Source organism: Vigna unguiculata, chromosome 3 (genome assembly GCF_037176805.1).
Source record: "Vigna unguiculata cultivar grain cowpea cultivar isolate G323 ecotype 2 chromosome 3, ASM3717680v1, whole genome shotgun sequence".
Taxonomy (NCBI): Eukaryota; Viridiplantae; Streptophyta; class Magnoliopsida; order Fabales; family Fabaceae; genus Vigna; species Vigna unguiculata.
This window is the reverse complement of record NC_140794.1, coordinates 62,139,363-62,262,778: the sequence shown is the minus strand read 5'-3', so window position 1 is coordinate 62,262,778 and position 123,416 is coordinate 62,139,363. Positions and strand designations below refer to the sequence as shown.

The 123,416-nt window shown below is 30.7% G+C and overlaps 10 protein-coding genes and 1 long non-coding RNA gene across 25 annotated transcripts; 3 read left to right on the top strand and 8 right to left on the bottom strand.

Annotated features, from left to right (window-relative positions):
• Positions 1 to 1,758: 1,758 nt before the first annotated feature.
• LOC114179808 (polycomb group protein FIE1-like) lies at positions 1,759 to 6,863 on the top strand. 2 transcript variants are annotated; one of them, XM_028066271.2, is made up of 14 exons: positions 1,759 to 1,978; positions 2,078 to 2,285; positions 2,381 to 2,446; positions 2,542 to 2,664; positions 3,355 to 3,435; positions 3,516 to 3,608; positions 3,730 to 3,805; positions 5,393 to 5,472; positions 5,557 to 5,628; positions 5,923 to 5,982; positions 6,079 to 6,175; positions 6,359 to 6,422; positions 6,501 to 6,560; positions 6,653 to 6,863. In XM_028066271.2, exons 2-14 carry the CDS (start codon positions 2,094 to 2,096, stop codon positions 6,720 to 6,722), a joined length of 1,134 nt encoding a protein of 377 aa, XP_027922072.1. In that variant the 5' UTR covers positions 1,759 to 1,978; positions 2,078 to 2,093; the 3' UTR covers positions 6,723 to 6,863. The 2 variants fall into 2 exon arrangements, with proteins under 2 accessions (XP_027922072.1, XP_027922071.1); XM_028066270.2 differs by having other exon boundaries at positions 1,834 to 1,978; positions 3,352 to 3,435.
• Positions 6,864 to 9,004: 2,141 nt separating this feature from the next.
• LOC114177569 (protein ENHANCED DISEASE RESISTANCE 2-like) lies at positions 9,005 to 32,396 on the bottom strand. Of its 4 annotated transcripts, none has more exons than XM_028062964.2 (22): positions 32,081 to 32,394; positions 30,898 to 30,972; positions 30,682 to 30,735; positions 29,319 to 29,384; positions 28,958 to 29,019; positions 28,506 to 28,582; positions 27,350 to 27,463; positions 26,705 to 26,739; positions 23,643 to 23,743; positions 23,480 to 23,563; positions 22,802 to 22,866; positions 22,457 to 22,528; positions 22,052 to 22,222; positions 20,824 to 21,023; positions 20,648 to 20,714; positions 17,588 to 17,760; positions 16,899 to 17,000; positions 16,581 to 16,628; positions 11,054 to 11,197; positions 10,874 to 10,969; positions 9,835 to 9,936; positions 9,005 to 9,220 (listed from the first exon to the last, which is right to left on the bottom strand). In XM_028062964.2, the coding sequence occupies exons 1-22, from the start codon at positions 32,306 to 32,308 to the stop codon at positions 9,128 to 9,130; spliced, it is 2,229 nt and encodes a 742-aa protein (XP_027918765.2). In that variant the 5' UTR covers positions 32,309 to 32,394; the 3' UTR covers positions 9,005 to 9,127. The 4 variants fall into 4 exon arrangements, with proteins under 4 accessions (XP_027918765.2, XP_027918763.2, XP_027918766.2 ...); XM_028062962.2 differs by having other exon boundaries at positions 23,468 to 23,563; positions 32,081 to 32,393; XM_028062965.2 differs by lacking the exons at positions 30,682 to 30,735; positions 30,898 to 30,972 and having other exon boundaries at positions 23,468 to 23,563.
• A 10,142-nt stretch (positions 32,397 to 42,538) lies between these two features.
• Positions 42,539 to 43,660, bottom strand: LOC114178664 (uncharacterized). Its single transcript, XM_028064701.2, has one exon. The coding sequence runs from the start codon at positions 43,553 to 43,555 to the stop codon at positions 43,010 to 43,012; it is 546 nt and encodes a 181-aa protein (XP_027920502.2). The 5' UTR covers positions 43,556 to 43,660; the 3' UTR covers positions 42,539 to 43,009.
• A 3,803-nt stretch (positions 43,661 to 47,463) lies between these two features.
• LOC114179179 (transmembrane 9 superfamily member 11) lies at positions 47,464 to 50,110 on the bottom strand. The gene is made up of 2 exons (XM_028065418.2): positions 49,941 to 50,110; positions 47,464 to 49,738 (listed from the first exon to the last, which is right to left on the bottom strand). Exons 1-2 carry the CDS (start codon positions 49,960 to 49,962, stop codon positions 47,739 to 47,741), a joined length of 2,022 nt encoding a protein of 673 aa, XP_027921219.1. The 5' UTR covers positions 49,963 to 50,110; the 3' UTR covers positions 47,464 to 47,738.
• A 3,759-nt stretch (positions 50,111 to 53,869) lies between these two features.
• LOC114179592 (uncharacterized) lies at positions 53,870 to 56,454 on the bottom strand. Of its 8 annotated transcripts, none has more exons than XR_014993786.1 (4): positions 56,158 to 56,454; positions 55,684 to 55,757; positions 55,004 to 55,045; positions 53,870 to 54,925 (listed from the first exon to the last, which is right to left on the bottom strand). It is a non-coding gene; the product is annotated as an uncharacterized LOC114179592 (long non-coding RNA). The 8 variants fall into 8 exon arrangements; XR_014993788.1 differs by having other exon boundaries at positions 55,688 to 55,757; XR_014993782.1 differs by having other exon boundaries at positions 55,692 to 55,757; positions 56,158 to 56,448.
• A 4,569-nt stretch (positions 56,455 to 61,023) lies between these two features.
• Positions 61,024 to 66,328, bottom strand: LOC114179591 (D111/G-patch domain-containing protein). 2 transcript variants are annotated; one of them, XM_028065988.2, is made up of 8 exons: positions 66,060 to 66,328; positions 65,613 to 65,743; positions 64,344 to 65,271; positions 63,655 to 63,746; positions 62,832 to 62,906; positions 62,355 to 62,416; positions 62,208 to 62,277; positions 61,024 to 61,896 (listed from the first exon to the last, which is right to left on the bottom strand). In XM_028065988.2, the coding sequence occupies exons 1-8, from the start codon at positions 66,238 to 66,240 to the stop codon at positions 61,138 to 61,140; spliced, it is 2,298 nt and encodes a 765-aa protein (XP_027921789.2). In that variant the 5' UTR covers positions 66,241 to 66,328; the 3' UTR covers positions 61,024 to 61,137. The 2 variants fall into 2 exon arrangements, with proteins under 2 accessions (XP_027921789.2, XP_027921791.2); XM_028065990.2 differs by having other exon boundaries at positions 65,613 to 65,740; positions 66,060 to 66,315.
• A 16,282-nt stretch (positions 66,329 to 82,610) lies between these two features.
• Positions 82,611 to 83,336, top strand: LOC146887995 (uncharacterized). Its single transcript, XM_085670981.1, has one exon. It carries the CDS (start codon positions 82,775 to 82,777, stop codon positions 83,039 to 83,041), a length of 267 nt encoding a protein of 88 aa, XP_085527107.1. The 5' UTR covers positions 82,611 to 82,774; the 3' UTR covers positions 83,042 to 83,336.
• An 8,442-nt stretch (positions 83,337 to 91,778) lies between these two features.
• Positions 91,779 to 97,729, top strand: LOC114178096 (homeobox protein knotted-1-like 3). 2 transcript variants are annotated; one of them, XM_085671170.1, is made up of 6 exons: positions 91,779 to 92,493; positions 93,569 to 93,689; positions 95,981 to 96,174; positions 96,239 to 96,370; positions 96,462 to 96,601; positions 97,469 to 97,729. In XM_085671170.1, exons 1-6 carry the CDS (start codon positions 92,071 to 92,073, stop codon positions 97,503 to 97,505), a joined length of 1,047 nt encoding a protein of 348 aa, XP_085527296.1. In that variant the 5' UTR covers positions 91,779 to 92,070; the 3' UTR covers positions 97,506 to 97,729. The 2 variants fall into 2 exon arrangements, with proteins under 2 accessions (XP_085527296.1, XP_027919608.2); XM_028063807.2 differs by having other exon boundaries at positions 91,785 to 92,493; positions 97,472 to 97,729.
• Positions 97,730 to 100,354: 2,625 nt separating this feature from the next.
• On the bottom strand, positions 100,355 to 101,159 carry LOC114178645 (uncharacterized). The gene has a single exon (XM_028064662.2). The coding sequence runs from the start codon at positions 100,926 to 100,928 to the stop codon at positions 100,503 to 100,505; it is 426 nt and encodes a 141-aa protein (XP_027920463.2). The 5' UTR covers positions 100,929 to 101,159; the 3' UTR covers positions 100,355 to 100,502.
• A 435-nt stretch (positions 101,160 to 101,594) lies between these two features.
• LOC114178643 (RAF-like serine/threonine-protein kinase 24) lies at positions 101,595 to 109,322 on the bottom strand. 2 transcript variants are annotated; one of them, XM_028064661.2, is made up of 9 exons: positions 105,830 to 109,322; positions 105,549 to 105,718; positions 105,336 to 105,404; positions 105,097 to 105,249; positions 104,833 to 104,996; positions 104,567 to 104,714; positions 102,355 to 102,477; positions 102,161 to 102,248; positions 101,595 to 102,078 (listed from the first exon to the last, which is right to left on the bottom strand). In XM_028064661.2, the coding sequence occupies exons 1-9, from the start codon at positions 108,840 to 108,842 to the stop codon at positions 101,843 to 101,845; spliced, it is 4,164 nt and encodes a 1,387-aa protein (XP_027920462.2). In that variant the 5' UTR covers positions 108,843 to 109,322; the 3' UTR covers positions 101,595 to 101,842. The 2 variants fall into 2 exon arrangements, with proteins under 2 accessions (XP_027920462.2, XP_027920461.2); XM_028064660.2 differs by having other exon boundaries at positions 105,549 to 105,727; positions 105,830 to 109,320.
• A 10,023-nt stretch (positions 109,323 to 119,345) lies between these two features.
• On the bottom strand, positions 119,346 to 120,278 carry LOC114175536 (uncharacterized). Its single transcript, XM_028060291.2, has one exon. It carries the CDS (start codon positions 120,150 to 120,152, stop codon positions 119,784 to 119,786), a length of 369 nt encoding a protein of 122 aa, XP_027916092.2. The 5' UTR covers positions 120,153 to 120,278; the 3' UTR covers positions 119,346 to 119,783.
• Between the last annotated feature and the right edge of the window lie 3,138 nt (positions 120,279 to 123,416).

The window sequence follows — 123,416 nt, the reverse complement described above, 5'->3', positions numbered from 1 at the left end:
AATAATAACAATAACTTGTATAATATGAAAGTTTTTAAAGATATGAAGATTTTGGACATCAATATTTATTATGTTTAACATAATTACGACCGAGACAAAATAAGAACTTAATGGTACATTTATTTAGTATATGATGAATTAAAATTCAATGCTAACCATGCAAGTATACAATCAATCAAGTCTAAACATCAAAGATAGCATTATCTCATACACTTTTGTTACTCAAACCACATTTTGAAATGCCTTCAACTGCCTTTAGCCGTTTAGATACCAAAATTCAATTAATCAAAGGTAAATTCAACTCCAAAAACTATCGGTTGTGTAATAAAGCATTTGCAACAACCATTGAACACAAACATAAACACTAAAGGAGCATTACAAACCATAAATCATATAATGCTATTATTAGGACAAAAGTAACACCATAGCAAAAAAAAATTTAAAAATTGAAATACATGGATTGAGATTTAGTGTGGGAAACCATGGTAATTGTTGTAGTGATCAAAATCATGTTGGCCACAATTAACAACACCAGCCTCACCTAGAATTATTTCATCAAGATTTAACCTTAGTATACTATAATCTTGTTATACATCAAAGCACTTCAATCTGCAAACAACATCATCAAATGATATTAGTCTAAAAAGCTGCAAAACATGAAAAAAATCCTGAAAAATACACAATAAATTATGGGTGCCATTGTCTTAGATATATAGTAGATGTTTATGCTTCCCATTTTGAAGTACATTCACGTTTCTGCCTTCTGTTATGAAATTGAAATCCTTTCAAAATCTGTAATTGAAGGGCGAAAATACTGTAGATGAATGACCGTGATTGAACTTTGTCATTGTTTTGCAATTTTTTTTTTATTCATTATTGGAGCCAATTTCCAAAATAGTTTTAATATTGTGCTTCATATTTCTTTTATGCCAAATCATGGAAGGAAGAAAATTTATTTGTTTGCTCTTCATCTGTTGAGGTAAGATATTTTTCTTGGTCTCTGCTAGGTTTTTTTTCGTCTACTTTTCTGTTGATGAAATCATAACTCAACTTTGTTTTTCGAGATCTTCTTCTCGATTTTCATTAAATAGTCTTCTACTTCTTCTATAAACTTTCCTTCATTATCTTGATCTAAGGATTTTTTTTTCTTCTTGATCAGTTCACATTGGATTAATCGGTAGGTATCGTTCAAGCTCAGTAGCTTGATTTTTCCTTCTTCATAAAAGGTTGTTCTTCTATTTTGTTTAACCGAACTCCATTTCCGTTTCGATTCTACTGGTGTCCTTTGTCAAAGGATATTTTTCTGCAGCATCACTGATGACAACGTGATTAATGGATCAGACAAAAACTTCTTTTACAATTATTCATGGAAATTTTGTGCCTTTAAGCATATTAGTTCCTTAAGTAATGACCTTGACATCAAGAAAATAAGCTCTTTAAAAAGAAAAAACAAATATATGTAAATATCGGTTTGATAATTATTTTACTATTTTAACATTACATAAAATTTGGCTTGACATTACTGTTTTATAATAATTTTAATTAATTATATATCATATTTAATACAACACAAAAATGTCTATAAACAGTTATGTCCTTAAGACTTTAAGAGCTCATAAAGAATGAGGTTGAGCAGCAAAAACCCTATACTTATACTTTATCTTCTAAGACTCCCTACACTTAACAGCCCAGCTGTAACGCAACACAGAAAGGTCTAGAACAAACCACCAACACCCAACACGAAAGGAAATGTTAGTGGCCACAACTGTGGCGACAATCACAGAGGTGAAGAGCAGATAAAAGACAACCAAGGAGAACCCGACCCGCAACATGGACCTAGATCACTAACATGAGGCAAGTAGAAAAGGGGTCGTTTTAAGTTTAAGGAAGAAACTCTCTTGACTTGCCAACTTGGTTACAGACTTGCGGTCTCAACTGAGTTCAAAAGTGGGTTTGCTTCCGAGTCAAGTCGTAAAGGGTGAGTGGAAACTCCATAACCATACTAGTTCGAAAATTGAACAGCTCAAAATATGCCCAAGTAGACCTGATTCTTACTCTTTTGTTTGTGTCCGTTCAGAGAAGTAGAAAAGTAGATGGTGGGTGAAACGGGAAAGTTGTTTGGTTTGGGATGTGACCCAGTGGTGGGATCACTGACTTCTTCAAAGAAGAAGGATTACAGGGTTACAAATCGTCTCCAAGAGGGAAAACGCCCTCTATATGCTGTTGTTTTCAACTTCATAGACTCTCGCTATTTCAATGTTTTTGCCACTGTTGGTGGCAATAGGGTACCCCTCCTCTCTCTCTCTTTTCCTTCACTTCCCTTTTATTTTTCATTCTCCAAATTTTAACCTTTTAACACTTTTTCTTGTTAATTCTTCAGGTCACAGTTTATCAATGCCTTGAAGGAGGAGTTATTGCTGTTTTGCAATCTTATGTAGACGAAGATGTAAAGTCACCTTTCTCTCTTTGGTTAGGTCTTCATTTCTCTATGCATGCATATAGATATGTGCTTAAACTTTTATATGTTTTTATGTAGATCAGAAGGATGAGTCTTTTTACACAGTGAGTTGGGCATGCAATGTTGATGGGGCTCCATTTGTTGTGGCCGGAGGAATTAATGGGGTAATCCGAGTCATTGATGCTGGCGATGAGAAGATACACAAGGTATTATAATTACAGTAATGAACTGATCATTAATTTTTGTTTTCCACAATTAAAAAGTAATATACAAAAAGTTATGTACATATCTGTGAAGCCCATAGAAAACAGCCTGTAGAAGAGACAAAATAGTGAAAAACAACCGATGTATGTGCAATGCTCGTAGTGCCTCGTGATTCTTTTGGAAATGCTTAGACCTGGTCCTAAGCTGACTGACCAAGCATTAAATCCTTTGTCATGCTCCTGATAACCCTTCTGCTGAGGGATCTGGACCACACTCATGGCTTCATCGAGATGTGTACAACAAAAAGCCGTTGTGGAAGTGCATTGGTATTATTAATTGTTATTTATTATATAAAACCATAAATACTATACTGAACAAAATTGAGCACCTATAACCAACATAATTATCTTAATTTTTAATATTCTTTATTACCTTATTCTTTTGATTATTATTATTATTTTATTTTTAGGTTTTTGTGGCTAAACTAACTAATATTAACGGTAATAAATAAAAAGTAACACTAAGAATAGGGATCTAAAAATAACAAAAAATATTGCTAGAATTTAAAACAAATAGAATCCTATTTTCAGGAACATAAAACACATTTAATTCAATTTTTTATTCAATATGGTTGACAATGTATTGTGTACTAATCCCTACTTCTACCTTACATGATGTCATCCTCATAGCAGAGTTTTGTTGGCCATGGAGACTCCGTGAATGAAATCAGGACTCAAACATTAAGGCCATCGCTTGTGATATCTGCAAGCAAAGTAAATGTCTTCTCCATATTTTCACTATTCAAAGAATCCCTTGTTTTTCTGTCAATGACATGACATCTATGATTGACCAGGATGAATCTGTCCGCCTGTGGAATGTTCATACTGGAATATGCATTTTGATATTTGCTGGAGCTGGAGGACATCGTAATGAAGTTTTAAGTGTTGTAAGTGTATTCTTCATCTAATATTTCTCTTCATTTTCTTCCTTAGTTACCTATTCTGGTTGAGAATATAAGAATTGGATTTTGGAGATTAGTACAACTAATTTTTTCTTTATTACTTTAGGATTTTCACCCATCAGATATATATCGCATTGCTAGCTGTGGCATGGATAATACTGTAAAAATATGGTCTATGAAAGGTAAGATATTTAGTTTTATGTTTGCTGCACTGCTGCTATTATATCATTGGTTACTTTTTGTTTTCTCTTGAATAATCTAGATAAGTTTGACAATAATACCTACAATGCAATAGATAGTCTAAAAAAAGACAAAAGCTAAATCAGTCAAGTTTATAAAATACTTTTTCATAAATTTTTTTTTTACTGTTGTTATATTTGATAAAAGGGGATTGGACTGGCTAGTTTGATAAAAAACTGGTTTTCTATCTTGACTATACAGCCCATAAAACTGTACAAGGAAAAAACTTGCAGTGGACCAATTGAACTGGTTCAAAATCACAGATATAAAATCAGCTTGAAATGTTTTTTGTTTTAGTTCCTATAATTTTTAATGAAAAACATTTTTTTTTTGCGAAGTATAGGTCCATGTGTGGATTGTTATTATTGAATCTTTATCATGATTATTTTAATCTTGTTGGTCCTTTGATGCTAGTTTAAATTTTTACCTAGCATTATTTTATTGCTAAGATTTTGTTGGTGTTTTTTTACAGAAAAATATTTTTCGTCAGTATTTTATATAATATTTAATATATACTTAATTATTGTTGGCTTGATCAATTGAACCAATGAACATGAGCTAGTGTCTTGACTGATTCAATATATATTTAATATACATGGTGTCTTTCTACCAAGTAACTACTAATTGATTATATAAAAAATTGTTAATAATTTACTGCTAAGTATTCTCAAGATCAGTTTTAACTTGAGAGAAATATTTTAAATTTAAATGGCTGAGAAATTGATATGTTATAATTCAGTTCCACTTCTCAGTCAACCGGACAGATTCTAAAAGTTGTTTATTGGAATGATATTCCAGATATGGGATATTGCATAACCTCTGGGCGTTTGCATTTTTGTGCAACTGTTTCACTTTTTACTGCTACTGTAATTTATTGATACTTGTTCATGATACAAATTATTTCTGATTATGTGTTTTTTTTCTAACTTTATCCAGCTAGAATGATATCCCATCCAGTAGCAAAAATAATGGCATTCTAACTAATGGAGATCATAACAAAAACATAAATGTAACTATGTTGGTACTAGCTTGTTTCATCAGTTATAATCAAAATAAAGGATTAATTAAAAAGGTATTTTCCAAAAAATGGGGTCGGCTACATGGATCAAATGACACCATTGTATCATTTGTTTCAGAAGACTATTAATCCCCCTTAACCTCTGTTTATCCATCTATCATGTCCTTCTTGTAATAATCAACTCTTATTAATGGATTTGACAAGTTGTTTTTGGTATCTTTGATATTTGTTTCATGATAACATGGAAGCTGCACGTAACAATTATTTTTGTTATATGTTGGAAAATCTTGTGTGAAAAATGATGCTTCTGTCTGTTTATGCACTGAGTCAACTAAAATACGTAGTTTTGTTGACCATTTTATAGTTTGGTCCCGCTATGATGCAGCAGTGTCCTGTGCGCAAACCAAAATATATACCATTTATGGTTGTGAAATTTTTGTAGTAAACCTACCTATTGTATTTGTCTATGTCTATTTCATGTTAATCTATCATGTTCGATATTTTACTGCAGAGTTCTGGACATACGTAGAACAATCATTCACGTGGACAGATCTTCCTTCTAAGTTTCCCACAAAATATGTCCAGTTTCCGGTAAACAACAGTTTGCTTCTGGTACATATCCATAGTTTCTATTTTTTTTTTCTTATTTCTAATACTAGCTGTTCTTAATTTCAGGTTTACAATGCTTCAGTTCATCTAAATTATGTTGACTGTAACAGGTGGCTTGGTGATTTTATCCTCTCAAAGGTGATTGATTGCTAAGTATCAGACTATTAACTGGATCTGGTGGAAATTTAATGTTAGATCTGTTGTGTGGGAAAAAAGGGTTCCTAAGTCACTATGATGGTCGTTTTTTAAATTATAAGGGGAAACAAAAGTAAATGGTCCCTTAATATAAAAAGTTCTGAAGGTGTTTAGGCTAGCTCTCCTTTTTTGTTACTACAATTGGACATAATTATAGTATTTTTTTAATCTAAAACTTCTCTGATTCATGAGATTACTTACTAATTCCTCAAGTTATGGATTATGTTTCGTTTCCAGAGTGTTGACAATGAAATTGTCTTGTGGGAACCTAAAGTGAAGGAACAAACTCCTGGGGAGGTTAGTTATAAATATCATCTTTTCTTAATTATATTTTAATATGTAACTTTTAATCAGCTTCACGTTTTCTTTTTTCATTTTTTTGTGGATGTCTAGGGTGTAGTTGACATCCTTCAGAAATACCCTGTTCCCGAGTGTGATATCTGGTTCATCAAATTTTCTTGTGATTTCCATTTCAACATAGCTGCTGTAGGTAAGCATATCTAATTGCATTTTTCTTTTAAATTGATTATTTTCTGTAGTGTGTGCAGCGTAACTACTACAGTGACACGACAACTTGTTCATAACAGATTTGTGACAATTTGGACTAGTTCTTTTGCCTGCTACAGTTTTGTTCTATCTTATATTCACTTTTTCTATTCTCTGATTCTGCCAGGTAACAGGGAAGGGAAGATTTTTATTTGGGAATTGCAGTCAAGTCCTCCTGTACTTCTTGCAAGGTTTAGTTATCTATCAGATACTATTTCAATGCATTTTCATTGTATGAGATTCTTAATCTGCTGAGTCACCTTGTTCAGGTTGTCACATCCTCAATCAAAATCTCCAATCAGACAGACTGCTACATCCTTTGATGGAAGGTATTTCTTCGAACATTGATGTTGCTGCTCATAATTTTGATGCAATGTTGTCTTTTGGTTTTAACTCTGGTCCTTTCTTGTGTTTGTTATAGCACTATACTGAGTTGCTGTGAGGATGGGACAATATGGCGTTGGGATGAAGTTACAAACTCCTCAACCTAACCTATCTCAGCTTTTACTAGTATGATGGACCAATATCACTGATCAAATAATTTAGTTTAGCTTGTGAACCACGACAATGTTTGTTCTTAAGTTGTGTGATTTCTCGTTTTAAATTTGGCAATGCATTATCTCTACTACCAACCCTATCATCTCTTCTACTAACCTTCTCAGAAGAGAAAATTTTGAGTGCCTGAGTTGATGCAAATCATCATACCATCAGTAGAAGATTATGAAAGGAATATTAAGGCTCTGTTTGTCTAACTCAGGAAGTATTCCCATAAATCACACTTTTCAACTCCATTTTTTCCCAAAGTAAAAAGATTTTTTCCCATAAATCACCGGTTATTTAATAAATTTTAGGTTTTCAACTTTCCTATTAGCCATTTCATCACTGAATATATATATATATATATATATATATATATATATATATATATATATATATATATATATATATATATATATATATATATATATATATATATATATATAAGGTAATAATTTGTTGATTAAAGCATGATCATACTTAGTTTGTAGAAAGTCTACTATACTTTCTAGCTGACGTGTATATATGTTTAGACAAGAGGAAAGAATGGAAGTAAAAGAATGAATAATGTTATTTTGTTAGAATGGAAGTCAAGAAGGGAGGGAATGGAAGAAAAAAAATGTTTGTTCTGTTCTTTTTTTCATATCCACATAATATCTTCTTCCCTTGCTTTTTCTTCATCATTCTAAAATTCTAAATTATAAGCTGTGTTGCAATGACAAATCCATACAAATATTAAGAGAAAATAGGTTTTGAATCTAAAATTTAAAACAAATTTATATTATCATGTAACCGTAAATTATTATATATGGTGTTCATTAACTTTTATATAAAGCTCATAAAATAGGTTTATCTTAAAAACTTCAAAGAACAATTTGAGTTAAAAAAATATCTCACTGAACCGCTTTTTGTCTAAGCACACAGACCAATATATTTTGAAAATGATAATTAGATTTTAAAAAATAATATTGTTTAATTAAATTCAGCCTAAATCATTTTTAAATTGGATGTCTTAATAGATCCTTAACCATAAACTCTTATTTTAACATCCTTTAATAAACGAGAGCGGTTCGTTGAGAGAGAAACAACTATTTATGTTTTTTTTTAACAAGTACATTTGAGAGTCTTCAATTAACATACTTTGTTCTTTTATATATATTTTCTTAAAGATGTTCTTCTCAGTAAAAATTTCAATACATTTATCATTCTAGTCCTTACTTAAACCGTTCACTATTAACCAGACCATCCTATTTTGTAATTTCAAAATAAATATACCATATTAACATTATTAATATCATATTATTATTATAACTATTTCAATTGCTGTTGGTATTTTCCTGCGAAGAGAAAGGCGTTAGCAACAAAAGTATTGCTTTTCATTCCATCTATAAGAATAATGGCCTATTTTATCATCTACTAATAAACTAGATGAGAAGGGTGGGAGAAAGGAAGAAAACAAAAATAAGGCCTTCTTGTTCAAATTAGCTTGAGACTTTGCTTATAGTGGTCTCTCTTGGACCGAGATGATGAAAAAGAGGTTTCTTAAGTGTAAATATAAAAAGTATGTGGCTTATCATTCCTCCAGCCCAAATCTCGTGTTATGAAACCTTTTGCATTGCAGGGGGGCCTTTCAAATCATTATTGATCTTTAGGAGAAGTAAGAAGTAAGGAAGAATACATTGGGAGTTTCTTTGCGTTTCTTGGAGTTCAGAATGGCATTTTTGCTGAATTCATGAGAGCCATCCATGTCATCCAGTATGCTAGAAGAGCCAATTTTAGAAGACTCTGGTCGGAATGTGATTCAACCTTAGTGTGTGAAACTTTCTTTCATCAAGTGTTTGTACCGTAGTCTATTAGAGGTCATTGGAGAAAATGGTATAAATTTTGTAGAGATATTAATTTTTAGATGTCACATATTTTTTTAGAAAAAAAATCATTATATTAATAAGTTAGACAAGTTTAAACATGTCTTCCATAGAAGTATTTAAATAGTATACGGTTATGTCAACTTATATAAGTTTGGACTTTTATTATAATATGTTTCTTTTTCCTATGTATATGGCTTCTTAGCTTGTGTATAGCTTTATAGCTGGCCTGTTTTTGGTTCATGGGTGTTGGTTAGGTTTCCTCATGAGTTCTTTGTATCTTTCTTTTTGTTTTTAATGATATTTTAATGTGATGGCAAATGATAGATGTCCTTGAAGTGTCAGTCTAGCGGAGATATCTAGGATCATAATAATGTTTAACATGAGCCTTTTATTGAAAAAAACTCACTCATTTTTTATTTGAATAGCGTGTAAATTAGAGTGACAACAATGGATTATATAATCAACTGATACAACATTCCTGGAAGAACATCTTAATCTTCCAATGGTACAGCAGATTCAAGTTTCAAACGGTTTAATCGGACAGTTCCAAGAATATACTCTGGCAGCTCCGGTTCTTCTTTTGCCTGCAAGTATAGCATCAGTTAATACCTGAACTACTCGAAAATTGGGATGCACGTGTGATGAACATTTTAACTTTCAGAAGTGAATGCACAAACAGTTGATGTAAAAGAATCTAGAGGAGTTATTCCTTAGTCATTCCTAATATAAAGGAACTTGTAGAAATTAAAGAAGATTTTTCCTCAATAGCTTATTTTGGTTGAAAGTGATATGATATTAATGGTATATGTTATTTATACACGCCAGCTATATAGCACAAAATAAAAAAAGCAGTATGTCTGAGAGTAGTGACAAAAGAGGAATATACTACAGAAAGAGGAAAAATCCTCTGCAAAACAACCAACCAAATTTTCCTTTAAACAGACAGGAGTATGACACAAAATAGAACTATACACCAAATCTTATCCCATAATAGAAATAAAGACAGACACCCTTTAAATTAAGAGTATCTATCTATCTGCAAACAATTACACCCGAAAAATTGCAGAAACAGCAGTCATATAAATTGAAACTTCAGCACTTTCGCAAAAAATCAAGTCTACTCTAAAAAGGAACAGAAGAAGATGACACCATTAGAAGATTGTCTGCCCGTAAATTTTATTAACAGAAAGGCACAAACCTCTATCAAAATTGCAAGGTCGACAACAAGACTTGTAACATATCCCAGGACAAGGCCTATGACACTTCTGGCCACAGAAGAGGATCCAATGTCCACATCAATCTGTATATTACAGAAAATTAGCACAAGAGTGTGATTTACCAGAAAACATGAAAATGACAGCAGAGTTACCGGAAGACTGAAGCTCAATTCTACAACCAACTAGCATATTATTGCATTCACTTTCAACAGTAACAAATGGGAATCTTCAACAACTAGAAATAAAATTTTAGAATAAACGTTATGCTCCATAAGCCAGGGCCAAAAGTTGTGGTCATGGGACTTGGAATTTACACAGCAAACCTAAAATTAAGCCTTAGATATTCTTTATTTATATTAAGATGCTATTTCGTTTCACATTTGAATGATTGCATCCAGGGAGCAGTTAGGATACAAAAATCATCTGATCTACAACAAAAACCAAAACTCATCCTCCCCGAGATGTCCTACCGGAAGTTTGGTCATATAAAGCAAGAGCTACGACTTGTTTTGAGTGATAATTTCACCCAGTAATATGTTCCAATTTATCATCACTACACTATTTTTGTTAGCAAGAATTAAAGATCAGAAAATGTCACGAAGTGAGTGGCTAGAAAGTACCCACTAATGTGAATCTGTTCACGTGTGTCTTCTTAATTTAATTGGAGTGGTTTTCTAAGATGGAAACTGGGATAGGGTAAGTAAATGACAGGTGTATGCTGCTTGCATAAACCTCATACAATGTAAGGTATAAAAGTGTACAAGAATTTCATCAGCAAACATGAACAAATAATTACCATAGCAAAATGCAATATTCTGAAACAATATTTAATACAAGAGTCAATAGAACAGGTAAAAATACCAGTGATATAGTATACATAGTAATAACGCAGAGATTTTATGTAAATAGTTTTTCAATTACATAAACAAGCTTGACTTCTTAAATTGAGATTCTAGGGCCCAGAACTACTTCAAGATATAAGCTTAAGTCAAACCGGAAAAAATTCTAAGGTAGCATTACCTCCAAAAAATTATCTTGTCTAAAGTATTTACAGGTTACCGCTTTTCCCAAGAGGCAAGCTTTGGTTCCTACAGCTCTCTTGACCATCCAATATCCCTGGGTCAATTCAAAATTATTAGCTGAAAAATGCTATCAATGATCAAACATAGCATATTTAAAAATTCATCGAGGATCACAAACCTCAACTATACTAGGAATAAGCTTGAATCTTGAGTCCCGAAACGCATCACTTCCACCAACAAACTTAGCTAACAAAGAATTTTTATTTATCGGTCTGTCAGCTGCATAATATAGAACCAGACTGTAGTTTGGTTTCGCAGGAACCTGAGTTTGATTACAATTACAAGCAAAAAGTAAGTCTTTCAATGAGAAGCAGATCAGTGGCACAAAAAAAGTTTCTCCAGTGTACTTTATCTATATAAACCACAGACAAAGTTTCTTTTGAGCCGTTGATAGATCTATGATTGTGGATTTCAGAGACAGAAGCACATGTCACAGACTATTCATGATTTCAATCAATTAACTTTCCAGCTTTTAGCATCACATTTATGCTTACTAAGTTAAAAAAAGAAAGGCAGTAAAACCTTCCATTTTACTTGTCGGTCAAAGTTGGCAGCCTTGACGCTCTACTAGTGGTAAAGCTACTCAATTCTTCATTCAATGTCAAAAGCAATGATATGCCAGCAGTAGACTTTTCAAACTAGGTATGACCAGAAAGAGAATGACAGTTGAGACAAACTGAAGAATCACTAGGTCAATAATGTTAAAGAGTAGGAAAGGATCAAACACAATTTATCTTAATTTCCTTTGAAACTCTTTTATTAAAATCCAAAAATGAAAATCAATAATAAAGTTGCAACATGACCACTTCCATTAAAGCTCAGAGAGCTTGAAACTTAAACAATTACCCAGACTCGGCACTTAAATAGTTGTTACTGTAAAATGAAGAGTATTATACCAGGCTTCTAATTTGTGGATTTTGTATTAGAAGAGCAGTTATCCAACTGTCTCTTGGGCAGTTAGTTGTTAGAGAAAAGGAGTTAAGTCAGTTAGACAAACTGAGATTAGGTTAAGTCAGTTAGACAAACTGAGATTAGGTTAAGTCAGTTACACAACTAACTACATGCTATTGACATCTCTCACTATGATGACAGTGCTGATCCTATCAATACCTTATTTTAAGCTATGATTATTAAGAAATACAAATCAGATTACTTTTCTCCCTCAAATCACTCTCTTACTTGTTAGATTAAATTATTCTTTTGGTTCTTCTATTTGTCAAGTAATATCAGTTTGGTCCTCAAGTTTTTTTTTGTCTCAATTTGGTCCTCATTTTCTTAAAAATGATTCAATTTAGTCCTTATGTTAGTTTGACCAGACGATGTTAAAGTCAAAGCCACGTGTCAATTTCTGATTTTTTAAAATTTTTAAAATTTTTAAAATTTGTTTTTTTATTTTTTACACGTGTCGTCACTTCACAGTTGTGCCACGTGTCAAAATGATTCAATTTGATTCCTATATTTAATTTTAGTTTCAATTTAGTCCTAATTTTTGTAAAAATAAAGCAATATTGTCCCTTCTTAAATTGACACTCAATTTACTTTTTTATAAATCTTATGGTGATATTCTTACTAAAATTAATGTTTTTATTAGATATTTCTAAAAATATTTTAAATTAACTTTAAATTTTATACAAAACATTAAACTTTGATTTTGTTTTAAACTTGAAATTTAGTTTCTAAACTTATGTGTGACAAGTTATTTGATTTTTAATCTTCACTATGTTTGTATAATATGATACACTTGATGTTTTTATATATGATGACAAAATTGTTAATTGTTGAAATTAAGTTTGGGGTTTAACTTTGTTTAATAATAAAACTAAAAAAAATCTTGTTTAAAAATATTTCTACAAATATTTAATAAAAGTGTAAATTTTAGTAAGAATATCATCATAAGATTTATACAAAAACTAAATTGAGTGTCAATATTGTTTCAGTTTTACAAAAAATAGGACTAAATTGAAACTAAAAACAACTATAGGGACCAACTTGAATCATTTTGACACGTGACACAATTGTGGAGTGACACATGTAAAAAATAAAAAAAATTTAAAATAAATAATAAATAAATAAAAAATTCAAAAAAAACATAAATTGACACGTGGCGTTGACTTTAACACCGTTTGATCAAAATTAACAACAATAACCAAATTGAATCACTCTTAAGAAAATGATGACCAAATTAAGGCAAAAAAAAATTTGAGAACCAAACTGATATTACTTGACAAAAAAAGGTAAAAAAAGTAATTTAACCTACTTTTTAAGAGGGTATCTAGAGGTTGAAAGTCCTCAATGGTTGAACCTACTCCTTCCACTTCACTTCCCTCCTCTTCTGCCCCCATTACATAGTCACTCAATTTCTGAAAATTAAATGACAATTTTTTATATATGGTTCCACACTTAGAACCTGCTATCAAAACACATCATTTATGTTGAGGAGAAAGAACCCCGGAAGGCATATGATGAATTTCATGTGTTTATACTACACCGAAACTATTCAATTTCTAAGTGATAATTCAGTTACCATATTTAAGGCTAATAACATATATGTAGAATCAATCTAATTGATCCTATCATCATCAATTACTATATTTATAACACTACCATCAAGTTGGAGCATATATAGGTCACATGCTCCAAACTTGGAACATATGTAGTTAATCTGAGTCCCTTAGTGACAATGAATATTTTGCTAGTTGATCACGCGAATTGTCAAAGTTATTAGCTATTTCCCTTACACATGAATTTCTCTTTCACAAAGTTACAATATACCTCAATAAGCTTTGTCCTTTTATGGAATACTAAATTTGAGGCAATATGTATGGAAGCTTGATTACTACATATAAGAGATAAATGTGTAACTTTTGCAAACTTTAGTTCCTAAAGCAACTATTTGAGCCATATAAGCTCCAAACTAATTGTAGCCATAACTTGAAACTTTGACTCCACACAGGATCTGACTACAACATTTTACCTTCTCCTTTTCCAAGAGACAAGGCTATCTTTGACAATTATACAAAAACCAAAGATGGACCTTCTATCAATGGAATATCTAACATAAGCAAGTCACTGTGTCCCAATGTTTATTTCTGCGAGAGTTGAAGAATTGACTTGCTACACAAATCACTACCAAGATATTTGAACCATATGTGTGAAAGGAGAAGTCTCAAATATAAAGAAGTGTATTGATTTGGTGTTGACATACTCTATTGAGGTTTTGTACATCATTATTGTAAATCGACTTGACCTGTGTCCAAACTGATTCAAATGTTTCACAAGAGCGAAAACTATTTTTTCCTAACTCAACAACTAGTGAATGAATATCTAACATTACAACTTACATGTGAGATCATGACATTTTGTGTGAAGACTTTTTATAAATAGATATGCTAACTGAAGCCCAGATGAGACATAAGAAACACAATTAAGACTACTACCTAGTTTTTCTTTAATAAAGTGTTTGTTTATCTCAATGTTCGATCCTATCATTCTTAATTAGATTGTGAACAATGCTTATAAATGATTTATCATCACAATAAAGGGTTGTAGGCCCTTCACATGTCACTTTAAGATCAGTCAAAATAATTCTCGTTTCAAACACTCCATGTTTATAGCTTAGAATTCAGCCCCCACACTAAACGTTGAAACAACATTTCAACCAATTTCAACCCATGCACTATACTAAGGTGGGTCTCGTATCAGTAACAAATCTTGAGTAATCTACATTACTATACACCTCCCTTTTTAATTTTTCATTCCTCGTGAACAACAATCTCCTTCTTGGACTTGTTTTTAATATTGAAGGATTTTGTTCACTACCTATATATTTCGCTTCCTTGAATCATGCATTAACTAACTAACTACACCAACATCAACATGAAAGGTCCCGTGTGGGCTAAGCTAATCAACTTCCCCATAATTTCGCAATATTGAGGCTTATTTGTAGTAGATCTATTTTCATCACACCCAATTCTATGGTTTGTTTTATGGGAACTCCGGTGATCTTGCAATCAATCTTACATGTTTCTTTGAGAAGATAAATAATATAATTTATTTGAGAGATAAAAATGTATTTCTTCAAGTAAGCAACTTATATCGCAAGGAAATACTATAATTTTCTTAGATCCTTCATCTCGAACTCAATAGCAAGCTTTTTTTCAAGAATTGTTTCTCATGTTGATTATCTCCTACAATAATCATGTCACCCACATAGACCAAGTTTCCCTTCTAAAGAATGCTTAATGAATTGGGTATGGTCACCTTGAATCTGTCGATATCCCATGGACATCATAACATGAGTGAATCTAGTAAACCAAACATGAGGCAACTGCTTGAGTTCATACAAGACTTTCTACTTGCACTCTTTATTCCCTTCTTCAATGTTCTAAAACTAGGAGGATTCTCCATGTAAACTTCTTCCTCTAGATGTCCATGAAAGAAAGCATTTTTTACATCAAATTGTTGCAATTTCCAACCAAAATAAGCTACCAATGAGAAAATTAGTAGTATTTACTAGAGCAAATGTCTCCTCATAATCAACATCATAAGTCTAAGTGTGCCCTTTAGCAACCAACTTTACTTTGTAGGATCTTCTGTGCCATCAATTCTATACTTCACATAATAAATCCACCTCCTACATCCTTCTGCCTTGTTATCTTGTGGTTTGGCATGACTTTCCAAATTGTGTGTTTACCATACAAAAGAATTTGACACCGTAAAAACTTCATATTTTTCTTCATGAGGGAAACCCATGTGACATGGATACAATCATCAATACAAACCATTTAGGATCTGACACAACTTAAAAAGCATTAAGCCAAATGAGAGAAAAAGATCTTATTGATATTAAATAATTAAAAGAATACATAAGCATCTATATATAAAGAACTTTAGTAATGATTACCAAAGATCCCTAATAGCTTACAACACTGCACTTGTAATGATTACAAAACCTTCTGTAAATTAACAAAATATTTTCTCCTAACTCAATGACTTGCACTTGTAATGATTACAAAACCTTCTTATAAATTAACAAAATATTTTCTCCTAACTCAATGACTGTGAATCCTTTTCTAGTGACTCTTGCCTTGCTGATTATGGTGGTCGTGGTGATCCTAATGGAGGTTGTAGTGGTTACTATTCCAACATTCAATGTCAGGTGTGCCTTAAGTTTGGACATGTTGCATATTACCATTTCAATGAATCATTGAATAATCAAGGACTTAACAATGGTTTATAACTATTCACTCTTAGAATTGGGGTTTGGGCATAACTCAACTACAAAAGCTAGCTCATGAGATGAGAGTTGTCTAGCATTATAGACACTAGTTGGTCATATCACAAGTAAGTTCGATATCTCCAATACATCTCTCCTTACACTAAGCATTGAACATCAATTGTTTGTAGGAATAAACATTTATGGTGGTCCAATCAATTCTTCGCAATAGGCAACTCAATATCATCTTGTAATTTGAATTCAAATCTATTTCAACTTCAAAAGTAAAGTAATAAGGTGAAGGTTTCCTTCTATTATACATAATATTTTAGTTATATATCACTGTGGGATCTGTCAACATTCACACATTTAATAACCTTAATTTTTCACAATTTGTCTTAGTTGAAAGCAAAAGCAATAACATCCATACCTGGAGATTAATGACAAGGATAAATGGAAGCTTTTTCCCGGCTTCTGACTGAAATTCAGAAGGAAAAGATATTAGACAATACAATGGCATATGAAATTGACAATTTCCATATTAAATATATTTTTAGGGAACAAACATGTAATCTTATATATAGACATTGCAAAACCTTGTACATTAAAAAAAATATACTTAAGAAATTTTCAACTTTTTTTTTTCTTAAATGACATGTTTGATGAAAACTGGCCATCTTTCCCCAACCCTACTTTACAATAATCAATACGGATACTAAAAGATAGAATGCTAAAAATTTGACATTACCTGAACCAAACATTTAGGGTGAAGGGCAATTCTATCCACAGATTTATCAACTGTTAACCAATCGACTCCTACAAGCTTGAGAAGAGGATCTCCTCCAACTACCTGCAAGAAAAATTCTGTGTTCATGACATTTTAACCGACCCATAAAATCTGATGTGAGATCAATACCACTATATGGAAAGTATATTTTAGAAGGAATCAGTTAACTGAAGATAATTTTGTTAGGAGTCACTAGATTTTAGGGTAAAGATTGAGAAAAAAAAAAAGAAAAGGCTTGTGAATTGTGACTTGAGTGGGGGAGTAAGACCTTTCTCTGGTTGAAGAACACTGTTACGGGACTAAGGCTCTGATGACATGCAACAATAAGTGGATTGGTTGTCGTTTCTTTTCATTACGGAAAAAATAAAGTAACAATACAAGTAATTCATAATTATGTAAAAGTAGATTGAGATCTTTGCTGAAAACTGCAGTCCTAGAATTTACCAAATTTACAAAAAAAAAAATAAGCATAAAGTCACAGTTCAAACCTCCAACATGCCCCAGTTTCAGGGACAGAACTAATTGTTAATTTGAAGGACACTAAAGCGCATGCACACTACTACTGCACAATATCTCATCATCCAAGTTAAAGAAAAGATTTGGTGTTGTACTTTTACTTTAAAATTGAATGACTTAAATAGTTTACTAACCTTTGAACTATCTTTAAGATAGTTCTTTCCTCTGATCATAAATCCTTTTCCAGAAGGAGAAGCCCAACAGTTTGTGTCATTGTCATCCTTTCCTTTCCATAAAGAACAATGCAAGTCACTTGGAATTGTGATAGGAGTTACATGAGGATCCAATTCTTCGCTAAGATCAGGAGCTGCATCCAATAATCAAATATATAATATTATAATTCCAGATGAAATTAAGAAGTCATATGTAACTATAACCAATTGCTCACAAGAGAGAATGCTTTATTCATTTTAACATTACCCATTTTCTTCTACTCTTGTAGACTAGATATATAGACTGAGTACATGTATTATCATGAACTAAAACTCCTAAAGCATAAGCCAACATGTGAAAGCAAGAGAATAATTTTATATCTAACAAATTGACATGAATGTTGAAGAAGCAACTAAATTGGCCTATGCTAGATATATCGTGTTAATTAGGGAAACATAGCGTTTATTGTTTATTAGGGAAAATAGTCATTGTTTGAAATTGGTAGATATTTATGATATTATTTATTACAATATCTTCTATTTACCTTATTGAAACAACTCCCACCTTTTTAATTCATGGTGAGGTTCCTTAACATTTTTTATTCTAACTTCATGTTATCTTATTAATCGTATGCCATCTTCGGTTTTAAATAACAAAATTCCTCATTCTACTTTATTTCCTCATGAACCTCTCCATTATGTGAGCCTCCTGTTGTGCACAGTCCACCGTCAGATTCCCTTCCTCCACCACCTCTTCAGGTTTATAGTCGAAGACATCGTCCTCAACAACCACCAAGTGACTCACTTCAAGTGCTAACTATTTTGTCTCCTCTGGATCCGACAAATGAGTCTGGCCTTCCAATTGCCCTTCTAAAGGTTCTACTCATAATCCTTCTCCACATTAAATTGCTTTGATTTACCATAGATTATCTTCACCTTTTTATACCTGCCTCTCGTCTATCTCTTATGTGTCCATTCCTAAATTTGTCAAAGTTAAGCCTTAGCCCATCCAGGTTGGCGTCAGGCCATGCTAGATGAACTAAGTGCTCTTTAGAATAGTTGAACTTGGGAGCTCGTCCCATTACCGTACGGAAAATCTAATGTTGGTTGCAGGTAGGTTTTTGCTATCAAAGTTGGTTCTGATGATACTATTGATCATCTCAAAGCTCGACTACACAAATTTTTGGATTGGATTATGATGATACTATTTCTAGCCATGGCTGCTCTTCAACAATGCTCTCTTTTTCAACTGGATGTCAAAAATGCTTTCCTCAATGGAGATTTGCACAAATAAATTTATATGGAGCAACCTCTCGGATTTGTTGCTCAGGAGGAGTTTTCTGGATTGGTATGTCGTCTTTGCAAATCTTTATATGGCCTAAAACAGTCACCTAGGGCCTAGATTGGAAAGTTTAGTAGCATTGTTCAATAATTTAGTATGACTCGAAGTGAGGCAGATCAGTATGTCTTTTACTGTCACTCAAGTGTTAGATGTGTCTATTTGATAGTATATGTTGATGACATTTTTCTTACATGTAGTGACCACCATGGCATCTCCCAAATAAAACAACACCTCTGCCACCATTTTCAAACCAAAGATCTTGACAAACTTCGATATTTCTTACGTATTGAGGTAGCACAATCCAACAATAGTATTACTATATCTCAAAGGAAGTATGCATTGGATATTTTGGAGGAAACTGAGTTGATGAATTCAAAACCTGTTGACACACCCATGGATCCTAATACCAAACTCCTACCAAATTAGGGGGAGCCTATGTCAGATTCCGAGCAATATAGAACGTTAGTTAGGAAATTGAATTATCTTACAGTTACTCGTCCTGACATTTCTTTTCCAGTTAGTGTGGTAAGCCAATTTCTTAAGTCCTCATGTGAAGATCATTGGAACGCAGTCATTCGTATATTAAAGTACATTAAAAGATCTATTGAAAAAGGGTTGTTATATGGTTCCAATAACCATACAAGAGTGGTTTGTTATTCAGATGCTGATTGGACAAGGTCTCTTTCTAATAGAAGGTCTACATCCGAATATTGTATCATCATTGGTGGTAACTTGATCTCTTCGAAAAGCACGAAACAAAGTGATTATCCTTTTTTATTGGTCCATTGGACCTTACATGTTGAAGCTATGGGGCTATCCTACACATGGAAATTGCTATCTCCAAGAGATGGACTATATGAACTTTGGATTAGATGTGACTACTGATCATTCAAGCTTTTCATAATATTAATTTGATTCCATGGCAAATTAGATATTTAGCTTAATTGTACGGAGAACAATATACATATGCTTCTATATTTTACCTATATCTATATGGGAGGATAACCAGTTTATTGATAAGCTTGTTGCTTATGGTACTGGATCTCGGGGTTTCATTTGGTGATATAATGTTCTTGGATTTCTAAATCTAGAGTCTTTTAGAGATAGGTTTTCTCTACCTTGCTTAGGTTTTGATTTGGTCCCCCAACTTCTTTTGTATTGCTTTTCTTTTTTTTCAATGATATTCTAGGGTGCTGCAAATGATTGATGTTATTTGTGGTGTCAAGATAGTTGGGATGACAAACAACAAAGTGATGCTACCTTTTTTAGTTCGATAAATTGAAAAAATAATTTCTTTTAAAGTTAATGGTTAATGGGTGCTGATAGATTTTTCTCAACCTGTCAAAAGGGGAAAAATTTTGCACTCCAAGAGGGTGTACTCCTTCCATTAAAAAACTGACATGGCTGGTATGTTTTTACTATTTTAAGTTTTTTGAGATAAAAACAGAAACATGTTTAGTTAAGAATAATTACTACCATAGGAGTGAGTACTGTAGGAGTACATAAAATTTATTCTACTCAAGGTATTTTTTAGTACATTCCCAGTGTTTTGAGGAGTGATCAAAGTTCATGTTGTATAAGGAAATGTTCATTGGAATGATTGGATAGTCTAAATAAGTAGAGCATGGTAAGTAGAGAATGTTATTATAGTTTCTCTTCCTTTTCCCCTACCAAATAACAAATAACAAAGAAAAGCTTACCAGCAGTTCGCTTTAAAGCTAATGTTGTGATTGCCCATGAAATATTCTTTAGCTTGACTCTTGGCTCCTGACAATTTGGGAAACGTAATTAAACAATAGAACTTAACAAAACTCAAATGACACATATTTCTACTGTAGACTACTTTTATAGCTGATAGGTGTAAAATAAGGAAAACCTGCATAACAAGTTTTTGATCATCATCACTTTCTTCATCTGATGTTGACGAATCAGCAGTAATTGCATCATAAAACTCATCCTGCATTTCATCCTCACATTCAGCACTAGAAATAGAAGCATCAGAGATTTTGGAATGAACAACTGTGGTGGCATTTTCATGGTGGAGTGCAGGATTGGCAGCAATGTATTCCTTCAGACCTGACCCATTATTTAGAAACATATATATTAAATGCCTCCAGAATGGTATTAACGTGCAATTTGCATGAGAAAAAAAAAAAAGCCACACCAACAATGAATCATGAGAAACTTCCTTATCTTGTTTTGAAATATAATATATTACTTTATAGAAGCAACAGAATTACTTTTGTAAAGATAGCTATTTGGGTTTAGAGCAAATAATAATGCTAATTCCATAGTTTGTTGTTTCTACTTTGTTTGGTTGTTTGAAGGAGGAAAATTTGTTACAGGTGGAAACTTTGCTGTTCAGGACAGTACCAGAATAATTAGTTGAAATTAATTGTTTGTCAGTATTCAAACTCATGAGGTCAACAGTATCTTCCTGTTAGTTAATGATTTAGTTTACAAACATTTGATAATTAATAAATTTGTGGAGTTCAATCTAATCTAATAGCTTTGTCACATGACAAATAATTTATGGACTCCAGCCTGAATGGTTTCAAAGGTCATAGCGGTCATAGCTTCCGTGTTGAACAGTACGCTTGCATGCTGAAATTTAGATAAAATAGAGCTTTCACTTTCTTCCTCTCTGGTGTGATTCCAAATTCTTAAGGTATTACCAAAATGGGATCAGATCTCAACTAATCAGATTCATTCCTAACCAGAAATTAATATCCCAACCCGGTATTTTCTTCTCGTTGAATCTCATACTACACTATCAAAAAGGAAGCTTTTCCTCCATCCCTCCCATACTTTTTCTTGTCCTGATTCTGCCAAATACCCCCTAATCAAAAGAAAGAAATAACGTCGGAAACTGGTCATTTCTGTCAGAATAATGTCTTCTGTATCATGTTACAATTAGCAGGCCAGCTTTTCTCACTGCTCAAGATAGAATTCAGAACCACATCAAAAGAAACCTATTTAAACTACCAAGATGACTACAAGCAAGAGCTTAGATAACAAAATTTTGAAAATCTCAACTCAAGTGCCAGTCATTCTAGAAATTCAGAGAAATATATAAGATAAAAACAATGGTGCAAATACTTAACCTGCCACTTGGAACAATAATGCATGAGGAATACTCCTCTGAAATTTTGAGCTCTGGTGATTCTTCCATCGACACCAGGACGAAGAGTTTATCTCTAAAGTGTGCGTCACTAAACATCTTGGACTATTTGATGGCACAGATGTGTTCAAATTTCTAATCTCCCATGAAGATGCTGCAGACCAAATGCAATACATAAGATGATAAAACTAGTCAATGCTGAAAAATACGTCAGTGGTCATATTTTCTTTCTTTTGATCAGTTGCTAGAGTCTAAAATTAAAGAGAAATGATTCCCATCATATAGAAATCAATACACCCTCCAGTGAGAAATTAATGTGGATACCACTAAATACTACCAAGCACCACTTATCAATTCCAAGGATTTAATGCAAAAGATTCTATCTTACGATTAACTTTTGCACGTCGATATCCATGTATTGGGGGCTTTTTCTTGTGTATAGCTGGACATTGCAAGATAGCTGCAAGAATTAAATATATAAAATATTTCAGCATGTATTTTTCCGAGCATGTTTAAAAAATACAACATGGTGATCATCTAAATCAAGGTCAGGAAAACTGCCATAACATGTATTGGGAGCACAATTTTCATTGGATTAGTAGTATGTATACGCTTTATCTTCAGCAATTAAATGAAATGCACAATACTACTATGATAGCCATGAAAGTAAAATAACTAATTCTTGACGGTTACAAAAGGTCCAAACAAGAAATCACTACAATCATATTCTTACTATATGTTCCATCTTGTCCACGAAACCATTGTCTAGAGAAGACAAAATCCTGCTTTGAGTGCCACCTGGATTAAAAGTTAATTCAGTGAACATTATAAATGTAAATAATGATTAAGTAAGAATTAAGTAAGAATAATTTTAATAAAACTTGCTTTTCTATTCATTGATGAAAAATAAAAATTATAACGCCATTGGGGAGAAGAGAGAGATGACATGAAACTGTAGATAATTGATAACTAAAATTTCGTCACTAACAACTATATAATGGGCTGACACACACCCAAAAAGTTAGCTAGTCCTATAATAGAAGAATTAGCAGAATGAAAGTCCAAGACAATAGGAAAACCAAATTAGCTAGGCTCACAAATCTTTAACATTTAAAAAATCAACACATGATAAATCTCTATCATTGAAAAATTCACACAAATTAGATAGCACATGTCTATGAAGAATTTAGCAGAATAAAAACCAAAGTCAACAGGAAAATCTATTAGCTAAGCATAGAAATCTTCACCATGGAAAAAAATCCACACAAATGAGAAATCTTTGTTACTGAAAAAATTCACACAATAATGAAATTTACAGCACAGAGCATATATTACAGCAATCCAATCTCTACAATGCTATAACTTTTCAAATTTGAAAATATTAACATCAATAGATTACCGAGATAGATACTTAGAATCATATGTCCCATAAACAACATCGTAGTGTCCATCGTAAGAATCTACAAGTTCCAAGTCGCATATCAACGTATCCCACCTGCAAAAATAAACATAAATGAGACTAATTTCCTCAATATGTTATCAAGACAGTTAAGCACCTTTTATAGGAAACTTACTCGTATCTTTTCTGTTGGTCAGTGCTCAAAATAACTTCAAAAACAGTATCTGCAGTTGCATCAATAACACCAACAGACTTTGCAAGGACAGTCTTACCATTCTACAAAGCACCAAAAATGCCAAATCAGAAATCAGAGTTATTTATCTGTCCTGTCATAGTGAACCAAAGCACCAATCTCAATTGCTGTAAATGTAACATAAAATAGGACAGAAGCTACACAAGGAGCATATGACAAGATTTTACATATTAACAAAACTAGTGAATCCGTCAACAAGATGATTCATTAGCATAAAAAGAAAAAGTTTTGGGTTAGAAAGATGTATCAAGGTGTTTATTGACAGAACTCCATTTAGGTCATATAATGGACAGCATTGCAGATAAACCAACCTTCTGAAAATATAATGGCATTACTCATACAGGTGCGAGCAGATACTAGTATACCACTACTCAGAACCTCTCAATATAAGACACAAATTAATAATAGGAAGAACACATGCAAACTATTCCAGAAGCAAAGCACATGGAGTCTCAAAATAAATAAATAAATAACACTTTTCGCCTTAAGCAATATCCATATATTCCTTTTTTATTCATAAGGTCTATTTGATTTTGTAAAATGAGTCAATAAAGTTGTTCCTGACAACTAGTAATCAATGTTGAAACTATAAGCAACGGATGCAGGTACACACATACACTCATGCACTAATATATTAAATAAGTCTAGGATACAGTAGCTTCAATTTATCCCTAGCCTTTTTTGCTGTGCTGCTAGCTCTGCACTGTATTTTCAGTTAGTCATTAGTTTCTATAGAGATTTTCAAGTCTCTGATAACACAACAGTAACAAATAGTAATTGATTCTGTTTTATCAGTTACCCTTCCTTTCCTATATATATTTGCTTTCCTTTGTATAGGTTAAGTGACTATTCTTTAAATTGACAATAATCAGATATATATTACATGGTAATCAGAGTTGATACCGTGGCCTCTGAAAATTCTTCTTTTGCCCACAACTCTGACACCTCCATGTTACTTCCTCTTACCACCCTCACACTTTCAACATGCCGATCTCTCTCAAGCTTACAACTGAAAATTTCTTGATCTGGCCAAAAGTGCTTGCCACAATCAAAGGACTGCAACTTTTCAAGTTCTTGGACGGTCAAGAAACTCCACCAAAATACCTCAATCCTGATGACACTCTTCACATTATTAATCCTGGTTATCTCTAATATGAGCAACACAATCAACTCTTGGTTGTTTGGCTTCTTGCGTCTATGGACACATCTGTTCTCACCACTGCATCTCAAATCTGGAATAAGCAGCATATTTACCACGCATCCCACTCAAGAGCAAGGTAAAATCCTTAAAGATTCAACTTCGTACACCTAAAAAGGACAGAACTGATGCCACCTATCTTCTTGATATCAAGAAGATTGTTGATACCCTGGCAGCCATTGAATTGAAGCCATTCTTTCTGGCCTCTCAAAGACTACGGAAGTTTTGTTATTTCCATCCTCACACACCTTGACCCTTATACCATTGAAGAAATAGAGGCCTTACTTTTGTCCCAAGAAGAAAGTTTGGAGAAATACAAAATCATTGACTATGCTGTCATCAACATAACAGTTATCTCTGGTCCTAATAACTCCTACATAAACAAAAGTTCTCAATACTCCCTAAGGAACAACAGATCCACCAACCACAATAATTCTTCTTTCAAGAGAATCAACGATCAACAACAAAAAGAACTTTACAAGAAACTCTTGGTAACAACAAAAATCACAGTGTCAAATTTGCAACAAGTTTGGTCAAACTGCCACAACTTGTTGGCAAAGGTTTGAACATGACTTTCAACCTTCCATCTCTGTTAACCAATCTCAGTTTTGTTCATCAGAAATTCAAGATGATACTCCTTCAATTCTTCTGCTCTAAGTAATCCTTTGTGGTACCCAGATAGTGGTGCCACACATGACTCAAATAATTTTACGACCAAGAATTCCTACACTGGAAATGAAAAGGTCAAACTAGGTAATGGGATGGGTATGCCTATCTCTCACATTGGCTCTACTGTTTTTCACATCCCCCACACACAAATATTTTTTCTTTAGAAAATATTTGGCATGTTCCTCATATTTCCAAGAATTTAATTAGTGTTTCTAGATTTGCCCAAGATAATCAAGTATATTTTGAATTTCACTCTAATGCCTGTTATGTTAAAACTCAGGACACAAACCAGATCATCCTTAAAGGCTTCCTTAAACACGGCTTATATGTTTTTTACCCCGTTCGCTCTTCTTCTATTATCAATGTTAATCATACTTCTGTAAATTTTGTAGTTTTTTTGTGGCATTCTCGTCTTGGTCATGCTTCTTATCAAACTGTTCAAAGAATTTTAAAGCATAACAATATTCATGCTGTCAACACTAAAGCTTTTTCCACTGTTTTCTGTGACGTGTTCAAGCCAAAATGCATCAGCTTCCTTTATCTGAATCTGATACGTCCTTTAGAAATGATTTACACTGACATATGGGGACCTGCTCCTATGCCTACCTCTAATGGTGCCAAATATTACATAACCTTTTTAGATGCTTACTTTAAATTTGCGTAGATTTATCTTCTTCATTCCAAATCTCAAGTTTCTAGTATATTCAATCTCTTTAAAACCTTTGCAAAAAATCAAACAAATCACAAATTAAAGGCCATTCAAACTAATAATGCTAAGGGTTTTTTACATAACAGTATTGATCTTCTCTATCTTATAGTCTCAATTATATGTGTGTGTATCAGAACCTTGTGATGTCATTCACTCTCTTTTCTTTCTCATCTAAACTCCATCAAGTGACTTATGCTGCTAAGCTTTGAAGGAAAATATCAACAAAGAAACAAGTGTTGGATAATAAATTAATCACCAATGAGACAAGTGTTATACTATTACAACTCATGTTAGAATAACATAATGAATGAAAAGCTAACTAATTTTCAAGAAATAAATTAATAATCAGTATTGCCCAAGTCCTCCCCTGCCCAAAGAAGTGAATTGTATAAGGATAGATTCAGAAACCTTGTGATCAGAAACATCCTCAAAAATTCTAATACCTGAAATCACAAACAAAAGAAACATCTAGATATATAAGGATAGATTTAACTAAAACTTTTTCTAATGAAGCCGATATAAATAAGTATTACAAGTGGAAAAAACCATAAGTGAAAGCATATTTGTTTGTATGAAGAGTTTGACAATCAAATCATTCAAACAAAGAGTAACGTGTACAACATTACTCAAGTTGTTTTACCCCAAATAAACCAATGATTTTTTCCTTTGTAGAGTTACTTTTACAATTCTTTCACTTTTCCCTACTAAATGAAATATTCCTATATGGCAACAGACTGCAAGACCGAGGGTTATACCCTCCAAAGCGATGCAAAATGATTTGATTACCACAATCTGATCCCCATTCCACCCTCTATTCAAACTCAGAAGTAGATGTTATCATTAAAGAAGGGCTTTTAGTTACATTTTTAACCACGAGTTACTCAATAGCGTGTGTTTAGTGTGGTTTTGGATCAAATATTAACTCAAGAAATCACAAAAAGGTGGAAGTGTATTAGGCTACTGAGCATAAGCTTATTGGTTATTAGGCTACTGAAAGAAAACGAGACAGCATTGTAATAGGCTACAAAATAATGCAAAACAGAAGAAAAGTACCAGCCAAAGTAAAAATGCATTTCCATTGATGTGCTTCAACTGCATCGCCTCCATCACCTTCAAACCCATCTGTTCTAGACAACTTTGATGATTGTCGTAACAATTTTTCAGGGCCTTTTAAAAAGAAAATAAGAGTAAATTAGCTAGTAATATAAAGAGAGAAACATACAAGATATAGAATGCTAATGTATTATGTAGCAACCCCTCCATAATTATAGAAATTAGAAAAGAAACACGGGATTCCTTGCAAAAATAATGTCATCACTGATTTAGAATCATACTTACTGTCACCCCCCACAATATTCAATGCAAATCGATACTGTCAAATTTTACTGCTTTTGAAATAGGAATAATATGGAGTGCTTTATGTCAATGGGATTAACTAAATCCGTGATTTATTTCTTCTTTATTAATTCCTCTATAGTTTCTCTACAATATTTACTTGAACAGATATGCACAACTTTCTACTCAAAAGTTTCTTTCTGTTTTAAGAATGGTTTACAGGATACTTTTGTCATTTTTTTATCCTCTTCAAGCAGCTATTCAGTTAGAAAAGGTGATTTGTGCTAGAATCTCTCCAATCTATCTTCTCAGATTTCAGCTTCATCGTCCTTTATTGGTGATTTTAACGTTGTGCCTGGGAGGGAGTCATTATAGAGGTAAAAGTTATCCTTCTCTTTTGTCTTGCATGGAGTTCCAGGATTAGGTTGATCAGAATTCTCTAATTAACTTGCCTTCATCTGACAGTCAGTTTACTTGGACCAATGGCCACTTTGAGGATTCTAGATCTGGTAAGAGGTTGGATACGGATGTTTGTAATACTGATTGAATAACTTTTTGATCTTCAGTCTCATGAAGAAAGTAAATCACAAATTTTAACTTGTGTAAAGGGATAAAGGGAGACCAAGAAGGACATTGGAAGAAATTTTTGAAATGGATCTCGTAAAGAATAATTTTCTTAACATTTTGGTTCCATGTAGCTAATCTCACCTAGTGAGAGAGATAAGGCTATTGTTGTTCTGAAATATGAAAGATGCCCTATTGTACTCCCCAAGAAGCATAATAGGTAGAATATGTCATCCAATAAAATCAATTAAGCATGTTAATGCCTCAAAAGCACTCCACGATGAATATCATGATTGAATTTTTTTGGTACCTTGGCCAATTCTTATGAGCTTCCTCAAACCATGGGCATATCGCCTCACTCTAGGTCGATGTCCTTCAAGATTGATCCTTCCATGACATAAAAAGCAATTATATGTTAATTTGTGTAAAATTATCTAATAGAAGGAGAGTATCTAAGACAGAACATAACACTTAACTACACTCACATAAACTGTGCAGGTCTTTCATTAAGCATAACTCTCATATATATATATAACATAAACAGTAATACCTAACTCTAAGCAGTATTTCTTGAAAGTATTTTGAAAAATAATGGAAAAAAGAAGAAGAGCACATATGATTTCAAGAACCAAAAGCATTGAATCCCCTGCCATTATGTATGATATAACACAATTAGTCAGAGTGTCCAACAAGACAATTAAAATAATGATGTTATTCTACGAGACTTGAATGTACAAATGCATTTCAAAAGGGGGAGCATACTCGTTCTCCATGTTGTTCAGTTTGTCTCTAGCACTAATTCCTTTTGACAGCTCAAGCTCAGCCTACAAAGGGCATATATCCAGTAAATTAAAATTTATCACAAATTATGGAAAGTGACATAAAACTTTCACATCCCAATTCTTTCAGATAGCAAACAATAACTCCCGTCTTCTTTACATTAAAAGGAAACATGTTCGAAATTTTACAAAAAGAAAAAAAAGAAACTTCATATCGAAGTCTCCTGCCCCAGAAATAAACTTTCAATCTCAATCAGACTTTGGTTTTAATAATACTTACTCAAACCAATCACAAAACGCAATGCTCAAGTTCTAAACACAAACCTCCCGTTATTGTTTCATACCTGTTGCTTAGCCTGATCAAATGCTTCCATCCATCCCCTGGCCTCCCCAGCTGTAGCGCAAGCAATCTTGAAGAAAATGAACATGCAAAAGAAACTTATATTATACTACAAAAAGACAGAAAAAAGTATAACACCCATGCCATGAGGGAGCTCATTACTGCAATACATACATAAATTTGCATTCCAGTGCAATTGTTGAATCAAAAAAACTCTTAGAAAGTGGATTTAGATTTATAAAGTGAAGTTTACAACTACTTACATATTATAATTTGATCCTATCTCTATAAGATGTGGGAGCCCCACACACGATAACTTAACATCTTGCATGTGGGACTATATATGTATATATATATATTAGAGTGACCTATTAATAGGTGAGACGATAGGTTTATGTGATGGAAGTCTAATTCTAAGAACTTGATTAAGCATTTTGATGACACTACCCACAACAAGTGTGGTAACAAATGCTTACGACAAAATTAAGGGAAAAGTCCAAATAGGGAACTCCAGTTAAAAACATTTATTATGAAAGAAAAATGAAAACTTGAAGAACTACTTTTATCATGGGGTTCATGCTCTGTTGAATTCCACATCATTAAATTGCATGCGGGGGATTTGGCACTTTATTTTTTGGTAAGATCACAAGGTGTGGAACCAATCCTCTCCCACTCAGGTGTTGGCTTGGCCTGAACCACGATTTGCTTCAAGTGAGTTCAGAACCCTGCACTCTAGGCAAAAAAGTTACTGCAAGCAAAAGTTTGTTAATACGGAGCTCAGGTTGAGAACTGAGTCACGATTCATGGTCTTAGGATCTTGCAATCTTTTTTGCGTGTACAATGAAGGCTATGAGATTATGAACTACAACGGTATGCAAACTACCCAACCTCCGTACCACTAGGTGGATCCTGGTGGGTTTCTTGCAATTATTGCTTGTTCAGGCATTAATGAATTACTACACTAACATGATACCTGAAAAGTGTAACGAGAGGAAAAAATTTACATCAATCTTGGTTAGAAAAAATGAAAAACGTATTACACACATTGCGCTTCCGCTTAGAAAGGTGTGTTCTGTTTTACTGTTTTTCTTTTCAAAAAAAAAAAACTTGAAAGCAACAAAAATTATGTTTTGTAATTTGTTATAGAAACATATGATGTGCAGCGTTTACAATCTACAGAAGATGGAAGTTTGTCCTTCTTTTTTATACTCAGCAGAGTATTATAATAAGTTACAAGATCAATCATGAATTCTTCCTAAGCTGTTATACATGTTAAAAATCTTGCATCGCATGCACACAGATGTAGTTATCAATCACTACCAATCATCACCAATTATTTGAATAAGCAATTCAAAAACAGAACTTACATCTCCTTTTTTGGTCTCATCTAATCGATTGTAAAACCGTAAAACATAAAGATCCTGGGGAAGAAAACAAAAAACATTTAGCTCCCATCAGATTTCGAACGTAACAAGCCATGCATGTACACTCAAATCTTGAGATTTTTATACGTCAAAGGGAGAATATTCCATTAAAATTAATGCATGATCAGTTTAATTTCATAACTACAAGTAGTATTTTACCCCATTGTTGACCTTTCGACGACCTAGCTCCTCCACCATTAGCGTGGGTCCAACAACTCCCCGCCTAATTGGTTTCTGCAACGAGGAAACTTTTATCTTTAACAAATTTATTGTTGAAAAAACAGAGATAAAAGTTCCTCATCAGAACGAGAGAAAGAGAGAGAAAGGGATAAAAGCCAAGGTGAAAGATGATTGAAACGGCGATATTACCCACATTTAAAAAACAAATAGTAAATAAAATTATTAAAAAACTATTGAAACAAACTAGTATGTACGCTCAATGAAATATGACTATTAATGAACCAAAATAAATATTTTCTTTTATACACAAAAATGTAAGGAATGGCAACGACCCTGCTTAGCCTTTAGTATTTCATTTTGCCAGTTGAGTCTTCCTTCTCTCTATTGAGCCTTCTTAAAATTGTCATTTATCTGTTTTACTTGTAATGTTGAAGAGTACTAGTTCTAATCATGATTTCGGTTTAGGTTATATCTAGATTAGTGGCAGACATTGGAATGAAATAGATCAGAGATTGCTTTCCATGGTTTGAAAAAATGAAAATGGACTACAACTTTTTAATTCGAACAGTATCTTTATTTTATACATATATTCTTAAAAAAACTGATGATTAGGTGAAAATTTGAAAGATAAAACAGTCATTTTATAATCTAAAAAAATTGGAGAACGAAAATAATGGAACGTCTTCCGCTTCCACTCCATCCCTCTCCATTCCACGGACCTAAGATAGAGCAATGCTACAAAACAAACGACACTAAAAGGCATTCGATGAAAATCGAGCAAATTCGACATGAAATTATCTCTAGTGGTAATAATAAGCTAAACACAGCATCCATTAACCTGCGATCCCTATTTCCAATTACTATCGAGTTTCAGGAAACCGAACGTAGCATAGCGCAATCCACAATCACATATCACGGCGGTAAATAAAATATGTATTTGAATCAACATTCGTACTTAATTAATATCTCCATTCCACAATCTAAACTATAAATTAATCCATCAAACTACAAAACTCCTGGTTCTTCATCCTAAAATGACTCTCAATTTGAAATCATCAGCAGCAACATTACTCGTACTCGAAAGAAAAAAGAGAGCAAATAGAGTACTTCGTTTTGATCGAAAAAGTTAAAGAAGGTTTGAAGAAAAGGAGAGGAATCATACGATGCCAGGGTTCTCGTGAGGATCACGCTTGTACATGGCGACATACTTTCCCCTAATGAAGAGGAACCGGAGATGACAGTACTCGTGGCCAATGGAATTGACTCCCAAGTGATAAACCCAACCAGAGTACTCAAATATCCCTCCTCCTCCTCCTCCGCTGTCATCGCTCCGCTCCGAACCTCCGCTCCCGGACTTGTTCAGCTCCGAAGCTGTTGCTACAGCGTCCATCTCACGCTGCTGCACCACACACGTGATCTCCCTCGGTATCTCGGATTCTTCTCACTTGTTTCGTTATCGTTATTACGTGCCTTAATGTCTCCAGTTAAGAGATTAATCATACAGTTGGTTTTCGTTGTGACACGCGCCCAATGTTGGGTAGGCTGGTGGGGCCCAGTTTACGTTGGGGATGGTGAGGTACGAGCTGGTAATAGGTTGAGCTGACCGTCAAAGTTTTGTCATTATGCGACGCCAAGCCAACGCGCTGCACCACGCGCCATTGCCAGTTCGAGAACGCCTCTTGCCACTCACAATCTGCCACCTGTAATTTTTCCCTTTTTAGAATTTTCTAACTTTTTATTGGCTTTTCTTCTCTATTTGTCTGCTACTACTTTATTACGTCTGAGTGAGTTCAAAAAGTAAAATAAATATACTTATCATAAACTTCTTCATTAAGGAATGTTTATTATGCCAAGGATGTTTTCAAAAATACGACCAAAGTATGGAGTTAAAGCTAGGTTGTTTAGTTCAAAATATTTTTCTAAAAATAGTCAAACTTGTTACTTTTTTTTCCTTGCCAAACAGAGAATTGAATTGTATCTTTTACTTTTATAAATATACTCTTAAATTAATTACAAAATCAATAAGGTTTTAAAATTACACATTTTTACTCATAGATTTCATTATCTTCGTTCCATTATATATTTATAGATGACACATAGATCTATATTATAAAAAGTATTAATCAAGAGATATATATTGATGTCTTATAAAATATTTATATTAAGTATATTATATTAGAGACATACACCTGAGTTATAATATGTCTTTTATATTTATATTCTTGGACTTGATTAGTCACAATAAATTTAAAATATTTATATTCAATGTGTTCTTAAGTTCTTATTCACTTTTCAAACATAAGTGGTAAGTGTTATGATAAACTCCCATTCAACTTTAAAGAAATTCAAATACTTAACTTTATATTCAAATTCAACTATCTAAAAAAATAATGTCCAAACTCAATGTAGCATTTACTTCAAACTCTAAAATCAAACAATACAAAACTAAATATTTTACATTTTCAAACAAATTTCAATGGAGTTATCACTTAATTATTAAAATTAACTTAACAATCATTTTCAATTTATTTACAGAATGCAAAAAGCATATAATTTCTTTTACCTAGAAAATTGTTCGAAGTACGATTAACACCACCAATAATTAGAAAAAAAAAATCAAATTTTTAGATCTGAACTACATAGTTAAGCACTATCAAATTTCAACTTCGAAATATTCATTTTAATCGACTAACCAAACTAAGACAGATATCAAACACGAGCAAGAAAAGTTAAAAAATAAAAAATAAATAAAATAAATCTTTAAAACTATTTCAATTAGCATAAGGTAGAGTTGGATCTTGAAAAAAAATGTTGGAAAGGTAGAGATTGGTCTTAAGAAAAAAGAGTTAAAGTTAAGAAAGAAAAGAAGGTGTTGGAAGAAAGAAGAAAAAAAGTAAGAGAGGAGAAAAAAAAGGATTAAGAGTAAAAAGATAAGAAAGGCATTGAAGGAAAGAAGAAAAAGCCAAGGAGAAAAAGGAATTCCCGAACTAAAGAAAAAGAAACACAGAATTCTACACTTGTGAATTTAAAAGTAAATAAATTTTTTATATAATTCTAAAAAAAATTAATATAATATATTTTCAATTGTTAGAAATCCAAGTGTGAGTCTAAGTCCCACGTTGATCAGAAATGAAAAAGTAGAGCACCATATATGATCAAGGCCCATCAATTCATTGCCTTAAAGTTTTGGGTTGAGAGTGGTGTCAGTGTCTTGTGTGGTTAGGCTCAGATTTCATTGGTGTTGTTCTCCCTAGTGAAACCCCCTGTAAAACCTAACATCAATAATATTGAAAATTGCATAAATGTTTAATTATAATTATTTACTATTATTCCAAAAATGTATTTATAAATTGGGAGGGATATAGATGTTAAATTAATATTTAAAAATTTGTAAATAATATGATAAAACAAAGAAAATAGTACACTTTTAATATTGACTATTAATATTTATTTACATTAAATATGAACAAAGTAAAGAGTCGACTTGGAAATCAGAGAAAAAATTAGGAAGTAAATTAATTAAAAAACAAAGGCCATATTTGTTAATAAAGTATGATATATTAGACTATTTTCTTTAATTTTTTGAAAAATAAAAATTTTATAATATGAGGTATTGTTGTAAGTTTTAAAATAATTGCAAAATTTAATATAATTGTAGAAAATAGTTTAATATAGTTTATTATATATAACATTGAAAGTTTCATATATATATATATATATATATATATATATATATATATATATATGTGTGTGTGTGTAACTATTTATTTACTATTATTTTTAAATATTTTTAAATAATGAAAATTTTTACATATTGTGTAAATATTTTAAAATTTTAAAAAATATAATAAGAGAATGAGAATGCTACAAATTTTATTATTGACTATGAGTATTTATTTATATTAGGGTTAAATATGTTTTTGGTCCCTTAACTTTCAGTGAATTTTGGAATTAGTCCATTTTGAAACTTTGGACCAATTTAGTCCTTCATCTTTCGAAATACGTGGATTTAGTCCTTTTAATCAAATTTTGTTAGGTTTATTTGATGTTTCGTACGTATTTTAAGATTGTATTTGAGTTGTTTATACTGTTTGACACATTTTTGCTCTAATTTTAAGTCAAATACTATTGTGAAATACGCTTGAAATCTCAAATAAACTTAACAAAATTTGATTAAAAGGACTAAATCCACGTATTTCAGAAGATAAAGGACTAAATTGGTTCAAAGTTTCAAAATGGACTAATTCCAAAATTCACTAAAAGTTAAGGGACTAAAAACATATTTAACCCTTTATATTAAGTATACACAAGGTAAAGAGTTGACTTCGGAATAAAAAAATATAAATAAACGAACGTCATCTTTATTAACAGAGTACAAATGTTAGATTAATTTTTTTATTTTTTTGAAAAATATTACGATACGAGATGTTGTTGTGAATTTAAAAATAATTAGAAATTTTTATATAATTGTACAAAATGTTTTAATATAGTTTAGTAAATGCTGAAACTTGCAGAATGTGTAATTATAATTATTTAAGAAAATAATTTTTAATCGGGAAAATTTTGGGTGTTGTAGAAATATTTTAAAGTTTTAAAAACTGTAGTAAAACAAAGAGAATAGTACAATCATCGATGACGAGTATTTTTTTTATATTAAATATGAATAAGTTAAAAGACTTGACTTGGGAGTCAACGAAGAAACTAGAAAAACTTTAAATATGAATATTTATTTATATTAAATATGGTAAATTTATATTTTAAACAGCAGTTTTAAATTTCAATTACTTGAGATGCTTATTCAAACAAAACTATCTCTTTACAAACTATAAAATTAACATTTGATTCAGAGTTAAGTTTATAAAAGATTTAGGTATTTTGAATCGAGTTTCTATCAAATTTTATAGACATGTTAAGTATTTGAAGTGTTACAATTGAGTATTTACCATTCCCTATATTTCTTTTTAAGTTAACTCATATTATTACATTATTGATTACTTATTTAATATCTCAATAAATGACAAAAATTCAATAAAAAATAAAAAATATTCAATATTCAATAAACACAATTTGTTTTAATAAATATCAAATTAAAGAATATCAAAATTTATTAAATATTAAATTAATGATCAAAGAAAGTAAATCAGATAAGTTTTCATATTAAAGTTTACATGAATATTTTTTGAGAGCGAAACATTCATAATAAAAAATAAAAATATTAAGAAAGAATAATTTCTTTTAACTATTTTTCCTTTTTCATAATCTCTTTGTTTATGAATTAGGTTAACTTTAAAAACTGCTTTAATTCGACTTTTGTAGTCTCCAATAGAAAGATACATATTTGTATTATTCTTAGTATACAGGTATAAAATTAATCCACCATCGTTTCAAAGCGAAGTTTGATCATCATATCATTCTATAGATATGTGATCTTATCTTTTCCTTGAGAAAGTGATTCACTTTAATCGAATTATGAATTATTGTGCATCTTAAAAGCTGTGAATAGTTGCACAACTCTAATTTTAATTCTCAAGGTCACATCTTCTGACTTTTCTTGGGTTACAACTTGGGGTTGTGGTGCCGACATTCCTAACCACAAAAACGATCCAAAAAAGAAAATGATTAAATTTGGGGATGAAGATGGAAAGGATTTGAGAGAAACAGAGACCGTGTGTTTCGTATAATTTTATTTTATATAATTGATGTAGATGTTAATAAGTTAAAGAGAAGTAATTAATTGTTGTTCTTTTTATCTATAAATTTATTTAATTACACAATCGATTTTTAAAAAAATTTGGTGACGAGTATTATAAAATAAGTGAATAATTAATATATATTGAATTCTATAAAATTACATAAATAAATGTATTATTAACATAAATTTTATTTTATTTAAAAAGTGAAAATATCATAAATATTATATGTATATTTAATATTTTATTTAATGTTCACGGATAAAAATTTAAAAATAATTAAATAATTATATTTTAATGTTGTTAAAAGTTAAATATAAAAAAGTTTAAATTAATAGAAAAATCAATAATAAAAATAATTGTGTTAAACATTTAAAATTTTTACAAAAGATTAAATAATTAAAGAATTAATTTGAGATTGATTTTTTTTCTTTTTAATTGAGACCTTAAAAATTACAATAATATGACTTGATTCAATTTAGTTTGATTTCTTAATTTTATTTAGTTTGACATGAAACTTTTCACTTTATATGAACTAATTTAATTAAACTTAACATAGACTTGAGTTTGCTTGACCCATTGACTCAATTTGACCTTAGTTCAACTTGATCTAACTCAAGTTATATTAAAGCCCACACAATTCAACATGGGAAACTTTGATCTAGCTTAACTTTGTTTATATCTCAACTCAACTTGAGTTCTATCAACTTGGCCTAATTTGATTTGACATTAACTAATACTAACTCAATATAAGATGAATCAATTCTATCCAACTTAAAATGAATTTAATTCGACTCAGCATCACCTAAGTACCACGTAACCCAACCTAAATAGGTCCAGTCTAACCAACGTGACTTAGTCTCAACTTGATAAAAATAGACTTAAGTTGGGCTTAACTTAACTTATCTTAGACATGACTTAATTTGAAATTAAGTCCAGCCTAACCTAACCTAATTTTTAAGTTTGGCTTGATTCAACAAAATCTAAGTTTGACCAAACCAAATTTGATTTTGACATGATGTATGATTTAATGTGCGATCTACTTGACTTAAACTTACATGATTTAAATTCAAGTTTAAGTGTGTATGGCTTAATTCAATTTCGTCATATTTAAGTTTAAGAACTAAATATTTTATAACTGGAACTACTAAATAAAACTCATCTTGTTTTTTATTTTCAAAATTCAAAAATTTAATTAATATTCAATTTATATATAATTAAATGATTAAACGTTAAATATAATTTGAATTTGATACAAACCCATTAAAATGAACTTTTAAAAATTTAAATTTCTTTCTCCACCCTAAATCGAACATTATACTTTTGCTAATAAATGGGTTGCTAAGAATCTCACATCTTTCAACAATATATAATTATTTTCTGGGGCAAGTTTTGATTGCCAAATTTTGTATTCATGCTCATTATCAATCAAAATTAAAATATTAATAAAATAATTTTATTTTATTTTTTGTTTAGATTTAGTTAGTCTCTTTCAGTCTCAGACGCTAATAAAAAATACATGAGTTGAATATCTCCTATCAAAGAAAATGAGAACATGGTCATTTTCCAAATTCTGAGTCGCGGGACCTAACAATTGAGCAACTACCATATTTTCCATTGCACGAATGTCAATGTCATTATTTAATAGGATTACCTACTGTCTGTTCATTTATTAAAATGACATTTTTATTGGTTCAAACCAAAACTAAGATATTAAGATGATATAACATGAGTCTTATTTTAATCTTAATCCATTCAGAAGAAGCCGAACCTCTTATATTAGTATTTTATTATCACCTTATTAGTTGCAATAAAAACAAATCTGTATTGTTAGATCTCATATTATATGACAAAATAAATATAATATATAGTTTTCAAAATATACTAAAATAGTTTTTGTAATATTATTAAAATTTAAAAACTAAAATATTATTAAAATATTCAAGTTTTAGAAAATTTAAAAAAAATAAAAACTACTTTCATTTTCATAATTATACTAATTAATATATATATATATATATATATATAATAGTATAATTATAAAATATTATAAAATATTAATACGAACAAATATAATATTACTCTCGAATAATACGTATTTTCCCGTTGTATAATTGATATCAACCAATTTAAAATAATCTGGACAAACTATAACATAAAGAGAGGAGAGGGATAATTTAGTAGTTGTTAATCCTTGTGAAATTGTTTCTTGGTACTTCCATAATTTTTATGCTTTTTTGTTATGGGTAAAATAAAAAATGACTTTTCAAAATTCTTATTTTATCTGAAAATTATTGTTGAGGTGTGTTTTCCAGACTACACATTAGAGTCTTAGAAAAAATATATTCTCTAGTATATTATAAAACTTATAATATAAAATTAAGTTTTAATTATTATTTTTTAGAGTTGTCAAAATAGGTTAGAAGCCGTAAGCCAACCCGGCTCACCACCGGTTCGGGTCGGGTTAGGTTGAAATTTTTTACAAATTTCAATATGGGTTTATTTTGACCCGGCTCGTTTAGAATTCGACTCATCCGGATTGAACCCATGGTGAGCCAGGTTAGCTCACCAACCCATAAATAAACACACAAGTGTTTTTTATTAAGTTGGACTTTACACTTGGGTCATGTTAGGTTATTTTTTTAGCCAACACATCAATAATTTATATTTTTTTATTTTGGTTTTTATTTGAATTATATTACAGTTTATTTAAATTTTAATTAAAATTATAATTTATTTTTGAGTAAAAAATAAATAAAAAATTATATATTCTTTTAATTAAGTGAACCCATGAGCTAATTCGTTTAACTCATCAACCCGTAGTAGATCAGACCAAGTTTGAATATTTTTAGTTCACTAAAAAGTGAACTATGTTGAGTTAACTCACTAAATCATTAAACATGAATATTTCTTGAACATTTATGACTGATACCTGCCATGTGCCTCTCTGTCTTGTTCAGCAGTTACCTCTAACTCCATTAGACCCGACCCGCCATGTAAAAAAAAAAAAAATTTAGATGTGTTTTGTATCTGCAAAGGAAAGTAAGAAGAAAGTAAATAAAGATTTTAAAGAAAAACTATATATATATATATATATATATATGCTTAAAAACATGAAAAATAAACTTTCAACTTTCTTCACAGATAATAAAAATTTTGTACAGAAAATAAATTCATAATATGTTATGATATATGATATCATAAATACTAGTAATATAATTAATTATATTAAAATTATAATCAATTATGTATTTATATTTGCCTTATATGCAAAAATAGGATTAATTATGATATTAATATTTATTAATAATTGTATACTTTTTTATTGTAAATAATTAAATAATATTACTAAAAATAAAAATATTAATAATAAATAATAAATACATTAAATTTTTTCCTTAGTTTCATTATTCTTTTCTAAATAATTTTATTTTATTTTATTTTTCTTTTTTATTAATGCTTTCTCAAGAAAAAAAGTTTAATTTTACAAAGAAACTTTTGGGATAGATTTCTTCAGATGTAACACTATTCCAAAATAATAAATCTCATCAGAAATAGTACAAATTAATTTAAAAATGGATATTCTTGAATACATTTCTATAAGTTGAGTCTAGAATGGATAGTCCAAATTTTTAAATAAATTAATATTAAAATATAATAATTTTAAAGGTCATATATACTCTTGCAGTGTAATGGAGAAAACAATTATGGAAGTGCCAAAAGCAATTTATTGTACTTATCCACCAGAGTGACTCTCGGATTCTACACTTGATGATCAAATCTTAAGGCTAAAGCCTTCCTGCACCCAATCAAATTTCACCTCACCTTGAAAAATAAAAAAAATGTTTGGACATAAAAGGAGGTGATTGATTTACGTAAAAATAAAATAAATAAATTATGTATCGAAAAAAGAAAAGTGATAAGAAGTAAGAAGAAAATGATAGGGTAAACAAAGTAATTGTTTTATCTGATTTGGACCATTTATTTATGCATCCTATACTTTATATATGCACCCTCACTAACTCCCTGTTGCAGCATTAATGCTATTCTTATTTATATATTTGTGTTATAAATGAACTCGAGAAAAAGGCATTAAAGATCTATTATTATGTAATTTAGAAATAGTTTTTGAATTAAATAATTTACTAGAAATTTTCAAATTATATAATCAAAAGTCAAAATGTGATTTTCAATTATGAAATCTAGATCAGATTATAGAAAATATGTTTTTGGTTCTTGTAAATTAAAAGCTTTCATTTCATAGAAATAACTTTGAACTGCACATTATAGAATTAAAAGAAAAAAATACATAATTCAAAAATAAAAAATAAACTTTGAATTGTATAATTAAAAAAATTAATGGAAAAATTATTTTGAAGTTATACAATTCATTTACACAATTTGAAAATAAAGCAAGTTTTCAATTTACATAATCTAAAAGTAAAAAAAAAAATCAAATTTAATTTAAAAGTTTTTTTTTTATGGTTTTAACATTATATAATTCAATTTTTTTTAAAGAATGGAATTTTCGTATTTATGAGTCTAAGAACAAAATATGAGATACAAAAGAGAAATCCCCGTGATTTGATAGTGTGCAAGATGAAAGCATGTATATGATTACGAATCAGGGAAAAGGGTTGGTTTGGCAGTGTTTTTATCTTGGTATCATGGGTAGAAGGCTCTAGATGGGATGATTTTTTTTTGCAGATTGTGAGGCTTCTAGATTGCTTATGTTAATTTAATCAAAAGATAGGAACGAAAATTTGCAAGAAAATGAGAGAAGAATTTGCTTACATTCATCTTTAACAGTTTGTTTTCAGATCTAGAAATAAATATATCTGTATGAACACACAACTATCAGCGTTGAGTAATAATAGCACCATCAACAGAGTAGTAATAATACTCTCTCTACAGCCAAAAGGTAAATATTTCCAATGTTGCAATTATCCTTCAGACAGCGCAAGTTAACAAATGAACAACATATAAGCAATGAACTGTAAATTCTTAAAACAATACAGTGAATTAGTCGCTGACTTACCTTCATAAATCGCAAAAAGTATGCAGAATTCAGTGCAAAGGCAGGAATCACAAGTTTGAGTTTCAAATACCAACATGAAATTGAACGAGCAAAGTGGTTTTAGCCTAATCAAATATAGTCAATTAAAGTTGACAAAGAAAAATAAAACTTCATTTGATTGGCTCATCACTTCAACTCGCGAGTAACTTAGTTTAGAAAATTATTGAACATTTACATAGGTCACCAACCCCCTTGATAGCTCATTAACCGAGACTTTGAAGTCTCCCTCTGTTAAGTGGGAGAACCAATTGAACTTCAATTATGATTTGTGAGATGTAGTGGTGCAGAAGCTCAAGATCAAACTGACAATTATACTTTGACAAAATGGGGGAGAACAACCCAAAGGTTTTCGGCACTGTGTTCAAGCATTTTGTTAGAAGCTCAAGATCAAACTGACAATTATACCTCAAGACACCTACAAATGAAAGCAAACAAATTTTCGCTACTTTGACAAAATGGGGGAGAACAACCCAAAGGTTTTCGGCACTGTGTTCAAGCATTTTGTTAGCTTTTCCTGAAGATTTAACAACATAAACAACAAAAAGTACAGTATTTTCCCCTTCAGCTTACTAAACTTAAAATGCGTGTTTGAGAAATAAAATCAGCACATAATAAAAACATAAAAAAGATCTTACTGTTATCCCAAAAATCACCACCCCAGTTAGACTCAATAAACTCCCCCATGAAATCAAAAACATGTAACATAACAAAGAGCACTTCACCCTGAGTTTCCTTGACGCCACTTCACAGCACTGATCTGCACTGAAACAATCAAATCAAATAAAAAAGGGGCATAAATGTTTTCAATCAAATGTCCAATTCCACGAACCACAAGAGAAAAAAGACACACTAATACTAGGAACTTCGTTTCATTACTAATATAAGTTTCACAGCTACTGTATGAGTACCATAATAAGAGCATTACACAAACACCCCCTAAAAACACAAACGAACACAGAACAAACATCAAACTTGCTTCTATCAAACGAAACCCCTATCAACTACATATTCAGGATTATCACATATGAAACCAACATTCTCACTTCTTCTACCCACCCCCCTTTTACCTTTAACAGAGCTGAAACTAACGTCGACACTACCTAACTAACTAACCCCTTTCAGAAGCTGTAGCACAAATCTCCTTCCTACCACCTTCACGCGTTGCTTTCTCCGCTTCTTCTTCACGTGCCCGAACCCTGCGGCTATCCTCTTGAAAAAATAAAGGAAGCGCGTCAGAGACCATACGGGCAATCATCATACACCAACACTAATCATTCCAAAGTAGAAGACAAATATTAAGCAAACACAGAAATCATCAAACTAATCATTCCAAATCGAGTCGCAGCAACCGCCGCAAATCACTGGTGGCCGCGCCGTTGCGCCCTAAAAATTCCGGCACCGGAACGGAACTCGGATGCGGCGACGAAACGAACGCCGACCCCGCGTACACGCCGTTGTTCGGATCCGAAACCCTAATCTGCTTCTTCACGGTTAAAGGATCCGGCCCCAATCGGACCGTGGAGCCTAGTAACAAATCCAGGCCCATCTCCCTCTTCGATCTAACCTCGGTATGATTGCTCAGCAGGCTCAATTTCTCGCCACGCTTCAGGATCTTAACTTGTCCCATGACGAGGTTCGCCGGGGACGGAGAACTCTCCGTCGATCGGTCGGAGGATCGACGGCGATCTCCATCAAAGACCGGACTCCGCTTCCGGCGGCGTATCTGATTGGCGGAGGCGGCGAATGCATGGTTGTGATTAGGGTTAGAGTTTCTTGGCGACGCCACACGTGACGTGGCGATGGCGAAGGCTTCATTAGGGAGAAATCGACCTTGGAGGCAATCGTGGGAACGAAGGATAGCTGTTCCCATTTCTCTAGAGAGAAAACGAAACACGATTATAGCGTCAGAGAGAGAATACGAGAAATTTTTCTTGAAATTTTCTTCTTCATTTTACAGTTGAAGGTGGAAATGGAAGGGGCAGAAATGGTTATTTATAGAACAGTCGGGGTTGAGATTTTGAATTATTTTATGAATCGCGTGTGCCGGATTGAACCGCCATTTAATCGCTTGATCACCCTTCTTTTGGACACGTGTCAGCAACTTTTTTGAAAGATGGATGCGTAAGCGGTTCAGGTAGGAAACCGCTTTTTAACTTTCACGTGATCCCGATCCTTCACGTACATAAATATCTGTAGTGTTTACAGGTGTCAGTTTCTATAACTTCTGCTCTAAGTTGATTTTTACTTTTTATTCTTTTTGTGAAATCATGTCTTAATGACTTTTTAAAAATAAAAAGAAATTATGTGATTTTCTTTTTAATATTTTAACACGATTCTCAACGAAAAAAATCTTCATAATTTCTTAAGAGGACAACGGTTAGCTATATTGGTTTTTTTTTTTCAGATAGATAACCTTTATATGAACATTTAGTATAAATTATTTAATCATATTAACACTTAAATGAAATGACACCATTAAAAAGTAAATTATTTAATCATGTTAACAATTACATGAAATGACATCATTAAAAATTAAAAAGTAAATATTCTAATATAAACAGATTTAATGAATTAACTTTACTATCGAAAATACTTTAATTTCTGAATTTTAAGTTTGTATTACGTGATATAAGTGTGACTCAAGATTTTATATTAAATATAATAAACAAAATTAAATTATATAAAAATAAAATTTATAATTTATTATCTTAAAATTTAAAAAAAAGTATTAAATATTATATATATATATATAAATAAATAATGTTATATAAATATATAAAATCACAATATCAAATAACCTGTAACTCATATATAAAAAAATATATAAAAAAATATAACCCGTCAATATAACTTAATAGTATTTAAAACGTACAATAAGGTAAAGATCGTAATAAATTTGCTTAGTCATCCTTTCACAGTCTATTTTTTAACATCTAAAGAAATGCTAACGGATGTATAGATATAATCGGTTACTATTTTTGTATTTATTTGCATTAAATGTTTTCTTTATAATAATAATAATAATAATATTTATTATTATTATATAGAAGGCACACGTAATTTGATCAATTTGTATTTATTTGCATTAAATGTTTTCTTTATAATAATAATAATATTTATTATTATTATATAGAAGGCACACGTAATTTGATCAATTTATAAAAGCTTGTAATTACAGTCATTTTAACATAAGAATGAGATAATATAATAGATAATTTTTCATCACAATAAATGTTTGAAAATTATTTTTTAAATAAAATTATGATGTATTTTAACATAAATTGATTTATAAATAAATAAAAATATTTTATTCTTAAATTTGTTTTATACTTGTCAAATATTTCAGTCGTCCCTTCACAATGCGATCACGTGAGATGGTAGATCAACATATAAAGTATCTAAGAATTTGCTTAAACCAACCAGGAGTGAGTATATGAAATGACAATCTTCTTATGGACTAGAGGGGCCCATGACACCCCCTCCCAAGTTTTTTTAATTTTTTAAAATTATTATATTTTTATATTTGAAAATTAGTTTTTTTTTTAATTTTAAATCATATGTAGTGTATATATTAAGAATTAATGGAAATTAAATTAGATATGTTTTTATTTTTTTTAACACATGTTAATAAAGAAAAAAACACAAAATAATCTAATAAAGAATAAAAATATTTATTAAGATATTTTTTGTTTTATTTTAATTGTCTTTTGAGTTTATCACATATTTTACTCATTTTTTATTCTTACATGTATCTTTTATTTTATTTTTTGTTTATAAAGAAAAAAGCAAGTTAGATATATATTTATTATTTTTACTCTCATTTCTTCATTTGTTCTCTTTCATTCTTAAAGAATAAGAGTAACTTTATTTTATCTCATTTGATAGTAAAATATTAGTTTAATAATTTAATAGTTAGCATCGTCTTTTTAATCTCACGAGCCTTTGAATATTCCTTTTTTATGAATATAAAAGAAAAAAATGTATAGTGTTTTTTCATAATTGATTTTTAATTGTGATTTAATTATCATAAAATTTTCTTTTAGTAATTGTGTCTTTAAATTTTTGATTTGATTTGATTATGCTAAATTATTTTTTAATCTTAAACTAAAAAAAATAAATATGTTGGTGAAAAATAAAAGAATAGATTTGTTTTTGAAAATAATATATTCAACCTCTTTACATATAGGAAACATGATTCTAATAATTTATTTGTTCAATCAAATGAGTCATTTCTTGAGGTTAAAAGAATAATTACATAGTTTTGTATTTATTCTTTAGAACATGATATAGAAAAACATCTTAAAATGTAAGAATATTCAAAGTGTAACTTCTTGAATATTTAATGTGTGATTTCTCTTGTAATTACAATTTTTTTTTTGTACTTACAATTCTACTAGATTATGCATTAGTTTTTATTATATTAATGACAATAAATAAATATATAAATTTTGAGTATATTATTTGGTCTTCCTCAAATTATTCGTCAAGATCCATCAATAACTACATATAATTACATAACTACTATAGTAATGGAGGTAGGATATGTTGAGTGACGCTTTTGCATAAGGAGCCATGTATTGTCTCCCAAGACCACACTACGTAAAGAAAGGTTTAGGTTGCAAGTTATCATTGTCTCACAACACAACATTACATCTATTAATTTGTAAACATTAATAAAACAAAGTTAAAAAATATTTCTAAAAAACTTATGAAAAATAAATATTCAAGTTTAAAAATATTTCAAACTTTCTTTACTTTCTTTATATAAATTATAGTGAGATATAGAGTAAATAAAATTTATGACTAATATTAAATTATTATATTATAGTAAACAAAATATTTTTATGCAAGTTACACTTATAAAAATGAATTAGAAAATAAAAATAATTATATAAAAAATTATCAAAATAATATTCTACACAATAAAAATAAATAACAAATAAAATTTTTAAAAAAATAAAAAATTTAATACACCATTGAATAAAATCGCATAAGAGAAGAAAATATATAGTCAAGGGTATAATAAGATGAAAAATACTTTAAAGATATAAGAAAACTTTCCAAATATCAAAGTAAGTGAACAATTGAAAGATAATGAAAATTGTTTTAACAAAACAAAAGTTTTTCAAACAAAACAAAATTAAGGATAAAAAGAATAGAGAAGATAAGTTTTAATTTATAAATTACTTAATTAATGAAGTACTTAAGTGATGAAAACCTTAAATGTGGAAAAATGATCGCATGTGATACCTAAAATGTATTTATACACCCAAATTGATAACATACTATTTAAACATAAGAAAAAAATATGTAATCAAAGTTGTGATATGAGGAAAATTGTTTTGGAGATATAATGAATTTTGTTAATATAGAATAAGTCAAACAATTAGAAGAGATAAAGAATTAAATATATATATATATATATATATATATATATATATATATATAAAATAAAAAAATTATAAGTAGTTTAGTAAGTAAAAAAATTATGTTGTATCTTTCTTTCTGTTTTTAATGATATTTTCTTATGATGACAAATGATATATATTCTTGTAATGTCAGTCTAGCTGAGATGCCAATGATCATAATGATGTCTAATATGAACATTTTATTTAAAAACCTGGAAAAGGACGAGAATGAGAACGAGGATAAAAAAGGTATGTTCATACTCATTCGAGTTCCTATACTCAATTGAAGAAACCTAACATATCTATATTAACAGTACAAAAGATGAGTAAAATGAAAACTAATCGTATGAATGAATGAATGAAAATATAATTTTTGCATGATGGTCAAGATGATCCGTTTATCAGTTATATTCCTCTACTGCAAAGGCATACAGTGTATAAACTTCAGAATTCCAATTTATCGTACAATGATATTATATCTAACAATGAATAAAGCAAAACTGGAAAATTATTATGAAATTTTGCTATGTTCCCTAGTAAAACAAACAGAAGTAAAGTAACATAAAATTGAACATCTCAGAAGTATCTTCCTGTTAAAAAACTGTTGTTTGGGAGATCTCATTTTTTTACTGTGAAGAAGACTCTTCAATCCAACTTGACTGAAGAGAACAAGTAATAGACGAACCAGAAGGAGGAAAGGAATCCAACTGTGCCTGTAGCCAACATGATTGCAAGAACCATGAATAAGGAATATCCCAAGTAAAGAGTTGCAGAAACTGGCCCATTGAGATTCTTGAGGTCAAATACAAGGTAGTTTATGGAGTACAAAAAGATGTATATGGCAACTGAACCAGAGGCAAAAAATGATTTCCACCACCATCTCCAGTCCTCCACACACAGGTGCATGTAGGTTAGAACTAGAGAAACCTCAGCACACACCACCACAAGAAGAATCAAAACAATTAAGAGAAATCCAAAGACATAGTAAACACGACCCATCCAAATACTGGACATGATGAAGAAGAGCTCGATGAACAAGGTACCGAAGGGAAGGGTGCCAGCGCCGAGAACCATGAGCCATGATGGATATTTCTGCTTGGGAATTTCTCGAGGGATTTGGTTGGTTCGAACTGGATACTCAGCGTGCGGTGCCCTTGCTCCAAAGAGGCCACCAATAAGAGTAAGGGGAACAGAAATGCAGAACCAGAGCAAAATCAGAATAACAAACAGTGAAAATGGAATGGCTCCTGTGCTGTGGCTTCCCCATAATAGGAAGTTTAAGGTTGTCAGGATAAAAAAGGCAATACCGGGGAAGAAACAAGCAGCCTTCCATGCCACTGAAATCCATCCCTTTTTATCACCACACCCCATCGTCCTCCATAGCCGAACTGCAACATAACCAGCAGCTACACCAAGTATCATGTAGAAAAACAGCATACCTGTGATGAGTGTTCCACGAGATGCTGGTGACATGAATCCAAGTGCAGCAAAAAGAATTGTCACAACAGCCATCCCCAGAATCTGAACTCCATCCCCAACCAGTATACACAACAAAGCAGAATTTGTTGGTGCGCGGAAAACATCCCCCACAACAAGCTTCCAACCAGATAACTCCTCGTTCATCTGTGCCTGTGCCTCCTTATCAAGCTCCTCATACCGGGTCAGATCCCTCCTAACAGTCCTCAGGAAGATAACAAGAACAATACCAGCAAGAAAAGTGATCACCATAAGCGAATTCAGGATCGAGAACCAGTGAACTTTGGCACCCTCCATTTTCAAGTATGCGTCCCATCTAGAAGGCCACTTGATATCACTCTCCTCAAAGGTGACCTCATATGAAAACGTAACCGGCTGCCCCTCCCTCATTGGCATCGCCACCGTGGAGGGGTCACATTTGATCGGTGAGGGGTATTTGTTATACATTTTCATCCCTTTAACCGAATCAGCATTGTGCAGAATACTACAAGGTATCACCTCAAACCCAACCACCATGTAACCAGGCTTGTCAGATCCCTCCTTACCAATCGTGGGGATCAATTCAGCCGCATCACCGGTCCCCATAACACGTGCCACATTGGTCTCCTCGTACTTATGGACAAGAACATTAAACCTCAGATGGTTGAACAGATAATACACATCCTGAATCTTGATACCGACAGGGTACCCAGTCCACCTCAACAAGTAGTCCTCCTTCTTGGTAAACCTAATGGCAGGCAAATTATCAAGTAACAGATTAACCTGATACATTTCATCAATCCTCTTCTTCAAGATCTTAAACTGATCACCAGAGAGCTTTTCCAGTTGACACAAAAATATCTCAGACTCATTGCTGTACATCTTAAACCTGTAGGGCGAGTTCTCGATCCGATCCCCCACAAGGAGTTCACCCAGATTCTCAGCACTGTCCTTCACACCACCCTCGGGCTTGCAGAAAGGTAGACTGTAATAACTAAATGGCATTTCTGTGTCAATTGAAGTCAGAGAATTCACCTTCACCCACAACTCATCCCCAATGCCATACTTGTGAGGGTAACTACCCGGGAGGTAAAACCCATTTCCCGATTGAAACATTAAACACATCAAAACGAATGCCCACATTCTAAATCCACGACAAGACTCCATTTTTGGACGGTTTTTCATCAGATCTGAAAGATCCATATAGGTAAACATTAACAAAACAAAATGAAAAGTAAAAAAAGGAAAGAAAAGCTCTAACAAGGCACTCAGTTCTGAGCGAATGCAGATGAAAGAGATGGCACTTAAAATACAACATGGCACGACTTAAAAGACGAAATGCAGGTATATATAAAGGAAGAAGCCATTGAAATGCCCGTGAATTTCACTCACCAGAGGGCAGAGGGAAGAACATCTGCGTGGAAATTGAGTTTGAGGAATCTAAAATTTATGGAAAGAAAGAAAAATTAACACGCGAAACGGTGAAATGAGGGCGTTGAACCCGGGGACTGCAAATTTATATGCTTCCTTTCCCTTCTTCTCCCTCTCACTGCTTCTCTTTCACTGTTCTCAATCTCATTTTCATGAGAATCATGCCTTCAATTACTATATTACCCTTTTGTCTATTTGTTTATGTTTTATTTTTTATACAAATAATAATCAACAACCGTGATTAAAGAATAAAAAAGATATATCTTTTATTAAATTACATTTTTTTTACGCATTATTAATTGCCTTGTTACTATTATTGCCATAACGTATGGTTTATTCTATCAGAATAAAAGCTTGAGTTATATACATTCCAAAAGTCAGAATTAAAAACACTGCTATTAGTATTATTTATTACGACGAATTAATATATTATTTTTATAATTAAATTATGAAATTAGAAGTTCGGTAAACTAAATGAAAAATAGGGCTTATTAAATTTATGTCATAGCAGACGTTGTTAGCATTTCATTTCTATTCTGACGTGCCAGTATTTAGAAATTTCCTCATCTCTCATGCACTTAATACATTCAGAAAAAGAATTTTCCAACATTTAAATAATTTAACAGAGTCAACCAACTTATTAAAACATTGATCTAACATCGTAACGAATATATTTTTACCAAAAATAACATGTTATTTTAAATATATATACTATAAAAAATATACTTCAGCAGGTAAATAATATTTATTTATTTGAATAAGTAATCGTATAGATCTTAAACCTGCACGGAGTATTCCTTTTAACCTAATGTATTTTATTATTAATAGGAATCTTTAAAAATATAGTTTGTTGTTAAAAAAACTATAATTTATGCGGGGAATGTAATTTTAATTAGTAGAAAATAATACATTACTAACGTTGCTCATAACACACAATACCGAACATGATATTTCTTTTAGTAATTTCAAAGAAATATCCACTAATCTTATTTATGATTATTTTCCTAAAAATTTCAACTTAAAAAGGTACCTTTTCTCATTGATTGCTTAGTCAACTTAAAAAAAAAAATCAACTTACTTATTTAAGAAATTAAAGTTATTCTTACTCATATTAATAACACAGTAATAAATAATAAATAATTATAACACTTGTAAGTAAATAGATAAAAATGACTGAAAGATTAACAGAAAAATTATTTTATTAAGAAAAAATAATAGGAAATACAATTTTATACATCTCATGTAATTTGCAGGTTTAGTCTTCTAATATAGAGTCTCGTGTTCCCCACCAGGTTCAATAATCTGTCCAAACTTAAATCAATTTAGGAAATTAAGGGAACAGAAAAAAATAGTTATTGTAAATATTTTTAGTACTAAAAATAAAATAAAAAGATTGTTACATTATAAAGTATGCATTTACAAAAAAAATAGTTCTCTAAAAATATCTTTAATTTTATAAATTTAAATAAAATCATTAATTAGTAAAATTAGTCTCTAAATAGTTATTTAATTAATATTTTTTATATTAATAACTTTATTTTTTTTAAATATGTAAAAATAATATTATTGTAAACATGTAATTAAAATATTTGTAACATGGTTGACATCTTGAAAATTATGTATGTATCAGGTAATATTTTATACTTTTTCCTCCTGTTTCTATCTAGTTCTTGAAATACAAAATGACCTAATCCTCCTCTCTTTTTTTCTACTGTTACATTCAATCTGTTCAAACTTTGAAATATTTATTTCAAGTCTTTCATTTTTCAATCATTGAATTTTTCTTTCAAAACTTGGTTATTTTATTTAGTAGCATATATACAATCATGCATATTCAGAATTATCTATACTTTAACATTTTGTAGTTGAAACTCACTGCTACACAACATTCTGTAATTGGAAATTGATGATGTGATACTGATTATTCTGTCACAATGTAAATAAGAAATATGTCAGTGGAGACAGAAGAGTGGGAAAGAAACATACTAAACAGAACAATTTTAGGTTGCAAGAAGTTCAATCTCCCCAGAACAAGTTCTCAGGCAGCCATAAAGTGAAGGACAAGAGATAAAGTGGACAAAAGGGTTCATAAGCTAATCAGCCTGTCTCATTTGTATCAAGTGGCATGATCCATTCTGAAACTGTACCTGTTACAGTTGTTGAGGCTGAAGAGACTCATAGGAAGGGTGTCACTAGCTCTGCTAATATAGGTTCATTTGAAGAACACTCTACTGGTTTTGGTTAAAAAATGATGGCTAAGATGGGATACATGGAGGGAGGAGGATTGGAGAAAAATGGTCAAGGTATGGCACAACCTGTTGAGGTTATTCAAAGGCCTAGATCACTTGGTTTGGGTGTAAAATTCTCCAATAACCCAGGTGAGTCAGTTGGGAACATATCTTTAGGAGTTGGTGCTGAATCTCTTGGTTTGGGTGTAGGATTGTCCAACAGCTCATGTGAACCAGCTAGGAACAAACCTTCAAGAGTTGGTGCTTTTGAAAAACATACCAAAGGCTCTGGGTCTAAGATGATGCCAAAGATGAACTTTGTTGAAGGTCAGGGATTAGGTAGAGAATCACAAGGCATCACCACTCCATTAACTGCTCTTAGATTACCAAAATCACAAGGATTAGGTGCCAAAAGTTGATTTAGACATAATTTTTTTTCTGTGTTTGCATTTAATTGTATTGTGTGATGGCTTAAACCTTATGATTCTGTCTTGTAATTTAGATTTATTATGGGATGAGAATCACTTGATCATAATGCTGGAACCCTTGAGGCTTCCTAATATTTTTTTTCTAGACCTCCCATAGTAAAAGTCATAAAGTCATTATATATATATATATATATATATATATATATATATATATAGTAGAGATGAAATTAGATTTAATCACAGAAGCAGAAAAGAAAACTTCACTAGCAAAATGGCAGGGTGTTCTATCATTATTTTCAACAATAACTGAACAATAACTGAACAAGATGACATGATATATGATGCATGTTATATGTGATGTATCTATCTCAACAAACTAGAATAATATATAATATATCTCATACATGTATTTAGGGTTTATATATATATATATATATATATATATATATATATATATATATAAATAATACGGGCCTCCTTTTGAAAAGCTAGGTGTAACAGTATTGGTGATGAGTAAGGCAGTGAAATACAAAGGTTTGCAATTCCAAAACAATTCATTCCTTGAACGAAGATTTGTGTAATATGCTGAGAGGAAGAGGCAAAAACCAAGCAATTACGATGGCTGATTGAGATAGTTGGGGGAAAGTATCATTTAGTGACATGTAATTATGTTGAAAGATAATTAGATAAGTTAACAAAAAAGTATAAAAAACTCCATTAATATATATATATATATATATATATATATATATATATATATATATATATAATGATAATTATCTTCTTAAAAAAACACTCATAAAAAGGGGTTGAGTTTAGGCTGGAAATCAGCACAAAAATTGATCCTTATGGCTATTATTTATTACAGCTATAATAACCAAATTAGCACAAAAAATTGTTTATAAACATCCGTTTATTTTATACAAGTATTTGAAGTGAAAAATAAGATTGGACCTGACGATATTCTTTTTAAGAAAGTGTTGAAATTACATTATAAATATGTAGTGTTAATATAGCTGAATACCAATGGTTTTTAAATTATTAAATCCCATATGTGGATTACATTAGTTTATTGAGATGGATGTATGACATGCAACAATGCCATCTTGCCCAATTGCCATTGAAAATGAAAGGGAACAGCTTACCATTTTGCTGAAGTGTTCCTTTCTTTTCTTCCAAATTAAATCCAAAACAAGACGGGTTCAAATCGGAAACTGAAAAACGCAAAGGCCAATACGATAACCAGAGAGTAACCAGAGCATTAAAGAATTCAGAGTTCGTACATAAGAATGCTTTAGTGACATAATAGTCTTTGATGACTTGCCTTTTACTATGAGAATTGTCTAAAAAAGAAAATAACGGAGCTGGAATTAGTAATTCTAACAGAGTGATTCAAGAGATGTTCATCCCATACTAAATCTAAATTACAAGACAGAATCATATGGTTTAAGCAACACAATACAATTACATACAAAGCCAGAAAATAAATTATGTTTAAATCAACTTTTGGCACCTAGTCCTCATGACTTTGGTTATCTAAGAGTAGTCAATGGAATGATGATGCCGTGTGATTCTTTACCTAATCCCTTACCTTCAACAAAGTCCATCTTTGCCATCATCTTAGACCCAAAGTCTTTGGTATGTTTTTCAAAAGCACCAACTCTTGAAGATTTGTTCCTAGCTGGTTCACATGAACTGCTGGACAATCCTACACCCAAACCAAAAGATTCAGCATCAACTCCTAAAGATATGTTCCCAACTGGCTCACCTGGGTTGTTGGAGAATTTTACACCCAAACCAAGTGATTTAGGCCTTTGAATAACCTCAACAGGTTGTGCCATACCTTGACCATTTTTCCCCAATCCTCCTCCCTCCATGTATCCCATTTTAGCCATCATTTTTGAACCAAAACCAGTAGAGTGTTCTTCAAATGAACCTATAATAGCAGAGCTAGTGAAACCCTTCCTATGAGTCTCTTTAGCCTCAACAATTGTAACAGGTACAGTTTCAGAATGGATCATGCCACTTGATACAAATGAGACAGGTTGATTAGCTTATGAACCCTTTTGTCCACTTCCTCTCTTGTCCTTCACTTTATGGCTGCCTGAGAACTTGGTTCTGGGGAGATTGAACTTCTTGCAACCTAAAATTGTTCTGTTTAGTATGTTTCTTTCCCATTCTTCTGTCTCCACTAACATATTTCTTATTTATACATAGTGAGCAACAGAAAAAATAGACATCCTCATGATCAACTCACAACAGCTGAAGTTTGTAGAATAGGAAATCTCAACTATAAAGAAATAGTCCATTTTAAGATACATTGAACAAAGCAGGAGGCTAATGGACATAGATATTAAACAAGGTGTACCTGGGCACTGGTCATGCGTGGCTTTTCATTTGGCAAGACATCCTGGGAACAAGGTTAAAGTTAGTTTATGATATCAAAAGATTTATAGCTTTCACTAACAATCAACTCTCCCAAAAGTTTAAGCTATTTAATGACATGAACGAATTTCTATTTGTTGATTATGTGACTCATATTCATCTATTGTTATTTCTCTCTTTCCCGATTCCCTTATCTAGTATATTTCTCAAAGGAAACTTGTATCATATTAACAATAGAAACATCCGAGGATGTGTCGTAAAATGAAAATGCCCAGGCCTCAGCTACTATTTCTAAAAATGGACTGTTAAGAACTTATGGCTGCAACTAAGGCGGGATATAGTATCTGCAATAAAGGCAAGACACGTTTCAAAATAGAGGGAGTACTTTATCATTAACAAAAGGAATAATTTGAAAAAAAGTATGAATAAGTAATTTTCATTACGCTTGACAAAAGAAAGGAGAACAATGTATCGCTGATAACAATGTATACCGTAGCCAAGCAATGTACAATGAGAGTGAATGCAAAACAGGTCAAAATATAATGAGTAAAGCAGATATGCAATGTTCCATTTTACAAGGAAAATTCATGAAAACTACCATCCCTAGGATTTAGGTTTAGGATTTTAGGGTTTTAGGGATAATCTAGTGAAGGAAGATTTTACCAACCCACTTTTAGATGCAGAGCCTTCTGCTCTACGTTAGCTCCCGGACTTGTTATTGGAGCCGGAACTTCTCCCTGCCGCATCCCGATCCAAAAAGAAAAACCCAAATTAAATAATGACGATAACGGTAAAAAAATTCCAATTATCAGATTTTAACATTAACGGATTCTTGATAAAAAAAAAAACAATAACTTCTTGATAAAGAAATCACAAAGACCGGATTTTAACGATAAGGAAATCTTGATAACAAAACACTGAGACTTTCTGCCCGCAACCCACCCACCCGAATTCAAGAAAAAGATCCAAGAACAAAAGATCCAGAATTTAACAATAAATGAATCTTGATTAAAAACCTTTTCCTTTCCAGAAATTCTCCCTTCAACCCAGTTACAAAAGAAAGCGCGTTGCAGAATAATAGCAAAAGCCAACAGTTCAATGATAAGATTCAACAATAAATTAAAATGTTTTTGAAACCTGGAGTGTTGGCGGGAGAGGGAAGGTGCCAATCGGACACGAAACCACCATCGATAAAGAATGCCGTTTTGACATCGGAACCTCTTCTGTTTCGGGATTTAGGGTTTCTTGTTGGAGTGACGTTGCCATTGGTGTTGTTGTTGCGTCTTCCTCTTCCTTTTGATCTTCTGTTTCCACCACCCACGCTTGCTTCGATTCGATGGCTGTGAGAGAAAGAGTTCAAGAACAAGAAATTAAAGTTGATTTGAAATTATTAAAGGTTTTGTATAAATATTTTATTCAGTTATAATCAAGTTAATAATACTTCTAAGGTGTTATATGATTAACTTAATCAATACACTATAATATATGAAATCAATTTAGTTCAATGTGATTATTTAATAAATTATACTATTCATATCATTATGTATTTCTTTTATATATAAAGCATATATTGATAGTATTTTTATTTAACGAGGTATAGATTCTCTATTTAAATGTTGCACTCATATAGAGTGTTATTTGTCAAAATAAAAAGGCCGACAATAATATATAATAGCTTAAAAGAACCTATAATTTAAAAAAAAAATGTAAGATACATATATGGAGGGAATTCAAAACATAATTCCAATTTTTTCTCTAAATTATATAAAATTTAATTTTCAGAGTTAAATTCATACACACTATCCCAATATAATTGGCAAGAGAGGACCATATAAACTCAATGTAAAATAAAATAAAATAATAAGAACAGTACTTTTTAAAGCAAGAATATGAACAATCTTCTAGTGTTAACGAAGAAAAAACAAGACTAAGAATCAGGTTCATGATAAATAAACTATTTTGGTTAATATTGATTGAAAAAAATCCTAACTAGTGTTATTGAAGAAAAAACTTTGACTTATATTAATAAAAATGTTTTCGAAGGATGATCATGTAATAATTTCATCATATATGTTGTACAAATATAAACATTGATTAATGTTGACCAAAATATAATATCATAATAATCTATTGTTTCTTTTATTTTATTAAATCATATTTAAGTCCATAATTATATTTCACATAAGTCACGTTATTTAATTAATTTATTTATTAATTTTAACTGTTTGTGAATATTGAAACTTAGAAGAGATATCCAACTTTATTAATTATTTACTTTAGCATAAATATTAATCCATTCGGTGGTGTAAGTATGCTAAAATGATTGAGATAAAGGTGTTAGTCTTTTACAAAACTTTGATTAATATATATTTTTAGGAAAAAGTCAATAAATACTTTTTAATGGATATTCCTTATATATGAAGTTATAAATCTTCTGTATTTATGGAACATACTGTAAATTATTACTTTTATATGTAATAATATAGAATTTTAGAATATTCATATTTGTTTTTGGTAGTTAACCTTTAGTTGTAGTAATATACTATAAATGTAGTAATGTAGTGAATACATGAGAAAAATTAGGTCCAAACTCCGAAATTACGCAACATTTTTTTTTAACGAACTCATTTATGCATAATATTATATGTTTAGTTTAATATGGTGTTTTCGACCTGTTATTACACAAAGTGTTGATTTGATCATATATATATATATATATATATATATATATATATATATATATATATATATATATATATATATATATATATATATATACCATTCTTATTTTTTAAAATAAATTTTAAAATTCTATAACTATATAATTTTAAGTAATTAAATTATTTTAATGAATTATTAATTTTGTTTAAAATTTTATTTAACGTATTAGGATATAAAACATTTCAAATTTTTATAAAAATTAAGTATCCCTACAAATTTTCCTTTGAAACTCTGTGACACTAAATCAGAAACGTGTTATCATTAAACTATATTATCCACAAATCAATTCATACTTTTACAATTTTTTTTAAGGAACCCACATTTTACAATTTCAGACATTTTTTTCTTATTTAAAATTAAATTTATAATGCCTAACATATTTTCAAGGACGTGCTTCCTTTAAACAATATCACAAGAAAATTAGGTAAACTAGAATTAAGCTAACCATATTTTTTTTATGCGACATATTTTTGTATACAAGTTATCATTAACTACAAAATCCGAAAAATGTTTCTTTTTTTCTTAGGTGGAGGTTGTTCAAATTCAAGAGAAAAATTAGTATGCTTTTCCCACAAACACTGCATCATTTTAACATGTGTTTTATTATCAGAAGTTTCCTTATAAACCTAATTAATTCAAACTTTTTTTCTTATAAACCATTATTCTACGTTTAATTATATACATATCTAATATAGATCAGATCAAAAAATTTAATAATAATAATCCATCTGTTCAACGATTGATTCAATATCTTCATTAAATTGTTAACCATTTTCAAAACATTGTAGATAACAATGCAATATCCTCATTATAAGTAATAATTGAATTTTATTGATATTTAGTTAGTTAACAATTTTTTTTTTAACTAAAAGATACGTGTATCAATAAAGTTATTTAATAATTAAAAAAATACATTTTTTGAAAAATACATGGAACATAGTTTTGAAATTACATTGGTTATTGTCAAATTATTTTTAAAATTTATATAAAATATAAATTTCGTGAAAAATATATTAATTGTAGAAAAAATAATTTAATAAAAATGTTGAAAATAAAATTATAAAATCTCTCCGATAATCATTCAGAATTATTACTTTATCACGTTGTAAAAAAAATTGATTCCACCAGATGAATTCAGGGCCCATAACACTTGAGACATTGACAGGGCGAAGCATCTAAAGCTTTTTTTCAAGGCCCAAAAAAGAAAACTTCTAAAATACTTTTTTTACTGATATATCTATTAAATTAATTGTAAAACTATGCTTAAAAATAAAGTTTAATTTGAAAATATACAAACAATTAATTTTGGAGAAAGAATAACAAATCTTATATTTATAATGAATTGATTGGACTTCAAGTTAATGATTAATAAGTTTTTTTATGTAAAATGAATTGATTATAATAATCGATAAATAAAGATAGGTATGACATTTATGTTTTATACAATTGCCATTATATTTTATTTTCATTTATATTTATTATAACTACTTGAATATACGGAATTAATGTTTCATAGAAATTATCTTATAAAATATTTAGTACTAAGTTTATTTTCATGTATTTAAATATTCTTCACATGTCTAACCTAATAAATTTGAATCTAGTTGTGTTTTACGCAAATGAATAAAAGATCTTTAATTCAAAATAAATAGATTATGTTTTATATAAATAATACATAAAATTGAATTATACAAAACAAACATGATTGTTGTTATTTAAACCTAATGATTTTTATTTGCAAAATAACCACGTGTTGCTATTAATTTCTGTTTATAAACTACGTACTTAAGTTTTTAAATTGAAAGTATTTATATATTTCTTAATGATTATTGTCTTCTTAAAAAAGAACTCATGAAAAGGTGTTCAGTTTAGGCTGGAAATCAGCACAAAAAATTATAAACCCCACCATATGGCACAGAAATTGATCCTTATAAACCTGTAGGGTTTTGCTATTATTTATTGGTTAAATTATTTATTTGGTCCCAATTTTCGTATGTAAATTTGAATTTGGTCCCTCAATTTTTAAAAGTGTTAATTAGGTCCCTAATTTTGATAATTTGTTTCAATGAAGCCCCTTCCGTTAAAATGACAAAAACTGTGTTAAGAGCACAGTGACGTGAAGATGTTAGACGGAACTGAACAGTGAAGTGACACATTAAATGTGGTACACATAAAAATTTGAATGCTGTAATAAATAAATAATTTTGAAAAGAAAAATTATGCTAGGGTTTGCCAGCAAATTGGGGATTATTCTAGGGTTTACCGCAGAGTGTGAAACTCAACCTGCCTAAACCAGAGTGGATGAATTTCTTGTTTGATTCCACGTTCCAGAAACATTGATGCTATTCTTGCACCCCACATTTGAATTCCCACAACCGAATCAACCTTCACAGCCTCTCTTAGAACATAAACATTGATGCTATTCTTGCACTCCAATCTATTTAAATTAACCACTTCAGTACTCAGCACAAAAAATGCAGGAAGACCACCATTTACGGGGCAATTAAATGCTATTGCTCCTCCAATATTCACACTACACGTATATCCAAGAGAACACAATTATATAACAAAGTGTACTCATCATCATTAGAAGTGTATTTAAAGAAATCAGGATCCAACAGCAGCACCAAAACTCCTCTTCAAATCAGTTCTTTCCATTTCCTCCCAATCATCCTCATCCTCCAACAAGTCCTTGTTTTTTTCACTGATATCCTCGTTCCTACCAGATTTATCAATCTAATTATAGTTTTTTTTGAACTGCAAGATCTCAATCTCTTCAGCTTTGAGCACTCTAGAAGAATCATACTCCACCAGTTCCACCTCAACTTCGTTAATTTTCACAACCCTTCCTTCCTCCAATTTCGACCACGAACGCAAACCCTAGAATAATCTCCAATTTGCTGGTTAACACATACGCTGATTCTGTTTTATTACATATTAAATGCATACCATTTTTTTTTCAAAATTATTTATTTATTACAGCATTCAAATTTCCATGTGTATCACATTTAATGTGCCACTTCACTATTCAGATCCATCTAACATCTCCATGTCACTGTGCTCTTAACGCCGTTTTTGCCATTTTAACAGAAGTGGCTTTATTGAAACAAATTATCAAAATTAGGGACCTAGTTAACACTTTTAAAAATTAAGAAACCAAATTCAAAATTACATACAAAAATTGAAACCAAATGAATAATTTAACCTTATTTATTACAGCTATAACCAAGTTTGCAGAGAAAATTGATTATAAAATCCATTTATTTTATACAGGAGTGACACTAACGTAAAGGGTTGGTAATCTCAATTATGAAGCTTCAACATGTCTCAGTTATGATGGTTTAAGCAACACACATTACAATTACATACAAAGACAGAAAATAAATCATATCTAAATCAACTTTTGGCTCCTAATCCTCGTGACTTTGGTAATCTAAGAGCAGTTAATGGAGTGGTGATGCCTTGGGATTCTCTACCTAATCCTTTACCTTCAACAAACCCCATCTTTGCCATCATCTTAGACCCAAAGCCTTTGGTATGTTTTTCAAAAGCACCAACTGTTGAAGATCTGTTCCTAACTGGTTCACCTGGGCTTTTGGACAATTTTACACCCAAACTAAGAGATTCAGCAGCACCTCCCAAAGATATCTTCCCAGCTGGCTCACCTGGGTTGTTGGAGAATTCTACACCCAAACCAAGTGATTTAGGCCTTTGAATAACCTCAATAGGTAGTGCCATACCTTGACCATTTTTCCCCAATCCTCCTCCCTCCGTGTATCCCATTTTAGCCATCATTTTTGAACCAAAACCAGTAGTATGTTCTTCAAATGAACCTATATTAGCAGAGCTAGTGACACCCTTCCTATTAGTCTCTTCAGCCTCAACAACTGTAACAGGTACAGTTTCGGAATGGATTGTGCCACTTGATACAAATGAGACAGGCTGATTAGCATATGAACTCTTTTGTCCACTCCCTCTCTTGTCCTTCACTTTATGGCTGCCTGAGAACTTGTTCTGGGGAGAGTGAAGTTCTTGCAATCTAAAATTGTTCTGTTTAGTATGTTTCTTTCCCCCTCTTCTATCTCCACTCACAGATTTCTTATTTGCATAGTCAGCAACAGAAAAATCGGCATCCTCATCATCAACTCCCAACAGCTGAAGTTTGTAAAGTAGTCAGTCTCAACTATAGGAAATTAAAGTATAGATAAAATATGTAACATCATACATGTATTAAGTAAAAAATACTCAGGTTTTGAAAGAAATGTCCAATTATTGAAATATTAAAAAACTCAAGCAGATATTTCAAAGTTTAAGGAATTAGGATGCAACACTAAAAAACATGAGATGTCAAACACTATAAAACCTTTTCCAAGCGTTGTCTCAAGGAAAGGGATGAAAACAGGAGGAAAAAGCCTAAATGTTATGCAATGCATAAATAATTTTGAAGATGTCAAACACTATAAAACCTTTTCCAAGCGTTGTCTACCACTTGAAGATGGCATGGACGTAGACTGTGTCCGCATCACTGTAACGAATCTAAAACCAAAATACAAAATTTATTAAATTTACAGGTACTAACATTTAATTCTATGGAAAAATAAGGCAATTATAACCTTTTTTTGCCGGAGCCTTGGCTGCTACTCCGCAATTGATAAACCCCTGCTAATCTTTGTATCTATATTCATTGAGAACCCACATCAGTGAGAGGAATAAGGTATTTGAAAATTTATGAAACCAGCTGTTATGAAAAAGAAAATAGCATACAACTATTTTGTTGGACAAAATCTATGGTTGTGGCTTGGGGACACGCACAGAATTCTCGAAAGATAATAATGAAAAAAGAGCCATGATAAATTACATATGGCTTTACCATCCCAAACTGTTTGATTGTTCCAAACTTGACCTGTGACTTACTCAAACACTCAATCCCTTCATGATTATTTTTATTTCAAATCCCCTTTTTTGTGAAAAATCTATTTGACAAGAACAGGGCACTGATGACAAACTTTTGGTGGTGCTTAGGCATTTTAAATAGAAATAACTATTATTAGGACCATGAGATAGAACTGGTATACAGCCAGGATACGCACCTGTGAACAATCCCGAGATTCCATAGGTTGAAAAGAGAACATATCCACCTCCTCCAAAACAATTTGTTGTAATTTCTAGAATTCCAAAAAATGAAAAGTTATGTTGAGATGTGAAAGCCAAAAACAATTCGAATTTTGAATATACATAAACTGCCTCATCTAAGTTCAACATGTTTAACTTTGAAAAGATGTATTTATACTGAGCAAAGACTGTTATGATTTGGAATGTAGAAATAGAAGAATCAGATAATGTGCAGTGTTATGTTTAAATAGGAGGAAAGTTAGTTTCTGATTTATACTTCTTATAACACAGAAAAGTGTTACTAAAAACAATGGAGCAATGTGACCTCTCTTTTGTGGTTCTTCCTTTTGATCAGCTTTCAAAGGCATATATGCTACATACAGCTATTATATAGGTAAGGCCAAACACAATCCCTAACCAGCCACAAAAGCATGTTCCTGGTTCAACTCTCCTAGAGTCATCCAAGTCTCTAAGATGTAAAATAATACATAAATACTAAGAGAAACTTGATCTTACTTACACAACCTTTTTAGCAATAGTTAAGATAAGCAAGAGACCTTCACTATAGAACTTCTACATGATTAGAAAGAACAATTGCATGTAAAAGGCATAAGGAAACACCGGATGCAAGTGAAAAAACTTGTTGAATCAAACACAGAATGTTAGTTAGTAAGAGGGAACCTATTATGTTATAGGCAATCATAAGTAAATATTGTTAATATATACATGTATAAAATACATTGAAAACTGACAAGTGTTTTTGAAAGATAAAGAGGGTGAAGCAAAAAAAAACTATAATACCAAATTAATCTTCTCTAGATCAACCCCACGATGCAGCATTCTTTCTCTGCGCTTCCCAGCAATCCTTTCTTTACGGAGTTTCTTTTTTTCACCTGGATAGAATCGGTTTTACCAAAATGAAGTGGTTGAAACTCTATACTATTACATTCTCATCAAACTTAAAGCATGAACAGATAAGTACACACAAGCACACATTTCCAGTTTCAAACTCCACGTATGTGAAAACCCAATAACCTTGAATCAGACTTCCACAACTTGGATATATTTTTAGAAAAGAGAATGCAATATAACACAGTCATGGAATTCAAAGCTCAAGCAACAAACTGTATGCATACATAAATGTGGAGTTCTAAAAACACACTCTATTCTATTGATTGAAATTTATGTGTGTCCCCACTAGACTGGGAATGGGACCAACATATGCAGTGAAAACCGCACGAGTTTCACCCAACAAGAGAGGGTGCGTTCAAAAGAGTGTTTGATAAATGTTACTAAACCCACTCTACACAAATTGAGAATGCCTAGTTTCTGAACAAGTTATTACCAGGACTTTGATTGGAAATTTCAATGCTTTGCAGGTTAAAAAGTATAATTTAAATTCAATGAGACAGATTAAACATCAAGTAAAAGCTTAGAACTACAAGAAAAACGCTGGATATTTAACATATGTGGATATGTAACGGTGGTACCATGCATTTTTTTGGAAGCTTTACTCTTCTGAGCATGTGAAGGCCAAGAGTGAGTGAACCAAGGCAAATGCTTCTTTCTAGAAGAAATGGTTCTTGGATCCTTTTCCGTCATTAAGTTTTCCAAAGCTATTGGTCCAGAATTTACACCGTGTTTATTCCTTGGTTTATTTTTCTTCATGCCATATTCCCTGGAGGCTTCTTGAAGGGCAAAGCCACCCAGCTTTTTCAATGCCTCATCATAGCAACTACTAGAAGAACTATCATTACCTGACTCGTTCAGATCAGGTTTTAGCAACCATTTTGCATCCAAGATGTTCTCACTACCACCAACTCCCTCTAGATAATCTTCTGCAACATCTTCGTCAATGTCTGAATCACTATCAGATGTGTATTCTGAATCATTATTTTCAGATGACTCAAGTAATTCTTCTGGTGCAGAAGTCGTGGAGCTCTCCTCATCCGATGAGTCTTCATTATATTCTTCATTTTCATCGTCTGAAATGTCCTGAGTATATAATTTAAGGCCTCCAATTGACAGAAACCCTGAATTTCTCTCAGCAGACACGTTTGGTGAACAGTCTTCTGCCATCTCATTGCTTAACTCACAATCCATACCCTCATCAGAACCAGCATCCTTCTCAAATGATGATGAATCTAAAACTGGAGTTGATTGGGGCATCTGTTCCTGCAAAATGCCAATGCTACCCGGGGTTTTGTCTTGTTCAGAAGGGAAACCTAAACCTTTATGAGAGCTGTCACCCAAAACAAAATCTGCATCATAACTGTATGTATATTTCGGTTTTGAAGGAGGTGTTCCGTCTGCATGAACAGTAACTCGGCTCTGCTTGGTGTCCGCCAAAACAAAAGGTTGCAGCTGATTTAGATTACTATCTTTAGTGCTGTTCCCAGTCTCAACGCGAGTTACCTCCTGGTAATGTAACATCAAACGCCAGTTACTCAGCAGAAACTACAAACATAGTTCATCATATCTTTACGTAACTAAATGCATACTAAACCGGAGCACAAAAACATGCTGCACAAGTTAAAAAGATGAACAGTATTAATTTCTAACTATTCATGAGGACGTTGACAATCCCTTCCACCAGGATACATAGTAATAACTCACTAACAATGTATACTGTATCCAATCAATGTACAATGCGATTGAAGGCAGAACAGGTAAAAACATAATTAACAAAGCAGATATGTAATGTTCCCATTTACAAGGAAAATTCATGAAAACTAACAACCCTATCGGGTACAACAAACCTGATAATCTAGTGAAGGATAACTGTATCCAATAGTAGCTCCGGAAGATTTTGCCAACCCACTTTTTGATGCAGAGCCTTCTGTTCTACGTTGGCTCCCGGACTTGTTATTGGAGCCGGAACTTCTCCCTGCTGCATCCCGATCCAAAAAGAAACACCCAAATTAAATAATGACGATAACGACAAACACAAACCCAATTATCAGATTTTAACATTAACGGATTCTTGATTAAAAAAACAACTTCTTAAGAATTTCTCCCTGCAACCCAGTTAGAAACAAAGCATGGAAGCACCAAGACCAGAATTTAATAATAAAGAAATCTCGATAACAAAAAACTGAGACTTTCTCCCCGTAACCCACCCGAATTCAAGAAAAAAAAACAAATAATAGCAAAAACTAAAAGTTTAATGATAAGATTTCAACAATAAATTAAAAAATTTCTGAAACCTGGAGTGTGGGTGGGAGAGGGAAGGTGCCAATCGGACAAGAAACCACCTTCGACAAACAATGCGGATTTGACATCTGAACCTCTTTTGTTTCGGGATTTAGGGTTGTTTGGAGTGGCGTTGCCACTGGTGTTGTTGTTGGGTCGTCCTCTTCCTTTCGATCTTCTGTTTCCACCACCCATGCTTGCTTCGAGTGATCAACAATTGCTTCGTTCTCTGTGTGAGAAAGAGTTTAAGAACAAGAAATGAACTATATCTAACGGGTTTGACCCGACCCAATAGGATATTCCCAAACAAATATACTTGTTATGTGAGTAAGCAGAACGTGTCGCCCAAGTAAATAATGGATTATGGAAAAGAGGAAACAGAGGGGAAAATAATATTTAAAATATTAATGGTTTAAACAAAATATATAATTCCAAATGTTTTAGAAAAAGCATGTTAAATATTTTTAAATAAACTTGTTAAAGCACATTAGTATCTTAAAAATATATCATACATGTCACATGCTTGATGGAGTAACACTTTCATCTTTATTATCTTTTATATTCATTATGTTTTTTAACCGACATTAACCACGTACCAAAATTAAAATATATATTTTAAATAGATTCAATTATATGTATACATTTTATTTATGATTTAAATATTTCCTTAGTTAAAATTTTGATTCAAATATAAATGTAATTACTTTATCTACTTTAAAGGAATTTTTCTTTTAGTTAAAAATTATGAAAACAAATGTAGAGTGTATCGGGTTTGTCGTATCTATTTCTTCAATAAATAATGCTTGATTTTAGTCACTTATAATCAAATTTGTGATATATAAGACATACATCTTTTCAGATGATAAAAAAAGATCGATGAACAAATTTAAAAAAATTGTACAAAAAGTAATATGCAGCAGTTTCACACTTATTCATTTATTATGCTCCAAATATTTGTCTATTTGTGTTATTTATTTCTTCAAGTCAGTCACCCTGTGCACAAAATAACTGTTGATTTTAGTGAACTATAATCAAATTTGTGCTACATAAGACATACATCCCTTTAGATGATAAAAAAAATTATTTAAATTTTAAAAAATTGTACGAAAAGTAATATGCAGCTAGATACTTATTTATTTATTATGCCCCAAATATTTGTCTATCTGGTTTGTCCTATTTATTTCTTCAAGTCAGCCACATAGTGCAAGAAATAATGGTTGATTTTAGTGATTTGTAATCAATTTTGTGATACATAAGAAATACATCCCTTTAGATGATGAAAAAAAAAGATTTATTAATAAATTTTAAAAAATTGTACGAAAAGTAACAAGCAGCTTCCACATATTTGTTCATTTGCTCCCACTTATTTTCATATCTTGTTTGGCCTTTGATTACAAGTCACTAAAATCAACCCATAAAATGTATTATGGAGGTGCTCCACTTATTTTCCTTCTAGAGGTGCCTATTTTTTTCTTCAAGTCAGTCACCTACTACAGATAATAAGGGTTGATTTTTGTAACTTATAATCAAATTCATGGAACATAAGATGTACATACCAGTTGGATGATAAAAAAATATATTAATTAGTAAATTTTAAATTTTTTTATAAAAAGTAATACGCAGCTCCACACTTATTTATTTATTATGCCGCAAATATTTGCCTATATGGTTTGTCTTATTTATTTCTTCAAGTTAGCTACCTTGTGCAAGAAATAAGAGTTGATTTTAGTGACTTGGAATCTAATATGTGGAACCTAAAAAATACATCCTTTTAGATGATAAAAAAAAAAGATTAATTAGTAAATTTTACAAAATTGTACGAAAAGTAACAAGCAGCTCCCACATATTTGTTCATTGTGCCCTACCTATTTGCATATCTATTTTGGCCAATATTTGATTACAAGTGACTAAAATCAACCCATAGAGTGCATTATGGAGGTGCCCCACTTTTTTTGGTGCCTATTTTTTTGTTCAAGTCAGTCACCTAGTGTAAGCAATAAAAGTTGATTTTTGTAACTTATAATCAAATATGCGGTACATCAGAGGTACATATCAGTTGGATGATAAAAAAAAATTGATTAGTAAATTTTAAACAATTGTACGAAAGGTAATACACAGCTCCATACTTATTTATTTATTATGTCCCAAATATTTGATTTGTCCTATTTATTTCTTCAAGTCAGCCACCTTGTGCAAGAAATAAGAGTTAATTTTAGTGATTTGTAATCAAATTTGTGGGACATAAGAAATAATTCTATTTAGATGATAAAAAAAGATTGATTAGTAAATTTTAAAAAATTGAACGAAAAGTAATACGCAGCTCCACACTTATTTATTTATTATTCTCCAAATATTTGCTTATCTGGTTTGTCCTATTTATTTCTTCAAGTCAGTCACCTTGTGCAAAAAATAAGTGTTGATTTTAGTGACTTGTAATCAAATTTGTGGTACATAAGAAATACATTCCTTTAGATAAAAAAAAACAAATTGATTAGAAAATTTTAAAAAAATTTACGAAAAGTAATACGCAGCTCCACAATTAATTATTTATATGCCCCAAATATTTACCTATTTGGTTTGTACTATTTATTTCTTCAAGCCAAACCACCTTGTGCAAGAAAGAAGGGTTGATTTTAGTGACCTGTAATCAAATTTGTCGTACATAATAAATACATCTTTTAGATGATAAAAAAAAGATTGAATAGTAAATTTTAAAAAATTGTACAAAAAGTAATACGCAGCTTCACACTTATTTATTTATTATTCTCAAAATATATGCTTATCTTGTTTGTCCTATTTATTTCTTCAAGTTAGCCACCTTATGCAAGAAATAAGAGTTGATTTTAGTGACTTGTAATCAAATTTGTGGTACATAAGAAATACATTAGATGGAAAAAAAAGAGAGATTGATTAGTAAATTTTAAAAAATTGTATGAAAAGTAATACGCAGCTACACACTTAATTATTTATGATGTCCCAAATATATGATTATCTGGTTTGTCCAATTTATTTCTTCAAGTCAGCCACCTAGTGCAAGAAATGAGGGTTGATTTTAGTGGCTTCTAATCAAATTTGTGGTACATAAGAAATACATCCTTTTAGATGTAAAAAAAATGATTGATTAGTAAATTTTAAAAAATATTTACGAAAAGTAATACGCAGGTCCACACTTAATTATTTATGATGCCCTCAATATTTGACTATCTGGTTTATCCTATTTATTTCTTGAAGTCAACCACCTACTGCAATAAATAAGGGTTGATTTTAGTGAATTGTAATCAAATTTGTGGTATATAATAAATACATCCCTTTAGATGATAAAGAAAAAAGATTGGTTAGTAAATTTGAAAAAATTGTACGAAAAGTAACAAGCAACTCTCATGTATTTATTCATTATGCCCCACTTATATTCATATCTAGTTTGACCTATATTTAATTACATGTCATTAAACCCATAAAGTGCATTATGGAGGTTTGCACATATTTTGTGGTGCCTCTTTTTTCCTTCAAGCTAGCCACCTTGTGGAAGGAATAAGTGATGATTTTTGTAACCTATAATCAAATTCTTTGTACATAAGAGGTATATACCAGTTGGATGATAAAAAAAAAGATTGATTAGTAAATTTTAAAAAATTGTACGAAAAGTGATACGCAGCTCCACACTTATTTATTTTATTATGTCCCAAATATTTTTCTATCTGGTTTGTCCTATTTATTTCTTCAAGCCACCTGAAGAAATAAGGGTTAATTTTAGTGACTTGTAATCAAATTATTTGTACATAAGAAATACTGATAAAAAAAAGATTGATTCGTAAATTTTAAAAAATTTTACATAAAGTAATACGCAATTCGACAATTATTTATTTATTATTTCCAAAATATTTGCTTATCTGGTTTGTCCTATTTATTTCTTCAAGCAAGTCACCTTGTGCAAGAAATAAGGATTGATTTTAGTGACTTGTAATCAAATTTGTGGTACATAAGAAATGCATCCCTTTAGATGATAAAAAAAAGATTGATTAGTAATACAAAAAGTAACAAGCATTCCCCACATATTTGTTCATTGTGCCCCACATATTTGCATATCTAGTTTGTTGTATATTTGTTTACAAGTCACTAAAATCAACACATAAAGTGCATTATAGAGGTACCCCACTAATTTTCCTATCTGGTGGGGCCTATTTTTTTCTTCAAGCCAACCACCTATTGCAAGTACTAAAGGCTGATTTTGGTAACTTATAATGAAATTTGTGTTACATAAGAGGTACATACCAGTTGGATTATATAAAAAAGATTAATTAGTAAATTTTAAAAAATTGTACGAAAATTAATACGCAGCTTCACACTTATATATTTCTTATCCTCAAATATTTGCCTATCTGGTTTGTCCTCTTTATTTCTTCAAGGCAGCCACCTTCTGCAAGAAATAAGGGTTGCTTTCAGTGACTTATAATCAAATTTGTGTAAATAAGAAATACATTTTAGATGATAAAAAAAAGATTGATTAGTAAATTTTAAAAAATTTTACGAAAAGTAATACGCAACTCCACACTTATTTATTTATTATTCTCAAAATATTTGCTTATCTGGTTTGTCCTATTTATTTTTTCAAGCCAGCAATCTAGTGCAAGAAATAAGGGTTGATTTTAATTACTTGTAATCAAATTTATGGGACATAAGAAATACATCCCTTAGATGATAAAAAAAGATTGATTCGTAAGTTTTAAAAAATTGTACGAAAAGTAATACGCAACTCCAAACTTATTTATTTATTATTCTCAAAATATTTTCTTATTTGGTTTGTCTTATTTATTTCTTCAAGCCAGTCACCTTGTGCAAGAAACAAGGGTTGATTTTGGTGACTTGCAATCAAATTTGTGTTATATAAGAAATACATCCCTTGAAATGAAAAAAAAAAAACAGATGTATTAGTAAATTTTAAAAAAATTGTACGAAAGTAATACGCAACTTCACACTTATTTATTTATTATGTTCTAAATATTTGCCTATCTGGTTTGTCCTAATTATTTCTTCAAGCCAGCCACCTAGTGCAAGAAATAAGGGTTGATTTCAGTGTCTTGTAATCAAATTTCATGTACATAAGAAATACATCCCTTCAGATGATAATAAAATATTGATTAGTAAATTTAAAAAAATTGTACGAAAAGTAATACACAACTCCCACATACTTATTCATTGTGCCCCACTTATTTGCATATCTAGTTTGACCTCTATTTGATTACAAGTCACTAAAATCAACACATAGAGTGCATTACGGAGGTGCCCACTTATTTTTCCTATCTGGTGGTGGTTATTTTTTTCTTCAAGCCAGCCCGCCTAGTGCAGACAATAAAGGTTGATTTTTGTAACTTATAAACAAATATGTGGTACATAAGAGGTACATACCAGTTGGATGATAAAAATTGATTGATTAGTGAATTTTAAAAAATTGTACGAAAGGTAATACACAGCTCCATACTTATTTATTTATTATGTCCCAAATATTTGCCTATCTGATTTGTCCGATTAATTTTTTCAAGCCAGCCAACTTGTGCAAGAAATAAGGGTTCCTGACTTGTAATCAAATTGACGGGACATAAGAAATACATCCCTTTAGATGATAAAAAAAATATTGATTAGTAAATTTTAAAAGATTGTACGACAAGTAATACGCAGCTCACGCTTATTTATTTATTATTCTCAAAATATTTGTTTATCTGGTTTTTCCTATTTATTTTTTCAAGTCAGCCACCTTGTGAAAGAAATAAAAGTTGATTTTAGTGACTTGTAATCAAATTTATCGGACTTAATAAATACATCCCTTTAGATAATAAAAAAAAGATTGATTAGTAAATTTTAAAAAATTGTACGAAAAGTAATACGCAGCTCTACACTTATTTATTTATTATTCCCAAAATATTTACTTATCTGGTTTGTCTTGTTTATTTCTTGAAGTCAGCCATCTTGTGCAAGAAATAAGGGTTGATTTTAGTGACTTGTAATCAAATATGTGGTACATAAGAAATACATCCTTTTAGATGAAAAAAACAGATTGATTAGTAAATTTTAAAAAATGTACGAAAGTAATACGCAGCTTCACACTTATTTATTTATTATGTTCCAAATATTTGTCTATCCGATTTGTCCTATTTATTTCTTCAAGCGAGCCACCTAGTGCAAGAAATAAGGGTTGATTTTAATGAATTGTAATCAAATTTTTGGGACATAAGAAATACATCCAAATTAGATGATAAAAAAAGATTGATTCATAAATTTTAAAAAATTGTACGAAAAGTAATACGCAACTCCACACTTATTTATTTATTATTTTCAAAATATTTTCTTATTTGGTTTGTCCTATTTATTTCTTCAAGTCAGCCACCTTGTGCAAGAAATAAGGGTTGATTTTGGTGACTTGTAATCAAATTTGTGTTATATAAGAAATACATCCCTTTAAATGAAAAAAATAGATTGATTAGTATATTTTAAAAACAATTGTACGAAAGTAATACGCAACTCCACACTAATTTGTTTATTATGTCCCAAATATTTTCCTCTCAGGTTTGTCTTATTTATTTCTTCAAGCCAGACCTAGTGCAAGAAATAAGGGTTCATTTCAGTGCCTTGTAATCAAATTTCAAGTAGATAAGAAATACATCCCTTTAGATGAGAAAAAAAAATTTGATTCGTAAATTTCAAAAATTTGTACGAAAAGTAACAAGCAGCTCCCACATATTTATTCATTGTGCCCCACTAATTTGCATATCTAGTTTGGCCTATATTTGATTACAAGTCACTAAAATCAACACATAGAATGAATTATGGAGGTGCCCACTTATTTTCCTATCCCGTGGTGCCTATTATTTCTTCAAGTCAGCCACCTAGTGCAAGCAATAAAGGTTAATTTTTGTAACTTATAATCAAATTTGTGGTACATAAGAGGTACATACTAGTTGCATGATAAAAAAAAATATTGATTAGTAAATTTTAAAAAATTGTACCAAAGGTAATACACAACTCCATACTTATTTATTTATTATGTCCCAAATATTTGCCTATCTGATATGTGCTGTTTATTTCTTCAAGCCAGCCACCCCATTGTGTGCAATAAATAATGGTTGATTTTGGTGACTTGTAATCAAATTTATGGGACATAAGAAATACATTCTTTTAGATGATAAAATAAAAGATTGATTAGTAAATTTTAAAAAATTGTACGAAAAATAATACGTAGCTCTACACTTATTTATTTATTATTCTCAAAATATTTGTTTATCTGGTTTGTCCTATTTATTTCTTCAAGTCAGTCACCTTGTGCAAGAAATAAAGGTTGATTTTAGTGACTTGTAATCAAATTTACAGGACATAAGAAATACATCCCTTTAGATGATAAAAAAAAGATTGATTAGTAAATTTTATAAAATGTACGAACCACACTTAATTATTTATTATGCCCCAAATATTTGCCTATCTTGTTTGTCTTATTTATTTCTTCAAACCAGCCACCTAGTGCAAGAAATAAGGGTTGATTTTCGTGACTTGTAATCAAATTTGTAGTACATAAGAAATACTTCCCTTTAGATGATAAAAAATAAGATTGAATAGTAAATTTTAAAAAATTGTACGAAAAGTAACAAGCAGCTCCCACGTATTTGTTCATTGTGCCCCACTTATTTGCATATCTAGTTTGACCTATATCTGATTTCAAGTCACTAAAATCAACAAATAGAGTGCATTATGGAGGTGTCCACTTATTTTCCTATCTTGTGGTGCCTATTTTTTTCTTCAAGCCAGCCACCTAGTACAAGCAGTAAAGATTGATTTTTGTAACTTATAATCAAATGTGGTACATAATAGGTACATACCAGTTGGATGATAAAAAAAAGATTGATTAGTAAATTTTAAAAAATTGTACGAAAAGTAATATGCAGCTCCACACTTATTTATTTGATTACGTCTCAGATATTTGTATATCTGGTTTGTCCTATTTATTTCTTCAAGCCACTTTGTGCAAGAAATAAAGGTTAATTTTAGTGACTTGTAATCAATTTATTCGTACATAAGAAATACTGATAAAAAAATATTGATTAGTAAATTTTAAAAAATATTTGTTCATTATGTTCCACATATTTGTATATCTAGATTGACCTATATTTGATTACAAGTCACTAAAATCAACACATGCATTATTTTCCTTAGTTAAAATTTTGAGTCAAATATAAATGTAATTACTTTAAAGAAAATTTTCTTTGAGTTAAAAATTATGAAAACAAATGTAAAGCCTATCTTAAATAAAAATAAAGGTAAATGTTCTTCTTAGTTATGACGCAAAAGGTATTGAGTGTATTATTTATGTTTTTACTCAAACAAATGTATAGTTTTTACTTCAACTATAAACATTGAATACTTCTTTAATTTTAAAGATATATTTTTTAATTGACTATTCCTTTATCGTCCTGTTTAATTGACTATGTATGAATGTTATATAAATAATGAAAAAAAAAATCACAAAATAACACATGAAAGTTATTATTTAATAATTCATTAACTATTTTAACAATATTAAAAAAAATCAAATTAAATGAAATTGATAAATATTAGAATTAAAAAAAATAAAAGAAATCAATTTAAAAAATCGAACAAAAATTATCATCAAATCATTATTTATTATTTAATAAAGTGTATTAACTATTTAATGTTGTACTCGTAGAGTATTATTTACTAAAATAAAAGGTCGATAATAATATATAAGTGGTTAAAAAAACTTATACTTTAAAAAAATACGTAAGATACATGCTATATCGAGGGAATTCAAAACATAATTCCAAATTTTCTCTAAATTATATAAAATGTAATTTACAGAGTTAAATTCATAAAAAATATATGCCGAAATAATTGACGAGAAGGTACAAACTCAATGTCTACCAAAAAATTAAGAACAGTATTTTTTTAAGAAAAAATAGGAACAATATCTTCTTTAGTGGTATTTTATTATTCAAAAATACTATCTAAAACATTGTGAATACTATTTTGTTAAACTTTAATAAAAAAACAAAACAAGAAATGGTGATGTTAAGAGCAACATTATTCGAGATTATTTTCTAGTAACATTGATTCAATAATTACTTTACATGTTAAGGTTATTTTTTGTCTGAATATTAATTTATGATTTTCTTTTTATATAGTCTGGCATAAATGATTTAAAGAAAATTTCTAATTAAATTTGATTGTACCCTCAACGTTAGAAAGAAAATATCAACTAAATTAGTGATGGGGAAAATTCATTTATGGCATACATCAACAAAGGTATTATGAAAAGGAAAATTATTTTTGACAAATTTGATAAAGTTTTCATAAATAGAATTAAAATATATTATTTTGTTTTAACTAAAATAAAGTAATAAAGTAGTATTTTTTTTACCTAAGTAATTTGTTAAAGTTTATAAAAAAAAACTTTGTTAGTCTATCATTTTTCTTATAAAAACAAGTCTAATAATCAGGTTCAAATTAACCGAAAAATAACTTTGTTATTATTGATTGGAAAAACATATTTCGACATCAACCGATAAAACTTAACTTACATTGATCATATAATAATTTCACTAACATCAATGATTCAAATTGAAGCTAACTTTGAAAAAAAAAAATTGTCAATGTTGATTGAGCAAACTTTTATTAAGATCAGTTGAGAAATAACTTCAACATATTTGGGAAAATATAAACTTTGATTGATATTAATCAAAATACAATATTAGCTAACATGAACTAAAAGTAATCCTAGTTAACCTTAATTGAAATAATTTGTAATTGACATATACTAGATTGTATTCGATGTGTGTGTTTTCTATATGTGCATGTGATTGAGATATGAATGATATGTTTATGTAGGTTGTCATTTTCATGCACTCATAATCCATTAATATATTAATTCACATGATCTTAAAATCCATGACTTTTAAATTGTAATTATATTTTACAAAAGACACATTATTTATTTATTTGTTTATTCATGTTAATTCTTTATGTGTAACATATGATTTGAAGCTACCAATTTGGAATGATTTGTGGATTGTAGTTAATATAGTGTATTAAATATTAAAACTTAAAAGAGATCTATAACTTTACTAATGATTTAACTTTACCATAAACACTAGTCCATTTAGTGTAAGTATGATTAAATAATAAAGGTGTTAGTCTTTTATAAAACTTTAATTAATACATATTTTTGGAAAAAAGTTAACAAATATTTTTAATGGATAATTCTAATATATGAGTGTATATATATATATATATATATATATATATATACTGTAAATTATTATTTTTAGATATAATAATATAGAATTTTAGAATATTTGTTGCTTGTACTAATATACTATAAATGTAGTGAATACATGAGTAAATTAGGTTCAAACTCCGAAATTACGTAACATTTTGTTTATTTGTTAACGAACTCATTTATGCATAATATTATATAATATTATATGTTTAGTTTAATATAGTGTTTTTGATTTGTTAGTACACAAAGTGTCGGTTGAATCATATATATACATACATATATATATATATATATATATATATATATATATATATATATATATATATATAATACACGTTCTTATTTTTTTAAAATAAATATTAAAATTCTATAACTCTACAATTTTAAGTAATTAAATTATTTTAATAAAATCTTAAATTTGTTTAATTTTTTGTTTTAAAACAACGTATTTGGATATAAAACATTTAAAAAAAATTATAAAAACTAACTATCCCTACAAATTTTCCTTTGCACAACCACCGTAACACAAAATAAAAATGTGATATACGATTTTTCTTCTTTGGTCAATGAATATGAGAATGAACCTAATTGAATTATTGGGGTACTTTCTATAAAAAAGTTGCAAAAATATTTTACTCCTATGGTACGAAATGTGTGGATTCCATAAACTTTATTTTATTTTATTTGATTGGGTAGGTGTCACAAACTAAAACCTTGGATCTTTAGTACTTATTGTATAATTGTTCACTTTGAGGTAAAAAAAAAAGGTGTTGTTTTATGCTATGTAATTTTTGTGTGGTAATAATATTGAATTTTTATCTCATTTGACCTTTTATTATTCTATTGTTATACGATTGTAGCATTAGTTGAAGGAAACATTTTAGGATTTTTAAATTTCTTTTTTGAATTTGTTTGTTCAATTTAATTAGTCTCTTTGTAGTCATTTGTTTAAAGTAATTAAAGTGAATGTCATTACTGTAATTATTTCAATGATTTGGTGGATGAGAAAAGTTAGGAAGATCTCAAAAATTAATTGAGGAAAGCAAAAATCTAGATAAAATCTTTCCTGAATAAATAATATGTAAAATAATAAAATGCATTAAATAACGAATAGAGTAACTAACAAACACAAAAAAAAATTAACATAGAAAAATCTCAATACGAAGGAAAACCTCACTAGATGTGATCCAGTAAAATCTTCCCCTAATAACTATTAATGAATAGACCACAAGTTCTCTTAAAACTTCCAAGGATCAACAAATAATTATTCTCTCCGCCAACAAGGTTAGGTGGATAACAAATATAAATGAGTACTTTAAATAAACAACATATATAACCTCTAATATATGAGATGAGGAATAAAAGCATTTTCTCCAATATGACTTCTTTACACAAAGACTTGCACCGAATAAATCGATTGCTCTTTTCTTACTCTCTTTATGTTTTTTCTCTCAATAAAGGTACTCACAACTCCTGTATCTTTGTCTTTTCACACTATTTTCTTTCATAACAAATTTGATGGAAGTTTTGCATCTTTTAAATTGCATAATGGGTTGGAAGCCCATAAAAAAATATATTTTTTTATTTTTATTGATTAAATTAGTGTGGACCCAATAAATTGGTGATCCACATGATAAGAAATCATAGTAGGTTTCAAGATCCAACTCCGATATCTTCTTCTACTTTTCAAATCAAGGAGTTAGTATGTATGACTGAAAATAAATCTAAGAAGCATATGAGTAATAATGTCTCTGATTTTTTTGTGCTAAATTTTTTTAATATTAAAATTAGGGAAGGTAAGGTAGTTTTATGGAAGTAATATGGCACGTTCCATATGTCAACTGGTTTAAGGTGAATACTGGTGCAACTATGGGTTGTCCTGGTTTAGTTTCATGTGCTGGTAAGTTTTCAATTTTTTAGGGATACAAACTTCTATTCATGCTAAATTTATGACGATCATTTATGCATTCAAACATGTTTGGAGACAAGACTTTTAAATACTTTGGTTGAATATTGATTTTTCTTTAGTGTGTCAACAAATGATTCCTTAGAATCTTAGAAAAAAATGAGTTTGTATTTGTTTATTATATTTTTTATTTTTAATAAATTTTTATATAATAACAAATAAGTGACTTACTTTTAGGTATCAACTTAGTTAACATATCGATGTTCATAATATTATTTTTACATTTGAAAACTATAATATCCACGACTTAATTCATATTTTTACATTTTTTTAAGGAGCACGATTTTTACCTTTTACAATTTCAAACATTTTTTTCTTATTAATGTAAAATTAAATTTATAATGCCTAACATATTTTCAGGGACGTACTTCACCATTCTTCCTGTAAACAATATCACAAGCAAATTAGGTGAACTAGAATTAAGCTAACAATATATTTTTTTATGTGACATATTTTGTATACAAGTTATCATTAACCACAATATCCGAAAAACGTGTTTTTTTTTTTTTGCCAACTAGATAGTTTCATAAATACTTTTGTTTAGGGGAAGGTTGTTCAAATTCAAGAGAAAAGTTAGTATGCTTTTCCCACAAACACTGCATCATTTTAACATATTGTGTTTTATTATCAGAAGTTTCCTTATAAACCTAATTAATTCAAACTTGTTTTTTCTTTCTTCGTCCACAAAAAGCATGGTATGTTTTTTTAATAATAATAATCCATCTGTTCAATGATTGATTAAATATCTTCGTTAAATTGATCATCATTTTCAAAACAATGTAGGTACCAATTCAGTAATTTTTCATAATATATGCAATTTGGCCACTCAAATTTAAAATTTCATAAAGTAGATTAATTTCATAGAATTTATGTATATATTATTTTTTTTAAAGAATACTTTATTTTATGTATATAACTGTTACTTCGTTATTAATATTGGATGATTTTAAAGTCATGACAGACAAATATGAATGTCTAAAGTCATTAATCACAAAAATCCCAAAAGCTACGATAACACTTATAAGCTCTACGTATAAAAAGTATATGGATATTAAAGGTAAGAAGTGGAAATTCGAATATATGTTTCCCTATTCCCTCGTAGTACCATTAATCTAACTTTCACTCAATTAATATAAGTAATCTTTTAGATAACTTGACGATATCTAACTTCTTTTCTAGATCGCATTTCAATATAAAAGAACATTAAAATAGAAAAGTTAATAATATCATTGTTCATATTTCAGAAAAAAAAAACCTTAAATTTGTATATGCCACTAAATGTTGTATATAATCATATTAAAATTCAGATTTTATTGAAAGCTAATATAATTTATCATTTTTCAAAACATTCAAATAATATAAGTAACAACTACTAGGCAAACTCCTTTCACCAAAGGACTACTTGCAACATTAAAGAATTTCCAAAAATATAATTAGAAATGAGAAAGACAAAAACCAATATAAACTTATTGAAGCCATTATTTTTTAATAACTATGATGCATTAAAATAAACTTTTTTTTCCTAAATATTCGTAACTTGTAGGCTTTTTTTAATTTATTTAATACTTTAGTGATTTTACTTCAGATTTTTTTTTTCTTATAATAAGGTAACTCATAAGTACACATTTTGTTTTGGATATAGGTAGAACGTCTACTCAGATAATTATTATAGTCTTCACGTCTTTTGTTCTGCCATGGGTTGTTTACTTCCATGTTAAAATCACCATAAGTCATTCGGTTAAAACAATAAATGTTATAATTAATTCGAGACAAAAATTTTAACAATCATATTTTTTATATGTATTTATTATTTTTCTCATTATCCGTGATTAGGTGTAGATCTAATCACAGTCAGTCCAATTATCTTTTAAACCTACTTAGTGACTTGTTTATGTTAATAAAATTACTAACTAAATTTTGATTGTGTCATTCGATTGGCCGTTTAACGTGACATATAAATTGTATAAAGGACTCATGTGGAATCTTACAAGCAGTCCAACTGCTGGCAACTAGGAGGGGCTGCTTCATGCGATGCGTGGTCCACCGTTCAGTGTGTTAAGCTACACAATTTGTGTAAAGGACTCAGGTGGAATCCTGTGGACAATCCAATTGATGGCAACTAGAGAAGGCCTTATGCGACATATGTCGCTCAGCTCTCGCTTACCTCTGTCGACTGATCCTATAAGGTTATCCCGGTTCATTCAGTACACATTATATATTTTAAAAGATAATCAATACACTTTTTGGATGAAAAAAATTCTTAGAACACAACATGTGAAATAACTAAATATTTATAAATATATTTTAAGATAATTATATTTTAATCCATTTTTTTTTATTCACTTCTAACCCACAACTCAAATCATCCTTAGATCATCACATCACACCACTAAAAAATATAAAAATAGATAATTGAAAGGTGATTGCAGGGATGGGTTAAGAGTAAGTCAAAATATCATTATCCATATATTTTATTATCTATAACTACATACACCATTTGTTTTTTCAATTTTACCCTCTTTAATGTCTTTTTTTTTTTCAATTTTATCCTCTTAATTACTACTTTTTTAAATTTAAATAATTATTTATAATAAAAAAATATTTTTCAGTTTTATTATTTTAGTAACTACTTTTTTAAATTCAAATAATTACTCATTATAAAATAATTATTTACTCTTTTATCATTTAAGTTTAAATTTAAATAATTATTCCTGATATTACTTACACAATAATACATATAATACTTTTTATTTCAATAATTTAAATTTATTTTATCCGTAGTTATATTTATAACTATGTAAACCAACTGATTTTTCAATTTTACTTTTTGAATTATTATTTTTTAAATTTAAATAATTTATAAATATTCAAAAATTTCGTACACATAATAGCAAATATATAATAAAAGGATTAATAAAAAAATTAAAATAATTCATAAAATAAAAGAAAGAATGAATTAAAAAATATTAAAATAATAAATAAAAATAAAAATTATTTATTTATTTAAATTTTGAAATTTTATTTAATATATTTTTATTGTGAAATACAATTTTTTTAATTAAAGTTTTACAAAATTTTATTTTTATTTTAATTTGATTTTAACTTAATTTATATTTTTGAAATTTTAACTTAATACAAATTCATGAGTTTATTAAAGCAAATATAGTTTAAAATATATATTGAAGTTGAATTATTTTTCATATTATACATATTTTTCATGAGGTTTTTTATACTTAGTAGTACAGACTTCTCTAGCTTTTTATCTTGAATAGAAGTGCTGTATAAGTCTATTCTTTATAATTTTATTTTAAGGTTAAATGTGTTTGTAATTCATAAATATATCTGTGAAATTATAATATATTTTTTTCAAATTTAAATATATTTTGATATTTAAATTATAAAAATAAATAAATATAATAGTTTAATCTAATAATATTAAAAAAAATTCGGCTTAAATAACGTTCTAAATTGGCATGAGAACTGGTTTTACATTAAAAGTTTAAACATCCAAAACATATTTAATCATTCATTTTGAAACAACTTCAAAATATATTTTGGTAATTAATTGGATTGGACTCAACCTATACTAGTCCTGGAAGAAAAGAAAGACGAAAGTGACAGGCAGAATAAAAAAGCGAATCTGAGTTCCACTGTATCATAACATGCTCCCTCATAAACCTCCAAACAAAAACCGTTCGATAAAACCGAAGACTATAAATTGGTACATGACAAAGCAACAGTGACCTCTCCTAAGCCACTCCAAAACCAAACCCATAGAAAAGTGCAACCAAAGCCCCAACGTGTACAACTCAAACACTTCAACCCATAATCAAAACAAACCTAGTTTTTTGTACCATCCAACGAAGACACTTTTGGTCAATCAAATACCAAAAATGTCCAAAATCAAAGATTGTTTTATTTGGGGAAGGCAAAAACAAAGACAAATCGGTTACCTAAACAAGTGTCTTGCGGCAAATGCTACCATTTTTGGTTTAACTTGTTGGCTACTTACTAATACATTCTAGTAACACCTCTTAACATCAAGTGTGTACCTGGTCACAAATTTTTATTATGACAAGTGAATATATTTAGTAAATTATATTTATTTATTTTATTGTCATGCAAAATGTAGACAATGTATATAAACTTTTTTGACAAATATTATGTATAAAGAGTAAAATTAATATGTATAAGTAATTTTAATTTTTTTTTCTGAAATAGAAGATGTGTACAAGACACGACAGGGCTCCCACACTGGTTGAACGTGCCGTTCTTAATTTACCAAAAACTAACTTCCGAGGTATATTCGATCAACTACCAGCGTATGGTATTATATAAATGCCCATAATTTTGTGCTCAATGCCTAAATAAGCACTTTATAAAGGAGCTTCCGCGTTTCCATCATCAACAAGCTACAAGAGAAGAACTTTATGCATAGTTAAACACACATAACAAAATCTTCTTCTTCTTGGAAGCAGCAAAACATGGCTGCCACTGGTGCCAACCCAGATGGATTATTCTGGTCGGTGTATGAAGGGTGCATTTCTGGCTACGATAACTGCGTTGAACGGCGACCCTACCACCGCAATTGTGGCTGCGAACTCCATAACAAGTCTCTTCATTGCACGCACAAGATTCCAAGGTCTAACAATGTGTCATACCCTATGAGGAGGGTGTGGAGTGAAGGAAGCTTGGTGTTGGCTGCTACTACTTCTTCTTCTTCTTCACCTTCTGCTAATGGGGGAAAATAAGATTCGCTTTAGTTAAGATTTGGTGACGAGAATATTCAATCTGTTTCATTGGTTTGAGTCTGGTTTAGGGTTTTTTCTTCTTCTTCTTCTTTACCTCTTAGTTACCAAGATGATTTCATGAATGGTTGTGAAGTGTTTGTATGGACGTTTTACAATTATATTGTTCAAGGACTATGGTCGTTTCTTGGCTTCTCATAGATTGTTATTATTCTCATAAAGTTTGGATCTTTATACGTATTTTCAATGTATCTATGCTGATATGCATCCTGTTATTAATTAATCTTTTTGGTGTAAATATTAGGAATATCCGTTGTTCTTGGGAGTCATGATTGTGTATTGAATATTGGTTCTAACAAACAAGTTGGGGCAATTGAGTTCCTGCAAATGTTTGTTGATGGACAGTGATTTCTCAATTTGGTTTTGGTTTTGATTTAATATTATCATTAACTGCAATCTATGTTTGAAATCGTGATTAAAGAAAGAATCTTAGACATAGTTATGGGGTTCTTACTTATCATATAACTATCATATCCATAATACTGCATTCAACCAGATGAATAATACCACTAAATATTTTGAGGTGAGCACAGATAATAGAACCTACCCTTGTAACTGCCAAGGAGTTTATCAGTATAGTTAATTGCTGAAAGGTCAAAAGTTTATTCTAAATATGAACTAAGAATGAAAATCGCTGTCTTTGAACAGTTTTTGAAGAATCTTCAATCTGTCAGATAAATTCATCACATGGGATGGTCAGATGCTGGTTTGCAGTTTCAAATGGACCAATGAATTTGATCATGATTAAATAATAATAATAAAATATGATATTATAATATTCATAATTAAATATATCTATCGGTCCCGTGAGGTATCATCATATGGGTGAACTCAGACGAAGACCTCATCTGCAGATGACAGAGAAAACAAAAGAAAAAAAGTGAAGAGGGGCCTACACACGTGAACTGTGAAAACAATCAGAGAAAAGAACATATGGCAGCTGGATTGAGAATGTAGTTCTATGGAATTTGTTCTACAAATCGGATATGAAAATCAAATGTCCTTTTCTAAACCAGATGTTCTAATTTTCAACATCTACATTGAAAGAGTAACTCACTGGTTACATAAATTTTTTACTCAAAACTTGTTCAGAGAGGAGTTAAATATGCATTAACTTGACTAAATCTTGAGTTGCTAATCATAGAAACAGGAGTTGCTTAGGTTAGTACATTAAATCATTAAGAATTTTGCTTTCAACTGAGATGTCCTGCATAAAACACATGATTAAAACACATGATTAAGAATGTTCTGTACCAGAATGCCAGCAAACACCAGCTAGACCTTCCAGAATCTGATTCTAAGTTTGCAGTAAGGAAATGAATTCTATAATGATGTAGCAAAAGATCCTGATTTCTGGCATACAAGTTACAACTCACATTAACATTTTCCTTTATGAGTAGCCATTAATTTGGATGCATAGAAGGAAGGAGTCAACAAAAAGCATTATCTTGCAAGTTACCACAACCATTATCACATGGACTCAAACAGTAGTATCTGAAAGCAGAACATAAAGTGAAACTGCCACATTTTGACTTAGTAATTGAAGTGACACAAAAGTTTTAACTTTCTGTATAGGAAATATCGCCCACCTAAGAATCATATTAAAGTTAACCAAAACTTTTGGAGAATTCTATAGCAAAAGTGAACCATACTACAAGACAAGGAGAGGTAGGTGGGTTTTGAAGAACACATGAAAGAGAGGCCAAACCACTAACTTGTCTCTATTTTTCTCAGCGATGCATGTCTTGTGTGACTGTCTACTTTAGCTTCGAATTTTACGGGAATAATAAATACAAATTTAGTTTCCTACTCTTGATTTCTTCATCAATGACACAGAGTTTATGATGATACATTTAGTATATATAAGTCTGAGAGAAAGGTTAGCCACATCACCAACAGAATGGCAACTGGGGCATGTGGAATGATGCTTCAGTGTGTCTTTGAGGGAAGTATTTCACTGCATGACATGGAGATTGAGCGAAGGCCATACCACAAAAACTGTGGCTGTGCGTTGCACAACATGAATGGTGTTTGTTCCAATGCTTGTCCTCAGCAAAGATGTGTTTCCTTTGCCAAGAAAACATCATGGTCTCATTGTATCATGCATGCAACAACTTCCAAGTTTTCTTCACACTCTTTTCTTTCTAAAACAAGACATTGATAGATAGGGAAGGTGCCTCTGTGACTCAGTGAAGTGAAGCCATGCAATGTGGTTTGAAGGAAATGGCTTCAAAGGGACAAGTTGTTTTGTTCGTTTGTTTGTTTGTTCTGTTTCCAAGCCATTGATACTTTTTGTGGTAATAATGCACTAATCAAGGAGTGTGTGCAAGAGTTCTTTCATGCAACATTTTTTGTTTTCTTAAATGTGTTCGATTTGATGCTGAGGTTGATGTATCAGCTTTGCCTTTTCTTTTGCCTTCTGAAATCACATTGCAATGCAATTAGTATAAATCAATGCTCATGACTTCATTGGTGCAACATTGTACACAAATACAACAAAAAAACACCTTTATATTGTATTTGAACTTCTTCCACCAAACTTGTATGTTATTAGTGAGGTGTGATTTGTTACCTTAGACTTGAGGGAAAGCATAAAAGATGTGTATATTGTATAAAAAAATGAAATTGCAATTTTTGTAAAACATTATATATATTTTTTATGATATAAAGTGAATATTATAGATTTAGTAAGCTGATATTATATTTTTATTTAATTTTATAATAATGTTTTGGTTTAATTAAATTGATAAATATTTGAGTATTTTCGATTAAATTTTGAGTTTTTTTTGTTATATTGACTATTTAAAATAATTGTTTGTCCAGTTATATGATTTTTAACTTTTGTCCAGAAAGAAATGATATTATCATTACTTTTATTATCTTTTCTCCAATTTACGTATTAACTCTTTCACTCTTTCAGACCTTAGCTAAACTCATTCATTCCTTTTTCTATGAACCATGAAGGCACGAGTTGATGGATGGGTTAGAAGAAATTAAAATAATATAGTTGACCAATGAATAAAAAATAATAGATAAAAATAATAACATAAAATCAAACACCAACATACTTAACAAAAAAATAGTTTAAACGCCCAAAACTTTTTTTAATAAAGATTCAATTAAAATAAGCAAAATTTATGAGACCATTGCAACTTAATTAAAAAAAACAGGGCAAAATATATATATTTTTTTAAGAAAAATGTAATTTACACAATAAATTTTAATGAAATTACAAGTTTAACTTTGTATGCAATAATATATTTACAAATAAAAAGAGACTAATAAATTATATGACGTGTCTTCGTTAAAGGCATGTTAGGTCAAAACAACACAGGTAACGGTGCTAGTAATATTTATTTCTTACATAATATATACTTCTAGTTTAATTTAATGATTTTTATAAAATTAATAAAAAAATATATTTTAACTTATTTAAATATTTTTTAATTCAATTTAATAAAAATTTTGGAATAATTTATTATTAAATCAACATTTAAACAAGGTTATTTATATAATAACTTGTTTGGTAGGAGAGAGAAAGAAATAACTAATGTTAAGGCATGATTTGGATGTAAATATGAGTGGACTAACAAGAGAAAAAAAAAAAAAAAGACCGGTGATTTGAATGTAAACACGAGATATGAGTGCTATTGTACAATTTCTTCACGAAGCATCAATCAATTGTTGCAAGAATAAAATTGATTTGTATTAATTTTTTTAATACATAATTGATTACAAATTACTCTTATATATTATTGTTTTTTTACTTTTTTATTATCATGATAAAAAAATATTAAAAATAATAAAAGAGATTACTATAATAGTTGAAATTATTTTATACATGAGTTAAAGTTAAATTTAAAAAGTTTTATTACCAATTTAATTTTTCGTACTTTTCCTCTCATAATTAAATATTACTTAACTTACGTATAAATTAATTTTAATTTTTAAATATTTTTCTCACAATTATTTATACAAAAATATTCTTACAAATCTCGCCAGTCACAAAAATTATCATGTTGAATGATTCTTCCCATTGATTACATATGTTTGCTGAAAATATAGTTAATAAGATATGTGAAAACTGAAAAATTAACCAATTATATATATATATATATATATATATATATATATATATATATATATATATATATATATATATATATTGTCAAAGTTATTAACCACCACTGAATTACAAATATTTGATTGAATTGGAAAATAGATGATAAATATAAATTATATTACATGCTTTTTTTATGTAGAATTTAATTTTGTTTTATCAATATATAAATATATTTGGATATTTGTATTTATAATTTAAAAATAGGCTATTTCAATTACGTTTTCAGTTAAATTATTTATGCATTATTTTATAAAAAATATAAATTTTATTATGTAAACAAATAAAAAAATAAATTTAATAAATGTATTAAGAATGAAAACAAATAAAATATAAAGAAAAATACAAATTAAAACACTGCTTAAAATGACATAAAACCAACATATTCCAAGTTATTAAATCAAGTTTAATTACCAAACACTTCTACTAATGATGATGTGATTAACATTTTGTCTGGTATTTGGAACAAGAGTGGTCTTTGAAATAGCCTACCTTAAAAGATGTCTACTTCGAAAAACCAAAATTGAAATTAGTCTGAAGAGGCTATTAATTGGAGGAACAAAGTTGGTGAAACTAAACTCCTAAAAATACTTAGAAAGAAACAATGAATATCCTTAGTTCTCTCACAACTACTTTTGGCAGGTACTAAATTCTTTTCATTAATGCTTCAACTTAGTAAATTTTTCATAGGTAGATTTTTTTTTTTTTTTGGAAAATTTAAAAAAAGTGTGTGATAAAAGAAAATAGTAAGAATAACCCTAGAATTAGTAGATTTAAGTTCAATATTTATAAATGCTTTTATCTATTATAATGTTATATTAGATAACTTTAATAGGTGGTTCATGATGAATACATATAACTCTAATTTATTAAATTACTTTTTTATCATGTTATTTTTTATTATATCTCAAATTTCTTCTAATGAATTATTGGCAATAGAAAGTGATTTCTATTGTGTTGCTTTGGTTTTCCTCTTCCACATGAAAATTTTCTTCACTTCATCTACTTCCAAAATCTGCATAGGAAATGACTCCATCGAGAAAGTTTAGTTCTTTGAACCTCATGAATTATTCTACATTTGTTTCCAAAAACACATAAAAAAAAAACAACAATGTGATATTCTCCTATTCAACTTTTTCACAGAAAAAAAAACAATAATTATGTTATAAACGTAATTAACATATTATATAATCAATTATGTTCAATCTTAAAAGATGATTATGTCGTTTCTTTTATTAATATTTTTTTAATTTAATATAATAAATTAAATACTTAAAATCATAATATTAAACAAAAATATACATAATTAATGATAAATAACATACTTTTAATTTTCCAATATTTATTTATATTATTCAATCTAAATAGTTTTACTTTTCTCAATTTTTTCTTATTTTATTTCTCATTTTTACGAGGTGATGTTTGTTCGCCTTCGGTTACCACAAAGTGTGGAAAGTGAAAAAAATTGAGATATATTCTTTTATTTGTAAAAATAAAGAGAAGACCATCACCTTGTGTTTGAATGAAACATTTCAACAATACTAAGAAATTGAGATGCATTGTATTTGAATTTTCTGTAATTAAATTCTTTTCATTTTCTAAATAATTTGTTTTGATAAAGAAATTAAAATACTTTACCTTTCAATTTCTTGTTTAGATAAAATAATTGAAATTCTTGTGAGATAAAATTTCATTTTATTAATATTTATTTTAGGCTTAATTATATTTTGAGTTCATGATAAATTTGAAAACAGGTCGGTCAGACTTATCGGATTAATGGGTCGTCGGGTTGTTAGGTTGCCCAACACGTCTAAGTGGTCAAGTCTAGCTTACACCTCTAGATAGTTTGGAGTTATTTCTCAATTAATATTTATTTGTATTTTTTTCCACCAATGTCACTGACTACTTTTTTATGGACATAAACTATATCTTTTTATTGATATATGTAATAGTTATTTTTCTCTTCATATATGAAGGGTAGAAGTAGTAATTTTTGTATTTTATATCGATTGAAGTATTATATTTTTAAAAAAGTAAAATTTAACAAATTTTGTATTATCTTATCTAACTAGAATGAGCCTACAGTACACATGAGCGCGGAGAAAAAGAGTATCATTACACAAATTGTCTCACACAATATAATAAATTGTGTGGATTAGAAATATAATGTGAAAAGACACATAATATGACACTAATTTACCGATTCCAAACCATGAATCACTGTGGACCACAAAAAAAATAAAATTAGATCCTTTATTCTTTCTTTTGTCATTTTTCAAAGCAAAGATGAAAAAACCCATGAAGAGAAAACCCTTGTAAAAGGTTTATTTGAATAAGTTTTTAGAAGAAAAAAAAAACTCTTTTAATAAATAATTAAGAGAAAAATTATAAAGAAATGAAATAAAAAAGTTAGTAATCAGTTACCAACCCAACAAATTTAATAAATCATTAAGATTATGTTTTTTTTTATTCACTATATTTAAGAAGAATGAGAGGTGAGTATTAAACTATGATTATCTATTTTTTTGATTGATGAAAAAGGTTGGAGAGAAAAGATTATTATGATTGGTGATAAATGTCATCTCTCTAGTCTTGATGAGATTGGAAGGTGACAGATGCTAAATGACTAATTTATTTTTTTCGTAATTATTTTTTTTAATTTTTTCTCACATTATCCTCATAATATTTACTTATTTTTCATCTTACATATTAAATTTATTTTCATAAAAAAGATATTGTATTATTCATTTCTTTAAATAATTTTTTTTTATAATTTCAATCATTGAATAAAATTTATAAAAATAATTTTAAATCATTTATATATAATTTTATATAACCTATATTATATGGACCTTTTGATAATCTAACCTTTTTATTTATTAATAATTTTTTTAATATGTCACATCAATCAATTTAATTATAAAATTTCATAAATTTCATTTCGTTCTAAAATCACCTCTAAATCTCTCCTTAAATTATTCATTTATAAAAACACGGCCTAATCAAAATTTGAACTACACTCACCATACATAGTCTAAAACAAATTTCGAATATCGTAAATCTTCCTTACAAGCTTAAAAGGACCACCTCTCGCAACTACTAACCATAAAACCATGTATTAATATGTATTAATATAGGACCTTATTGTCGCAAAACATCAACTTCATCATGAGGACCACACTCGTTTAAACCATGTATTATAATCACCAACTGGTTAATTCATCAACCCACTTCTTCAGAGTTACATTTTACTTTTTCTAACTACATCGATCATGAAACGGATCTCTTCTTCAAGACAGTGTGATGAATTGAAACAAAAACCAGGAACATGAAACGATGTTGTTTGAATGGGTGATGAAGTAATGATAGCATGGATGCATGCACAAGTGGTGATGACCATGCTTGCGGGGTCCACAGGGATGCATGGTTAAGATAAGCCATGTGTACGAACCTGATTCACTGCCACTTTATTTCGCACTCCCAAATCTTGGAACACACAGTTACTGGTGAAGTGGTCCATGAATCCTGGGCGTGACGCGTGTCGGTCGTGGGTGCTGAGGTCGCTGTCGGGTTGGGTAGTGGCTAGCCCAAGTTCAGGAACGCCAACGTCCACTCTGCTCGGTGTGGGCCTCACCCTCACTGCCACTACCGCACCCTCTCATACGTCGTTTTGGGTTTCTGGGACCCCCTGACACCGACCCATTCCACCACAAAAAAAAAGATAAACAAACACTCTGTTTCATTTCGATTCAAGAGATCATGGAAACTGGAAAAGCAACTTGTCACTTCAACCCATCACAAACTTTCCCCAAACCAACATCATCAGAACTTTTCCCAAAAAAAATTTTCATCTTTCGGACATTTCTTCACCTTAGCAGCAAAACAGATTCATTCATGGAAATACGTTAACCCCCCACTTCATGCCTATTTTAAGTATAGTAATAATTACTCGAACAAAAATACGCTGCACCTCTTCAATGCCCAATTTCTCATCCATTACAAAACCAAAATTACTCCTATAATAGGGGTAATATTTTTTGTACCCCATGCACAAAATAGAAACATGTATAATACAACTTAAATGGATAACAAATAACTAACTAACCTTTAGATATTTACCTTTATTGTCCGGAACAAATATCTTAATTTTTTTTTCCATTGTTAGGTGTTAAGTGTATGGACTGGTGTTGACTCTATCAGTTCAACTTGTTCTTGTATTGTAAGTAACAGCAAAAGTAGAATCCTTTTGTGACAGTTTCAATGTAGAAGGGAACATCTAAGGATTAAGGTGGTGTTATTAGCTTTTGCTTTCATTAATCTCAGACTAACTGTTTCATTATACTGTGTTAATTATTTTAAAAGAAAAAAAAAGTGAGTAAGTAGATTATTTTTGATAGGTGCAGTTTTATAATAATAAAGAAATGTGATGTAGCTACCTCCCACATCGATCATTGATCCATTTTTTATCGGTCTTTGTCTTTATTATTACAGGAAAGCTCCAATGAGTAGTCTCCACAAATCTCTCCACGTTATGGCCAATCCCACCGTTGGATCTTTTTCACACCTCGATCCCTGCGTCGACCTTTCCAAAAGTCTTTCCATAAAAAGTGCTTTTCCGAACTTCTTCTTCCTTCTTCCCCTTCTCTCTCACCCTTTCTTCACCCCCAACTCTTCACCACCTTCAACAAACAAACAAACGGCTAATTCATTTCTTTCCAAACGCGCGTTTCTCTTTCTCGTTCGAATCCACGCTTCTCTCACTTCGATTGACCAACAAAGCCACCAAACCACTATAATGTAGCGAGGAAAAACAAAAACAAAAGCAGAAGCAAAAGCAAATAACCGGTTAACTATGGCTTTCCAAGACCATCTCCAGCACGAAATAGCGTTCCAGCGTTTCACGGAGGAGCAGGAGCTGAGCGAGGGAAGAGACATGCAGCAGAGGCTCCCACCGACATGGCTCAACAGCGTCAACGCAGCACAGCAGCGGCAGCAGAATTTCCTCGACAGCGCCACCGAGAAAAGCGTGGATCGGAACCGGGGCGAGAGCAATTGCGAGTCGGAGGATTTGAGGGAATACAAAGCGGACATTCTTGGACACCCTCTCTATGATCAACTGTTATCCGCGCACGTGTCGTGTCTCAGGATTGCCACGCCCGTCGACCAGCTCCCCAGGATCGACGCGCAGCTTCAGCAGTCCCAGCGCGTGGTGGAAAAGTACTCCGCACTGGCGCACAACGGCGTCGTGGATGAGAAGGAGCTTGATCAGTTCATGGTTTGTGTTTGGGTGTTTGTTTGTTTGTTTCTCCTTGCTAAATTAACAAACCTGCAGTCTTCTTTGTACTTCAATTCCGTGTGTTTTCTTGTCGCACTACTTTAACCCACTTCCCAGGAGCATTTCTGCTTCTGAGAATCTTAATTTCATTCAATTGCTACATACACTGAATAAATTATTAGGTAATTTCCGATTCCGTAATCTCAATCAACTCCCATGTAATTAACTTTAACAAAATTTTGTAAAAAAGGTTCAATCGTGTATGATTTAATAATGGATTTAATTATTTCTTATCTTCCTGATTTAGGGAATCGTTTTGGCTTTTGTGTCTATCCTCATTGATTAAGTCATTTTTTTTATGATGGTCTTGGTGCTTTTGTTAAATGAATAATAAGAATGATGATGGTTTTAGAAGTTTGGTTTTGGATGGATGGTGGTACGAGGCATTATCTGGTGAATCTGATTTGTCATGGAGTGGCTCCCCTTGAGTGTTCTCATGCCGCTGCTTCCTACAATAAGCTTTAGGAGTGCTTTATGGAATCTTTTCTGTTAATGCTGTCATGATCTTCCCACTTGTTCACTTACTCTTTTTTCTTTCCTTTCCCCTTTTTGCTAAACTTTGATGGTTCAGTTCTTTAATTCTCATGGAATATGTTCTGAGCCAAAGTGGAAGCTCTCGTCAAGTTTTCTCAACCTTTACTTCCTCATTAATGTACGTTTCTGACTTCGCCAAGTACAATAATGAGGGGATACGGAGTTTGGTGATTCTGTACGTATCAACTGGACGTAGTGTTTGTCCTGTAGTGTATGGTAGAATCAACTATAATTAAGTTGCTGATTTTCAACTTTGATTCTGACTTGATATTCACTTTACACATAATGATTGGAGGGATGCAAAATATATAGTACACTACATTTGTTGTATGATGGAAACTCTAATTAATATAGCATATTGGTGGTGTTTATGTAAACTGTATTTAATATTTATGATCCGTTGCACTTCTTGTCGTCTTTTCTTAGTTTTAAATAATCTGAAGCTCCTTTATGAGTTTTGCTAGTATTTGGTTTGTTGCAGACCCATTATGTCCTGTTGCTCTGTGCATTTAAAGAACAACTGCAACAGCATGTCCGTGTTCATGCCATGGAGGCAGTGATGGCTTGTTGGGATCTGGAGCAGTCTCTGCAAAGCTTGACAGGTAAATTTTCAGCATCTTTTTTTTTTTTGGCTCCCTAGATGTTACCCTGTCTTTTTTGTGTGGTCATTATTACTCTCTCTCGTGAAACAAACAAGGAGAGAGAAAATTAATTAATCAATTGATGAAAAACAACTGATTGCAGACCACACACTCCACCTCCTCTAACACTTTCACTGTCTTCCTCCATAGAATAGAAAAACAAAAGGTAGGAGGAGATAGATAAGAAAAACAAAACATAGGTAAGCAAAGTGTGTATACCTACTAGGTATCTTTAATACAAATTGATATTGAGCAAAACTACACTGAGTAAATAATTTATTAAGTTAATATTTAAGTAAGGAAAGAAAATAATTTAAAACTTTGAATTAAAAATTTATAAATTTCATACATTAACAATAATTCAATATGAATGATTGTTTACCTTTCTTAATGTATCTCATAGCTGAAAACTCTATCAAAAGTCGTAAACTCAACTAATTCAGATTTCTTTTGAGTAATAATAGGATATTATCATATTAAAGAAGAAAACCATTTTTTTAAATAATGACCCATCACAATTAATTATTAGGAGATATTATCTACAACAGTATAAAAGATATCCACATCCAACTCTCATGTCCACATTTCTTCTCAAACATTGAATTGAACACATAAAAGTGTCTAAATGTTAAGAATTTAAGTTTCACCCTTGAAATGTGGAGTTAAGTATTTTATTGAAGAATAGAAAGGTGAAAGAGAAACGACGAAGAACGAATGTTAAGGCTGTCTTACTCAGATCCCAGGGTGGAGGGGCTTGATAATTGGTGACAGTGAAGGAAAATTGAGTGGGTAAAATGAATCGAGAAGAAAAAAATACAAAACTTAATAAAGAAATGGCATATTAATCTATGGCAAAAGAAAAAACTGAAGGAATAATAATTTTTGACGAATTAAAATGTTCTCATTCCTCCCACTCATGAAAGTGGGACTAGTGGCATTTTTTTCTTCTTTCATAAATTTTCATTGAATTAACTTTTAATTTTATAAATATCAGACTTTAGAAATGTCTTTACATGAGATAAATTATGATATACAAAAATATTAAATATAAAAAAAAATTGGTGTTAACCTTTTATTTTAGTCACATAGTTTAAAGAATGCAAGTCAAATATAATTAATTTTTGTTCATTAATTAAACGTGAGAACAAAATATTTTCTCTTGATAAAAAGTTGTAATCTTTGATTGTATTGTTCAATAGAAGTTAAATTAATGAAATGGAAAGAAGATAATAAAACGTTCTTATTGCCAGTGTTGAAATTGAAAACACATAAAATTTTAGCAAGAGATGTATAGATAGTATTGCTGAAATGGTAAGTTTACCTCAATCTATTGTTGATATATTATTCTCACGATTGCTTTATTTGTCCCTGTCATTTTTATTTAAATAGATTGGTTTATTTTGAGTATGTCAAAACATAATCCTTTAGGTAGATGCGCACGGTGAAAGATAAAATGAGAAAAGAAAGTAGTAAAAACTGTGATACACATGTTATGCGAAATAAATCATAAAAAACAATGAGATAAAGAAAGAGATTAATTACTGTTACTCCTTTAATGTAGAAGCATATGAATATTATTGAATTTATTTTCCCTTGACGTCCCATGTAAAATTTAACATGCAAAGCATGGAGTGAAAATCGATAAAAGCCCGTTTCCTGCTTTTTCAAACAATATGTCCAACTTTTTTACCATAACTGGAGAGCCTATTAATAACCCCACAGCTTCTTCGCATGAAATAAATTACCTGTCCTCTTCGCTTATTTTCTTTGTTACTCAACAAATATGGTGGAAATAACTAATAAATAAGAGTGAGAAGAAACAAGAATAATACATCTTAATTTTTAATAGTTAAGAGATCGAAGGAAAGATAAAAGAGATACAACACTTCTTCATATAAGGTCCTTTCAATCAATGCGATGGAAGGAGAGATTCTCAAAATGGTGCATCCAAGTTATAATATTAAATGAATTGTAATTAATAATGTGATTGGCTGCATAAATGGTACATCCCATCCAACAATTATTCTTAAATGAAGTACTCCATCCGTTTGAAAAGAGTATGGAAAAGTTAACAGTAATAAGCATATATCCTTAAAAGTATTCTTCACTAAGTAGAATCAGAAAGCAATAATAGAGCGAGATTACAAATAAATAGTTGAATAACGAGCTTAGATTCTCTTAAAAGCTAAAAGTATCTCATACGTTTTAAAATGAAGGTGATGACTATTGCATGGGTGATGATTCACATGCAGGTGTGTCTCCCGGAGAAGGTACGGGTGCAACAATGTCAGACGACGAAGATGATCAGGCAGAGAGCAACGGCAACCTCTACGAAGGCAGCTTCGACGGCGGCGAAACCCTTGGCTTCGGTCCTCTTGTCCCCACTGAGACTGAACGATCCTTGATGGAGCGAGTCAGGCACGAACTCAAGCATGAATTGAAACAGGTAAAATTCTTTATAGTATCCATATTTTTAAGAGTTTTGCGTAATCAATTTGTTTGTGTTTCAGGGTTACAAGGAGAAGATTGTGGACATAAGAGAAGAAATTCTACGAAAGAGACGAGCAGGGAAGCTTCCAGGGGACACCACATCCCTTTTGAAAGCTTGGTGGCAAGCACATTCTAAATGGCCATACCCCACTGTAACTTTCCATATATTAATTATATTCTAAATAATATATATATTATAATAAAATAAGAATACAGATGCATATATTTTTTGTGTGTTTTTAGGAGGAAGACAAGGCTAGACTGGTGCAGGAAACAGGGTTGCAATTAAAGCAGATAAATAATTGGTTCATAAATCAAAGGAAAAGGAACTGGCATACCAATAACCCATCATCCTCTAGTAACACCAAAAGCAAGCGCAAGAGGTATACGTTCATTCTCAATTCTCTCTTCTAAATAACATATTATCTTAACTTTCACTGTGTTAACGATATTATTGATTAAATGTTAAACTCATTAAGTTTTTTTTAGTATTTTTTATTTAACTCAATTTGTCTTGTAGCTTTATTTAAAGATATTGATTACATTATTTATTTAACGCAGAAATTATGTATGACACATGTCTACAATTTAAAAATCAGGCGTGATCCATGCATAAACCAACTTGCTTCGTCAATTGATTAGATTCATCACATAAGGATTAATTCACTTTTAGTTGATTAATTTATTTAACACTATTTTAATATGAGTTGTTATCCATAAGTTCATCAATGGGTAAGATGATGAAAGTCAGACTCACTTCTTCTAGAGTCAGTTTGCCTCTAACCCGCTTCTAGAATTCACTTAACCTTTTGTTTATCTATTTTATTAAACCTTTTAATAATCTTTTAAAAATATTATTAAGATGGTAGTTGGTAATGGTTTACATTTGATTTGTATTGTAAACTGTGGTTTTTCTTTATTTATTTATCACACTAGTTTTTCCAAAAATTAAGACTTGTCGATTCACGGTGACTCAAGCAAGCCAGTTTTTTTTTTTTTTTTTTTAGTCCACCAAATGAAGCAACTTATTTGACTAATTTTTTTTCTCAACCTGTCATGTTCAGGTTGAGCAAGTCAATTTTAAATTTACACCTCTATTAATATCATGGGAAGAAGTAATTAATGAGTAACATTTTATATGGATAGGAATAATTGCATTAATAAAAGTTTAAAGTAAATTATGTTTGAAAAAAAAAAGATGGCTTGAAAATATTTTATGCCTTCATCTGATTGCTATTTTTGGTTGGTAGCAGTGCAGGAGAAAGCAGTAATCAGAGCTTCATGTGAATGGTTGGTCACATATTTTGAACAAAAGTTATTGGTAATTATTCTTCTTTTATGCGTGAACCTGAAATGGTGAACTCTGGATCTAAAGGTAAATTCATGATAAAATTAATCACTGTTTAGAAATAGTATTTGATACAGAAAATTAGCCTGGTATTGTTGTATATGAGGCTGCTGCCACTTCATTTCTGATATTCATGCAGACACAATTAATCTTTTCCATTTAATGGGTAGCTGCTGATACATATATATTTTTCTTTTTCTGCTTCTTTCAAAAACTATGATTTGGTTCACAACATGAGTTTGTGGTCAGAATATGAGTAAATTAGAATTTGCAAATTAGTTTCATAATCAACCCAAAAACATAAATTTGTAGTAATACTTTGAATCTCAGCCACAAGTTAGATATTCTAATTACAGTGGTTAAACAAAATGGAGGACTAAATCTTTAGAAGTTCGAAGGAGTAGAATAACTACCTTAAGTAGTAAGCACCTAAATATAGTAAAAAAAATCCAATTTATTTCTTAATTACACAAAACTATGGACTTTTTCTTACCAATTACTATATTTAACACTTTACATTCGTCAAGTATGTATTTTGTTGACCTTGACAAGGTTTAATTAAACTTTGTGCTTTAGGTTTTGATTACATCGTAACTCTGATTCAAATTAGGTTTATTGTCAAATGAATTATGATATCGATATTGATTATAAAAGAAAGATAATTATGAGTATCGGTAGTTTGTAAACCGTCAAAGATTGGATAGGTCTTATTCATGACATAATGCAATTTTTTATTTTTACCAGAAGACAAATATAGTGGGTTTTTTTTTGTGAGAATTCTATGCAAAATTTATTTATATAATTTCTTGTACACACACCCAATAGATTGGTGTGAATCATGCATAATATTTCGCGATCATTCCATTGTGGTTTGCGCGTGGTTCAAAACTTTTGAGGAGTTCCATATTGCACGTAATTTTTAAAAAATTTGATGATGACATTTTATTCGAGATTTTAAATATAGATAGTTTTTTCTTTCTTTCTTTGAACCTTCACCTGCAGTAGTTACGATAATAATGAATATAATATACGTTAGTTACTTAAGTAAGGTATATTGGTTTCAACTTACAATATCTCCTACATATTAAACAAATTTTATGAAAGCTTTACTAAGAAGCTCAACTTTTTATTTGGTGAAACCTACATCAAATCTGTATCCATTCAAATGGTGCACAATGTAAACTAATCATCTATAACAATATATTACGAACTTTCACATAATTGTTTTTGTGAAATTACTTTAAATATAATTACTTTTATATATAAGGTAACTGATTAATTTTTCTACACCTATCTCATTCAATTCTTCCTGAATGCATCTTCCATCAAACAAAATAAATAAGATACCTTTTAAAAATAGGTTAAAATACTCCATTCATCCATGTTTTTGTTGAAAAATCTCAAATAGGTCCTAAGATTTTTTTTAGTCTCAATTAGGTCTATATTTTTGAAAATGTGTGACAATTAGGTCCATTCCGTGAGTATAGAGTTAACGGTGTCAAGGATATGCCACGTGTCAGCTTCTCATTTTTTTGAATTTTTTAATTTCTTTTAATTTTTTTTTTAATTTTTTTAATTTTTTTAAAAAAATTATTCATGCCACGTGTCACATCAATATTGTGCCACGTGTCAAGTCAGTAAGGTGACACGTGTCAAGTCATTGTTTGAATCTCAATTTGGTCCATATATTTCTTATTTTAATTATATTTCAGTCCATTTTTTTTTAATTTTCAATTTCATAATTTCCAAATTAAGATCAAATTTAACTTTTATATAAATTTTATAATGATATTTTTATTAAACATTTTAATAATATTAAGTTTATTTTATATTTTGTTTTAAAATTTTAAAATATTTATTTTAACTTGTTACAAAATTGTTTTAAATAATTTATATACAAATGTTAGAGTTGGTTTAAAATTAACAATTTTATAAATTTAAATATAAAATTTTAAAACAATTTTGTAAAAAGTTAAAATAAATATATTTAAAAAATTTAAAAAAAATGGACTGAAATGTAATAAAAGTAACAAATATATGGACCAAATTGAGATTCAGACAATGATTTGACACGTGTCACCTTACTGACTTGACACGTGGCACAATACTGACGTGACACGTGGCATGAATAATTTTCAAAAAAAAAATAAAATAAAAATTAAGTTTTTTTTTAAAAATTCAAAAAAATGTGGAGCTGACACGTGGCATATATTTAACACCGTTAACTCTATACTAACGGAATGGGCCTAATTGTTACACATTTTCAAAAATATGGACCTAATTGAGACTAAAAAAAATCTTAGGACTTATTTGAGATTTTTCAACAAAAACATGGATCAAAGGAGTATTTTAACCTTAAAAATACTAGCACACAAGATAAGTTCCGTGTGGATGATGTCTGTGTTTTCAATAGTATAAATAAAAATGAAAGGCATGCAAGTTGCAGGAGAGGGGACAACTTTCCAATTGCATTCCTTCAACTATAGGAATTGTGAATGAAAAGGATTTGGCATACATAAACCAAAGGAAAAGTATAAATTATTTGGGACGCGTTTACTTTTGGAGTGGAATCCCTTCTGGAATCTCTCTACAACTTCAAATGTGACTTTATTTCATCCTCAAAAAACTAATGGTTTGCGTGAAGAATCTAAATCCTTTTCTTCCATCTCTATCTTAAGAAGATCACATTCATTGTTCAAACCAAACTTTGTTCCATACTTTTTATTTTTTTTCTTTGTGGGTACCCTCTTCGACTACTTTCCTTTTCATATCTTGCCATTCAGAAAAATTTAGCAAATTAAAATCGAAATTTTATTAAGAGATGGGAAAAGAACGATATACGATCTTCACACAATGAATATGATAATTACAAGATTAAGAACACAACAATATTCATGTAAACCAAATGATGTTTAAGAAAACCATGAAAGTATATATCATGATTCATTTTGGCGACGACCTGGAGCAGCAAACCTTGCTGAGAAGCTGTAAGGCATGGCTTCATCTTCACTCTGAGCGCCACTGTTGAAGTTGAGATTGTAGCTGTGTTCATCGTACTGGAACCTGTTTCTTTGCTGCTTCATCTTCTTCCCATACCCACTTATCTTTCTTATGAAAGTCTTCCACTTTGGACCTGCAATCACTTCCGAAGCCTCCTTTGCCTTCCTTAGTTTCTCCACCATCCATGACTCTCCCTCACCACTTTGTTCACCAAGTAGCCCTTTACCCTCTTCATCACGTTCAACCCACCATTTCTTCAACCCAAAACCTCTGAAACAACCACATCCACATCCACTGCTGCTGGCTTCATCCAAATCTTCCTCCATTTCCATCACCAATGGCCTTGCCTCGTGAGATGTCATGTTTTCGTGTGGTTGTGGCGGCTTTTAAGAATTGAGAAAAGATTTATAGGACAAGAGAGAGATTGAGGAGGAAAAGTCAAAGAATGTTAGGAGACACGTTTGAACTTTGAATCTGGAAGTTTCCCAGCAAATATCTTCTTCCTATTCCATGGAGTTTTCTTTCTATTTTCATGCAGAGATTAATTTAGCTTCATAATGTAAGTGGCATATTTAAGAGTTGGGTCTTATGAGAGGAGAAAAAACTGTTTAAAATATATGTCGATTTGATTTGATGAAAACATTAAAAATGAAAGAGTATTTAATTTATTTTTTTAAGTAGTAAAAAATTAAAATGGAAATGGAAAATTAAAAAAAAAATGAGTTTTATGAACTTCATCATGAAAACAAAATTTTGAAAAAGAAATGACACATGAAGTTGAGTTAAAAACAAAGTAAAAGTAAATAATAAAGCCTTTGAAGACGCTAACACTCCTGATTGATGATATATTACTAGCCTCGAAGTGAAGTTATCCTCGAAGTGAAGTTATCGTAATTAATATTTAAAATTTCACTTGCCAACTCGGTGCCATGCTCAATCATGACAAGAGTGGACACACCTTTGACCAAAACATAAAGCACACACCTTCCACGCGATATTCACAATGAAAGTCCAATGAATGCACGCGATTTAAACAATACAGGTACAACTTTTTACAAAAGCAATATCAAAATATTGACAAATTGTTCTCTTTCCTTCTTTTTTTTCACACTCAAATTACACGTTTCGTGTTGAGGGTCGGAAGTGATAGAAAATATGTAGTAAAACTAAAAAACTGCACTTATTGACAACCTGGGAGGTAACTATCTGTCTGAACCAATTAAGGAATCATTTGATCCCCCTATAATATGGATTAAAAACACAAATTAAGGAAAAATCATTTGTGGAGTTGAGTTTGCACTGGAGAGTGTTGCAGCTGTTGGGTTTGTCCTTTGGGAGAGTTTTGTGCTTTGGGAGAGATCTTGGCCGCTATAGATCGCAATTCATTTGCAATCTCAGTGAAGGTTGGTCTCTCTGATGGCTCTGATGACCAGCACCTCTCCATCAACATTGTCCATTCTGGATCACAACATTCTGGAATAGGAGGGCGTAAAGTGTTGCTCACTATACCACCTGAATTTTTTTTTAGCAACCCATCAATTTAACTTGAACCTAGATAATTAAATCACAAAATTGGATTCAGCAGGAAAGTTACCGATAATAGCACCATAGTGCAAATCAGCGTATGGCTCCAATCCAGTCAAGAGTTCCCACATCACAATGCCAAATGAAAATACGTCAACCTAATAGGACAAATATAAAAACACAGAACTTGCACTTAGAGGGTGAGAAACTATCAAGGTATCAAAACAAATTAACCATTCGAATCGATTAAGATAAAGCTTAGACCTTCTCTGAAACAAGGCTGCTGCTTCCGTTCAGCAGTTCTGGAGCCATCCACGGCAGAGTTCCTCTCACCCCACCAGAGATCAGTGTCTGACATTTTACTTTCGATAGACCCAAGTCTCCAACCTGATATCACATGTAAAAGTGTAATAAACAAACCAACTAATGAAGGATCAATCAATCAGTTGCACCATGCTACAAGTAGAGCTGTTTTGACCCAGAAAGCAAGTGTTGAAGATCGAAAATCGGTTAACAAAAAATTAAGAAGAGAAATTTATGGTACTAGATCTTGAAGAAAAGAACCAAGAACAAATCCTAAATCATTAAGAGACTGGGGTTCTGATCCAATGCAAATTTATGGCACAGCCAGTACAAGACCTTCAGGCATTATTTTGTTGATGGATGGGTAGTTTGACACAGTAGTCATGTTTTGTAGATTTGGCTCTCAGATAACCTTTCTGGATTTTACGGATTGTTCCTCACATATTTATTTGACCATCCCATGATTAAATCCTGACAGTATAGGGGCTGAGTTTCAAAACTTAACAACTGAAAGAGAACAAGAACCCTCTTGCTTTTTGGGTAAAAACACTAATTCTTAAAATTTGGTTTTCAGACCTAATTCCCCACATACAAAACCTATTTGAAAGGTGAAGATTACTCAAGTTTTAAAGATCTATTTAAGTCATATTTGTAATCAGGTATGGAACCAAATCATCACTCTTGAGACCGCAATTAAGATAGTCGCCAAAGAGACCGTAACTAAGGTAGGCTAGAGGTAACTGCATTTTTCAGAGTAAGATTTAAACATTAAAGCAATATGGAAATTTCCAACCAAAATGTCACACCAAGTATGAAATAAGCCATGAATATGAAGATGAGCAAGTTAGGTTATTTTCAAAAAAAACACAAACTGTAAGCATTTTAAATGCTAATGCAACACGCGAATTTGCTAATGACTTATGATATAAAGATAATTTATTCATCAACCCCCAAGAGGGTAAAATTATCCATGCACAGAAACTACCAAGAGAACAGAATCAGCAGACATAAGAGCATCTAAAACATCAAGCAGAGAAGTTACAACAGAACCAAGGAGCCATGACTTTCAATGGTAAACATCATTTTTCCGACGAGGCAAAGTGATGCCAACTAGTACGCAATGAATAATCTTGGGTGAAAAGCCAGTCCTACAAATTCATAGGTGAAAGTTGATGACCCGTCTTCAAAGGAATACCCATTATTCTCTGTTTTGTGTTCATGATACCCATCCCAGATACTGGAGTGCAAATCTGCAATCACTAATTTCCCTCCAAAAAAATGCTGTAGATTTCTAACTAATTTATTACTTTCTACCTTTGCATATTAAGTTTCACTTATGCCATCTGTGATGCACTCTTTCAAAACATGGTCTATACAACAAATATATAAGATATGACATGTGTAAGGTACATATCCATATATTGTAAAATTAAAATCATAATATATATAATTGTAATTCTGAAATCCAAATTATGACATACTTCTGGACATTAGTACAAACAAAATAAAGTAATCGGCTTCGTCAATCACATCTTATTGTCTACAAATAGGAATAGTATCAACCTCATTCATAAAGAGGAATGATTTCTATCTGTGGTTCATCAAGCGACCATTTTTACTTGTTTCTATATATTGCACACTTCTATATCTGATATGGGTATTGGATATTCATAACTTGATTTAAAGGCTTGGATACTTGACTAATATTTATAGTTGAAGTATCCAAGAGTATTGGCATCAAAGACAAATACTCATCGCAAATAAAAGTACGAGTGTTTCATAGAAATCACATGATGCCAGAATAAACTTTCAGCACAGCAATTATTACCTATGTCTGGTTAACATATATATATCTAGATCATAGACAAAGTCAATCTGAAAATATCACAAACAATATTTTAGTACTTTTGATAGGTCAAATTCCTTAAATCGGACTAAGGCAGCAAACTGGTCATTCTATCTCATCAGGATCCATCAAGGTAAGCCACTTTATTATATTCCACAGACTTTAATCATGGACAGTTATTAATATGAACCTAAATCCTAAACATATATGAAAAAAAATGTGCATAATCTAGCATATCTCATACAAAATACTGGATGCATATCTACCCCACAGTAAGATGCAACGGAACAAAATTCTTGCTATGACATCAGTATCAAGCATTTAAACCTTGCATATTGGTCGGTGTGGATCTCGGAGATTAACAAGCAAGTTGTCACTTTTCAAGTCAAAGTGTACTATGTTTTTTCCATGTAGGTACTCCATGCCAAAGGCCACGTCCATTGCAATCAAAAGTCGCTTGCGCTTTTCAAGATTCCTAGTACGATAACATTAGCATCAAGCATTTATCAATAGGGAAACATATTAAATCAGGGCAATGCAAAGTAACTAATAGACAAAAAAGGAACATGGCCATGAACGTATGCCGAAATTACCTGTCACTCTTCTGCAAGGCATTCCTTAAGGAACCATTAACCATATATTCAGTAACCGTTGCCACAGAACCACCAGGGCCATCAAGCACAACACCGTAGAAAGCTACCACATTTGGATGGTGCAAGTCAGCAAGCTTGATTGCCTCATTCCAGAAGTCATTTCTCTGTTTGATGCATCAACCGAGAATCATTGTGAAGTTAATTCTTAGGTCATGGAAGAGAGTTGGAGAAAATGGAAAACAGAACAATTAATGAGACACAAACCATGCGTTCTTGCTCTGAAGGCTTTCCAGCAAAACATCTTTCAGTAATGCGCTTGATTGCAACATCAGTGCCCCTCCATTTTCCATGATATACGGTACCAAACGTACCAGAACCCAGTTCTGTCTGTTCTTCAAGATCACAGTTCTTTATAACCTAGTGAAGTTTCTCAACAAGGTGTTAGCTCTGCTGCGCTGACAACATAAAAAGCATAAAGAGGAAACATGCGAAAGACATCGAACCTGTAATTTTCCAAAACCTGATGCTGTAAAGCCACAATTTGTTTTTTCTAGTTGCCTGCTCCAGACCTCCTAAAAGGAGAAAAAAAATAATATCATAATAATTCTAATATACTTCATCGTAGAGGAGGGTGGCATACAGAATAGTTTGATCTATTTCTGTAATTACAAGGCAAAAGATACTACAAGCACTGAGGAATATGTGGACAAAATCACCTGAGTTGTATGTCCACAGTTTACATCCATAAGATTATTTTGAACACTGGCATCCTCAATGTTATCACAGCAGGAAACATCTCTGGAATGCAAGTCAGAATTTGAAGGATTTCTTGAGTGCAAAACAGAGGCAGCTACATTTTCCGCAACAGCTTGGAGTTGTTGGTCTTCTGCTGAACCTTCAATGAAGAAGCCAAAACATAAAGAGTATGTGATATGAGATCCATTGCAGTCTACCAGCGACAAAATAACTTATTTTAGGACTTCAACAATTTACGGACCTTTGGCTGAGCGACCATGTTCTAAGGTTAAATTTTGTTTGAATGACTGATAGAGGCTATCATCCAACTGTGCTTCTAAACTTTGTTCCCCAAAGCTACCAGGATCCTCAGCAAAGGGATCCTGGCAAGAAAAGGTTTCTTTCTTCAATGCAGTTTTGCTTTGTCTAGCAGGTGGAAAGAAGGTACCATGCTGTATATTCCATGGATCCTGATTGCTGAACAGTGAGTTCGGAGTATCCTGCACATCTCCAAACCTGACGGATGGAGATGATGAAGATAGTGCTGCATCTTCGGTGTGGGGGTTTCCAATATTCGATTGAGGATTTGAGCCGGGAATGCCCCAAATAGGGGGTTGTGTAGCCTCATTGTGTTCCCCTGACCTGGAATTTTGCCTGTATGAAGAAGAACAAGGCAGCACAGCTGCAATATTATTTTGATTTGCATCAACTATCAACTTTGACCTGCCAAAGTTATCCAGAATCACCTCTTCCTCTATAGATTTATGAGTGCTGTAACCTAAATTATCATTCCCACTGGGTTTATCAGCTGGCAGAAAAGAGTAGTCATTACTTACATAAGCATCAGAATTGTGTATCTTGAAGGTGTCCATCTTTCCATCAATTGGTTTTAGATGGTCTTGTCTAATCCAATTATGTATCTCATCTGATTTAGAAACAACCCCAATACGTTCATTAGTATATTCATTTGGAGATCCTTGAACCATACACTCTGAAGTTCGCAAAGATGTTCTATCGACCATAGACAAATCATTATTCATAGGTTTGTTAATAAGCACATCTTTAACCCAGTTTTCAACTGGTACCATGTGTTGGTGGCCAACATCATCTAAATAAGACAGTGTTGCTGTTCCCATGAGCTCATCATTTGGAGATTGTTTTCTACCTTTCAATGCATTTTTTTCCTGGAAAAATGAATTCCCGGTGTGATTAAATTCTTCCGGCTGTGGCTCAATATTATGAGAAAGCCCAGTGGTCTCAGTATGATGCACTCCATCAGGAGGTTCCAGTTTGCCAACGACCCTGGGTCTGATCCCAGCCCCTTGTTCAGCATTGCCTTCCTTCAAGGGCGCCATCGCCACTGGCATAAGCCTATTTGATGCTTGAGCTTTTATGTTCTCCTCCATTGGGAAGCTATAGTGACTTGGGGTTGAATCAGGAACAGGACCTGCACCACCACCACGCTCATCCGGAACTACTGGATCAGAATGTGCATGAGGTAGTTTTGTTTGACACATAGAACAGTCCTCGATTCTTCGGAATTTCTCATGACTCGTTGCCTGTTGTTGGGGTGATACTCCATCCGAGATAACAACGCGCTCTTGTGAAGGAACCTGAACCCAGCCATAATTGCCTCCAACTATGACAGGTGATACTTGACTCGCTGGAACCTGGTAAGTGTTGTAGCTAGGTTCAGCAGGAAGCTGGATAATCCTTACCCCTGATGTATTTTCATCGTGGTATTGATCCAAAAGATGCTGCTGTGATTGCACCAAGGTTTGTGGTTGAATAACATTCTGTCTCACACCAGCGTGAGAAGATTGTGGAGCCACAGCCATTTGTACCCCAGGGATGACCTGATGATGCAATGCTAAGCCGGGAGTATTATCATGAAACTGCTGTTGCCTCAAGACAGTCCCGGTCTTTCCTACAAGCTGAGGGTTTGTGAACCTCATCTGTGAAGTAACCTGCACATAGTCCGCATGGTTCATAACCTCCTGGCTAGGATCAACACAAGTCTGATAATAAGGTGAAGGGGATGAAACTTCTATTCCAGCTTGCTGCAATCCAAAAGGCTGCTGGGCCAAAGCAACAGGAACAGACCTTTCTAACTCAACCTCATTCTGAAAATAAGGGCTGTGGGATGGGGTTGGACTAGCCCTACTACCCACAGGCATGGGTATCGAAACCGCAACACCCGAGTAAACCGGTGCACTGGCCTCTGAACTCACCATATTAGCACTTGTGTCTGAGGAAGCTGCTGTCACATTATCTTTAGGTGATGACAAGGGCACCCCAGTGACATCCCCTTGTCCAGTAATTGAACTATCAAAAGTCTCAGCCCCGCTCAAATCCGAATTCTGGGTTGAAGCAGCACTTGCAACACTCCCCTTCATATTCATCCCACCGCCAAACCCAATCGCATCTGTCATACCAATCCCATTCACAGCATCAAAATATTTCTGCCCGGTATCCTGCAAGTCCCCCAACTGCATCCCACTAGAAACTTCCGTCTCCGAAACAGAAAACAGAAAAACTCTTAGTTTTGCAGAACCGTCGGAAGATTTCTCAACCAACTTATCATACTCTTCCATCATATTCTCAACATCATCGTGACATGACACGGACACCAAGGAATCAAGATCCTCCTCAGGAAGCTGATACTTGATAACCACAGCCTGCCCATAAGTGTCAACCATCTTCTGCACCAAATCATTGAAACTCACATCCTTCCTAACACTGATGATCCTTGTTTGGCCCCCAACATATCTCAACATTCCATCACTAGGCCTAGGCAAAATCTTCCCACCAAAACTGCAGAGAAACTTCACCTTCTTCCCGGACACCGAATCATCACCGCCGCCACCACCCTCATCCCCGCAACCCTGATCGCCTCCACTACCGACCACTCTGCCTCCCCGAACCCCGCCAGCACCATAACTAAAACCACTCGCATCATTGCAGGCCTTCTCCAATCCATTACACCCCACAAGCTTCCCCAAACTCAAAGCATTCCCGGCAAAGACGCGACTGCCAAAGCTGGAAGCGCCGTAGTTAAACCCATACGCCGCGGCAGGGCTCACGTTGGCATGCGTAATGGGGCGGACGCACCACGTTGTGCCGGCGGAGGACGCCGGCTGGTAAAAAAGCTCGCCCACAGAATTCGGAGTCGGCGGCGTGAGGGTGGCCGGCGAAATCATCGGCTCCTCCGCCATCGCGGCGGCCACATTCAACGGACGAAGATCCAATGGAACCGAATTCTGATCAAACGCCATGGGGCTGGAAAAAAAAAAGGAAAAAAAGTCCGAGTCGTGATCCCAAGGAAAGTAATGAATGAGGAATGAATGCTGTCGTGGGAGATTGATTAAGGATTAAGGATTAACGATTAACAATTAATGATTAGAGAATTAGAAGTGGAATTAAAACCCTAGTAAAATTGGGGGAAAATGAGAGCGAAAAAAAAAATTGAAGGTTGTAGTAAGAGTGATGATAGATAGAGAATAAGAGAGAGAATGAGAAAAAACGGTGAAGTCCCCAAAAAGGAAAAAATAAGAGGAACGGTCCCAAGCGTAAGCAATTAATCCCTTCTCAGTCTCACTCGCCCCACAAATCAGCCTTCTATTTTGCGAATTTTTATTTCTTTTTTATTTTTTATTTTTCTTTTCTTCTTCTTCTCTTGCTGCTGCTGCTACACATGGAAGCACGCCACATCGGAAAAAATGGGGATTTTGCATCTTTTCCGGCAAAACGACAACGTCACAGTCAGAGGAGGAAGGAGACCAATTTCATTAATTAAATAATCGCTTTCTTTTATTTAATTCACCTGGTTTATTACGCATTCAAATAAAATTTAATTATTATCATTTTTAATAATAACTAATTATCAATTTTTAATTGGGAGTTTTGAGGATTATTTTATTTTGTGGGCCCACCCATGGCTGATTACGTGGACCCTTAGTTTGAGCAATAGAGGAATGGGTCCACCAAATCTTTTTCGCTACCAAACCAAACTCTTCCAATTTTTTTCTTTTTTTTTATTTTTATTTTCAAGAAGATTTTTTTTTTCAAATGATTTAAATTATATTTATTTAAAGATAGATTAAAAACCAGACAAGGAAGAAGAGTAGTTGAAGATACTTTAGATTAAAAATAAAATAAAAAAATAACCGGTTACTTATCTAGAAAAACTAATTTGATATTAAAAGAAGTTACTTATTAATGTAATAGGTGGAGTTGGAAGTTAACGTGTAGGAAATGAATTAAAAATAGAAAGTGTGATGATTTATGTTGTAATTAAGGATATTGTATTATATATTATTATGTTTATTTTATAAGATTTGTTTCTTTGGTGAAGGAAATGAAGTGGCACATTGCAACTCATTACCGAAAAGAAGGTAAAAAGGTAACCCAACAAGAAATTCCAATTAAAGTGTTAGTTGTAGGTTATGTGAATCTTTTGGTTACTCTTTCATAAGATAATGACACCTTAAATTCTTTAATTACGTTTAATTAAAGTTAATATAAAATAGAGATTAAAGTTCCCCAAGAGGATGTTAGGTAAAGAAGAAAGTGGAGAAAGGGCTCCACACAAACGTCATTTATTTAGGTGGCATTAAGGATTAGCTTCAATTCCATAAAAGTTAACAAATAATCTTTATTTTCAATCAAAAATACAACAAATCAATCTTTTTTCTATTACTTTTATGGATTATGACTTATCCCAAACTCAATTCTGACCACACAATAGGGTTTTAACAAAATTCAAAGTTGTACACTACAAGTGAAACTCAATTGAGTCACAACTCATGCTACTTCTTTATACCAAAATGAAAAAGAGACTAATAAGAAGTATCTTAGTAGTTTTTGTGAGGAATCATAATGCATATACGATGTGATGTGATGTGTCCAAATACATTGAAGTGTGCCCATGATTTATATATATATATATATATATATATATATATATATATATATATATATATTTATTTATTTATTTTAGGTTAAATATGTTTTTAGTCCCTTAACTTTTAGTGAATTTTAGAATTAGTCCATTTTGAACCTTTAGACCAATTTAGTCATTCATCTTTCGAAATACGTGAATTTAGTCTTTTTAATCAAATTTTGTTAAGTTTATTTGATGTTCCGTACGCATTTCAGAATTATATTTGAATTGTTTATACAGTTCGACACAATTTTACTTTAATATTAAGTCAAATACTATTATGAAATACGCTTAAAATGTCAAATAAACTTAATAAAATTTGATTAAAATGACTAAATCCGCGTATTTTAAAAGATAAATGACTGAATTGGGTTAAAAGTTTCGAAATGGACTAATTCTAAAATTCACTTAAAATTAACAGAAAAAAAGCATATTTAATCCATTTATTTTTCCAAACTTATTAGGTTAAAAAAGCTAATTTAATTTAAGTTTTCATAATGAAAGTCCAACACCAATTTCTATCCTGAGAATGATCTCTACGACAAAATATTAGGAACATCGTGATATAAAGTAATATAAACAACAAAGCAATACATATTAAGTGTAACAATTAAAATCAAATTGATTTTTATTATGCGATAGGAAATAGTTAAATATTTTTCGCTTTCTAAATTTAAATATAAAATTAAAATTCGTCGTTTCAAATTAACATTGGGTTAAAATATGATAGTCAAATAACATAAAAGTTTAAACACTAATTACAAATGAGATTTAAATTTATTATAATTAGATTAAGAAAAATATATTTATTTACTTTTAAATATCGATAATCAAATTATATACAAATATATTATAATTTTATAAAAAATTTAGAAACTACATGAAAAAGTGAAATTATCTCTAATACCTAATTCCTTAAAGTGGCTTTAGACAGTGTAGATATTTATCATATACTTTGTTAAATATCTTCTTAACCCATGTCTTGAAAAAAACACTTATACGTGAAAACTGCACTTTGATTGTATATTATCATGTTTTGCAAGTACGTTGAGTTTTTTTTTTTTTTTCTTTCTTTTTGAGATTTCAAATTATAATAGTTAATTTTAAAAGTGTATATAAAATATTTGAGACCAATTATTAGTTTTATGCTTTCTTTACCCGTACAGTTATTAGTTTTATATGGATGCCTTATAATTTAACAAATAATTTGACCTTATATTACTTTATTGTGTTGTGTGGGTTTTTGTTTACCAGAAATCATACGGGCATACATGTGTTCTTATCACACAATTTTTTTTTTTCACGAGATAATGAAATTTAAGACAATAAAAAATGAATGAGAAGATGGTACAGAATACATGCATGCATTTTTATCATATGATTTTTGTTTTATTTTTTTCTCCATGAGGTAATGAAATGTAAGGGAATAAAATGACATAAAATGTAAGGGAATAAAATGACAGAGAAAATTTTATTGTCTAAATTTTTTTTATTTGAATATTATTGTTAATTTTTATCAAGGTTGTCGAGAAAAGAGTCTGTGAGTTCAACTTTTTTATTAATAATTTAATATTATACAACCTATATGTATTGGATAGAAGAATGAAAATTGAAGGATAATTTGTGTGAAATTATATGTATTGGATAGAAGAATGAAAATTGAAGGATAATTTGGTATTTCACACATGAGCATATGAAAGTTATGGGGTGCAGGTGCAAAAAGAAACAACCGTGTAAGAGTCAATAATGGATCTTCTGGACCCAATCAGTATCAGGCTGATAATCCAGAAACCACAAACCTTTGAAATTATGAAGCTTCTTATAATGCAATAAGAGAGAGAAGTAGAGATGACAAATAAACTCGTGCCCGTGGGTATCACCCGAACCCGTCCCCGTTTTGACGGGGAATCCCCGCTTTGACTGGGTATGGGTATGGGTATGGGTAATACCCGAAATTTTCAACTGGGGATGGGGATGGGGATATATATATACCCGCCCAAATACCCGTCCCCGCTTAAATTACTAAACTATTTATAATTTATTAAATAATCTAAAAAATATATATAAATAAATAATATATTTACACATAAAATATAATATAATATAATGTAATATAATATAGTATATATACATATAAATAAAATATACTTTTATATATATATATATATATATATATATATATATATATATATATATATATATATATATATTTACACATATACATGTAATATAATATAATATAATATAATATAATATACATATAATATATATACATAATAATATAATATAATATATATAATATATACGTATAAAACAAATTAATCATTTAACTAGTGAGATCTTTTATAAACAAATTTATAACATTACAAATTTATAAAAATTTAAAAGAAATATATATATATATATATATATATATATATATATATATATATATATATATAAATAAAAGCATAAAATATCTACGCATATACATATAATATATATATATACATAATAATATAATATATATTATTATATTTATATTATTATATAATATAATATAATATATACTTAAAATAAATATATATCTATAAAAAAAAAAATATATATATATATATATATATATATATATATATATATATAAACATAAGATATCTACACATATAATATATATACATAGTAATAATAATATAATATATAATATAATATAATATATATAAATAATTATATATATATATATATATATAAACATAAGATATCCACACATATAATATATATATACATAGTAATATAATATATATAATATATATATATATATATATATATATATATATATATATATATATATATATATATATATATAACATATTTCTCATTCTCTTTGTTTTTTGTTATATAACATATTGGCAATTGCTTCAGTTTTAGATCCAAGGTACAAGATGGACATGTTAGAATATTATTTTTATAAATTGTATGGTAATGATTTTGATCTGAAACTTAGTAGGATTCGTCAAATGTGCTATGATTTGGTTTTGGAATATCAATCAAAAAAAAATGAAACTTCTTCTTATAGAGCTACATCATTGGAGTTGGGAAAGGATGTTGATAATGATGCGAATGAATTTTTAGAGTTTATGGCAAAAAAGAAAAAATCTAGAACTACAGTTATGAAAACAGAGTTGGATTATTACTTGGAAGAAGATAATTTGCCGATTACACAAGAATTTGATATCCTATCATGGTGGAAAACAAATGGGTTAAAGTTTCCAACCCTTCAAGCAATTGCAAGGGATGTTTTAGCTATTCCAATAACAACTGTAGCTTCTGAATCTGCTTTTAGTACTGGTGGTCAGATATTAACTTCTCACCGTAGTCGACTTCATCATATTACTATAGAGGCTTTGATGTGTACAAGAAGTTGGATATGGAACTCAAACCATCTAGGTAAGTTACTCAAATTTATTAATATTTTTTGTTAGTATTTTTTGTGAATTCTCATCTAATATTCTACATTTGGTGTTTGTAGGTGTTAAAAAATTAAAAGGAAAAGATGTTCTCATGAGTGAAAATGAATCTGATGAAGAAGGTACATTATATTCTAGTAATTAAAATTTTCAATTTCAATTATTATATCATATCTAATTTTTCATTTTTTTTCTATGTGTAGGTGGATCGAATGCAAATGAAACCACTGATCATTTGTAAAATTAATAAATATTTTGGTTATTATAAAATTTTAGTAATGTGTAATTTTTTAGCTTTTATATAATTATTTGAATTTTATTTAGTTGTTATTTGATACTTTAATTTGAGATTTATACTATTATAATATTTTTCTTAATATTTGACATCATGAAAATCAAAAAGAGTATGTTATTTTAATATTGAATATTTTGATAGTATCATGATTCCGTTGGTGTGATTTTTAAATTTTTTTTATAAAAAATATTTAATTGATATATGGAACAATAAAAAAATGGGTATGGGTATGGGTATAAGAAAATACCCGTTACCCAGTGGGGATGGGGATGAGTCAAAAGTTATATACCCGTTGGGTTTGGGGATGGGGATGGGGGTGAATTTTTATTATGGAGATGGGGATGGGATCATGATACCCGTACCCGCCCCGCCCCGTTGCCATCCCTAGAGAGAAGACATTGCAAATTCCATCTCTTAAGTGCATGGTGTAAGAAGGGATCCCATTACCTTGTCCACTCACCAATAATGAACTGTGGAAAATATCAATTTTATTATTGATGGATACAGAACTGGTTCACAAAAATTTCATGCAGAGAACATAAAATTATTAATTTCATAAAATTAATTTATATAAATAATTTTAGTTAAAATAATAACAATAATAATATATTTAATCTAAATGAAATTATCTTTTTTTGTAATTTAATATTAATTAACTTTATAAAAACAATCAAAGTCTGTACAACCACTAGTATTTTTATATAGTTTATGCTTATAGTATAAATGTTTAATTTCTTTTTGAATCAAACCATTAGAGAAAAAGTTATATTTATTAGTCAGGACATAACTATTTTTACTTAAATATAAGTTCAAATGTCTCAAATGTCACGATTCAATTATGATTTAACACCCAATTATGATTTAACACCCATTTGATTTCTGTTACAGGACAATTGATGTCACCTGTATTGATCATAAGAATTGTTAAGGAGGATTTGTCGGCTTTTTTGTATTTCTAGATCGTTTTGACCATCAATTTGTAAGATAGGATCCGTTGAAATATTTTTTGCGAAACAGGGTCAAGTCGTCCTGGGGAAGGACGACATTAAAGGTGAAGTCATCCTTCCCCTAATCGATTTCAATTTTTTTTTTGAAAAAACAATGTCATCATAGTGGAGGCCAGTTTCTGGTTATGTATTCAGTGAAGTCGTCTTCATGGTTGACGACTTCACTTTTAATTTTTTTTTTATCTTTTTTGGAACAATAAATTTAGTAATAGGTGATGGATTTTGACTAATGATTATAGCAACTTCTAACATAGTGATAAGCGTTGTGGCAGATATGGGTGAGAAAAAAAATTGTTTTGCTAATCCAATATATATTTTGCTATGATTTGATCTATTAATGATATATTTTATTAGATTTTTTTTTTATTTCTAATCTGTATTTTATAATTTTACGGATCAGATATCTCTTTTACTTACAAAGATTTTTAAAATTGAAAAATCCAAATTTTAAATGTAAACTATTTTAACCATTTTTCTCTATTTCAAAATTGCAAAGAATCCTAGATCCTTATTCGTAGCTTCTTTGCCGTTCATTCGAAAAGACGCAGGGACGATGGTTTATAGGTGGTTCACAGTGAAGCTAGTATCTGTGAAAGAGAAGATGGAGTGCCTCCTTCCGCATTCGTGGGACTCCGATTTGCTCCGATCAGACCTCAAGGGATATCACGTGGTGCAGATCTAAGAGGACGAGTTATTTGGTCTTTTAGCATAGTTTCAGTGGCTCGTGCTCATTGGTAACCTTGCTTGGGATTAAGGAGAGCCATTGACCAAGCATTTAATTTTATTTTATTATATATATATATATATATATATATATATATATATATATATATATATATATATAAAACTTAATAAAAATAATATAATAATATAAAATTTAAATATATGAATATATATTATATATTTTTATTTTTTAAAACGTAAAATAAAAATTAATTTGATGATTAATAATTGGATTAAAGAGATTAAGATTTTATATCTTGTTATAAGGTTTTTCCACAATAAATCATCAAAAAAGTGTGAAATAAAAGAAAGACAGATTAGAAAAAAAGAAATTGGAGAACAGAGAGAGCAAATAATGTATACTCACACGATCTCATAAATAAGTATCCTAGTATAATTTATGTGTGTTAGATTTATGATTCTTCCATTACCATATTTCTTCCAAATTAAGTTTCCCCAAATTAGTATGAACTCTAACTATGATTTTAGGAATTAAGTTTCCCCAAATTAGCATGAACCCTAATTATATTTTCTCAAATTAGTATAACCCAACATTATAAAATGTTGATATTTTGTATTTTCAATTGCATACAATGAATTAGTTGAATTGTCTTGAATTGAAATAAAAATTAGAATACTCATTTATGTGAATTCAATAAATTAAGAACATTAAAAATTGAAAAGTTTGAATTGCATAGTTTAAGTAAAGGAAATAATAATTTTTAATTAAAATATATATATATATATATATATATATATATATATATATAAAATCTAATTTGGCACCCCTAAATATTTTCTCCAAGTTCCGTCACTGCTCATGCTTTCTGGCGTACTGCAGATGGAAGTCGATCTGCGTGGATTTGTGGCTGTCTCGGTTTTTGGAGAAGTTATGGTGGTCGAGTCTGGTATGCTCTTGTGTGGTAGTCGATGATTGTAATGCAGAGACGGAGTATAATAGGAGCAGGGAGGGGCCTAGGCCCCCCTAATATTTTTGAGTTTTTTCAAAATTATATATTCATTTTTTTAATTTTTAAAAATTTTGAAAATTTTAAAATTATAAATAGTATATTTTAAAAATTGATAATAATTAAATTGTGTCTTTTTATTTTTTTTATAAAATACAATATTTAATGTTAATAAATAATAAAACATAAAATCCAATATAATAAAAAATAAAAAAATATTTAGGTTTAATCAGTCTTCTAGTATCTGATTTCGTTTAAAAATATCAAATTGTCACTAAATTGAAACTAAAAGAACGGGAAGATCAACTTACATTTTTGGAAACAATAACCAAAAGAGTAATTAAACCAAACCAAACATTTATTAAAATATTTTTTATTTTCTTCTGTCATTGCCTTTTAAAATTTTGATAAAATTGTATTCATCTCTCACTATCATATGTTTTTTTTTTTGAAGAAAAACGAAGTTAGACACATACTCGTTATGTTTATTCTCATTTCTCATATGTTTCCTTCATTTATCAAAGAAAAAAAAATGTAACTCTCTCTTGTCTTACTTGATGATGAAATATTACTTTAATAGTTATTAAAATTATTTTTTATCTCATGAGTCTTTTGTATACTTTTTATGATTATAGAAGAAAAAAAAATCATGTATTATGTGTTTTTTTATAATCGATTTTTAATTGTGACTTGATTATAATATATTTTTCTTCTAATACTTATGTCTCTCAATATTTTATTAGATTATGATAAATTACTTTTTAATATATTTTAAAAAAAGCATATCGATGAAGAATAAAATAATGAATTTATTTTGTAGAAGTAGTAAAAGGGAAGCTACACGTGAAGATGAAAACAAGTTAAATTATATTACTTCACATATTTTAAAGTATTTAAAGCATTATACTAATAATCCAATTTAACGATTCAATTGTTTTATAGAAGAGTCATTTTTTAAAGTATTATACTAATGGTTCAATCAAATGATCAAAAAATTATATTATTCTGGCCCCTCCAAAACTCTTGGTCAAAATCTGCCACTGGTGTAATGGAAGTGTAGCGAGAAAGTCACACTTGTGTGTTGGGAGAAGATAAAGCTGACGTGATAGCGTAGGATTGGACAAATCTATAAAATTAAAATTGAATTTATAAAAAAAAATTGTTGTAAAATATGGATCTAAACTAAATTTGGATTTAGAACTTATTCTATATTTGGATTTGGATTTAAATCTTAATCTAAATATTTGGACTTGGATATTAAAAAGATATGAACTGATTTTACAAAAAAAAAGTAGATATAGATCTAATATTTGAATTAAATATTTGACCTTAGGTTAAATTTGGATCGGATCTTTAAAAATCTAATTTATGTTCATCCTTAGGAGCAAAGACTAAGTAGACTGGATCACAATCGAATCATAACGCTTGAACTTGTATTACATTTTTTAAATAAAAAAAACACCCTTACTAATAATTATATAACTTCTAACCTAGTGATAAACGTTTCATCCTAATCTAGTTATGAAAATGAATTCAATAAGTTTTTTAAAAAACCACTATATTTTAGTTAATTTAGTTCAAACGTCATATTATCTTTTTTATTTTTGTTTATGGTTGTTCAAAAGTTATCTTTGTTCAATTTTTAATTGATTTTTTTTATTATTTTTACTTTTAAAAAAATTAAAGTCCATCATTCAACATATAAAAATTAATTAAAATTATGTTACTTTTCTCGAAAAAAAAAAACACTGAAATGGTCCGTGTATTCACTATTGGGGACCATATGAATTATAACCAAAACATATACCCTTATGAATAGTATCTAGTTTAGGAACTCAGGTATTAAGAATTGATTGCAATTAATTTTTAAAACACATTGAAAAAATAAAGTACTTACTACACTAAAATACTAAACATATAAAAAAAAATTATAGTTTTTATTATTTGAAACAAGTCGAGGAGTTCATGTTTATCAGTTTCCTTAAAAAATGGTTAAATCCGTTTGCCTTCTTATTCAACGGCATCGTTCATCAATCACAATTAATGTCGAAAGTTTGACTGGCATTTGCCACCCTTCATCACTGAATCAGTGTCTATCGGTAAATAGCGAAGTCAAATGTGAGTCAAGTCAAGACACTTTTAAGAATAGATAATAGCAGTGGTGAAAAAAATAATGTGTCACCTTAATTACAATGGCTCACTGTTTATCATGTACAATAATTCTTCTATTTTTACATATTGAAGGGATTAGCAAAATACTATCGTGATGATATTCTTAGATTGTATCGAAAGAATTAAATATTCTCAGTTTTTTTATTAACCTCAAAAAAATGGTGGATTGGTGGGGCAAGCATTTTTCAGAAGAAAAAAAATGAAGGAAAGAAATCTTGGAAATCCCAGTCTGGCAAAGTCCCGAAAACCGTTTGCAACAAGAAGAAGACAAAAGAGAATAGTGTCGTCATCTGTCAGAGATTCAGTTAGGAATCGACCATATCCCTGCTTCAGAGTTCACATTGTTTTTTCAAATTTCAATGCACACAAAAAATATCCAACAAACAAACAAGTGAGGGAGGAAGTGAAAAAACACGCCATCATCATCGTCACTTTCGCACTCTCAACTTTTTTTTTTCTTTTAATTTTTGCCTTTTCATATTCCTCTTCTTTGCATATTGCACTTTTTCCCTTGGTGGATCTCACAATGACGCTATGCTATCTACAAAAAAGCGAATTAAACAACAGGACAAAAACTATTCCAAAAACGACGCCGCAACCGCCGTTTCGCTTCCTATCGTCGCATTTTCAGATCTACCGCTGCAACATCCGATTCAGCAGAGATGGTTACGGTGAGGTCTTCGGCGGCGGAGACGGCGGCAATCTGGCGGAGAAGCTCTTGAGATCGTCGACGGACCTGTCGTCGGAGGCGTCGTCTTCGAAGTTGAGTGCGTAGCTGAGCGCGTCGTATTGGAAGTCAGCGGAGTGGCGGCGGTGGCGGCGGGCACCGATGCGGTTGATGAAGTTGCAGCACTTTTCCTTGAGGTGCGGGAAGGGGAAATCGGAGGTGCGCGGCTTGTTGTGGAGAGACGCGCTTCGAACGATTTTGGGCCTGACGCGCGTGTGAGGGAAGCAGCAGGAGAAACAGAGGGAGAATCTGAGCCTGTTGTTGAAGGAGTGAGGCGATCCTGGTGTGGTGGGTTCTTCTTCCGCCATGAAGAGGAGCGAGTGAGAAGGAAGAGAGAATATGGAAGATGAGTAAATATAGGTGAGAGTGAGGGAAGAAAATGACGAGAAAGGACAAGAGGTTGCAGAGGGTGGTCACGGGAAAGAAGTGTGTATCTTGGGAAGAGGAACGCACTGACGCGTTTTTGTGGAGGGTATTTACGTGAATTAGTATTTGGAAACATCGTATTCTTGACTATCAGAAATTAGTATGAGAGATTGCATTTGCACAATCATAACGTTTATCCAACACTTGTCTATAGTGGAAAAGCTTTTTTCTTTTCGCCTTTATACTCTTTTATACCCATTTTTTCCTTTAAGATTCCTTTTCTGTCAGAACAACCTTTTTCTAATTCAAAAGGTTGGTGTCTCTCTACTCTCTCACACCATTATTACCAATGCCGTGTTAGCCAAAAACTATAGAATTTAATTCTTAATTACTGTAAGTACAGTGAGAATTTGGTCTTTCACGATAAAAATAAGATTAAATACGTTATTATCCTTTAATATCTAATAAAAATTAAAATTATTTTTTAAAATTTTCGATCAATTTAAAAATATATGATTTTTGTTATTTTAATTAAATTTTTTAAGTTTATTTTTAATTTTAAAAATATTTTTTAATAGTATTTGAATTGTTTAATTAATTTGGTATATTTTTTTCAATATTAGTTGAATGTTAATAAAAAAAATATGTTTGAAATATAAAATAAAATTAATAAAATAACGAAGGATTAAATATTCAAAATTTTAAAAATAAATTAATTTTTATTAAAAATTAAAAATTAAAAACTAAAAATACATGTAACCCCAAAAGTTATTATAATATATAAATATATATATATATATATATATATATATATATATTATAATATATATAATAAATAAATTTCAATCTAAACTAGCAAGATAGAAGTACAGACAAGAAAAATTATAAAAACATTTTTAGTCTTTTAAAAAAAATATTAAGGAAAGAGAGTTCTAAGAGCATAAAAATAGTGACGGTAATATGGATTTTAAAAAACAAATCTTAATTATTTTATTAATAAAAAATTAAAATTATAAGATAGTGTTGATTTTTAAATATGACTTTGGTTATTTTATTAATAACAGGTAAAAATTATAAATGAAATTTTTAGTAATCAAGTTTTATTTTATAAAAGTTACTACTTTTTTAAATTATTTTTTAAATCTTATGATTATCTTTTTTTTTATGATTCTAATATGGTTCCATCCTTTTGAAGATCAAACACTAGAGCATAAAACATATTTTATAGCTTAATATTATACCGTTTTCAATTCATTATGTATAAAAAAAATAAGTGATGTCAATTTTGTAAATAATACGACAACTTCTATACCAATTCTAGCTTTAACCGATATATAACTCTTGAAAAAAACACATTTTATACCTATTGTACCTAAAACTGATATAGAAATAAAGGTGGTGACAATTTTTGTAATAATGGAGAAGTTGGTATACACTGATTAGTCATTATAACTGGTATAGAAATGAAATGTTATTCTTCGGTCTCTCCCACTTCTTGCTTTCACTGCTTCAAAGTCATTCTTCCCAACACAAATATTTTTTACTTGTGCTCTCATGCTTTCCATTTGTCCTCTCTCTCGCACTCTCGTTGATTATTCCCTATCGTCGTCGTCGTGGTGGCTCATTGCAGTCAACGTGGTGACCTCGTGTTGTGGTGGCGCTGGTGGTGCTCGTGCATTCCCTTCTTCCTCTTGCGCTATCACACTTTGTTGTGGTAGTCTCTCATTGTTGGTAAAAGTTTTCCCTCGTTTTGGGTTTGGGTAAAGTATAATCCAAGTAAGTTTGAGCCTCATTATATGTTTTTTGTGTTTTTTCTTAAAACATAGTTTAATATGAATTTTGTGAAATTTCACTCTTATTCTCTTATTCAAATTCGGCTCTGGTAATTTCGACTGATATCCAACCAAGCTTGCCTTTGTCGAATTCAGTTGAGTATATCTTGTCCGAAATTTGGTTAAAGTTAGTCAAGTTGGCCTTGACCGAATTTTGACAAAGTAAGATCTAACCAAAATTTGGTCGAATTCGGTTGAGTTGGTCCAACTTCGGCTATCTCTGACCGACCCGGGTTGAAGTTCAAGATCGAGTGGAGTGGGCCAAAGGTCAATCAAGATGGGTTGATCCAGGTTAAAGGTCAACCCTAGCCGATTTTCCTGAAGGTCGAGACAAGCCGACTAAAACCAAAAGTTTAATAATATATTTAAAAATACTAATATATTTTTCATGTTTAAAAAAAACATAGACTGATCCTAACCCATATAACTTTATTAGACTTTTTGGTCATGTGAACTTTTTAATGAGATGTTTTTGGCCATGTGGACTTTTTTGACCCCAAACCACATGGGTCAAGACCAAGTTTTGGGTTAGATCAAATTAACTGCTCTACTAAAATTTGAACTATATTAAAATGTATATAAATTTGAAATGTTTTATACTTACATGTTATTCATTTTAATTGTTTTTATGTAGTGTGTGTTTAATATTGAATCTTTAATAATTTGCTAATACCTTATTTGAACAAGTTGACTTTATTGGATCTGAATTTTTTGTCAAATTTTTTGTTGAATTTTTTATTGACTAATTTTGAAGTTTTAAAATATAAAAAATAAATAAAATCTCAAGTGCTTTTAATATTCAAATAACATAAAAATCCCGAAAAAACAAATATGAACTCAACTTTATCAGTTTCATCGTTAAAATGATGAACTTATATAGTATTAGATGTGTTAATAACCAATAAAATACTAATAATTGTAAGGCTTTTTTTTTTTTTCTTTCAGTGTCCTAAAGTGTTGGGCCTGGCCTTTTCGAAGGCCCAAGGCCAGCCCTTTAGTAGGGCACCCTACCCTAACAGCCCCTCACAGTCTCACATCTTCTCTGTTTCAGAAAGGCAGCAGTTCCCCTCTTCCTCTCCAAACTCCAGCAAGGTGCTCCGCTAGGGCACAACTTCCATTCGTCTCCGAGCTACCAAACCCCTTCCTTTCTCCAGGAAAGCTGACCTTTAGAGCTCAGGGTTCGTTCCTTCTCCTCTTTACTTCGTTTAAAACGCGTGGTTCGAGTTAGAGTTACGGCTCTTAACTTCATTTTGTCCTCTTTTCCTGTTTCAGCTCATTTCTGGAGCTGTTGTACCCCTTAGTTCAGATCGGTTTGCGTTTAGTGCTCCATATAGAGGTAAGGGAAGCTAGATCTATGGTCTCCGTTGCATGCAT

Bases quoted from the DNA above. Each gene is read 5' to 3' on its own strand.
- LOC114178645 (XM_028064662.2), bottom strand. From the start codon at position 100,928: ATGACATCTCACGAGGCAAGGCCATTGGTGATGGAAATGGAGGAAGAT.
- LOC114178664 (XM_028064701.2), bottom strand. From the start codon at position 43,555: ATGGGAACAGCTATCCTTCGTTCCCACGATTGCCTCCAAGGTCGATTT.
- LOC114178096 (XM_085671170.1), top strand. From the start codon at position 92,071: ATGGCTTTCCAAGACCATCTCCAGCACGAAATAGCGTTCCAGCGTTTC. The intron at 96,175-96,238 runs GTAAAATTCTTT...TTTGTGTTTCAG, and splicing joins TCAAGCATGAATTGAAACAG to GGTTACAAGGAGAAGATTGT. The intron at 96,602-97,468 runs GTATACGTTCAT...TTTGGTTGGTAG, and splicing joins ACCAAAAGCAAGCGCAAGAG to CAGTGCAGGAGAAAGCAGTA.
- LOC114179808 (XM_028066270.2), top strand. From the start codon at position 2,094: ATGGTGGGTGAAACGGGAAAGTTGTTTGGTTTGGGATGTGACCCAGTG. The intron at 3,609-3,729 runs GTAAGTGTATTC...TTATTACTTTAG, and splicing joins GTAATGAAGTTTTAAGTGTT to GATTTTCACCCATCAGATAT. The intron at 6,176-6,358 runs GTAAGCATATCT...TGATTCTGCCAG, and splicing joins TTTCAACATAGCTGCTGTAG to GTAACAGGGAAGGGAAGATT.
- LOC114179179 (XM_028065418.2), bottom strand. From the start codon at position 49,962: ATGTTCTTCCCTCTGCCCTCTG. The intron at 49,739-49,940 runs GTGAGTGAAATT...TGGATCTTTCAG, and splicing joins GTTCTTCCCTCTGCCCTCTG to ATCTGATGAAAAACCGTCCA.
- LOC114178643 (XM_028064660.2), bottom strand. From the start codon at position 108,842: ATGGCGTTTGATCAGAATTCGGTTCCATTGGATCTTCGTCCGTTGAAT. The intron at 105,250-105,335 runs GTTCGATGTCTT...AAACTTCACTAG, and splicing joins CAGGTTTTGGAAAATTACAG to GTTATAAAGAACTGTGATCT. The intron at 102,249-102,354 runs GTCTAAGCTTTA...TTGTCCTATTAG, and splicing joins GCAGCCTTGTTTCAGAGAAG to GTTGACGTATTTTCATTTGG.
- LOC114179591 (XM_028065988.2), bottom strand. From the start codon at position 66,240: ATGGGTGGTGGAAACAGAAGATCGAAAGGAAGAGGACGACCCAACAAC. The intron at 62,278-62,354 runs GTTATAATTGCC...TTTTGGTTTTAG, and splicing joins CAAGGCTCCGGCAAAAAAAG to ATTCGTTACAGTGATGCGGA. The intron at 61,897-62,207 runs GTTTTATAGTGT...TACAAACTTCAG, and splicing joins GTAGACAACGCTTGGAAAAG to CTGTTGGGAGTTGATGATGA.
- LOC114175536 (XM_028060291.2), bottom strand. From the start codon at position 120,152: ATGGCGGAAGAAGAACCCACCACACCAGGATCGCCTCACTCCTTCAAC.
- LOC114177569 (XM_028062962.2), bottom strand. From the start codon at position 32,308: ATGGACGCTGTAGCAACAGCTTCGGAGCTGAACAAGTCCGGGAGCGGA. The intron at 23,744-26,704 runs GTTTCTGAATCT...GGTGCTTTGTAG, and splicing joins AGGATGTTTCTGATCACAAG to AATGGTAAGACTGTCCTTGC. The intron at 23,564-23,642 runs GTAAGTTTCCTA...TTATTTTTGCAG, and splicing joins GACCAACAGAAAAGATACGA to GTGGGATACGTTGATATGCG.
- LOC146887995 (XM_085670981.1), top strand. From the start codon at position 82,775: ATGGCTGCCACTGGTGCCAACCCAGATGGATTATTCTGGTCGGTGTAT.